Consider the following 121,896-nt stretch of genomic DNA (forward strand, 5'->3'; position numbering starts at 1 on the left):
TCAACTCTTCTGCCATTTCTTTGTTCCACACAATAATTTCATCTGTTTCTGCCTTCAAGGGACCCACATTTATCTTTACTAATCTTTTTCTCTCAACATACCTAAAGAAGGTTTTACTATCCTTTATATTCTTGGCCAGCTTACCCTTGTACATCATCTTTTCACCCCGCATTGCCCCTTTTGTTACCTTCTGTTGTCCTTTGAAAGTTTCCCAATCCTCTGGCTTCCCGCTACTCTTTGCTATGTTATACACCTTTTTTAGTTTTATTCCATCCCTAACTTCCCTTGTCAACCTCAGTTGCATGTTACTCCCCTTAGTGTGTAAAGTTAAGGAAGCTGAATTCTCTGCCACAGAAGGTAGTTGAGGCCAGTTCATTGGCTATATTTAAGAGGGAGTTAGATGTGGCCCTTTTTGCTAAAGGGATCAGGGGGTATGGAGAGAAGGCAGGTACAGGCTACTGAGCTGGATGATCAGCCATGATCATATTGAATGGCGGTGCAGGCTCGAAGGGCCGAATGGCCTACTCCTGCACCTATTTTCTATGTTTCTATCATATGGGGTTTAGTTTAGTTTAGTTTAGTTGAGGTTAGGTTACAGCATGGAAACTAGCCCTTTGTCCCACCAAGTCCGCACAAACCAGTGATTCGCGCACACTCAGACTATCCTACACAATGTACAATGTCACCAAGCCAATTAACCTACAAGCGTGTATGTCTTTGGAGTGTGGGAGGAAACTGGAGTATCCGGAGTAAACCCGCACAGGTTACGAAGAGAACGTACAAACTTTGTACAGACAGCACCAGTAGTCAGGATCGAACCCGGGTCTCTGGTACTGTAAGGCAGCAACTGTAACGTCGCCCATTCTTAAAGAATATAAAGGAAGCAAGAAGCACTCACTCTGGGAATGCAAGAACAAAAGGGGACATGAAATGTCCGTAGTAAGATTAACAAATATTGCAGAGCGTTGTACACATATATTCTAACAAGGGATATTCACCAAATGCTGGAGTAACTCAGCGGTTCAGGCTGCATCTCTGGATAGAAGGAATGGGTGACGTTTCCGGTCAAGACCCTTCTTCAGATGATTCTAGCAAGGGGATAGTTAGGGAGAGGGTAGGACCATGGGACAAATAAGTAATTTATGGCTGGAGCCAGAGAAATGGGTGAAGTACCTTGCAACGGTATTCACCAGGGAGAAGGACACGGGATAGGGAGATCAAGTGTGGTGTACCGTAATATACAGAGCATGCTGATATCAAGAAGGAGGAAGTATTGGGACTATTGGCAATGTCCCTGTAGAGTGGGGAGTAGCCAATTTTGTTCATTTGTTTAAGAAATGTCATTGTTCCGTAGCTGGTACGTATGACAATTAAACACACTTGATCTCTACATTTATGTGGAGGAAAGAACTACAGATGCTGGTTTAAATCGAAGGTAGACACAAAATGCTGGAGTAACTCAGCGGGACAGGCAGCATCTCTGGAGAGAAGGAATGGGTGACGTTTCGGGTCTGAAGAAGGGTCTCGACCCGAAACGTCACCCATTCCTTCTCTCCGGAGATGCTACCCGTCCCGCTGAGTTACTCCAGCATTTTATCTCTACATTTATATTATTTTCTCCAATAGCTTCCCTGTTCAGCAACTATGCACGGCCCCTTGTCCGGGTCGCTGACAGGCACGTGAAAGGAACTTCCAGTACTAAACCCTTCATCTCTCTTCAACCAGGTTCACCCTTCATCTCTCTTCAACCAGGTTCACCTAACCCGCAGAAACAAGAAACCGCAGATGCCGGTTTTACTCAAAAAGCGGGTCAGGCAGCATTTCTGGAGATTGTTACCAGACTGTATGTAAAAAACAAAAGATTTTCATTGTACATGTGACAACAAAGTACCATTGGGAACATGGACAGGTGACTTTCTGGTCAGGACCCTTCTTGAGATTGATCAGTCTTCATCCAAGCCTGCATTGGTTTAACTCGAGAGGCATCGCCGTCACCTATTGCACCCAATTAACACCCAATTGGCAAGAACAGGCAACTGCTGAAAAATGTAAAACTGTTGTTATTCGGAAGCCGGCCAACTCGTCCAGAGGAATTGTCCAGGGTTACTGGGGACTTACTTCCCCAAGAGTTTCTCTTCCTTGGCACCGGTGAAATACGGGCGATCAGAATATCTAAGTGGCAACCGCTATCCGGAAACGTTTTTAATGAGGCAGCTTACCTAATTTAAATCTCTTTGTCGAGGCAGTCCAACTGACGCAAGAGGTGAGAAAATCTTCAGGTGTTTCTGACAGGAATCAACTGCTTAAATGGAAGTTGAAAATCGATTTTATAAATGAACAACTGGTCGCTCGGTGGGTATCTGAACCATCGGAAATTGAACCGTAAACATGAGCCGGGAACGAAGCAGGAGGTGGTGAGGGCGTACAGGGGTGGCGATAAATGTACCACGCATATCAACAAATGTGTCGGTGGAAAGATGAGACATAGAGGTGTTCCCAGCCACAACAACCCTCGGGAGCTCCCCGGCTGTTAGAAGCAGCTCACAGGTTAAGATTCGGCTTTAAACTGAGCAGAGGGCAATTTGGAAAGTTAGAGAAAGGGAACGATGTGATATTACAAAATGCTGGAGTAACTCAGCAGGTCAGGCAGCATAACCTGCTGAGTTACTCCAGCATTTTGTGAATAAATCGATTTGTACCAGCATCTGCAGTTATTTTCTTATACGATGTGATATTACAATTATGTTAAATGGGTAACGGTGACCGGAGTCTATCACAGGGGGCAAGACCTTCAACTGGCGTCGACACAGGGTGAATGGTGAATAAAAAACAGAAAATAATAAATCCTCGGCACATGATAGATGGCCAAAGAGACGAAAATAAATAAATGGGCCCCGTTCTTAGTCATTCCAGAGATTCGGTTTGCGGAGTGGTTACGGTTAGACATTGTAGAAACAACGAACCGCAGATGGGCACAAAATGCTGGAGTAACTCAGCGGGATAGGCAGCATCACTGGAGAGAAGGAACGGGTGACGTTTCGGGTGAGACCCTTCAGATGCTGGTTTACACAAAAGGTCACAAAGGGCTGGAATAACTCAACGGGTCAGCATCTCTGGAGAACGTGGATAGGCAAAGATGGGTTCTGACCCAAAACGTCACCGATCCATGTTCTTCAGCACGTTGTGTCCTTTTGTGTAAATGTCCTATTTGGTTGGTGAGAAAGAAAGTTTGCGTATCATAGCACAAAAAAAGGTCTTTTTTGACCAAGTCAACGCTGAACATTGAGCATCCATTCTACACTAGTCTCGTTTTATTCTCCCTACTTCCAATCAACTCCCCGCAAATTCTACCCCCATTATCCCACCAGGGGCAATTTACCGTGACCAATTACCTACCAATCTGGCCGTTTAGGGCGTGTGGGGTAACTGGGGCATCTAGAGGTGACCCACATGGTTACCGAGACAACGTGGAAACTCCACACAAAAAGACAGCAATGAAGCTTCAGTTGCACAAGGATCTCAACAGACTACCGAGGGCAAAATAATAGCAAATGCAATGGAAAGTTTAACAAAAACACTGTAGTTGCTGGAAAACCAGAAAAAAATGCAGGAAACCCTCTGCAGATCAAGCAGGATGTGTAGGAACAGGAGAGAGATGACCTTTCAACAGTCTAAATAGAGAACTGGAAACAACTCAACCCAGAATGTGAGGTGGTGCATTTGGAGAGGACGGACTTATTGAGGGATCATGGTATTCATGGTGTGATGCTGAGAGTTGAAGAGGAACAGAGGGTTGGGATGGGTGTCTGGAGGTAATAGATAGGAAAGCTGTTCAGAAGGTCTTAACTTGGTTCCTGCTGTTGAGATTACTCCTTCAATGATTTCTAAAAATACCATCGGGACATTAAACTTCTGTAACTCAACATTTTAAATGATTTTGAGAAGGTAAGCAGTCCATAGCAACCCAATGGCTCATTTTGCAGTTTTGTTTAAATATTAAAAATTAAAGGCTTGTGGACATTGTTATTTTTTGGCCATATATTTATGTACAGCATTAATTGGGCTAAAGAGGGAGGGCAACTTACAAATCTGGTCACCATTGGGGGGAGGTGCTTGAAGGTGCAGTGGGAATATATTGCACATTCCCAGATCTGCAGAGTATGAGAAGGGGCTTTTTGTTGGAATAACGACCAAAATGGAGATTAATTACACTAGAGTATGAGAAACCTAAACATTAAAAATGACTTTTTCCTTTAGCAGAGGTCAGTAACTAGTTGAGAGGTGGAAGAATTAGATGGGGACTGATGTGGGGTTTTCAGTGTGATGGGATGAAAACCATATGTCACACATGAACAGCAGCTGAATTCTGAGGTTGGAGCAACCTACAGGTCTATGCCCTGTCTCCAAACACTACTGGCTTTCTCAATGACTGAATAATCCATTCCAGGAACATTTCCAGTACGATGTGGCTCATTGGATTTCTAAAGCTGTATCGGTTCACAGATGCGTAGCCTTTTTTGGTAAGTCCAAGTTGAACCCAGATGAAAATCAGGGACAAGTATCCCTCAGAGAGATGGGCAGAAGATACAACACAACTGGACAAAAGCCATGTGCAGAGTTTTCCCCACGTTTCTTTGATTACAGCCACTATCTTTAAGAAATGAAATTGACGAAAATCATTACTTAAGAAAGTTTTTATTTGATACAAAATTATACAGTGGAAGATTTGTAATCATTTTGTTTATACAATTACAAGGATAGGCTGAATGGAAAAAAAAAATCTATGAGGAAATGCTCTGAATTCACTGCAGCTTATAATAAACTATGTCAATTTACATTAAGTCAGGCGCTGACTGGCTGGAACAAACAATCTCTTTCATACTCAAATGAGTGCTGCTGTTTAACGGGATGCCAGCACTCTCAGTCTGAGGGTGGTCATTGCGACAGCCCTCTGTAGAAAAGTCGGAACTAAATACTAAATAAAATTATCAGCCAGGCAGTTAGAGGACACTCGGCATGGATCAGATGGCAGGACAAATGACAGCTCTCCAGGAACGATGAAAGGGACAAGACTGGCTGAACAAGGAATATAAACGAGGTACAACATAATACATTAAAAACAACATCCGAATGCGGCACTGCCAGCAGACACCAGCAGCTGTTCTCTGCGATCCAGTCACTGGCACCCTTCATTCACACTTCCAGCTGCTGCCGTTTGTAACATTGCCATAATAGTAACACTTTAAATAATCTATCCCTGTGTCAGCTCAGCCAAACTTTCTGCCCAGCAATGAACCTTTGCAACCGTTACCTTTCATAATGACATTTAATATTGAAGGACGGGCTCTGTCGCACTTGCAGGGTATAAATGAATAGAATTCAAAATTCTGAATGTCATTTTTAAGCTCAGCTCAATGTGTCAAACTAAAGTCTTGTTGTTAGGAGATAATTGAGGGGTAAGGATTTAATGTTTTTTGTATCAGGATGAGCAACAGTAAGTGTAAAACATCACCTACTGCCATTTCCTGAACGATGCCCTGTCTCCAAACACTACTGGCTTTCTCAGTGACTGAATAATCCATTCCAGGAACATTTCCCATACGATGTGACTCATTGGATTTCTAAAGTTGTATCGGTCCACATCAGCTTTTTCGGTAAGTCCAAGTTGAACCCAGATGAAAATCAGGGACAAGTATCCCTCAGAGAGATGGGCAGAAGATACAACACATCTGGACAAAAGCCATGTGCAGTGTTTTCCCACGTTTCTTTGATTACAGCCACTATCTTTAAGAAATGAAATTGACGAAAATCATTACTTAAGAAAGTTTTTATTTGATACAAAATTATACAGTGGAAGATTTGTAATCATCTTAGTTTATACAATTACAAGGATAGGCTGAATGGAAAAAAAAAATCTATGAGGAAATGCTCTGAATTCACTGCAGCTTATAATAAACTATGTCAATTTACATTAAGTCAGGCGCTGACTAGCTGGAACAAACAATCTCTTTCATACTCAAATGAGTGCTGCTGTTTAACGGGATGCCAGCACTCTCAGTCTGAGGGTGGTCATTGCGACAGCCCTCTGTAGAAAAGTCGGAACTAAATACTAAATAAAATTATCAGCCAGGCAGTTAGAGGACACTCAGCATGGATCAGATGGCAGGACAAATGACAGCTCTCCAGGAACGATGAAAGGGACAAGACTGGCTGAACAAGGAATATAAACGAGGTACAACATAATACATTAAAAACAACATCCGAATGCGGCACTGCCAGCAGACACCAGCAGCTGTTCTCTGCGATCCAGTCACTGGCACCCTTCATTCACACTTCCAGCTGCTGCCGTTTGTAACATTGCCATAATAGTAACACTTTAAATAATCTAACCCTGTATCAGCTCAGCCAAACTTTCTGCCCAGCAATGAACCTTTGCAACCGTTACCTTTCATAATGACATTTAATATTGAAGGACGGGCTCTGTCGCACTTGCAGGGTATAAATGAATAGAATTCAAAATTCTGAATGTCATTTTTAAGCTCAGCTCAATGTGTCAAACTAAAGTCTTGTTGTTACGAGATAATTGAGGGGTAAGGATTGAATGTTTTTTGTATCAGGATGAGCAACAGTAAGTGTAAAACATCACCTACTGCCATTTCCTGAATGATGCCCTGTCTCCAAACACTACTGGCTTTCTCAGTGACTGAATAATCCATTCCAGGAACATTTCCCATACGATGTGGCTCATTGGATTTTTAAAGTTGTATCGGTCCACATCAGCTTTTTCGGTAAGTCCAAGTTGAACCCGGATGAAAATCAGGGACAAGTATTACAAACAACAAGACTCTAATTTTTACTATTTGTTTTTGGTTAATTACATTGAAGCGTGATTATTTTATTTAGACTTCAAATAAGCTTTTTGCAACTAGGTCTTAACTTGGTTCCAGCTGTTGAGAGTACTCCTTTAAGGATTTCTAAAAATACCATTGAGACATTATTAAACTTCTGTAACTCAACATTTTAAATGATTTTGACAAGGTAAACAGTCCATAGCAACCCAATGGCTCATTTTGCAGTTACATTTAAATATTAAAAGCCTCAATTACCCTCACAGGTGTGAGCAGTTACCTGTCCACACAGTGTGCAAAGAAGGCTCCACCACGTTTTACTAATCACCTGCACAACTTTGTTCTACTTTTGTCCAGACAATATTTCATACCTGCAACATATCACGGAGGCAATTGAGTAATCAACAGATAAAAACAATATGCAATGATAAGCTCACAAGAGTCAGAGCATTTTAATGTAATAACAGAACTACGTAAGACCTCAGAGAGGAAGGGTGTGAATGAGTAAGGTCCGAGGGACTGTGCTCTTCAGACAGATTCAGTCCTTGTGGAATATTATGGGCAGATTGCTCACTGCCTTATTTCTTCTCTGCCTTCAACCTCCACCCTGTACGTCTGTACATCCTTCGAATGCAGTTCAATCACTTAAGATTTCAAATTGACTAAAAAGCACAATTTACCGAGCCATGCTCTGTCTTCAGCACCCTTTATGCCTGGATGTTGCCGTGCCCTTTTGTGTCACAGTGATCGAGAAGGCTGTCCTTCTCGTAGGATCTGGAACCGCTGAGTGTTTGAGTGAAGTGTTTGCCTCTTAATGTCCACCTGACAATTTAGAGCACCTGCTTATTTGAGGGCAGGTGCCCAAAGGCTTCCAGCTTCTGCCGATAGGCCTCTGCCTCCTGCTCCTTCTCAAAGAGCTGCTGCCTATACTTCTGGGCCTCACGGTTGGCTTCTTCCAGCTGTTTCTGCAACACTTCCTTCTCCTAGAACCAAAACACAACAGATCAACACCAACCCGGTCCATTGTCAGCCTGCAGTGTGTGTTACTCTGGCAATTATCATCAACACAGAGGTGCTCTGAAGGCAGAAACCAATCACAGAGCCGGGATAAGACTGAGGTCAACAACCCTGGAATGGTGTAAAAGAGAGGGAGCTGTTCCCAATGCTGCATTATATCCAGGAGGGAAGGTGGAGAAAAATCTGCCAGGATTCATTCTGACAATCACTGTCCAGTGACGACTCGATTAGAAAGTTTTTTTTCTCAGCAAAGTAATTGCCCAAGTAATAAAGAGTGAATGTGCTTTCACTGGTGCTTTCCTTAAGTATAACAAGCAAGTAGCGTTGGTGTCCTTTATTCAGTGGCTCTCAGACAGGCAGCTGGATCAGGGAGGCAACTCACTTCTAGTTCTTCCTACAGGGCTGTCCTGTTATAAAGCAGAATAAAATCCAACCAAATAAAATCTTACATGGAGGCGAGTACAATCCCAAAAATCAGGAGGAACAACTGTTCAAACAAGAAACTTCCAAGATTTTACATAGATTCCCTCGCTCCAGAAAGTGTAATGGTTGTTATCAATTCATTAAAAAGTATTTATCAACTGAATTTAAAACAGTTCAGGAACATTTTCTTCTGCAGAACACTATAAACACCAACTAAACTACAAACTGGCTTGGTTGCAGCTAGGAACTTTGTGCTTTCTCTCTGCACCAATATTATTTGTGTTTAATTTATTGAACCTTTTTTGGTTATTATGTTATCTGAGTACTCTGTTATGCTGCTGCAAATAAGATTTTAATTATTTCGTTTTTCTGTACAAACTCCATAAAGTTTGGGTCAAAGACCCATCATTTATTTATTTGCCTCTATACGCCGCAATTTGAGATTTGTAATAGAAAAAATCACATGTGGTTAAAGTGCTCATTGTCAGATTTTATTAAAGGGTATTTTTTTACATTTTGGTTTCACCATGTAGAAATTACAGCTGTGTTTATACATAGTCCCCCCATTTCAGGGCACCAAAATGTTTGGGACACATGGCTTCACAGGTGTTTGCAATTGCTCAGGTGTGTTTAATTGCCACCTTAATGCAGGTATAAGAGAGCTCTCAGCACCTAGTCTTTCCTCCAGTCTATCCATCACCTTTGTAAACTTTCATTGCTGTTTATCAACATGAGGACCAAAGTTGTGCCAATGAAAGTCAAGAAGCCATTATGAGACTGAGAAACAATAATTAAACTGTTAGAGACACCAGCCGAACCTTAGACTTACTAAAATCAACTGTTTGGAACATCGTTAAGAAGAGAGCACTGGTGAGCTTACTAATCGCAAAGGGACTGGCAGGCCAAGGAAGACCTCTACAGCTGATGATGTCGTGGTATAAAATAATAGCAAATAATATCATGCATAAAATAATATTCTCCCATAATGACAGAATAATTCTCTTTATAATAAAGAAAAATCCCCAAGCACCTGTCTGACAGATCAGAAAAACTTTTCAGGAGTCAGGTGTGGATTTGTCAATGACCACTGCCCACAGAAGACTTCATGAACAGAAATACAGAGGCTACACTGCAAGATGCAAACCACTAGTTAGCCACAAAAGTAGGATGGCCAGGTTACAGTTTGCCAAGAAGTACTTAAAAGAGCAACCACAGTTCTGGAAAAAGATCTTGTGGACAGATGAGACGAAGATTAACTTATATCAGAGGGATGGCAAGAGCAAAGCATGGAGGAGAGAAGGAACTGGCCAAGATCCAAAGCATACCACCTCATCTGTGAAACATGGTCATGGGGGTGTTTTGGCCTAGGCATGTATGGCTGCTGAAGGTACTGGGATTACTTATCTTCATTGATGATACAACTGCTGATGGTAGTAGCATAATGAATTCTGAAGTGTATAGACACATCCTATCAGCTCAAGTTCAAACAAATGCCTCAAAACTCTTTGGCCAGCGGTTTATTCTACAGCAAGACAATGATCCCAAACACTACTAAAGCAACAAAGGAGTTTTTCAAAGCTAAAAAATGGTCTATTCTTGAGTGGGCAAGTCAATCACCTAATCTGAATCCAATTGAGCATGCCTTTTATATGATGAAGAGAAAACTGAAGGGGACTAGTCCGTATAAGCTAAAAATGGGTGCAATACAGGCCTGGCAGGGCATCACCAGAGAAGACACCCAGCAACTGGTGGTGTCCATGAATTGCAGACTTCAAGCAGTTATTGCATGCAAAGGATATGCAACAAAATACTAAACATGACTACTTTCATTTACATGACATTGCTCTGTCCCAAAGATTATGGTGCCCTGAAATTGGGTGGGGGGGGGGGAGACTAAGTATAAACACAGCTGCAATTTCTACATGGTGAAACCAAAATGTATAAAAATGGCCTTTATTAAAATATGACAATGTGCACTTTAACCACATGTGATTTTTTCTATTACAAATCTCAAATTGTGGAGTACCTAGGCAAATAAATAGATGATGGGTCTTTATCCCACACATTTTGAAGGGCACTGTATAACAACTCAATATTTTTGACTTTGATCTGATAATATGCACTATCTTGGCAAATGAGTGGCATTCTGTACTATCTTCTTACAAAAATATCTGATACTCTCAGCTGCTTTACCCTGGAAATGCACAGGTTTCTCTCAGCCCGTCCCTTGCCCAAGGCATCATGGCAATTAGACCTGTTAGATCTGAGCCTTTTCTGCTTCTGGAAATGAGCTGATTCATAGCAGATTTCTCTTTCCAACCTATCCTTTAACCCCACCCCAGTTGCAATTTTACTATTGAGACGTGTAGTGAAAACATTTGCTTTGCGTGACATCCAGTGAAGAGACATACCATGAAGGCACATATTATTTACTGCATATTTCCAGTTGTTAAAAGCAAGTGATGCAGGTGAGGGAGGACACGGGATATTGAGGCTCCTTGAGGCATTTCATCTATAAATATTTCAGTGATTACCTCTGAGAATTCCACAGTTTCCAGGGTACAAGTTTCCGGAACAGAACTCTCTTGTATCTAATCGGCAGGAATACAAAAGCAAAAGATCATAAATTCTTGTTGTATTTTATGATTTACATAAAAACACATGTACAATTATGGAAAACAACATGTTTACTCCCTTTGTTTGCTATTATATTATTTTTTGCAAGATGTTGAGACTTGGGTCCATCGTGCAAAGAGTTATTGGTAATAATACTCTAATGCTCCTCTATTTAATTATTTCCACTCCCCTAGCATGTGATTTACAACTGTTTTATCCAGTTATTAGCCCCAGATGTCAGGCTAATAACTTATTATTAAGCTACAGAATAAGGAAATTCAACATTTCTCCAATAACTCTCACCAATTTTTACAAATACACCATAGCAAGCATCCTTTCAGATGCATCACAGCATGGTTTGGCAAAAGCCCTGCTGAAGACTGCATGGAATTGCACAATTCCATGGGGGAGTCCAGAACCAGGGGCTACAGTCTGAATAAAGACTGAGAGTTGTGAATTTGTGGAATTCTCTGCCACAGAAGGCAGTGGAGGCCAATGCACTGGATGAATTTAAATGAGTTAGATAGAGCTCTAGGGGCTAATGGAATCAAGGGATATGGGGAGAAGGCAGGCCCAGGTTACTGATTGTGGATGATCAGCCATGATCACAATGAATGGAGGTGCTGGCTCAAAGGGCCAAATGGCCTCCTCCTACACCTATTTTCTGTTTCTATGTTTCTAATTGTGGATGTAGCCCTGTCCATTACACCAACCAGCCCCCAGCCCCCCCCCCCCCACCTCTCTTGACTCCAACTACACTTCATGCTGCCTTGGAAAAGCAGCCAACATAATCAAGGACCACTCACACTCTCTTCTCTTCTTTACTGTCAGGCAGAAGATACTAAAGTTTGAAAACACGTACTACCAGCTTCAGGAACATCTTCTTCCCCACTGTTATCAGACACTGGAATGGACCTCATACTAAGGATGTATTTCTGATATTCCAGTCTACCTCATTTCAGCCCTTGCACCTTTCTTTTATTTGCACTTTTGCCATAACATTCATAAAATATTCTGCACTGTTTCCTTCCTCTTTTTCCACTACCTGTAATACTCATAGTGTCGTTTGACTGTACTCATGTGTGGTATAATTTGCTTGGATAGCATGCAAAACAAAGTTTTTTTTCCTGTATTTCAGTGCACGTGACAATAACAAGCCGATACATAAAACTGTAAACTGTGGTGCTGGTAGCTAGGCTTGTGATGGGAACACAACCAAGACTGAGCACTCAGCTTGCTCAGAAACTGTGGTGAGATTCCCTCACTTTACAAATCCTCCCATTCCCATCAAATGACTGCTGCTTTCAGTCTTTTGAGGAAGTGAGTTGGACCTCTATACCGACTTTCACTTCTATATAACTCAGGACCAATTTAAATACCTGCCCTCTCCTTTTGGATTCCTCCAGAAGAGTACATGGGTCTCTGCAACAAATCATTGCATAATTTTAAATACTTTGATTCACTTTCCTCAACTCTCCAAATATAAGGTTATATATCTTAGCCTTGTCATTTTTCATTTAATCCATGGCGATATTCAGATAAATTTGTTTTGTGAACCTTAAGGTCGGAGCTGAAGAGCCCAGAATGGACATGATATCTTGATGGGTCAGACCATACTCGACATTGTTTATCTTCATATTTCACAGTGGGAAAAGGGCATTTATCGTTCCATTAATTGGGGATGAGATCTTCTTAGCAATGAAATTTACAAACTGGCACTTCCAACTTTGTCACCTTTAACAAATGTTCACCAACTCTTTGGACTGTGCGTTACCTTCTCTGATCAGTGCACATGCATTCCTCAATGCATTAATTCCTCTCAAAACTCCTGCTCCAGGCTTCTCGGATTCAAACAGGTCGATCTTGTACTTCCCCATATGAGTCCCCTCTAATATCCCCAATCAATTAGTCCGTTGGTTCAGGAAAATCCAGACATAACAAAATATTCATTATTTATTCAAGCAGATATTTGGTCAACATGTGTCCAAATGTGTCTGTAATTTTCTAGCATGTACTTAAGTCATTTTATTTGATTTGGTGGTTTTGGGATTAACTTTAGTTCTCTTACTTGGAGCAGAAGGTTAAATTCTTGATTCTTGGTGTGAGAAAAAACAGATAAATTCAGAAAAAAGGTCAGGATAACTGAATGTCCCAAGATCTTACTAACACTAACCCATGTCGCATGGCTGTGATTCCACTTCCTCAGTCACTGAATAAGACCATGATATTTGCTGCCAAGACCACCCCACTTCAGTGTACAAATGCCCTGAAATAAGTTGGTGTCTGTGGAACATTCTATGGTACATTTACTTCACGTTCGCAAGTGCAAGTCAGCCATCGATGCAACCTACCATACAATCAGTGCTGTAGCCCTGCAGCGCAGCACATAGAGGCAGCCATAGCCAGCAGAACATCAATCGTGTTCGCTTGCCAGTAATAGCTAAGCCAGGTGCCGTGCAGCCCAAGGCCCAAGTTCAGTCGCCGCCCTTTTTGTCCCCAGCAACCGCCACCGACGGCGAGTATCCGAGTATCGGAGAGCAGAGCAGTGACGGTGATAACGGTTAAACAGTGTTGTTGTGAACCAAGTATTAATAGTGTAACCATGGCTAATCCAATTGTTGGGAATGTGCCCCAGTTAGAATCTGGTTATACTATTGAGGAATGGACTGAAGTCTTGGAGGCGTGGTTCACTTCAAACGATATCACGTCATAAGAGAAGAAAAGAGCATTGTTCCTTACAGGTTTAGGAAGCAAGGGTTCCCACACCCTACGAGCATTGCTGCAACCACGAGCCAGCGAGGGGCACATTTTGAGATGGCAGGTGCTTCAGGTGCTCTGGAATGGGTCACACTAAGAGTCAGTGTGAGGCTGTTAGAGCCTACCAGCGGAGGAGAGGACAATCTCAGAAAAAAGCAAACCACTTGGAGGAGGCAGCTTCGAATTCATCATCAGAAGAAACCATGAGCCACTTGGACGATGAATCGATCAACAAGTTGTCGAACTCTGAACCGTATAAAGCCACTTTGATAGTGAACAGCAGGGAGGTACAACTAGACATTGACACGGGAAGTCTATGGACTATCGTACCAGAAGAAGTCTTCAGCAAACTCGGTAAAGACCCTAGGCTAGATCCCAGTAGCATCAAGCTGAAATGCTACACTGGAGAGAAGGTTGACATCTACGGACAAGCAGCGGTACAGGTACAGCTCGAACCTCACCGTAAGCCCGAAACGCTGACCATAGTGGTAGTAAAGAAAGGTGCAAGCCTAATGGGAAGAGACTGGTTAAGGAAGTACCCTGAATTGTTGTTAAAGCTAGTCAGCTAGAACACGCCAGATTCAAGATTAAGTCCACTGAGTAGTATGCACAGTTTGCAAGATACCATGGACACAGTACTCAACAGACATGCCAAACTGTTTGATAACAGCAGCCATGAGGTACTGAAGGATACCAAACCAAGGTAATATCTACAAGACGAAAACAGGGGAGCAAAGTTTTACAAGGCAGCTCCAGTTTCATATGCTGCTAGAAAGCAGATTGATGCCGCATTGGATGACTTGCTGCAGGATGGCATTATCAAGTCTGTGAAGACAGCAGATTTTGCATGCCCGATCATAGCTGTTCCGAAACGAGATGGGAGAATGAGAGTCTGCGGCAACTACAAGCTCACAGCAAATAAGGTGCTGAAAGTCGAACAGTATCCCCTTCCAACTTTGGAGGATCTACTGCAGGAACTAGAAGGAGGAGAAAAGTTCTCTAAACTAGACCTCTCCCATGCCTATCATCAGATAGAGTTACAACTGTTTGTAAGCCCGAAACGCTGACCATAGTGGTAGTAAACAAAGGTGCAAGCCTAATGGGAAGAGACTGGTTAAGGACCCTGGAGCTCAAAAGTTCACCACGATTAACACACATAAAGGTCTCCGAATATACCAGACTGCCCTTTGGGATATCCAGCGCACCAGCCATGTTCCAGAGAACCATGGAGAGTCTGATAGCTGATATTCCCATGTGCAAGCCACACCTTGATGATATCATCATCAGCGGAAAGACTGACGAAGAGCACCTCAGGAACCTGGAAGACTAGAGACCAATGGGTTACGTTTGAAGAAGGAGAAGTGTGCACTGATGCAAGAGTCAGTCGACTATCTCGGACATCGACTGAACAAGAATGGTCTTCGTCCTCTTCAAGACAACATTGCTGCGGTGCGGGAAGCAAAGTGGCCTGTGAACCAAAGCCAACTCCACGCATACCTCGGCTTACTGGGGTATTACAGGAAGTTTATACCCAACCTGTCACAGGAGATTGCACCATTGATTCAGATGTTGAAGGCAGAGTACAGATCAGCAGATTCAAAGAGTGGGAGGAGATGATACTAAGTTGGGGGGTAGTGTGAATTGTGAGGAAGATGCAATAAGGCTGCAGAGTGACTTGGACAGGTTGTGTGAGTGGGCGGATACATGGCAGATGCAGTTTAATGTAGATAAGTGTGAGGTTATTCACTTTGGAAGTAAGAATAGAAAGGCAGATTATTATCTGAATGGTGTCAAGTTATGTGGAGGGGGAGTTCAACGAGATCTGGGTGTCCTAGTGCATCAGTCAATGAAAGGAAGCATGCAGGTACAGCAGGCAGTGAAGAAAGCCAATGGAATGTTGGCCTTCGTAACAAGAGGAGTTGAGTATAGGAGCAAAGAGGTCCTTCTACAGTTGTACCGGGCCCTGGTGAGACCGCATCTGGAGTACTGTGTGCAGTTTTGGTCTCCAAATTTGAGGAAGGATATTCTTGCTATGGAGGGCGTGCAGCGTAGGTTCACTAGGTTAATTCCCGGAATGGCGGGACTGTCGTATGTTGAAAGGCTGGAGCGATTGGGCTTGTATACACTGGAATTTAGAAGGATGAGGGGGGATCTTATTGAAACATATAAGATAATTAGGGGATTGGACACATTAGAGGCAGATAACATGTTCCCAATGTTGGGGGAGTCCAGAACAAGGGGCCACAGTTTAAGAATAAGGGGTAGGCCATTTAGAACGGAGATGAGGAAGAACTTTTTCAGTCAGAGGGTGGTGAAGGTGTGGAATTCTCTGCCTCAGAAGGCAGTGGAGGCCAGTTCGTTGGATGCTTTCAAGAGAGAGCTGGATAGAGCTCTTAAGGATAGCGGAGTGAGGGGGTATGGAGAGAAGGCAGGAACGGGGTACTGATTGAGAGTGATCAGCCATGATCGCATTGAATGGCGGTGCTGGCTCGAAGGGCTGAATGGCCCACTCCTGCACCTATTGTCTATTGTCTATTGAGATGCAGCAAGCCTGATCCCAAGTTCAGATGGGGAAAGGAACAAGAGCAGGTATTCCAGAGATCCAAGCGTCTTCTGCAGAGTGACAGTGTGCTGACGCATTACGATCCAGCCAAACCAGCCAAAAGGATAGCGGAGTCAGGGGGTATGGGGAGAAGGCAGGAACGGGGTACTGATTGAGAATGATCAGCCATGATCACATTGAATGGCGGTGCTGGCTCGAAGGGCTGAATGGCCTCCTCCTGCACCTATTGTCCATTGTCTAACCCATCCTGCTCCAAACGGATGCAAGCCCCTATGGCTTAGGTGCTGTGATAAGCCTTGTTGAATCAGATGGACAAGAACGCCCGATAGCTTTCGCTTCACGCACTCTCAAGCCCAGCGAAAAGAACTACGCACAATATGAAAAGGAGGGTTTATCGATAATCTTCGGACTGAAGAAGTTCCACAAGCAGTTACATGGAAGGTCTTTCATCATTGTGACTGATCACAAGCCTCTGATGGGACTGTTTGGAGACCACAAGCCAGCCAGCCCGATGGCCTCTGCTCGCATAGCAAGATGGCATATGATCCTGTCTGCCTACAGTTACCAGATAGTCCATCGAGAAGGCAAGAAACACCAGAATGCAGATGCGTTGTTGCACTTGCCGATCCACGAAGAGGACTCTTCATGGAATCATCCGGAGCTCGCCGAGCGTGATGAAGCACCAGAGACGCACATCAACATGCTCACCGATCTGGACACACGCCCTGTTGATGCACAGGAAGTGAAGAGAGCCACCAAGAAGGACAGAGTTCTCTCCAAGGTAAAGAACCACATCATGGAAGGGTGGCCAAGTGCAAGGAATCTTCCAGAAGAAGTAAAGCCCTTTGCCAGCAAGAAAGAAGAGCTGTCAGTGAAGGATGACATAATCCTGTGGGGACCAAGAGTGGTTATCCCAGATAATCTGGAGATAAGGACTAGAATCCTTGAAGAACTTTATAGCACGCACCCTGGCATTGTGAAAATGAAGGCATTGGCAAGATCATACGTCTGGTGGCCAGGAATCAACAAAGAGTTGGAACAACAAGTGAGAAGTTGTCCAAGCTGTCAGCAGAGTCAGTATAGTCTTGTTGCAGCCCCAATCCATCCATGGGAGTTCCCTGAGAGACCATGGAGTAGAATTCAATACGCAATAGACAATAGATAATAGGTGTAGGAGGGTGCCATTTGGCCCTTCGAGCCAGCACCGCCATTCAAAGTGATCATGGCTGATCATTCTCAATCAGTACCCCGTTCCTGCCTTCTCCCCATACCTCCTGACTCCGCTATCCCTAAGAGCTCTATCTAGCTCTCTCTTGAATGCATTCAGATAATTGGCCTCCACTGCCTTCTGAGGCAGAGAATTCCACAGATTCACAACTCTCTGACTGAAAAGGTTTTTCCTCATCTCAGTTCTAAATGGCCTACCCCTTATTCTTAAACAGTGGCCCCTTGTTCTGGACTCCCCCAACATTGGGAACATGTTTCCTGCCTCTAACGTTTCCAACCCCTTAATAATCTTCTATGTTTCGATAAGATCCTCTCTCATCCTTCTAAGTTCCAGTGTATACAAGCCTAGTCGTTCCAGTCTTTCAACATATGACAGTCCCGCCATTCCGGGAATTAACCTAGCAAACCTACGCTGCACGCTCTCAATAGCAAGAATATCCTTCCTCAAAATCGGAGACCAAAACTGCACACAGTACCCCCAGGTGCAGTCTCACTAGGGCCCTGTACAACTGCAGAAGGACCTCTTTGCTCCTATACTCAACTCCCCTTGTTATGAAGGCCAACATTCCATTGGCTTTCTTCACTACCTGCATGCTTCCTTTCAGTGACTGATGCACTAGGACACCCAGATCTCGTTGTACGTCCCCTTTTCCTAACTTGGCACCATTCAGATAATACTCTGCCTTCCTATTCTTACCACCAAAGTGGATAACCTCACACTTATCCACATTAAACTGCATCTGCCATGCATCCGCCCACTCACACAACCTGTTCAAGTCACCCTGCAACCTCATAGCATCTTCCTCACAGTTCACACTACCACCCAACTTTGTATCATCTGCAAATTTGCTAATGGTACTTTTAATCCCTTCATCCAAGTCATTAATGTATATTGTAAATAGCTGCGGTCCCAGCACCGAGCCTTGCAGTACCCCACTAGTTACTGCCTGCCATTCTGAAAGGGACCCATTTATCCCCACTCTTTGCTTTCTGTCTGTCAACCAATTTTGACAGTCTGAAGAAGGGTCTCGACCCAAAACATTCCCAACCCCCAACCTGGAGGACCAGGGACTGCTTCGTCTGCCTCCTCACCCTTGACCTGTCCAGTTTGGTTGAACCTGCCAGGGATATAAAACCCCATCTGGCATAGCTCTCAGGAGCAATGGAGTACGCAAGGCTCTCCACCACGTCATGGTTGTAGTCCAGGAGAGGATCTTAAGGTTTGAGATGAAATTAAAGTAGTGGGTACATCAAGTTTTGCAGGTGGGAGAGTAAAATCCCACCTGCACAACTTGATATACCCACTAGTTTAATTTCATCTCAAACCTTAAGATAATAGGGTTTTTTTCTATCCAACTTACTGCAGTTGATAAAGATGATGGTCTTGATTCAGATTCCTGGATCCATTCTGATGTAAAAGAAACTACAAGATGTAAAAGAACTAGTCTAATGGAGAAACTAGGAACGGAATGGCTTCATTCAGTCACCCCTGCCCTAGTTGGAGCAGTTCCAAACCACAAGAGTTAGCAAGGATGGGAAACTCACACTGAGTACCACCCCTGGAGCTTTGCCTAATGAGTGAGGCCATGTCTGTGTGGCATAAATGAAACCACCAGCCCGATTAAAATGCTGTAAAATGAAAAGTTTGTATTGTACTCAAATAAATTTTTCCAAAAAGAAAATGGACAGCTACCAGACTGGAGAAACAAATGTTTGTGATGAAAAAGACGGCAAACACTGGAATCTGGAACAAACTGCTGGGAGAAATTCAGCAGGTTGAACAGAATCTGTGGAGGTCAACACTTTAGATCACAATCCTCCATCAGGACTACAATTGTAACCCAAAAACAACAAAGTCCTTATCACATGAACTGGCAGAGAATTAATATAGGCCACAGGCAGTTTAAATGGGCATCATGATCGGTAAAGACATCTTTGGTCACAAGGTTCTGTTCCTGTGCTGTACTGTTCTATGTTCTAAATAGTTAGGAACATAAGGCCATAGGTGATAGGAGCAGAATTAGGCCATTCGGCCCATCAAGTCTACTCCGCCATTCAAGCATGCAGGATCATCATGAAGCATGAACTGAAATGTTGACTATCCCTTTGCCTTCACAGATGCTGCTCGAGAAAGTTTGTTTTTTGGCATGAAGAATATTTGTATAACTGTAATTCTAACTCCATGAACATCTGCATTATTTTCAGGTCCACGGGCTAATGATACAATGCAGGAAATAAAGAATAGCTTCAAATTATAGGACGATAAATACCAAACACCAGGTAATGGAAGCCAATTTATCAAAAGAAAATGACATCTTGAGTCAATGGAATCGAAGTTTAATTTTAAAGAGTTTATGTAAATACTCATGGTTTCAGGTATGGTTAGTGGAGGTGAATTTTGGATAACTGCTGATTTATTCCCTCATTGAAAACAAGTAAACTATGTAAATTCCTCCAAACAGTTCAAAGAACTGTTTAAAAAGGGGAATGATGAAACTTTGATTCAATGACGTTGAAGTAAAAGATGGAATGCTTTGCAAGTGTCGAATATGGACTGATAGGAAAGGCAAGGAAGCATCACAAATTATGCATTTGCTAAAGGTGGCAAGTTTGTAAATGTCATTGGCAAGAAGATCTCAACTCCAAGTAATAGAATGATGTGTCCTTTTCCCACTTCTATCCTAAATTGAGAATTCCAAAACATACTTTCTTAATTCATCAATCATAATTATCTCTGTACATCACCCACAATGAATATCTTGAAGTACAATGCTAAGTGAAGCAGACACCTTCAGAGTTATAGAACTAGTTTAAGTAGATCCAAAAGTATAGCAAACTGGGAGCCAGAGCAGGATGCTTTTCCCACTTCTAGCATCAGATCCCCTAGTGTTTTAGAAGAATCAATACACCATAGGCTACAGGAAAAAAAACATTATGGCCACAGGCTCATGTCCTGGAAAATTTGTTGAAGTTTCCAGGGCTGACAATTCTCAGGTTTATACAGGTGCAAGAGATCACCCATCATAAAGTATGACAGTCATTTCAGAGTTTTCTGACATTCCATTCTGCATGTTTTAAGTTAGTCTTAACTTACCGTGCCCTCCATAATGTTTGGAACAGAAACCAATCATTTATTTATTTGCCTCTGTACGCCACAATTTGATATTTGGTTAAAGTGCACATTGTCAGATTTCAATAAAGGCCATTTTTATACAGTTTGGTTTCACCGTGTAGAAATTACAGATGTGTTTATAAATAGTCCCCCCATTTCAGGGCACCAAAATGTTTGGGGCACATGGCTTCACAGGTGTTTGTAATTGCTCAGGTGTGTTTAATTGCCACCTTAATGCAGGTATAAGAGAGCTCTCAGCACCTACTCTTTCCTCCAGTCTTTTCATCACCTTTGGAAACTTTTATTGCTGTTTATCAACATGAAGACCAAAGCTGTGACAATGAAAGTCAAAGAAGCCACTATGAGACTGAGGAACAAGAATAAAACTATTAGAGACATCAGCCAAACATTAGGCTTACCAAAATCAACTGTTTGGAACATCATTAAGAAGAAAGAGAGCACTGGGGAGCTTACTTATCACAAAGGGACTGGCAGGCCAAAGAAGACCTCCACAGCTGATGACAGAGAAATTCTCTCTATAATAAAGAAAAATCACCAAACACTTGTCCGACAGATCAAAAACACTCTTCAGGAATCAGGTATGGATTTGTCAATGGCCACTGTCCGCAGAAGACTTCATGAACAGAAATACAGAGGCTACACTGCAAGATGCAAACTACTGATTAGCCGCAAAAATAAGATGGCGAGATTATAGTTTGCTAAGAAGTACTTAAAAGAGCAAGCATGGTTCTTGTGGACAGATGAGACGAAGATTAACTTATATCAGAGTGATGGCAAGAGCAAAGTATGGAGGAGAGAAGGAACTATCCAAGATCCAAAGCATACCACCTCATCATCTGTGAAACACGGTGGTGGGGGTGTTATGGCCTGGGCATGAATGCCTGCTGAAAGTACTGGCTCACATCTTCATTGATGATACAACTGCTGATGTTAGTAGCATAATGAATTCTGAAGTGTGCAGACACATCCTATCTGCTCAAGTTCAAACAAATGCCTCCAAACTCATTGGCTGGCGGTTCATTCTAAAGCAAGACAATGATCCCATATTGCTAAAGCACCAAAGGAGTTTTTCAAAGCTAAAAAATGGTCAATCACCCAATCTGAACCCTATTGAGCATGCCTTGTACATGCTGAAGAGAAAACTGAAGGGGACTAGCCCCCAAAATAAATTAAGATGCGTGCAATACAGGCCTGGCAGAGCATCACCAGAGAAGACACCCAGTAACTGGTGATGTCCATGAATTGCAGACTTCAAGCAGTCATTGCATGCAAAGGATATGCAACAAAATACTAAACATGACTACTTTCATTTACATGACATTGCTGTGTCCCAAATATTATGGTGCCCTGAAATGGGTGGGGGACTATGTATAAACACTGCTGTACATGGTGAAACCAAAATGTATAAAAAGGCTTTATTAAAATCTGACAATGTGCACTTTAACCACATGTGATTTCTTCTATTACAAATCTCAAATTGTGGAGTACAGAGGCAAATAAATAAATGATGCGTCTTTGTCCCAATGTACTAATAGCATTCCACCCGTTCTAATATTGCAATTACGATCTTTATTTTCTCTTTCAGTCATTTATTAAAAATGTGTATACCAAAATTACTCAAGTCTACTGACCCTTAGGATTGGATATGTTCCAAACTGTTTCTAGGACTTGATTGTCTATTTTGTGTTCTTGTAAATAGAAACCCAGTCCTTGTGATAAGCTGACACCAAATTCACCCTGAGAGAAGCTTTCTCCGACTCAATGGCAGCATTATACAAGGGAACAAGGCCACCCTTTTTTCTTGAGGTGAAAAAAGGAGGAGGTGATTGCAATGCTCCTCATATCTGGCAGTATTCTTTGTTGTGGATCGTCTGGACAAAGATTTGGAAAGCTATTTTTTCCCATTAAACCACGCTTAGGACCAATGTGTCAGAGAGTAAGGAACAACAAATAAAACAGGAAGTAACTTAAAGGTCGGCAGTAATTTGTACACAAATTATATCATCATCTGAAAACGTCTGAGCAAGAGAGTGTATTAGCTTTAATAAGGAATACAGTGAATACCAAAGGCCTGCAGGTCTGAAAACTAATAGTGAAAAAGACTAACAAATTACAATATCTTGAGCTGCAAAAATAATCACACATTTGCTGGTGGCTTCCCATGGACTTGGCTGCGTGCCGATCATTTTTATGAGGCTCTCAACAATGCTTTAATTCAGGGTGGCACGATGAGAAGTGGTTCATGCAGTCAGACACCCCCGATCAATCTTGACCTTGGGAGCTCTGTTTTCTCCCACTTGCCAAAGATGTAGGTTAACTAGATACTGCAAATTACCCCCGGAGACACTCGGCACTGCAGATGCTGGAATCTTACGTAGAACACAAAAGGCGTTAGAGTAATTCAGTGGACCAGGCAGCATGACTGGAAGACATGGATAGGTGATCCTTCTTCAGAGTAATTGTAGTGGGGGGTGGGAGGGGGGGGGAAGAAAATGGGAAGAGGTGGGGAGCAGAACAAAGCCTGGCAAGTGATGGATGAATGCAGATGAACGGGGCTTTGATTGCCGAATGGGTGGACAAAGCTGAGAGATTAAAAAGAGACAAAAGGGTGACAGAAGGGGACCAAATTACACCTGGTGCATGTGGGTGGCAGGTGAATTCAGGAGTGGGAGGAGTTGAGGAAGATGTAAGAGGAAGATTGAGATTTGCTTGGATTGGTGGTGGTAGAAGGGAGCGGTGAGCTGAGTGGCTGTTTCCATGAGGTGCAACAATGTCACCTATATGTTGACCGTGGTAATTTCATCTGGATTCCTCTTTTTTGTAACATCATCACAGCTTTAGTTCAAACATAGATCAAAGAGAGAATTTCCACAAGCTAGGTGAGAGTGACTGCCCATGATATCAGGACAGCATTTGACCAAGAGTACCTTCAAGGGGCCCTGGTAAATTCAAACTCAATGGCATTAAAGGAAAAAATCTCTAGCCATCTCTCATAAAAAGACTCTGGTTGCCTTGCTTCAATCATCCCAGACTGAAGACTTCATATAAAAGTTCTTCACACTTTAAAGATATGGCATGGAAACAGACCCTTTGGCCAACTGAGTTCATGCTGACCTGTGGTTACCCTGTATACTAATACTATCCTACACACTAGGTACAATTTTACAATTTTTGCTGAAGCCAATTAACCTACAAATCTGTACTTCTTTGGAATGTGGGAGAAGACCAGAACACCTGGAGAAAACCCACATGCTCACAGGGAGAATGTGCAAACTCCATACAGATGGCACCCTGTAGTCAGGATCGAGCATAAGTCTTTGGCACTGTACGGCAGCAAGTCTACCACTGCACCACTGTTCCTCAGGACAGAGTACTACGTACAGCCATTTTCAGCTGTTTTGTCAAAGACCTTCTTTCCTTCCTAAAATCTCATTTAGGAATGCTTGCTGATGATTGCACAATGTTCTTTCCATTAACAACTCCTTGGCAAATGCAGCAGTGCATGTCTGCATGCAGCAAGATCTAGACAATGTTCAGATGTTGGCTGATAAGTGGCAAGAAACATTTGCACATGCAACAAGAGAGATTCTAAGTGCAGGAAGGAACTGCAGATGCTGGTTTACACCAAAGATAGACACAAAATGCCAGAGTAACTCAGCGGGGCAGGCAGCATCTCTGGAGAGAAGGAATTGGTGACATTTCGGGTTGAGTCTCTTCTTCAGGCTCTAAGTCAGCCTGAAGAAGTGTTTCGACCTGAAACGTCAACCATTCTTTCTCCAGAGATGCTGCCTATCCCGCTGAGTTACTCAGGCATTTTGTATCTATCAAGATAGATTCTAACCGCCTACTCTTTACATTTAATGCCATCAACATCGCCAAGTCTCATCATCAATGTGCTAAGGGCATTCATGACCAGAAATCAATTGGACCAGACACATAAACACAACAAATGCAGATCAGAGACTAATTTCCTGCAGTAAATGGCTGATTTTCTGACTCCCAAAGTCTCTCCACCACCTACAAGGTACAACTTAGGAGCACGAAGGAAGAACATCCACTGAGTGCAGTGCCAATAACCAAGAAAACTGACAGCAGGACAACGCATTCGGCCAGATTCACACCCTAACAACCACCTACCTATTCCTTCTACCCCCGGCACACAGTGGTGGCAGTGTGTACCATCTACAAAATTCATTGCAGTTAGTCACCCAGCCTACTTCAACAGCACCTCCCAAACCGCTGACTTCCCTCCCTATGAAGGACACGGAATGCAGGGGACGCACCAGCTAATGACTTCTTCAGCCTCATACCATCCTGGCCTGGAATTATACCGCTGATCCTTCATCGTTACTGGGTCTAACACCTGGATCCCTTCTCCCAACAGCATTATGGTGCACCTCCACCAGAATGTCAGCAATGGTTGAAGATTTCATGAGAAATTAGAGATGAGAGATAAAACGCATCATTCCAGCAACACCCAGATTTTTTTTAAAGGAATTTTAAGAAAATCTACATTTCTCTGATAGAGACACTGCCCCAAGTAGCTTCAAGTGAAGTCAGCAGAAAAATCTTGTTGCCAGGGTCTTTCAAGGCAGCAAAATGAAACAACACAAGGGATATTATTGAAGGACTAAGGATTAACACTGCAATTTCCCTTTAAGTTCAACAATGAACCTTAACAGTGCAAGTGTCACATATTTAAATCAATACGAAAGTATTGTCGGACACATTCACATACCAATTCTTAAGTTGAATTTCATGAGGGTTAATAATATTTCACAGGAGTCAAGTTGTAACTAAAATCACAGCTCAAAGGACCCAGATCTCCACAAGAGGAAATCACTACCACTTCGCAACAATGAATACCCAACAAAATCCTATTCAGTGTAGGAAAGAACTGCAGATGCTGGTTTAATTCGAAGGTAGTCCAGCTGCTCGGCCGCTGGACTTAACAGTGCCCGGTGCGGCTCGGCCGCGGGGCCTTCCATCGCCCGGTGCGGCTCGGCCGCGGGGCCTAACATCGCTGGTGCGGCTTGGCCGCGGGACTTAACAGTGCCCGGTGCGGTTCGGCCGCGGGGCCTTCCATCGCCCGGTGCGGCTCGGCCGCGGGGCCTAACATCGCTGGTGCGGCTCGGCCGTGGGACTTAACAGTGCCCGGTGCGGCTCGGCCGCGGGGCCTAACATCGCTGGTGCGGCTCGGCCGCTGGACTTAACAGTGCCCGGGCCGCGGAGCCTAACATCACCCGGCGCGGCTCGGCCGTGGGACTTTTCATCGCTGGTGCGGCTCGGCCGCTGGACTTAACATTGCCAGGTGCGGCTTGGCCACGGGGCCTTCCATCGCCCGGTGCGGCTTGGCCGCGGGGCCTTCCATCGCCTGGTGCGGCTCGGCCGCTGGACTTAACATCGCCCGGTGCGGCTCGGCCGCGGGACTTAGCTGCGCACGGCTCGGTCGCGGGGCCTTCCACCGCTCGGTTCGGCCGCGAGACGTCTCAGCGCCCGGTGCGACTCGGCCGCGGGGACTTCCATCCCCTTGCGGGGACTGTGCAGGTCGGTCGGGGACGAGCTGTCTGTCCGTGGGCGTGGGGAAGAGAGTGGAAGTTTTGTTGCCTCCATCACAGTGAGGGGGTGTTTGGAGTCACTGTGATGGACGTTATGTGTTGGGGTCATGTGTCTTGTGTTCTTTTTTGTGTGTGACTGCTATGTAGTTTCGTTCGGTACCTTGGTACCGAATGACAAATAAAGCTCTGTTGAACTGTTGAACTGTTGGAGTAACTCAGCAGGACAGGCAGCATCTCTGGAGAGAAGGAATGGGTAATGTTTCGGGTCGAGACCCTTCCTCAGACTGATGTCAGGGGAGTTTGTGGGACAGAGATAGAATGTAGTCGGAGACAGTAAGACTGGTGGGAGAACTGGGAAGGGGGAGTGGATGTAGAGAGAGGGAAAGCAAGGGCTATTTGAAGTGACAGTAAGACTGGTGGGGAAAACTGGGAAACCCTTGCTTTCCCTCTCTCTCCAAACCCTCCCCCTTCCCACTTCTCCCACCAGTCTAACTGTCTCCAACTACATTCTATCTCTGTCCCACCCACTCCCCTGACATCAGTCTGAGGAAGGGTCTCGACCCGAAACGTCACCCATTCCTTCTCCAGAAATGCTGCCTGTCTCGCTGAGTTATTCCAGCATTTTGTGTCTAAAGTTCTTTTCAGTTTGGATGAACAAGGTGGTAAAGACACAGGAAACTGCAGATGTTGGAATCTTGAGCAAAACACAAAGTGCTGGAGGAACTCAGTCTGACGAAGGGTCCTGACTCGAAATATCATCTGTCTATTCCCTCCAAAGATAGCTTAAAATTTGTTTTAGTCCACACTCTTCAACTGTGACCATCTATAAATTATCATTTATATAATCCATAAAGATAGGAAATGTGAACATATTTTCATATATTATGAGAATCTGTGAAATTCATATCTGTCAAAAAGCTTAAGACTCTAAGCAAGTACAAAAGTCAAAAATAGTCTATGTTCAAAATCCACTGGAGCCTAGGATGGTTTCCATTAAAATAGAGATATTAATTGGCAAGGGACAGTTTGGGAAGGTTCCTTAAAGTAAAAGACAGGGTGACAAATCTCTGACTGCTGCAGATATAAATAGCAAGAAAAGATTTTAGTCTTCAGATTTAAACAATTGATAAACGATAAGAAAGGGGAAAAAAACATTGTTATTGATGTTCCCAACAGAAACACGTCAACTTTTTTTGTTTTTGTAAAGAATTGCAAGCTAGAAACCATGCTACACCATGTGAATGAGATTTTAAATAGATCATTGGAAATGCAGAATAGACCCTATGTGAAACAGACACCTTAACATATCCTGGTACTTATTTCAAATTTCAAAAGCATCCTCTCAGGATAGAGGAAGAAGCTGCTCTTTCTCCTAGTTCTCGACCTTGTCCCTCTCATTTCAAAAGTCAAAATACTTAGTGCTAAATGCCTACCAGATGTAGGAAATTTGTAAGAAAGCTTCCTACCAGAAGAACCGTTAAGCCCTTGATTGGAATTTGGACACAAGCTTACAGAATTATATCAGCTCAAAACAAACAAAAAAATAGCTGACATTTTTTTCATTCTTCTGCCTCCTCTCCCACAATGACATTGCCTGGCATCAGAATTACTATTTGAGCAAGTTGAAACTGCATTTTCTTGTTAAATAAATTTTTGTTTGGATCTCTAACAGTTACTAAATTAGTCTATAAGTAAACAATATCCACAAGAATGTGAATTCTAAACTTATTTTGTTTATTAAAATAAATTTTTGAGTTAGCCTATCCTAATCCAGAAAATTAAAAATATAGATTTTTTTCCACTCTCAAACAGACCATCTTAGCATCTAGGACTTTTCACATGAACATAATTTATCGTATTTGTTACAAAGAAATATTGAATTGATGGGACATTTGAGAAGCTGGGCTACACATTTCAAGTTTCTCAAATAAGCAAGAGATGCTATATACACTTACTCCAAGTACAATAGCAATTTGAAATGCAAATATGTCTATGTTTTAATTTAATATATTTTATTTGCCTTCCTTGTGGCTTTTGGTATATCTTGGCAATTAATTTTCTCCATTCTTGTAAGTACATCACTGTGTTTGCGCTAATTCATGCTCCTTGTCCATTAGATTAACCAGCAGTGTTTGTGTATTTAACATCTCACTGTGAACCTAAAACAACAACAGAATCACAAATTAACATTAGGTCTTTTCAAAAGTTTCATGGGGCAAGACTAGTCATTGTGAATGTACCTATTATATTGTTCTTTTATTGAGCAATAAGAATTTTGTGTTTATTATTCCAAATAGATAATATAATGTCATTCTAGTTTAGCTACTTGATAAAGGAAAATTAGAGAGGTTTAAAATTTCTGTAGCCAATTTTAGCACTAACTGCACCAAAATCAGTGTGAATTCAGCAAATAGATTCTATTTAAAAGTCAAATTCTGCCAGCAGAATGTTGTTTTTAAACGAAAGCTTATTTTAATTGTTGCAGTTACAATGGAAGTCAGTTTCAAAGCAGTGTCTTCTGCTTGCCCTAAGATATTGACCATTGAATTAAATACACATCCCACATAGTTGCAAGGAAGGCTTTGCAATTACAATAACACCCTAGGTATTAAAGGAAAGAGTGGACAATTCATATCCTCTGTTGGAATCAAAACATAGAAAAATAGGTGCAGGAGTAGGTCATTCGGCCCTTTGATTCAATATGATCATGGCTGATCATCTAAAATCAGTACCCCATTCCTGCTTTTTCCCCATATCCCTTGATTCCTTTAGCCCCAAGAGCTAAACGTGTGCATGAGTGAGAGAGGACTGAAATCTCCTCCTCCCAAAATTCAATGGTTTCACCAATTAGAGTCATAGAGTCATGCAGCATGGAAACAGGTCCTTCAGCCCAACTCATCCGTGTCGACCAAGATGTTACTTCAGCTCGTCCCATTTGTCGATGTTTGACCTATATCCCTTTAAACCTTTCTTATCCGTGTTCTAGAGCAAATGTTTTTTTTAAACATTGCAATTATATCTGTCTCCACAGCTTCCTCGAGCAGCTCTTTCCATGTACAAACCAACCTCCCTGTGAAAACATGCCACTCAGGTTCCTTTTAAACCTTTCTCCTCTCACCGTAAACCTATGCCATCTTTTTCTGGACTACCCCACCCTGGAAAAAGACTGTGACTGTTCACCTTATCAATGTCCTTCTGGTGATTTGTGCTCGGACTCTGGATTATTGGAAATTATGCAAACAACTTGGAGTGTTCAGGAAAACTTGAGAAAGTAAAAGGACAAAGGAACTGTGTGCATTTCCACAGGTTAGCACAGTGGAGGACAGGATAAACCCAAAACAACTCGGTCCTCTTGCATAATTCCTGGTGTCAAAGTAGAATATTCATCTTTTCTATTTCAAACTAATACCACAGATGTCAGAGAAAGGCATTATAAAAAACTTCAAGTTGCAAACAGCTATTGTTTTGATCTAAAGTCCAAATAAAGAAGGTGATTGGATAGAACACCGTGACAAGCGCTCGAGTCTAGGGCAGCATATTTCCTAAAAGAAAGATGAATATTCCATACAATCAATGGTTCTTCTGTCGATCTTAATAACTGTACATGGTGTGCAGTTTCCAAATGCACTGAGAACAAATAGCGAGGACCTTGACAATGCAGGTGCACCCAACACTGCTCTATGACAGGACTTATGGTTGCCGTGTTTAAGCTGCCCAATGTGATAGAACAGATGGATGAACCCTGTTCCAGAGATTCCAAAGTAAGTCACTCAGCCACCAGCCACAAATGACAGAGTTTTTTTTCATTGAATCTAGAACATCTTTAGATTTCAGCATACACAACCGTTTATCCCAAAAAGTCCCAGAGCAATGTGGTACATTAGGTGAAATAGTAGTTATACAGCTCCTTAATCTTGCTCTGACATTCAATGAGATCATGACTGATCCAATTGTTGGTCTCAATTCCACAGTACTGCCCCATCCCTGTAACCCTCGATTCCTCTCGTTTGAAATCTCTGAATTTTAAATACATGATTAGCACGTGGAACTCAGTCACACAATAAATTCCATTTTCAATCTGTAATGTTCCTGACATAAATGCTATTTGCAGAAACACAAATGTTCAGAAAACAGATCAATCAGAACTTGATCCCAACCAAAGCTGAATGACAACCCTGAAGAGTGCCTCATTAACTTGACGAGATCCAGCAGTCTGCAGTACACAAGCTGGTCCCTTGTGACATTGTAGCTAGTCTAAGCTCTGGAGACCTGCAATGTAGTTTAGATCTAAGTTAACTTTGAATTTAATCCTCACATTTCTTAAATCAAATTACATACTTCAAAATTTTAGGCTCCACAAAAATATTAGCTTTCTCAATAAAATACTTTACATTTACAATGAATTAGCATACTTTCCAATTACCAACAATGACACCATGCTTCTTGATGATCAAATGCAAGTATACCGTGCCAAACCATTTCATGCAATTATAGACAATAGGTGCAGGAGTAGGCCATTCGGCCCTTCGAGCCAGCACCACCATTCAATGTGATCATGGCTGATCATTCTCAATCAGTACCCCGTTCCTGCCTTCTCCCCATACCCCCTGACTCCGCTATCCTTAAGAGCTCTATCTAGCTCTCTCTAGTTCTGCGTGAACTGTCTAATTACTTGATCTTGTTAGAAACATTTGTTTGAATGATTACCGGTCCTCTAAAGTCAGTGAACCGGTCCTCTGAAGCCCCTCCACCATAATTACTTAGAACCATAGAATGTTATTGCACAGTGAGAGGCCAGTTGGCCCACTGTAACTAAACTGACTCCGTGAAAGAGTTGTCCAATTTATTTCCAGAGCCCAGATTATTTTGATTCTCTCTTTCCCAGATTCTGCGCATTAATTCTCTGCAAGTAGATACATAACAGGTTTATCTGCAAACTGCAAGAGGAGTTTACTACTACCATCTTTTCAGCTTATGCAATTCAGAGCTTAATTCCCATGTTGAAAATTCTATTCTTTTTGCCAATTATTTTATTCTACAGTAATTGGTCACAAACCCACTGTAAATACACCTTTCAAGTTTATCTGTCTTCTTCAAAGGACATGCTTCCCAATTTCCCCACAAACCTTTCATTCCTCATTTATAACCATCCTCGTAAAACATATCTGGACCCTCTCCGTGTACTTGATCCTACGGTTTACTGACGTGTACACATTTCTCCTGCCGAAGCTAAGCAGTGATTTGCCTGGGTGGAACCCTTGTTTCTGTATTCAATGGCTCTTTTTCCACAGCTAAGTATCCTGTTTAACCAGCTCATCTGCTAACCCCGAATCAGCTTTCCACAGTCCCTCTCCTCCTTCATTCATTGGAAAGATTTCTTTAGACTGTACAACCTTTCTATTGCTTCTGCCAAGGACCATCACCGTACAGTTGCCGACATCCATCAGAGGACTGTAAATGTTGCATTCCTATTCAAAGAAGGGAAGAGGTATAAAACTGGTGATCACATGCTAACTTGTCTAACACCTGCGATGGTAAAGTTACCAGAAACCATTATTGAGTATTCATTTAATTCGCATTGGAGAAGTGTGGTTGCAATAAAGAACAGTCAGAACAAATTTGTAAGCTTGAGGACCAGCACCTCACATTCCATCTCAGTTCGTTGCAGCCTTCTGGACTGGATATCATATTCTACAGCGTTTTATAATTTTATAGCTTTCTCTGCAGCCTCCCTGCAGCACATGAGTTTGAGTCAGTGTCAGTACATTGTACAGGAATAAGGTAGTGCTGGATAATTACTGGCCACCCATTATAGGCATCTAAAAGCTTGCGATAAGGGAGATACAGGAAAATGTGAAAAGAATCTTGAAGGTCTATGGAAGCACCTGGACTCTATTCTTCAGTTTTATATCTTTGAACACAGTCACAGACGATGCGACACGAGGAGATTAAATAAACTGCTTTGGAACAGCCAAGTTGAAAATTATGCAATCTTTCCAGCTCCATTTTAGCCAATCCTGTATCTATGCTAATAATTTTACACCCAACATCACGAGCTTTTACTTTGTGCAACAACCTTCATGCACCTTCCAGAAATTCAAATACATCGCAATTATTAGTTCCTTATATCCACCTTAGTCAGAAGATACTCAAAGAATGAATTAGTCAAACAAGATATTTCCTTTCTGAAATCATGTGGACCGTGCTTGATGACATATTGATTTTCTAAAGTGACTACTGATACTTAAAAAAGGATTCTAGTGGTTTCCCTTATAAAAAATGTCAGACAAATTTCTGTCTCTTTTCAGGAAAAGGGTGTCACATTTTCCAATTTGCTGAGATCTTTCCAGAATCTAGAGAATTATGTAAGATAAGATCACATCCACCACAACCGGTATCTTTACAGACATCAGCTTTTATAAGTTTGGAATTATCATTAGTTAAATCTTAGAGATTAGTTTCACATTTCAGTTTTTCACTCTCAACTGGATATGAAATTTAGACTTTGCATAATCGTGTTCTTTCTTCTTACTCCATGATTTGGCAACAGTTTTTTGCACTTATATCATCCAAAATCCCAAAGACCCGAGTCAGACTATTTTTAAAGTAATTATCAGGTATTGTCAAGTATCAAGCTATTCCTCTAAATATTGTCCTGTTCTGACCAATTCTGGGAAAGAAGCTACATGGCTGGTCCCAAGTAACCATTGTTCCGGCAGTCCCTTTCTCTAAACTTAAGGTTTACATGTCCAAAAATGATTCTGCTTGAAAACTAGGCAGAAATAGAACATCAATGAACTAAAATTATCAACCAACTAAATATGGTCTAACAGGTGAAAATGGGGACATGGTAGTTACACCAGTCTTTGTGTACCTTCAGCATTGCCTTAAAACTCAAAGTGAAGGTGGTAGTAAAGTAGAGAACCCATTGGCAGAGCGAGAGAGAGTGAGAGAGAAAGGTCTACCTTTGATTTAAACCAGCATCTACAGTTATTTTCCTGGTACAAGTCACTTATCCATACTCCTCAAACACCATGACCCAACATGATAGCACAGGACAAAATATAGAACTCATAACGTAGTCTTACTTTGAGGAAGAACTTTCATGACACCTGGCCAACATACCCCAGCTGTTAATTACCGGGAATGCTAGCTAAACATCTGCAAACAGTCCCCCCTGCCCTCAGGTCACAGATTCCCCTGAAGCACTAAAAAAACATTTAAGAGGAATGCAGCTTGTTTAGTTTAATACCACATGCATAGCACTTGCAGCAGAGAGCAAAAGGAATTAGTTAATTACCTGAAGATAAAATACTATCCTTTAGACAGCCATGTGGAGTTAAAAATACAAGGGGGGGGAAGACGACAAGCATATTCCCCCCACTTCTCGAACTCTTAATTTGGGTGACTACTTATTAATTCAATCTTAGATGTTCTTTAAAACAGCAGCTCTACCCACTTCACCCCACTCACCAAAATCCCTAGTTACACACAAAATGCTGGAGTTACTCAGCCGGTCAGGTAGCATCTCGGGAGAGAAGGAATGGGTCGAGACCCTTCTTCAGACTGATGTCAGGGGAGGGGGCGGGACAAAGACAGGATGTAGTAGGAGACAGAAAGACTAGTGGGAGAACTGGGAAGGGGGAGGGGAAAGAGTGACAGAGGAACTATCTGAAGTTAGAGAAGTCAATGTTCATACCGCTGGGGTGAAAACTGCCCTGCGGTATGAACATTGACATCTCTAACTTCAGATAGTTCCTCTGAATCTATAGAACATTGGAAAATGATCACCACTGCGTCCACAATTTCTAGAGCCACCTCCTTAAGTACCGTGGAATGTAGACCATCAGGCCCTGGGGATTTATCAGCCTTCAGTCCCATCAGTCTACCCAACACCATTTCCTGCCTAATGTGGATTTCCTTCAGTTCCTCCGTCACCCTTGGATCTCTGGCCACTAGAACATCTGGGAGATTGCTTGTATCTTCCTTAGTGAAGACAGATCCAAAGTACCGGTTCAACTCGTCTGCCATTTCCTTGTTCCCCATAATAAATTCCCCTGCTTCTGTCTTCAAGGGACCCACATTTGTTTTGACTATTTTTTTCCTCTTCATACCTAAAAAAGCTTTTACTATCCTCCTTTATATTATTGGCTAGCTTACCCTCGTACCTCATCTTTTCCCCCCGTATTGCCTTTTTAGTTATCTTCTGTTGCTCTTTAAAAGATTCCCAATCCTCTGGCTTCCCACTCTTCTTTGCTATGTTATACTTCTCTTTTATTTTTATGCTGTCCTTGACTTCCCTTGTCAGCCACGGGTGCCTCTTACACCCCTTAGAATCTTTCCTCCTCTTTGGGATAAATTGATCCTGCAACTTCTGCATTATTCCCAGGAATACCTGCCATTGCTGTTCCACCGTCTTCCCTGCTAGGGCCTCCTTCCAGTCAAATCTGGCCTCATGCCTCTGTAATCCCCTTTGCTATACTGTAATACTGACACTTCCGATTTTCCCTTCTCCCTCTCAATTTGTAGAGTAAAACTTATCATATTGTAACTCAGCAGGTCAGGCAGCATCTAAGAGAGAGGGAATGGGTGACATTTCGGGTCGAGATCCTTCTTTAGTTACAGAACTGCGGATACTGTGATTCATTCCCTCCACAGATGCTGTTTAATCCGCTGAATTACTCCGGCACTTTGTGCTTTGTGCAGGAAGATATAGATGGTCTGGCCAGATGGGCAGAAATGCAGAAAATGTGATTTAATCCAGATAAACGAAAGGTAAAGTATTTGGGAAGGGACACCAGTACAATATAAGTGAATACACAATAAATGGAGTGTATGACCACAAAAGCTTTATGGTAGCAAAGCAGTCAACATGACAGTTTAAAACAACATACAAAATGCTTTTCTTGAGCAGCCAAGTCATGAAATATAAGGACAGGAAAATCTGCATAAGTTAGACTGGTTTGACTACTGTGCATATTTCAGGTCACCTCATTACAGAAAATATATAATTACATTTGAGAGAGCAGAGAATATTTGAGAGGAAGTTAACGTAACTGGAAATGTTCAGCTAATAGGAAAGATCATCTAAGCTATGGCTATTTTCTATTCAAAAGTAGTGGATACGAAGAGACAAAGTAGATAAGGAGGATCTATTTTCCTTACAGAGGAGTGAAGAATTAGGAGTCTGACAAATTGGTAGCTGGATTAGAGGGGAGTTGATCAAATCTGCTTTTCACTTCACAGCTCAGGGAACCTGGCACAATCCTGATATCAGGTGCCGTTTGTGAGAGTTTGCAAGTTCTCTCTGATCATATGGATGTTCTCTGCTTTCTTCCTCTTACTGTAGGTTCGTTGGCTATAAATTATCCCTTGATAATTTAACAGCAAAAAGAATTAGAGGAACTACTCTTTAAACAAAGTACGTTGCAGAGATACAGAGAAATAAGGAGGTAGAATAGGATGAATGGTATTGCATGCAAGAATCCAATGGACAAATGGCAGACATCTACCCAAATAAATGATTTTGACCCAAAACATGGACTGTCCAGTTCTCTCCACAGATCCTGCCTGACCTGCTGAGTTCTTCTAGCAGTTTGTTTTTTGGGTCTCTTCTGTTTTGTTTTAAGTAGTCGATTCAGAGGACGGTAGAAACTGCAACTCAGAAGTTTATGGAATTACTTCAACATTGCAACAAAATGTTTGGTTGTTCCTTTTCCTCTACCGATTAAAATATCCAAGAAATGTGTCCAGTGTCATTTTACTATGCTTGTATATATGACATCTCTCCATGTTGCTCCCAAATGAGTTAACATAAATCTAAAGGTCTCCAAAGGAAATCGCAACTGTTGACATTTGTTCTCAAATACTTTAAAAACAAAAGTTAAGTGTGCAATTGACAGCACACAGGTCACTTGGTGAAAGAATATCTGGGATAGATCCATGAAAGAGTCTCAGTACTGAAGAAAACAGAAATGCAGCGATGAATATAGTGAGTGATCACATTCTAACCTTTGTAGCACCAAGAAACACAGATGAAAGATCCCCCCAAAACCCCCTCCCCACAACCCCGCCTGAAATTAATGATTCCTTGTATGCTTACCTCGATCTCTGTGCTATCAATGTGATTTTCAATTATCTCCATACAACGCCTCTTTATCAATGGTTCTTCAGTGATTACAGTCTCCTCAGCAATGTCAGTTGCTGGAACAGTCAAAACTAGGAGATGGAAATAGATTCAACAGAACAACTTCAGAAACCAAATTCTATTAATTGTTGCGCTTCATTTTAATGATTGTGAGCAGCTGAAATGCATTTTATTATTTTAAGCATTTAATGTGCAAGGTGATTGTATTTCTACAAATTCTTTGAAATAAAAATATTTGCTTTATTTTTACTGTCACCAAGTGCAGTCAAAGCAGATACAACCTTAATTAATTTTGTAAAAGTGTGTTGCACCTGCTCAATTACCCTGGTGTATTAAACTTTGCAATAGTTATCTTACATCAATAGTTGAAGAGGGAATACCAGGAAACAGGGAATGAGTATTTGCTCACAATGTATGTTATCAATTAATTACACTTTACCTTGCTGTCCATCCTGCATTGTCACAATGATTGGTTGATTCATGCTGTCACTGGCTGCCTGCAAGCTGCTCAACTGAATATCATCAGTAACTATGGTAATCACTTGCTGACCTCCACTGCTGACAACTTGTTGTATGGCACTATCCACTGAGTCTGCTGTTACTACTTCCTCTGTAGCAATTGCTGAAAGAAAAAAAAACAAATTTCTCGTATAATCCTAAATTCTGATAGTTGACATTTTCCACTTTAGGTATCATTATGTACTAAACATTTATTTTGATTAAATGCTAAGAAGCATCCACTGGGAAGCAGGAAGAGAAGGACGGATTAACTGGACATATATACGACAAAGACGTTACAATAAAATTGCAACAAAGAGTCACCAAGCCCCACATCAGGGGCCTACCTAAGTAAGCATACCCTTCCCCCACCACACTAATTCCAGGAGGGCGCTAGTTCAGGCAACCTATCCTCAATGCAGATCCTGGCTACCCTCCAGCCAATCTCACCCCACTGCCAGCAGGCAGGTGCATCAAGTTGTCATAATTTTGACTGAAACCAAGAGGCACATGGTAAGCCCATTACTGTCTTGAATGATAATTTGCACTTCAACTGTCACAGGCAGCCTTTCCTGAGAAGGATAAGCAACTTACTGCATTGATACCTATGAACCTAGAAACAAAACAGTCTTAGACTCATAGAACTTTACAACACGGAAACAGGCCCTTCGGCTCAACTTGTCCACTCCGACTTAGTTGCCGAGCAGAGCTAGTCCCACTTGCCTGTGCCTAGTCTATATCCCCCCAAACCTTTTCTATCCATATGCACAAAAGAAGCCAGTTATCCAGTTTCAAAAATCCTAGTATTTGACTGTTTCAGTAGAACAGAATTATTATTATTTTTATCTCCACAGCATTCACCATATTCCTACCCAGTAAACCATGATTACTGATACAAAAATATTCCGATGGGCCTGGGGATTTCAATGTTTAATTGAATGCTTATGGTTGAAGATGGCATGAACCCGGGGAGCTAGTAACTTTAAGGAGAGTTTTACAGTTACACAAAAGTTCTGGTTAAGTTTTGCCACAGTTTACTTTGGTTGGTCAATTTCACCCTTTAAAGATGACCAGAAATATTGCAGAATGTTCAAAAGCAAACTCCAAAGAGAGAAAGATCATCAAAACATTTTGAGACTTTAACAGAATGAATAGAAATTAGATTATTTTACATCATATTGGATGTTTTGGAAATTGTGCCTGGAGATGAAGAATATTTTCTATTATCGGTAACACTATCTGTAATATACTTCAACACCACACATGCTGCTGTAGAATAGCAAACATAGGTTTGATCTAATAATCTACCAAGACTAGACACAAAAAACTGGAGTAAAACTCAGCGGGACAGGCGGCATCTCTGGAGAGAAGGAATGGGTGACGTTTCGGGTTGAGACCCTTCTTCAGACTCAATCTACCCAGGCTACTGAAGAAAGCACCAAATAAGGCAAATTTATGTTTATAAAGTGTTATATTCCTGCCTTTCAAAGTATTTCATTCTTGATGAAAATATAACATATCAATCAATGCACATCCACAAAGAAAGTAATTGATAAACATGGAAACCATAACAATCGGTGAATAAACAATCTTCTCTTTTCTTATGAAAGGCCTCAGACCTGAAATAATAACTGTTTCACTTTCCACAGAAGCTGCCTGACCCGCTATCTATTTCTAGCACTTTGGTTTATTTCAGATTTCCAGCATCTACAGTGTTTTTGATTTTCAATCTTCTCTCTTCGATGCATACCATTAGTTATAGTTCTCACACGCACCCAGAACATTGAGCATTACAAATAGAGTTGTGCCATTGGCGTTTATTGTAATGCCAATTTCATCTGAATGTAGACAAATAAGTAGTGAAAGTAGATAGACAATTGGTACTTAATATAGACATAAAAATAGTGCCAAATCTTCTCAGATGGCAAAGAAAGTAAATACACTGATGTGATCACTGAATCAGTGTGATCAGGTTACGTTTCAGGTGATAGTGATGCTTAGGAACTTGAAGCTGTTGACCATGCCCAACGGCATCCATTGATGAGGACAGGATTGTGTTCACCCCTTCGCATCCTTCGGTCAAAAACCAACTCTTCAGTTTTGCTAATATTAAGGGCAAAGTTATGGTTTTGAACTACGACACAAGATTCCAATCTCCTTCCTATACTCCGTCTCATCATTGTTATTGATCCAACCGACAACAGTGATACCATCAGCAAATGTAAAGACCGAGTTGGCACTGTACTAGGCCACACAGTCATGGTGTACACGAATTAAAGCAGGGGACTGACCACATTATGACCAATTCTAACTGACTAAAGTCTATCGGTCAGGAAGTCTAGAAGTCAGCTGCAGAAGACCAAGGTCCAAATGTTTCGGGATGAGGAATTTAAAGTAGATCTGAGGAGTAATTTCTTCCACATAGACAGTGGTGAATTTTTGGAATAAGTTATCAGAGGAGGTACTGGAGGCACACATTATTGCAACATTTTTGAAGGAATTTGGACAGGGACTTGGATAAGAAAGTAGAGTGAGATGGGCCTTGTGCAGGCAAATGGGATTAGCGTAGATAAGTATCACAGGTGGCATGGTTGAGGTAGGCCATAATCCATTTTTTGTGCTGTCGAAACAGATTTTTAGGAATCTACGATTCATTTCATATAATAGTTGCAACAATGGAAGTCAGCATTAGCTGAGATTAGCCTAATGTATAGGACAGAAATGATGTTGGAATGGTGGTTTATAGAATGTTAACAGAGACAGCGCAAACATACAAGATTTTGCTGCTTTGTGAAACTGTTGTACCTTCTCAAAGAAAATATATTGTTTTACATCTCAAACCTTGATTGTGGAAGCAATTACATCCTTATATTCATCAGTAGTGAAGGAAACGATTGATGAAGAAAATATAAAGGAGATAGCATTATGGGCATTACAGCACAAATACTTGTAAATGTGCCTTTGTAAAACCTCTGCATTGTTGAAGTGAAAACTATTGTTGAGCATTTCTTATATTAAAAAAATAAAAGTTGATTAAAATTGAAATTGCGGAAGAGTTCATTTTGCTGGTGAAATGTTTTGCTTGTGTCTTTGCAGACTACATGGAACTTTTGACAAAACACTTTCACTATACATCTTAAAGAATGAGCAGCAGTTGCTTTCTAACCTGGTGCTTCAGATGTATGTGTCAATGGTGCAGATGCTTCTGCCAAGGCAGCTAGTGTAGCCAACACCGATGTAGAGGAATTCGCAAACTGTACTGTGGAAATTCCCGAGTCTAAAATTAAAAGAACAAATGTTATACTTCTCAGGTAACAAGTTGCAAGAGTTCTACAATCTTAAGTACGAAAAGAGAATCATTTTTAAAATGCTGTGATTTTTTAAAATGAAGGTAAATAATTTAGCACAGAGTGGTTGATATCTGGAACACTACGGAGGAGGTGGTTAAATTAGATATGATGACGATGTTTAAGAGGATATTACACATATCGTTAAGTGGGCATGGTAAAGGAGGAAACAGGCCTGAAGTGGGCAAATGGGTCAGCGTGGAAATGGTGGGCTGAAGGGCCGTTTTCTGTGCTGTACGATACGATACTACAACTCTATAGTTAAATGTTAATTGAAAAATCAATAAAACTGCAGATGATGGTCATCTAAAATAAAATAGAAAGTGCTGATACCATCAGGTCAGACAGTTACTGTGGAAAGAGGACAAGAGTGAATGCTTCAGGTTAACTCTTTCGTCTGTATGGTCATCGACCTGATATGTTAAACCAGTTTAAATTATTCTGAACTGCAAGACCACTTCATAAATATATTTGATAATCATGTTATTGCAATTTGTTTCCAGAAGTACAATGTGAAAAGGGAGGACTATCTTTGCAAAGAAAAAAAAGATCACACGGGAGAAACATGATTAACAATGGTTTTGCTGACCTCATGGGAAAGGAAGCGAATTCGGGGCACATGCTAGATGCAAACATCAAACCTTACGAAATAACGTATTGGGCATCTGGCCACAGAGTAACACTCGCTGTTCACTCTCAACATGCGGCATTACAATTTGGGAATTTAAAAATTAACTTTGTGAAACAGAAGGATAATATTGCTTTATTCACAAAATGCTGGAGTAACTCAGCAGGTCAGGCAAAAAGGAACTCATAAGTTGCAGTGTGTCGAAGAACATGTCTCAGCAGGGTAAACGACCAGAATTATGATTCAATGGTTCTTTATTATCACATGTACCAAGCTACAGTGAAATTCTTTTTTTGCATACAGTTCATTAAGATTATTGACATACATAGGTATAATCCCCAATTAAGTACAGAATGTACAGAAACAACCCACTGAATAGGAATGACAATCAGGAGAGTTGTTTAGAATTACTGTAAGTACAGAAACTGTAGTAAGTGGCATCATCAGTCCAGCACTTTGCCTCTAAATTAGCACTGCTTATGAGAAACAGGCAGCCCTTTAAAAAAAAATGTTACCGTTTAGGTTACGAACATCACTGTTAAGATCAGCACCTATTGCCCACTCCTATTACCTTCAGAAGGTAGGGATGAGCGGCTTTCCTGGAAAACTAGAGTCCTATGCTCAGAAGAGATAGGAAGTTCTAGGATTCAGATCCAATGATAACAGCATGGGATGCGATGGTAGAGAACCTGCAGATGGCAGTGTCCACCTGCACATGCTGTACTCGCCTTCTAATGAAGAGAGATTTCTTGACTTAGTAATGGTAAATCTTAGAATTCCCCAACACGGTGGGATGTGGAATCTCAAGTTGCCCATTACACAAGCCGGGAAGTGCCTGTACTCTGTCCTACTGTGCAGTTAATATTCAGAGGTCTGTGCACCAACCCCATAAATTACTTTCTCTCCCAAACCGCATCTACTTTCTGGTTACCCGAATTTAAGTTATGCCTCTTTATTGTGTTGAGATCATTATTGATTAACTTGCTGTAAATGAGAATAATATCAGTACTACTCTTTAAAACATTTTAAACCTATAATCAATAGAGGTTGAATTGGAAGGTTCACATATTCTGTAATCAGCTGCACTCACTCACACATTGAGAAAAGTAAGCAGAGCAGTGTACATTAATGTCGCTTGCATTGCTTGAAATCAGGCTCCTCTACTTGTTCTCAACCTCCACTATAGGTAAAGCTCCTTCTCCGCTTTTCATCTACCGTTAAGACACAAGAGAACAAGGAAAACAGGAAGAGGAATGATTTCACATCAATGGGAAACCAAATAATTGTAACATAGCCAACATACCTGATGACTTTGATGTAGTAACTAAGCCAGTTAAATTGACCACTCCTCCCGGACCAATAATGAATTGTGGTGCAGCACTGTGAACTGTGATTGTATCAGAGCAATCTGAGTTTGTGTTAATCTGGTTCTCCATTGCCCTCTGTAGAGTAAGATAAAACACATAAAACATTGGGCATTCCTTAAGTAAGCTTTATATTCTTAGAAGGGATATATCCTTAATAAATAAACTGTTATTAAACTATTCAGTCCCACCTTTGTTGGATTAGACACCATTAAAAGCAATGCAAGAAATTGCTGAGAGTTGTGGATACCATACAAACCAGCCACCACTCATCAACTCCATCTACACTTCACTTCTCTGCCATGGGAAAGCAGCACATGATCAAGGACCATTTACACCATGGTCATTCCCTCTTCTCCCAATGGGCAGAAGATATAATAGGTTAAAAGCACATACCACCAGATTTAGGTACACCTTCTTCATCCTGAACAGACGCCTCAGAAGCTGTGTGTAGTCTTGATCTCCCAAGCTACCTCGTTGCACTTTTATTTAGTCTGCATTTTTGCTGTAACCATAACACTCTAACACTATATTCTGCACTCTGATATTTTTTCCTTTGCACCATCTGTTGTACTTGTGTCTGACTTGAATGTATTTGTATACAGCATGAATTGATTAAATAACAAGTAAACACATTTTTTCGCTGTACCTTGGTACAGGTGACACAAATAAACTAAAACCAACACTAATAGCTGGAGTGGCAGATAAACTTGTGCATTTATTAACCGTGATACCTGGGTATTTCATATAAAGGCTAGTCAGTAAGTCTATGGAGGACAGGAATGTAAAGATACAAATTTATTTTTGCTTCAAAAGAAATAATTAAAAGCTACATATACAGAGTTGCACATAGTCTAAGATCTCACCACAGACAACACATTATTAGATTCCATTAAAATGAGCTACCAGTTGAACACAAATGATAGCTCATAGAGAGACACAAAAAGCTGGAGTAACCCAGCAGGCCAGGCAGCATCTCTGGAGAGAAGGAATGAGTGACGTTTCAGGTCAGTGACCCTCCTTCCAACTAGTTAGGGGAAAGGGGAATGAGAGATATAGACGATGATGTAAACAGATAAGTCAAGTCAAGTCAAGTCAAATTTATTTGTCACATACACATACTCGATGTGCAGTGAAATGAAAGTGGCAATGCCTGCGGGTTGTGCACAAAAATAAAGACAATGAATGAAAGATATGCAAAAAAGTAACAATGTAACCCGAAATGTCAACCGTTCCTTCTCTCTAGAGATGCTGTCCGGCCCGCTGAGTTACTCCAGCTTTTTGTGTCTACCTTCGGTTTAATCCAGCATCTGCAGTTCCTTCCTAAACAAATGATAGCTCATAGTACCCATTAATAGTAAATACTTTATTTACAAAGTTCGTTTTCATTGTGTACTATAAGCTTTCTATTGTATGCCGTCATCAAGTAGTTCACCCCTGTGGTTTGTAAACATGATTTACCTTTCATAAAACTATGTTGACTTAGTTTGATTACATTATGCTTCTCTAAGCGACAAGTCATTTCTTTCTCGATTATAGACTCCACCATCTTGCCAATAGATATTAGGTAAGAAATAGTTCTCTATTTTTATCTTCCTCCCTTCTTAGACAAAGAATCACATTTGTAGTTTTCTTGTCCGCTGGTATCTCCCGAGAACTCAACGCGTTTTGAAAAACTTCAACCCAAGGCTCCAGTATTTCTATAACCACTTCTTTTAAACCACTACATGCAAACCATTAGGCTACTCCAGAACCTTTCATCCACTCATATCTTTACACTACTAACAGGGAAGCCAAATAGCCTACTCAAAGTGTTCTGTTATCATGGCCATCACATTCAACAGCATAACTACATTAACTGGGTTAGAGAACAGCACAGCAATTGTGAAAATTCTATGCAAACTTGTGGCTTCCATAACCATAGATGGATATTGTTGCCCATGTTTACTTCATGGAAAATTCCCTGTGAAAAGCATTTCAACATAAGATGGTACAGCATTTCAGAATGTATGAGAAGAATCCACTTTCTAAAGGGGAATTTGCAAATAGAAATTGTTCATTAATTACCAAAGCCAAAAACCTCTGGCAGTTTCCTTTCAATTACTTTTGCAATTTTATTTCTCTGCAAGTAACCATTAATTTGCTACAGTTCCCCAGTATAATGTGATGCTTATGTCTGTAATCCATCTCAATCGTAGTCTGGGGCCTCGATTGTATTAAATGAATTACCTGAAGCATTAAAATTAACTCTTCATCACCATTATCCACCGCAATATCAAACGCTGTTTTGCAGAATTTACTTGGTGCGTGAACATCAGCTCCATATTTTATCAAGAGTTCAACCACGTCCTGGTAACCGTGCTCCACAGCCCAGTGAAGTGCTGTCATCTTAAGCATATCCTTTGCATTTATGTCAGCTCCATTCTGTCAAAAGTAAAGATAATGTGTAGGTGACGTTATCACTTTTATTAAATTAATAAGCATTACAATGAATATCTTCCTCAACATTATCCACGGGAATATCGAAGGCTATTTTGCAAACATTGTAATAAAAATATGAACAGAGAGAAAGTAAGGAAATGCATTTTAAAAGAAAATTATTCTGTTGTTCATACAAATCCTCTGAGCACAAGAACATTACTATGTCTGAAATAGAGTGCTGATATTTTTTAATTTAAATCAACTTTAGACTTTAATTTAACATTCCTCTTTTATTGTGCAATAGCTTTAAGGATCAGAAGGAGGGATAGAGGGATATGGGCCAAATGTGATTAGCGCAGGCGTGGCATCTTTGTCTGCATGGACAAGTTGGGCTGAAGTGCTGGTTTCTGTGTTGTCTGACTATGAATCATGTCTACATACATCAGTAGGAAAAAGAAAAGTATCTTTTGTCTCTCTGATTGTAATTATCCAAAGCAGGAAGAGAACATATTGAAAGTGCTCTATCGACCTCATCCCATGCATTCCGAATTTACCTTTATGAACCATTTGTAGTGTGCCAAGTAGGCCGAAATAATGACAAGTAGTCAGGTGCTAGAGAAAGTGAGTTTACTGTAGCTAGCTAGAACTCGAGGCCGAAGTCCGCCTCCTTGGATCGACCCATTCCCGTGCCGAGGGGTCGTGAGTGGTATGGCCCGACCCTCGGGAGCCGCCACAGGACCCCCCCCCCGCAGAACCAGAGGCACGAAACGCACCGGCGGTCGCACTAGTCGACCGAACCGTGTACGGCACCCGTCCGACGGGGGGTCTGGCGTGGGCACAGCTGGAGGGACAACCGGGGGGGCTGGCGGGGGCACAGCTGGAGGGACAAACGGGGGCGGAGAAGGGGGTACAAATACCGGTCGAGATGAGGGGATCGGCGGGTGCGGTGTTGGAGGCACTTGCAAAGGGGGGCGCCCGCGCGGCCGAATCTGTGCAACCCGCACCGGCTGGTCAATGTCCAAGTGCGCTGGTTTAAGGCGATTAATTGACACGGCCTCCGGTCGGCCCCCCATGTCCAACACAAAAGTTGTCTCGCCGTGTTTCAGCACTTTGAAAGGGCCCTCATAAGGTCTCTGAAGCGGTGCTCGATGGGCGTCGCGGCGGAGAAAAACGTAGGCACAATCCCGAAGGTCCGATGGGACGTGCGGGTGGAACGTCCCATGGTGAGACGTAGGGACGGGCGCCAGTTTTCCGACTCGCTCACGAAGGCGCTGTAGGGTGGACGAGGACGGTTTCTCCTGCCCCGGTGACGAGGGCACGAACTCCCCGGGCACGGTGAGCGGCGACCCGTAGACGAGCTCGGCTGATGACGTTGCGAGGTCCTCCTTTGGTGCCGTCCGGATGCCTAATAAGACCCAAGGCAGTGCGTCCATCCAATCGGGGCCGGGGAGTCTTGCCTTCAACGCAGCCTTGAGCTGCCGGTGGAACCTCTCCACCAGGCCGTTAGCCTGCGGATGGTAGGCCGTGGTGTGGTGAAGCCGAACCCCTAACAGCTCAGCCATGGCTGATCACAACTCAGAGGTGAACTGCGGTCCCCGGTCTGATGTAAGGTCCACCGGCACCCCAAAGCGTGCGATCCAATTTGCGGCCAACGCTCGAGCACACGTGGCCGTGGACGTGTCGGTCAATGGTATGGCCTCCGGCCACCGGGTGAACCTGTCAACCACCGTGAGGAGGTGAGTAATGCCCCTCGAAGGCGGGAGGGGGCCCACAATGTCCACGTGCAGGTGGCCAAATCGGCGGTTTGGCAGACCAATTTGCTGGAGAGGCGCCCGGACGTGGCGCTGGATCTTCGCCGTCTGGCACGCGACGCAGGTGCGGGCCCAATTGCCAACCTGCTTGCGGAGACCGTGCCACATGAACCGTGTGGCCACCAGCGCGACTGTCGTCCGGATGGATGGGTGAGCCAACCCGTGGATTACATCGAAAATCCGTCTGCGCCAGGCGGCAGGCACGATGGGGCGTGGTTGGCCCAATGACACGTTGCACAAAATTGTCGCTCCATTGGGGCCGAGAGGGACATCCTCAAGGCGGAGGCCGGAGATGGCAGTCCAGTAGGCGGGTATCCCGTCGTCCGCCAGTTGCGCCACCGCCAGGGCTGAATAGTCAATGCCAGGCGCCACATCCAAAACCACCTCGACGGCGGGGCGCGACAACGCGTCGGCCACCCTTTTTTCTTTCCCCTCCACGAAACGGATGGAGGTTGTGTACCCTGAGATGTACGCCAACTGACGCTGTTGTCGGGCGGACCACGGGTCTGCAACCTTCGTGAAGGCGAAAGTTAGTGGCTTGTGATCCGTGAATGCGGTGAACGGACGTCCCTCCAGAAAGTAGCGGAAGTGACGTACCGCCTGGTACAGGGCCAGGAGCTCGCGGTCGAACGCACTATACTTCTTCTGGGCGCTGGTAAGGTGTCGGCTGAAAAAGGCCAGGGGACACCAACCCCGGTATGGCCCGACCCTCGGGAGCCGCCACACATTTCTATTTATCCCCTGTGCCCCATATTCTGTTATACTTTGATGAACTAAAATCGACCAATCTACCAATCACATTATCAATTGGCTTTATCAATGATTACAGAGGAAAGTTCCAAAAATTCTCCCAGCTTGTAACTTCACTCATAAGTGGTTTGTTTCTAATATATCAACCTAAATCAAATAGTGCTGGACAGCCTGGTCACCACGCACTCAGAACCTACACTATCTCCAGGACATTCACCATGTTTTTTGTTTAATAACCCATGAAACCTTTATCATCAAGACCTTGAGAAAGTTTTAGATTAACATTGCACCTGAAATGCGTAATAACATTCCGTCAGTACTACACTGAGACAGTCATCCTAAAGTATCCGGTGTCGGCTATGTAATAAAAATTGAACCAACAATTGCAAGTATGATACATGGCTAACATAGAATGATAGAATTTGTCTAACCATACCTTCACTAGTACCTCCACTATGTTTGCATGGCCTTCTGATGCTGCCATATGCAGTGGCGTTCTGTCCACTTTGGTCCTTGCATCCCGACTCACTCCTGCACGAAGCAGCACTTCTGCTGTTGAATAATGACCATATTGAGCTGCTAGATGAAGGGGTGATGTTCCAAGCTGTAACATTGGTAAATAGAAATTAACAGAAGAAAGGCAGTAAAAGAAAAGCAAAAGAAAAAAATAGAAATCTGAAATAAAAAATTTGCAGGCAGCAATTGTGAAGAAAGAAATTAATGTTTACGTTAATATACTTTTGTAGTTGGAGCTATCTAATCTGAAAACTTAACTTTTTTTAAACATTCATAGAATTATAAGTTGTACAGCATTGAAAGGGGCATTTAGGCCCACAATGTCCGTGCCAAATCTTTGTTCATCTAACTAATCATGTTTGCCTGCATTAGATTTATATATCCTTCTATGCCTTGCCTATTTAAGTGTTTGTCTAAATGTCTCTTAAATGTAGTGATTGTTTCTGATTCCACTACCTCTTTATGCAGCAATGTTAGAACCCAACCACTCTCTGTGTAAGAAAAACTTTTCCTTCAAATTCCCTTTTAAATCATTCCTCTCACCTTAAACCTTTGCCTCTTGTTTTTGATATCTTACCATGGGGAAAAGATTACGACTCTCTACCCAGCTATCATGTGCCTCTTATGACTCTGCCTGTTTATACCTCTATTAAATTACTCCTCAGCCTCCTTCGCTCCAAGGAAAGCAAGGCCAGCCTATCCAATTCCTTAACTCCTTTGATCCAGACTGCATTCTAATGTATTTCCTCTCTCTTCAGCTCAACTACATCCTTTTCTCTCTGTATGCTGACAGAATTACTGAATACTTCCATCGTTCAGATTTTATTTTATAATAGAATGGTGGTTTTATGGCTAAGTTTGCAGTTGATACTAAGGTAGGTGCAGGGGAAAGTAGTGTAGAGGGAGCAGGGAGTCTGTAAGAAGGATGTAGACAGGTCGGAAGAAGTGCAGATGGAATACAGCAAAGCAAAATGTGCTGTCATGCACTTTCGTAGTAGAAATAAAGGCATAGACTATTTTCTAAATGGTGAAACGATTCAGATATTCGACATGCAAAGGGACTTGGCAGTGCTGGTGCAGTATTTCCAAATGATTAATTTGCCGGTAGTGAGGAAGACAAATGCAATGCTAGCATTCATTTCGAGAAAATTAGAATATGAAAGTAGGGACGTAATGTGGAGGCTTTAGAAAGTACTGGTCAGATCACATTTGGAGTATTGTGAGTAGTTCTTGGGCCCTACGTCCGAGGAGGGATGTGCTAGATATGGACAGGGTCCAGAGGAGGTTTATGAGAATGATCCTGGGGATGATTGGGTTAACTTAGGATGAGCGTATGACAGCTTAGGGCCTATACTTGCTGGAGTTTAGACGGATGAGAGGGTTCTCATTGAAGCTTACCAAATAATGAAAGGCCTAGATGGAGTGGATGTGGAGAGAATGTTTCCACCAGTGGGAGAGTCTAGGACCAGAGGGCATAGTCTCAGAATAAAAGGATGTACCTTTAGAAAGATGATGATGAGGAATTTCTTTAGCCAGAGGGTGGTGAATCTGTGGAATTCATTGCCACAGATAGCTATGGAGACCAAGTCTTTGGGTATTTTTAAAGCAGACTGACAGGCTCTCTTTCTCAGACATATGAGCTCCCAACAGCTCTACCCACAACTGATACATTCAACACTTATGGGGTGTAAATTAGGCTGCAGTTTATATTTACTCAATTCCCAATGGCTGAAGACTATAGCTAACTTCAGAATGTACAGAATCACATGGGTCACCAAAGGAATATATGATTATTTTTATTGAATTCAAAGTAACAACTCATCTTTGGTGCACATAAGCGTTTGCTGTCCAATACCACGTTTATTTCACTATCTTACACACTAGTTCCTTGCTGTCCCACAGTTCAGACTTCATTCTGTCAGACTGTGGCCATTTATATCAAAGCACAGATCTGAAAAGATAGCAAATGTATTCGATAACAAAAGTCACTGAAGCACAGACTGTTCTTACCCAATCTGTTGTGAAAGGGGCACCATTGGACATCAAGATTCGCACTTCATCATCCTGGCCAGCTCTGGCAGCTTCCAAAAGCTTTTTCCCCAAATCCACAAGAGACATCTAGTTAGAAAGTAGATAAACACCAATGAATAATTTATTAATCCCTGCCGAGGTAATCATTTATTGTGGCAAAACCATTGAGGAAAATCATGGACTCGCAGAAACACAAGAACATGAGCATTTCACTTTGTGTACAATTAATTTATTTCCACAAATTATCAGAGTTTGAAGTGTCCTTTGCTAAATAACATTGACAGAAATCATTTTCCAATGTTCTCTCGACTCTGGATCAGTTTCTGTAGACTGGAGGGTAGCCAATGTAACCCCACTTTTTAAGAAAGGAGGAAGAAAAAAACGGGGAATTATAAACCAGTTAGCCTTACATCAGTAGTGGGGAAGATGCTTGAGACGATTGTTAAAGATGTTATAGCAGCGCATTTGGAAAGCAGTGACAGGATCGGTCAAAGTCAGCATGGATTTATGAAGGGGAAATCATGCTTGATTAACCTTCTGGAATTTTTTGAGGATGTAACAAGTAGAATGGATAAGGGAGAGCCAGTGGATATGGTGCATCTGGACTTTCAAAAGCCTTTGACAAGTTCCCACACGAGATTAGTGTGCAAAATTAGAGCACATGGTATTGGGGGTAGGGTATCGACATGGATAGAGAACTGGTTGGCAGACAGGAAGCAAAGAGTAGGAATTAACGAGTCCTTTTCAGGATGGCAGGCAGTGAATAGTGGGGTGCTGCAAGGTTCGGTGCTGGGACCCCAGTTATTTCCAATATATATATTAACGATTTGGACGAGGGAATTAAACGTGACATCTCCAAGTTTGTGGATGACATAAAGCTGGGTGGGTGGCAGTGTGAGCTGCAAAGAGGATGCCATGAAGCTGCAGGGTAACTTGGATAGGTTGGGTGAGTGGGCAGATGCATGGCAGATGCAGTATAACGTGGATAAATGTGACGTTATCCACTTTAGTAGCAAAAACAGGTAGGCAGATTATTATCTGAATGGTGTCAGATTAAGAAAAGGGGAGGTGCAACGAGGCCTGGGCGTGCTTGTACATCAGTCACTGAAAGTAAGCATGCAGGTACAGCAGGCAGTGAAGAAAGCTAATGGCATGTTGGCCTTCATTGCGAGAGGATTTGAGTTTAGGAGTAAGGAGGTCCGCATCTGAAGTATTATGTGCAATTTTGGTCTCCTAATTGGAGGAAGGACATTATTGCTATTGAGGGAGTGCAGCGTAAATTCACCAGGTTAATTCCTGGGATGACGGGACTGACATATGATGAAAGAATGGGTCAACCAGGCTTGTATTCACTGGAATTTAGAAGGATGAGAGGGGTCTTATAGAAACATATAGAATTCTTAAAGGATTGGACAGGCTAATTGCAGGAAAAATGTTCCCCGTGTTGGGGGAGTCTAGAATCAGGGGTCACAGTTTAAGAATAAGGGATAGGTTATTTAGGACTGAGATGAGGAAAAACCTCTTCACCCAGAGTTGTAATTCTATGGAATTCTCTGCCACAGAAGGCAGTGGAGGCCAATTTACTGGATGTTTTGAAGAAAGAGTTAGATTTAGCTCTTAGGGCTAAAGGAATCAAGGAATATATGGGAAAAAGCAGGAAAGGAGTACTGATTTTAGATGATCAGCCATGAACATATTCAGCGGTGGTGGATCGAGGGGTCAAATGGCCTACTCTTGCACCTATTTTTCTATGTTTCTAAAGCTGTTTCAATCATGAGATCATTGATTTTACAATCATTAACAAATATTTCAGATATCGATAAATTTAAGCTTCCCCAAAACTCCAAACATGCTGACTACAGGTCAGATACTCACTGATCGACAACTGCTCCTGATCTGCCATTGTCTCAGTTTTTTAAACTCTTGAGTCTCTGTAACTTCCCTCCAGGTTTACAACTTGCTTCAAACTGGGCACCTTAAATATCCATTGAAGACTTAAGCTCCAAACATCAAAACAAGCGTCAGGAAATTCCTCCCGAAAACTCTTTCTTCATAGCCACCTTCTGAATATGGTTTTGATCAAATCTCTTCCTATCTCTCTATGTAATTTTTTTATTGCAAATGGCCCCATGAACCACCTTGGAACTTATAAAACATTTAAATAATTTATTCATATTATATTAATATGAATGTTGGTATAAAATTGCAGGTACAACAGCGGCCAGTTCCCATTTGCACTCATTAACCTGACATTTCCCCCCGAAAATTAATTGAGGGAATGTCAGTACCCCAATAATCAACACCAAGAGGAAAATAAATTTATATCCGGCCTCATACTTGTAGCACAAACTGATGAAATAACATCTATCAAATTCACCCCATTAAAGCCTACTGATGTCACCAGATCTTGACAGACAACAAAAAATACACGAGAATGATGTGATAACATAAGAACATCATCCTTACTGAATTAGTGGGACAAGTCTCACAGTAGCATTGCAATTCTGCCCTGATGAAAATATACTACTAATATATAATTCTACAGAAAATAACTCTATATCATCTATTTTCAATCAGCTGCCATCCATTTACACAAATATCCTCATATTTCTTAAAAGATATTTGATTCTTTAAAAATAAAATTATTTGGTCGGCGGATGAGGATATTACTGATCAGGCCAGCATTTTTGCCCATTGCTACTTGCTCCCTGAACAGAGGGGTTCAGAAAATCTTCGAAAACTGAAGAAGGGTCCCAACTCAAAACATTGTCTGTCCATTCCCACTGAGTTCCGCCAACAGTTTGTGTAGGAAGAAGGGTTCGAAGAAGGGTTTCAACCCGAAACGTCACCCATTCCTTCTCTCCAGAGATGCTGCCTATTCTGCTGAGTTACTCCAGGTTTTTGTGTCTATCCTCCAACAGTTTGTTTTATTTGCTCAAAATTTAAGCATCTGCACTTTTCTATGTCTCCAAAGTTGGGAGATAATACTTCATTTTTGTATGGATTTGAAGAGATGATATCCTGAGTACTGTTTATAGGATATTAACGTACTAGAAGAAATTCAGAAGTTTAGTTTACAGATGCAACATGGAAACAGGCCATTCAGCCCACTGAGTCCACGCCAACCATCAATTACCCACTCACACGTCAGTTCTACACACTCCATACTTACTAGGGATAATTTACAGAGGCCTGTGGGAGCATGAGGGAGGAAACCCGAGTACCCAGAGGAAACCCATGCAGTCACAAGGAGAACGTGCAAACTCCACACAGACAGCACCAGAGATCAGGATCAAACCAAGGTCTCTGGTGCTATTACTAAATTAATACACAGAATTAACAGGATGTACAGTAAGGAAAGCTTAGACTGATTAAACATGTGTCTATTAGAGTTTAAGAGAAAGAGAAATGATCCCTGTCAAGACCCTCAGAAGATAGAAAGGGTGTTTCCTCTTGTGAGAAAAAGCAATAAGGTGGTACCTGCTCAAATTAAGGCGTCACCCATTTAAAACAGATACGAGGCAAAAGATTTTTCTTTCCAAATGTTGCCTGTGGAATTCTCTTTGTCAAATAGCAATTGAAACAAACCTTATGAATTTTTTTTAGGCATTGATTTTAGGCAAAAAAGTTTTTTTAAAGAAAGGAAAGTGTGGAGTAGGAACGTCTGTCATAAGATGGAAACCAGAGTAATCTATGTGACAATGCATTTGGAGTGGCGTGGTGTCAATGACCTGACATGCTAACTGTGTCTTGCACATGTGCTACCTAACTGCTGAGTATTTCAGCATTCCTTTTTTATATAATGTTTCAGGTCGTTATCCTTTCATCAGAACTAGGAAAAGTTAGAAAACTATCTAATTTTAAGTTGTTGAAAAGGGGAAAGAGGGTCAGTAATAAAGAAGAAATGAAGTGAGATTGAATTATACAAATGGTGGTGGTGCTGGCTGAAAAAGGTGGCAAATGTTTGTTTATTGTGGATGATCTGTCTGGAAATGAATGAGGACAAAGAAAACAGGCAAAAAAAGGCAGACATTCTCAGCCAGTCTAGCAGCCACAGAAAGAGGATCAGAATGAATAATTCTGGCTGAAAAGCAAAATCTGCAAATACTGGAATTCTAAAAAAAAAGAAATCCTGTAAACACCCTCACGGTGAGGAATAAATTATGGGGAGAGAAAAAAATGAGAATATATGATAATCTTTCATCAGAACTGGTTTGGAGCGAAATCCAGATCAGAAATTTTCAAACATAACTTTGAGTTAAACGTTCCAACTTGCCCAGTCAGAAAACGTTCCAACTTGTGTAGGAAAATAACTGCAGATGCTGGTTCAAATTGAAGGTAGACACAAAATGCTGGAGTAACTCAGTGGGTCAGGCAGCATCTCAGGAGAAAAGGAATGGGTGACGTTTCGGGTCGAGACCATTCTTCAGACTGAAGTTTTCCAACTTCATCACCAAATTTCATCCCGCACTCAAATTTACTTGGACCATCTCCGACACCTCCCTCCCCTTTCTTGATCTCAGTCTCCATCACAGGAAATAGACTATTGACTGACATTTATTGCAAATCCACTGACTCCCACAACTATCTTGACTACACTTCTTCCCACCCTGCTTCCAGCAAAGACTTTATCCCCTACTCCCAATTCCTCCGTCTACGCAGCATCTACGCTCAAGATGAGATGTTCCATACCAGGACATCCGAGATGTCCTCATTCTTTAGGGACTGGGGGTTCCCCTCTCCCATCAAAGAATGAGGCCGTCACTCATTTCTCCTCGGTACCCCGCAGCCTCGCCCTTGCTCCCTCTCCCTCTAGTCGTGACAGAGAGTCCCCCTGGTCCTTACCTTCCATCCCATCACCGTCGCAAACAACACATAATCCTCCGAAATTTCCACCACCTCCAACGGGATCCCACCACTAACCACAATTTCCCATCTCCACCCCTTTCCACCTTCCACAGAGACTGTTCCCTCAGCAACTCCTTGGTTAACTCATCCCTTCCACCCAAACCACCCCCTCCCCAGGTACCGTCCCCTGCAACCGCAGAAGAGGTATACCTGTCGCTATACCTCCTCCCTCGACTCTGTCCAGGGACCCCAACAGTCCTTTCAGGTTAGGCAGAGATTGTCTTGCACCTCCTCCAACCTCATCTACTGTATCCGTTGTTCAAGATGTAAACTCTTATACATCGGCGAGACCAAATGTAGACTGGGCGATCGTTTCGCAGAACACCTTCGCTCAGACCGCCTGAACGTACCTGATCTCCCAGTTGCCAGACACTTTAATTCTCCTTCTCCTTCACATTCCGACACAGACCTCTCTGTCCTCAGTCTCCATTGTCAGAGTGAGGCTAAACGCAAATCGGAGGAACAGCATCTCATATGTCGCTTGGGCAGCTTACAGCCCAGTGGTATGAATATTTATTTCTCTCACTTAAGGTAGCCCCGGCATTCCCTCTCTCTCTATCCCTCCCCCACCCAAGTCGCACTAGCTTCTCATTTTCACCCTACAAACAGCTAACAATGGCCTGTTTTCTTTATCATCATTACTTGTTTGCATATCTTTTATTCATTGTTCTTTCTCTCTCCACATCATCTATATCTCTAATTTCCCTTATCCCTAACCAGTCCGAAGAAAGGTCTCGGCCCGAAACGTCACTCCAGTGATGTTGCCTGTCCTGTTGAGTTACTCCAGCTTTTTGTGCCTATCTTTGATTTAAACCTGCATCTGCAGTTCCTTCCTACACACTATGGGTCAATCAACTTGTCAGACCTCGATTTCGCTGATGACATCGTCCTGTTGTCAGACAAAATTGGGGAGGCACAGGAGCTGCTAGGCAGGGGCGAGCTGCAGTACGAGAAAGTGGACCTCCACCTCAATGCCAAGAAGACGGAGTACATGGCGTTCAACGGTGGTGACCATGAGCATCTTAAACCAGTGGTGGTGCATCTCTCAGGAAAGTTGAGAACTTCAAGTAACTGGGAGCGAGCATGCAGAGCTCGGAGAATGACATCAAGGTCTGGAAAGCGCTCGCACGGAAAGCCCTCAATAACATGGGGAAAATTTGGACGTCTAGATGTCCAAGGGTCTGAAACTGAGATTCTTCCATGCAACTGTAGAGACAATATTATTTGTACGGGTGTGAGGCATGGGCTCTCACTCGAGTACTGTCCAAGTCTCTTGATGGTATCTACAGCTGAATGCTCAGAAAAGTTCAAAATGTCAGTTGGAGGGACCATATCACCAACACCCAGCTCTACGGGGAGATTCCACCTCTGACCGAGGAGATCAGGTCGAGAAGGATTTGGCTCGCTGGATATTGTCATCGCCATCCAGAAATACCAGCAAACAAGGTTGCGCTCTGGGAACCCAACCATGGAAAACAGAACCCAGGACGACCAAACAAGGCGATGCTGAAGACGTTGATGGAAGACGCAGATGTAGAGACAAAAGAGGAGCTTGCCAGCTGTAGAAGACAGAGATGTGTGGTGCGTCTGTCACCGTGCCCGGCGGAAACCAGCACCACTGACTCGCTAATGTTTTCAACGATTTTAAATTAAATTAAATATCTTTTATTCATTGTTCTTTATCTCAACACATCATCTATATTTCTAATTTCCCTTATCCCTAATCAGTCTGAAGGGTCTCGACCCATTCTTTCTTTCCAGAGATGCTGTTTGTCCCGCTGAGTTACTCGAGATTTTTGTGTCTATCTTCAGTTTAAACCAGCATCTGCTGTTCCTTCCTACACACTACGTTCTCTATGGGCTTCATTGGTATAGTAGGAGTGGGTGAAGAATTAAGGTGGCAGGTAAGGGGAAACTCATGGCATCCAGTGAAATCAATAGGTTTTCAGCAAAACAGTCATCCAATCAGTGTTTGGTTTCTTCCCAAACATACCAGGCCACATTGTGAGGACTAAATGTGATACACTAATTTGGAACTAATTTGGTTTATTGCAGCTATCCTTACAGTGTGTGGCACAGTGACGCAGCGGTACAGTTGCTGCCTTACAGCGCCAGAGACCCGGGTTAGATCCTGATTACAGGTCTGGTCTGTACCTAGTTTATACGTTCTATCTGTGACCGCACGGTTTTCGGCTGGGTGCTCCTGTTTCCTCCCACCCTCCAAAGACATGCAGGTTTGAAGGTTAATTGGTTTCTGGAAACTGCAATAGTCCCCAGTGTGTAGGATAGTGCTAGTGTGCGGGGTGTTCGCTGGTCAGTGCAGTCTCGCTGGGCCAAAGGGCCTGTTTCCACACTGTATCTCTAAAGTTACGATTGAAATTCTTTCCAGCGAAATTATACATTTATTGTTTGTGATTATTAGAACTGTGTGCAGTTCTCAAGATGTAGTCTAACTGGTATTGTATAGATTTCTAGTATAACCTCCTGGTTCTGGTACACTGCCTTGATTGAGGATAGTATAGCATCCTGCATGGCTTTTTTAACCACCTAAATGAATTTGTTGCTATACATATGTAGGTTAATTGGCTGGGTAAATGTAAAAATTGTCCCTAGTGGGTGTAGGATAGTGTTAATGTACGGGGATCACTGGGCGGCACGGACTTGGAGGGCCGAAAAGGCCTGTTTCCGGCTGTATATATATGATATGATATGATAATGATCTGTGTATGCACTGACACCCAGGATTTGTTGCCTGGAATGCAGGTGCTAATGGAATCAGTGCCGAAGGAAGTCATTGCAACATTGTGAGGAAAAGACACAAAGTGTTGCAGTAACTCGGCAGATGAGGCAGCATTTCTGGCCCACTGAATTGCTCCAGCACTATGTCTTTTTTGGTAAACCAGCATCTGCAGTTCCTTGTTTCTACAGAGAGATTTATTACTGATAGTGCTGCTGTCAGTGCATGCCCTGTGTTAGGAACTGGGGCAAATCCTGCAATAAATTACCCGTTACTAGGAGCAGAGAGGATGTCTGGGAAAATAGGCAGGGACAAGGCAATGCATTCACTTTGCGGTAAGGTGTGGAGCTCGGTGTTGCATATTCATCAGCAAGGCTAGTGCCGGCTGTTGCTGGGACTTGGCAATGGCTGCTGCCTAGGTGGACTGAGTAGCTGGACCCTAAAGTCTCTCTTATTTCCCCAGCCCAAAGATTTCTTTATAGTACTACTGTTGAGTATGTTACCATAGTAAAGCCTCAGGGCTTGAGTGAGCTGTGTAGTCAAACAAAAATGGGGAAGATAGCAACTTCCATGACCTTCAACATACAGCTGCTGTCAGTCCACAACATTGCCCACACTCACTGTGAAGATCATCCCCTATTTCAACATTGGGCAGGCAATTCACTTTCCCCATCCAGTCCAATACCAGCCCTCATCGACAGCCAAGCCTCTGCAATGTTTTGCTGAATGATCAGTGTTTGTGCTACAGTCTGTGAAGGTTTGGACAGAAGGACCACATTCAGTGAACAACATCATAATGAACTAGAGCTCTGTGAAGCACCACTGAGCAAGGTACTGGTGTGTATCTGTCCTTCTGTTCCTTTACATCACTCAATAGCACCCCATTTATGTTATATTACCTTGCTTTATCTTACACGTCTCTGAAATCAAGATGTTTTCTGTCAAATCGATCAAACCATATAGTTTTATTTCTCACCAATGTTTGTAACATTTGTAAATTTCCTTATCAGCCCCCTAACGTTTAGATCCCCGTCGACAATAATATGTACCACCAAAAGCAACAGACCTAACACTGGCCCTGCGGAATTCCACTGATAAGAGCCTTTTAGTCACAAAAAGACTCGCGAACTATTATTTCCTGTCACGAAATCAACTTTACATTAAATTGGACATTCTTTATTTGATCGCACGTTCTTTTGGACATAGTACCGGTCTGCAATGTCATTTTGTTACCGTAGCTTCGGTAAACCCACCTGGAAAACATCTCATCGACCCCCCCCCCCCCCCCCCTCAAAAAAAAGTATTAAAAAATCTGTGGCCACTTTCAGAACCCTGGGGCGCAGGGAATTTGTCCGCTTTTATGGTGTACTCGTGGTGGAGATTGTTCTCGCATCCTCCGGGAAATCCTATTATTGAACCGATTGAGAGCGGGCACCGCTGCCCATTTTTGCCCGACCTAGATATTTGGGGAAGGGCTTCCGTCTGTCAACCCCCGGGCCGGGTTCGCACTGACCCAGTTCTGGCTGCGACTACCCTGTGCTCCTTTCCCTTCCCGGCCGGGCCCGACAGATAGGGGGCGGGTCGAGACTCGGCCCTGGCCCACGGACGGAGAATCCAGCGAACGCCCGGGCCTCCAGGCCCGGACAGGCAGCAACCCGGGACAGGCCACATCCCGACGGTACTCGCCGTAGCCTTGCTCTCTCTCCGCACTCGGGGCAACAGGAAGCGTGCGGCGGCCGGGGGCCCGGCGCCTTTCCGGGGGAAGTCGATTATTGTTTAAGGCGCAGAGAAAGGGATCAACTTCCACATCCGGTCGGCCATCGCCTCAGCGTGACCTGGAAAAGCTTCAGGCCGCCCGCGCGGGGAGCGGGAACCTGCATCTACCTCTCGCTGCGACTCTCACCTACCTCGACCGCCGTCTCTGGCTCCGGGTCGGTGTGAGGTTCGGGCTGCGACCGGGAGCTGAGGACAGGCGCCGCGTACCGCAGGCCCCGCGCTGGTACACAGCGCAAGGCGGACCGCGGAGGGCGAAGGTGGGCGCACGTGACCCGGGCCACGCGCTGAGGCCGCAGCCGCCTCCATCTTGGTGCAGGAATCATAGAAACAAAATAGGTGCAGGAGTAGGCCATTCGTCCCTTCGAGCTAGCACCGCCATTCAATATGATCATGCCTAATTATCCAAAACCAGTACCCCGTTCTAGCTTTTTCCTCATATTCCTCGATTCCCTTAGCCCCAAAAGCTAAATCTAACTCTTGAAAACCTCTAGGAATTCCACAGATTCACAACTCTGGGTGAAAAAGTTTTTCCGCATCTCAGTCCTAAATGGTCTACCCCTTATTCTTAAACTGTGACCACTGATTCTGGACTTCCCCAACATCGGGAACATTTTCCCTGCATCTACCCTGTCTAATTCTTTTAAGAATTTTGTATGTTTCTATAAGATCTCCTCTCATCCTTCTAAATTCCAGCGAATACAAGCCCAGTCGACCCATTCTTTCATCATACGTCTGTCCCGCCGTCCCGGGAATTAACCTGGTAAACCTACGCTGCACTCCCTCAATAGCAATAATGTCCTTCCTAAAATTAGGAGACCAAAATGGCACACAACACGCCAGGTGCGGTCTCACCAGGACCCTGTACAACTGCAGTACGATCTCCTTGCTTCTAAACTCAAATCTTCTCGGAATGAAGGCCAATATGCCATTAGCTTTCTTCACTGCCTGCTGTACCTGCATGCTTACTTTCAGTGACTGATGTACAAGCACACCCAGGTCTCGTTGCACGTCCCCTTCTAATCTGACACCATTAAGATAATAATCTGCTTTCCTGTTCTTGCCACCAAAGTAGATAACCTCATTTATCACAATCATAATCATACTTTATTAGCCAAGTATGTTTTGCAACATATGAGGAATTTGATTTGCCACATTATGCTGCACAACATGTTTGTAAACACAGTTCTCAATAGATAATATAATAAACCAAAAAGTTCATTAAAAAAAGAGTGCAAAAACAAAATAAGTCCCGAAGCGTGGATAGCACTCCAGGGTTTAGTTAGTGTTTGTAGTGTTGAATAGCCTGATGTCTGGTAAGTGGGAAACTTTAAAAAGTGAGATAGCATGAATTCAAGGACAATATGTTCCAATGAGAGTGAATGGTGATGGCGGCAGAAGTAGTAAACCTTGGATAACGAGAAATTAAGAAAATGACACAAAGTCCAGGAGGACCTCAGCAGCTCAGGAGAACATTGTCTTTATCATCCCTGGAGAACATTGACACATAATGTTTTGGTTTGAGACCCTTCTTGTGTCATCCAGCATATGCAGTTCTTCATGTCTTTCTGAGAAATTGAGAATCTGATCAAGAAAAATGGAGACATATGTCAGCCGGGATCAAGTGAATTCCTTGGGAGGTGCAGGGGATAAGGTGCCCTTAACCAAAAGGTCAGAGGGAGGCTAATATGCCTCAGTTCAAGAGACTACAAGGAAATCCCTGGAACTTCAGACCAGTATCATCAGTGATGTGTAATTTATTGGAAGAGATTTTGAGATAATGGATCTACATGCATTTGGAAAGGCAAGAACTGATTAGGAATAGTCACGATGGCTTTGTGCGTGGGAAATTATGTCTCATTAAAAAATGTTACGAAGAGATGTCCAAGAAGATGTCCAGCTTGATAACATTGTCTACGTGAATTTTAGCAAGGCCTTTGACAAAGTACCTCATGGTAGGCTAGTCTGGAAGGTTAGAGCACAGGAGATCCAGAATGAGCTAAGTCAATCGGATCCAAAATTGGCTTGAGGGTGGTGGTAATGAGTTATTTTTCAAGCCAGAGACCTGTAATGTGTGACGTGTCACAGGAATTGTTGCTGGGTCCACTGTTGTTTGTTTTTTATATTAATAATTTGGATGTGAGTATAGGTGGCATGGTTAATAAGTTTTCGGATGACGTTGAAATTGGTGGTAAACTGGACAGAGTAGGATTACAATGAGATCTTAATCAACTGGGCCAAGGAATGGCAGGTGGAGTTCATATCTAATAAGTGTGAGATGTTGCATTTTGATGAAGGCAAACCAATGGTACATTAAATGGTAGGGTCCTGTGGAGTGTTATAGAACATAGAGACCATGAGCTGTGAGGATGATGCTATGAGGCTGCAGGGTGACTTGGATAGGTTGGGTGAATGGGCAGATGTTTGTGTTGTCATTTGTGAGCGGAGCACCAAGGCACATTCCTTGTATCTGCATACTTGGCCAATAAACTTATTCATTCATTCATAATGTGGATAAATGTGAGGTTATCCACTTTGGTGGCAAGAACAAGAAGGCAAGTTATTACCTCAAAGGTGTCAGATTAGGAAAAGGGGAAGTGCAACGAGACCTGGGTGTCCTTGTAGATCAGTCACTGAAAGTAAGCATGTAGGTACAGCAGGCAGTGAAGAAAGCAAATGGCACGTTGGCCTTAGTGGCGAGAGGATTTGAGTACACGAGCAAGGAGATCCTACTGCAGTTGTACAAGGCGCTGGTGAAACCGCACCTGGAGTATCGTGTGCAGTTTTGGTCTCCTAATTTGAGGAAGGACATCCTTGTAATTGAGGCAGTGCAGCGTAGGTTCACAAGATTGATTCCTGGGATGGCGGGACTGTCATATGAGGAAAGATTGAAAAGACTAGGCTTGTGTTCACTGGAGTTTAGGAGGGTGAGAGGGTATCTTATAGGGATATATAAAATTGTAAAAGGACTGAACAAGCTAGATGCAGGAAAAATGCTCCCAATGTTGGGCGAGTCCAGATCCAGGGGCCACAGTCTTAGAATAAAGGGGAGGCCATTCTCTGGATTCTCTGGAATTTAGAAGGATGAGAGGGGATCTTAGAAACATATAATATTCATAAGGGATTGGACAGGCTCAATGCCTTTCCAAATATTCATTTGCCTGGATGAGAACAGCTCTATCAATGCTCAAAAAACTCAACACCATCATCATGGACAAAGCTGTCCAATTGATCGCCACTTCATTCAATACCTTAAATAACCATTCCCTCCTATCATTGGTGACTGTTGCTGCAGTGTGTACCGTCTGTAAAATACACTGCAGCTTAGCATCTAGGCTGCCCTGACAACATCTTCCAAACCTACACCCTCTCACTGAGCAATGCACCATTTGCATTTATTACCAACCCTAACAAGGAATCTAAATCCTGAAACTTCTTTCGTAATAGACCATGAGCAGCTTCACAAGAAGGGCTGCAGTAGTTAAAGCGCTCAGCAACACTTTCTCAAACAATTTGGAACCGGTAATAAATGATAATCATAATCATGTTTTATTAGCCAAGTATGTTTTACAACATACAAGGAATTTGATTTACCATACAGTCATACCAATAATACTGATCATGTAATGAAAAATGAATATTTTTTTATTGTACCTTCCATCCTCCATAACCTGTGCTCATGTAAAAACTGAAATGTATGTTGTGATATGTACATCTGTCATGCTGATCATCTATTAATTGGCTCCAGTCCTGCAATGTTTCAAATTCTTTGTGCTTCTTTAGTTTGACCTCTTGGTATCCCTGATTGTAAAAATATAACATTAAATGCAATGTCTTCAGCTACCAAGGCTCCAAACTCCAGAATTCTTCCATACATCTCTTTTTCTAATTTTAAAGCTGTCCTTAAAATCTATTTGGCCAAGTATTTGGTCGTTAGTTCTAATAATCTTTTACTGCAGTCTGGTTTGATAATGCTCCAGTCTTCTTGGGCATTACCTGAGGATTGAGAATGATTTGCTTCCATTATAGTTTTGTGCATTTTTTGTTGATAATGAGGCTAATATAAAAACTGCAGGCTATTTTGCGATTGGGCAAAGGTGCTTGATGATGCAGTTGGGTAGTTTGGAACCTGGTGTACAACTTATTTACAATGGGTTTGTGAATCCCGTTGCTTCACAGGCTAAAAGTTCTTAATACTACCTAGTAACATTAATCCTACCCATGTTAGGAATATAGCCACGTTATTCATTTGCATCTGCCTATCCACCTATTTGTCTGTCACCTGCCCATGAATCATTTCCTTTTCTATCCTCTACCATGGTAGAGTCTGTGAGTCCCATATTGACCTCATCATTCACCTCACGATCCAAAGAATCGACGTGAAACAAGTCATCCTCAACCTCAATGATCTACATCTAAGCGAGAGAAGACTCCTCACAGTGACACTCGAGTGCAGTTCTGAGAAATGAAGTGGCCGCTGTTGTCTTTCTGAATATTTTAAGGAAAATTAGGCTAAAGTTTTGGGTACATTCATCCCTGAAACTTGTTTTGGTGCTGTTAATTATCTGAATGTTCTCTAATCCCATGCGGGAGCCTGCTGCGCACAAGTGGCGGTGACACCAGCGATTTGGATCCAGTAGATGAGTGATATTTGCAGCCTCCCGCCACAGACGGCAGTGGAGAGTTCCTCCTGCTTGGAGGCCGCACCTGCCTTGGTTCTGGTCGCTGCGACAACTCAGCTGATTCACCGGATCTTACATGCTGTTGTACATGCGCACTGGTACAATTTTGTGGTCGCAGAGCGGAAACGCTGGAGAGCGGCGGACAGATTCTTCACTGCGTTGCGAATGGTACCAGAGCGTTTATTGGAAGTTACAGAATAACCGGGTCTAACTCTCGATGCAAGGATTCGCGGACTAAGCTTGGGCTTTGAATCTGAGGTTTGCCTGGATTCCGAGCCGGGGCCTGGAGTCCGGAACCTTTCCATCCCCCTTCCTTAACCCCCGCGGAATAGGCCCCTAGACTACTTCCTCGAGTCCGAACCTGGACCATTGCCATCCCTGAATACAGGTCCTGGACTCTTCTGAAAATTCAGAATGGAGATCTGGCTCATGGCTTAGGTACACCAGCCGACTGCTATGGCAGCAGAAGTACGAAGTCTCGGCATAAACCAAAATCTTGTTATTAGGATCAATGTTTCTAATGTCTGGCCAAGCTTGGGTGGCTGGGTGTCTGATGTTGGCCAAGCTTGTGGAAAAAGTATTGAGTTTGTTTCCTTGCAGAGATGAGAGATTCAAAAGACCTATTTAGTTGTCTATTAAATGAGTCTGAATCGGAGTCATATGGCACATAAACAGGTCCTTTGGCCCCAACTTGTCCACGCCGACCAAGATGCTTATCAAAGTTATTTCTCTTTGCCTGCGTTTGTTCCATATCCCTTTAAATCGGTTCTATCTTTGTAGCTATTAAATCCTTCAGGGCAGCATGTTGTCCTGGTTCATTGTTATTTTCTTTTCCCCTACCCTACACGTTGATTAAACATGTTTCCAGGATCCATAACAGGCTTGTGATATTACAATAATTTTGTCCTTCACAAGCCATCAGTTTACCTACAGCACAAGGCATCTGGTGGAAAAAAAATAATTGCAAGATTTTAGTTTGATTTAGACATACAGCGTGGAAGCACGAATTTTTGGCCCACCAAGTCCACATTAAGCAATGATCACCCATACACTAGTTCTATGTTATTCCTAGTTTCTTGGGCCAATTTTTACAGAAGCTAAACCTACATGTCTTTGGAATGTGGGAGTAAACGGGAGCCACGAGAGAAAGCCCATATGGTCGACTGCTACAGACAGTAGCCGTAATCGGGATCAAACCCGAGTCTCTGTCCCTGTAAGGTAGCAACCCACGTTGTCGCCAGTTGTTAATTCTTACAGCTCCCTAATGGGAGATGTTTTACGGGTAAAAATGAAACTGGAACTATCTTTCAATCTCAATGGCATTGTGTGCGTTTGACCCTTTTTTTGGTTTAAGGACAAATGGCATTTGTTCTTTGTGTTGCCAATGAGACATTTAAATACTTTTCTTTAAAGATGACTGTTTATTGAATTGTTAAAGTCGTTAACTCTTGGGAGTTTACATTTAAAAAAAAATATTTCTGCAGCCAAATTATGTGCATATTCCAGCTGCGCCTGAAAGTAAATATAGAACGGACCACTTCTGTTCCAGACTGTTGAGGATCACAGTTTTTTCAAAATGCCTGCAGTTTCAAGTGATGTGAAGAAATTGTATCTGTCTACATGCTTGGCTGATCTCAATAAGAAAGCAGAAGTGAAACTGGAAAAGAAAAGCACCAAAAAGTAAGGAATGTGCAACAACATTGAAATGTGTTTATGTAAAGCCAAGATAAGTATGAGAAACCTTAGAGTAAACCTAACTGAAGTTTCAAAATGAAGTTTATTTATTATCGCAAATGAGATTGCTATAGATCGCAATGAGAGAAAATGTGAGCAGATTGGGATTACAACTGGCTATTTCAGAGTGATGGAGGTTTGCCTTAGTATTTGTGTCATAGATTGTATAATTGGATCTCAAATTTTATGTATTTTTACTTATTTTTCTTTAAAATCTGGGTTGTCCTGGAAAGGCCAGCATTTATTGGCTATCCCTGGTTTTTCTTTAAAATGATAGGGTTCCTAGCTAATTCAAGGATATATATGGTCAAACATATTCTGTTCTTTTGTGTTTTGGGTAAATTGTGGCAGAATGGCCACTTCCTGTGATTTTGTGTTATCTTCCCTGAAAGAATTAAGTGTATAATCTTGTGTTGTCAGATCCTGGTCTAACTTAATTCATGAGGAGTTTAGCTTTGCACATTGGTCATAGTTTGATGATTATGAAGTTATCACTCAATATCCAACAAAGCAAAATTAACAGCTATTATCATATCATATCATATATATACAGCCGGAAACAGGCCTTTTCGGCCCTCCAAGTCCGTGCCGCCCAGTGATCCCCGCACATTAACACTATCCTACACCCACTAGGGACAATTTTCACATTTACCCAGCCAATTAACCTACATATACCTGTACGTCTTCCAAGTTTTTATTTAAATGCCCCTTATTTGTGCTGAAGACATCAACATATATTGCTGTCAAACTTCATGGTGTGGATGAAACTTCAGAGTTTTCTTGTTTGTGGCTGTTTTTCAAGCATGGGCCAAGATTATTTGGTGGAGATTGGGAAATTACAGCCAAACATAACTTTTTCACTCTGCTGTTTCTATATTTACTTATACGAATCTTTGGTTTGAGCAGAACATTTTTTTTCCTTGTCTCTCCATCAGTCTAGAAGTGGAAAAACTATTTGCAAAATACCAAATATCTCATTGAATTTGCTGTTTTTGTTCATTTATTTTTTAGGATCTGTGTGGTGCTGGCAATGCCAACATTTATTGCACATTCCTACTTGCCTTTAAGAGACTGTGATTGTTCCTCGGGAGCCAGGGTGTCATTTTTGATGTAGGTGAAAACCAGAGCATATAGAGGAAATCCACATATCATCATCATATCATATATATACAGCCGGAAACAGGCCTTTTCGGCCCTCCAAGTCCGTGCCGCCCAGTGATCCCCGTACATTAACACTATCCTACACCCACTAGGGACAATTTTTACATTTACCCAGCCAATTAACCTACATACCTGTACGTCTTTGGAGTGTGGGAGGAAACCGAAGATCTCGGAGAAAACCCACGCAGGTCACGGGGAGAACGTACAAACTCCTTACAGTGCAGCACCCGTAGTCAGGATCGAACCTGAGTCTCCGGCGCTGCATTCGCTGTAAAGCAGCAACTCTACCGCTGCGCTACCGTGCCGCCCATGGTCACAGAGAGAATGTACAAGCAATGCATAGACAGCATCTGAGGTCACGATGGAAACTGGTTTTGTGTGGCTTTAAGGCATCTATTTCCCTGTCAAGGGTTGCTCAGTAACTCATTGTCATTTGGCAAGTTGTTAATTTTATTTATGATGCATAAATAAAATATTTCTTCTGAGTATGATGCAAAATACTCAATTCAAATAAGAATATCGTGTCAACACTAACTGGATGAGGGAGTATTTTTTCCACTGTTATTTATCTCCTGCACAATGCAAAGATAGCATATTTCTAAATCGTCATTCCCTTGTTTTCCAGCATTGTTGCAAGTGCCTGTAAAATTTTCAAGGCTGCAGAAGAAAGTAGGTTGGACAGAGATGAAGAAAGAGCCTATGTTCTTTACATGAAGTATCTAAGTGTATATGATCTAATTCGAAAAAGGAATGATTTTAAAAACCAGCAGGTACTTACTGTTCTATTTTGTAAAATACCATTCCACTTTTGCCATAAGTAATATTCATAGGAATTATATTAAAAAGGAACTGCAGATGCTGGTTTATGCTAAAGGTAGACACAAAATGCTGAAGTAACTCAGTGGAACAGGCAGTATTTGGAGAAAATAGCTAAGTGAAGTTTCGGATCGGGACCCTTCATCTGAAGAAGGGTTCATTTATCTATTTTCTCTAGAGATGCTGTCTGACCTACTGAGTTACTTACGCATTTTATGTATATTGATAGGATAATTCCAAATGTTTTATTGAAACGTGGCAGATAATATATGTACAGAAGCACCAATATAAAAATAATTCATTGCTTTGGACATGAATAATAGTTGGAACACCAGAAGAATTTCCTCAGTTGTCATCAAAATAGAGACGCCATTTTTGTTTTGGGTTAAATAACCTTTGTCAATACAGCACAAGCCGGGGTTAACAAGTCCCAAGTTTTTGTTCTTTTGCTTTATAAACTTTCATTCTCAATAATTTTAGAGGTTACTTAGAATTAACTCTCTAAATGTTATGAGCTGCAGTAAAAAAATTCAATAATTGCCTTTATTCCTGGTAACATTTCCGTTTCAGCACTTGCTAGAATGATGGTGTGTACAAAGGAAAGAGTTGGTCTGCTCATTTCAAAACAATCACTAGAAGGCAAGAAATAATGCAGGAGTAAGCCACTGGACCCCTCAAGCCTGCTCTGTAATTCAACAAAATATTGACAGTTTCTACATCACCATTTACCATGTGTATCCCATTATCCCTTGATTCCTCAAATATGCAAAGATCAATTAATTTGGGTTTTGAATGCAGTCAATGACTGATCCTCAACAGCTCTCAGGCATTGAGATTTTCAAAATTTCCTGAGTGAAGAAATGTCTTCTTGTTTCAGTCCTGAGTCCGTATTCTGAAACTGGTCTGTAATTCTAGTTTTCTCAGCCAGGAGATGCATCCTGCCTATATCTAGCCTGTTAAGGCCTCAGAATTGTACGTGTTCCAATCTGATCATATCATCATAATTCTAAGTTGTAAAGAGCGGCATCCTAGCCTAGTCATTCGCCCCTTTGATAGCACAATGGTATTTGATATTTGCATCCTGGGAAAACGACTCCGATCATCTACCCTGTCTATGTCTCTCATTATTTTGTATACTTCTGTCAGGTCGCAATCAGCTTCCAATGCTCCAGAGAAAACATCTGTTTGTCCAACCTTTTCTTACAACTAATACCCTTTAATCCAGGCAACGCTCTCTCCATCAACATGGTCTTTCAACTTTATAAGCAGCAGCCTGACTGAGAAGGCAAGCATGTGGTATACCTTTTTACCACATTATCTACAGGTATCGCCACTTTCAGTAATATCGATTTGTACATCAGTGCTCCTCGGGGCCCTGCCATTTACATTTGACCTCTCAAAGTGCAACGCTTCACACTTGTCCAGATTAAATTTACTCTGCCTTTTCTGTGCCCACATTTCTAACTGTTCTATATCCTGCTAAATTCTTTGATAATATTCCTCATTATACACAACTCTACCAATTTTTGTGCCATCTGCAAACTTGTTAATCGGCTCAAGTATTTTTTTGTCCAGTGATGTTGGGAGTTGTTTCAAAACAATGCGATAAAGTATTTCCAAGCTGGGATTTTACAGCAAGATCTTTGTCTCATTCCTGAAAAAAAATAGTTTCAAAGGTTAGAAATCAAATGGCTTGTTGCTTATACCCTCAATTGGTTTGTGTTGCTCGTTAGAGAAGGCAGTGCTTGGAGCTTGAAAAATTAGTTATGCTACAACATGTGTTTCTATAACACAAAGTGGGTGTCATGCGAGTGGTAAATTAGGGAATCATATTTGCGTTACAAGGGCTGAATTGGCTATAACGCATTTCCCGCATTTTCAGTTGGATGTTAGAGAGCTACTGAAAAGTCACTTTGGAAATTGGCAACCAGAAGAAAAGGTGAGGGGAAAACTGTTTCCATGCAACCTTCCCATCGTAATCAGACACCATTGTCTCTTAACACCACTGCTACTTTAAGCATGGGTGCCCATTGAAATTAACAGGCTGTGGCTTCTATTGACATTTGTGTAATGATTCTCTGTTAGGCAGTGTAACATACAGTATTTTTAGCTTGCAGTTACAAAAATAAACTGCTAGTGAAAAGATCTGCAATTTAAAACATCTTGCTGGGAAAATGACTTTGTTATTAAGAGTCTGAAACTCTGTTCCCTAATCACCTTTCCCCCATTGACACAATCGTTTTTATATTGTGGTTTTCTATGACACAAGGTTTCTGAGGAATACAATTACTGCATTATAGCAGAACTACTAGTACCTGTTTTCAGTGTAAGTTCATGACAATCTGCGATAAATATTTAAAATGCTAAAGTTGCAGAGTAGGTTTAATCCGATCTGTCTGAGATTAATGTTTTAGTTGGCAAATTAGGATAGACCCAGTTGACCAACATAGATGGAAGGGCTGAAAGAACAACAAACCATTCAAGAGTACTATTGCATTAATTACTTTGCAACTGTTTTTAATATCCATCAAAGGCCATTGCTACTCTGTCTTTACAGGCCTGATCAAAGGTCACATTGAAAGTATTGATCTGCCTTTCATCTGCAGATACTGATTTGCAGTTTTTATTGTCTTTGTTTTAATCAGTTCCTTTATAGACAATAGACAATAGGTGCAGGAGTAGGCCATTTGGCCCTTCGAGCCAGCACCACCATTCAATGTGATCATGGCTGATCATTCTCAATCAGTACCCCGTCCCTGCCTTCTCCCCATACCCCCTGACTCCGCTATCCTTAAGAGCTCTATCTAGCTCTTATGCGGCCATTATTGTTCAGGATTGTAAAGTTGTTTAGTTATAGGAACTGCAGAATTAGTATAACATTTCTTTTCATTTCAGGACTACTATGTTTCTTTACTTGGCCCGACTAGCTTCCGAAAAGCCATAGAAGAAGCAGAAAGACTTTCTGAAAGCCTAAAATTAAGGTCTGTTGTGACTCTGATTCGCTTTGTAATTCAACTAATCAGCCTGTAAGAAAGAACTGGGATATGCACAAACAGCTGTTTGGGCACATCAAGCTTTACACAGCAGCTATTAACCGCAGAGTTTATATATTTCAGACTTGAATTTCTTTTAACCATTGTCACAATTCAGTGTTAATTTCAGTTTCAATTTCTTTTTCTCTATTTCCAGGTTCTTTTGAACTTTTGAAATTCTTCTATATTACACTGTCAGGTTATATCCTCTGCCATATTGCTATGAGCTGCAATGCAAAAATCTTTTGTGAAATTATATCCCATAATTGGAGTGACTATATTTCCCAGCATTAATTCGGTTGAGTTACACTACATTTACTATTACATTTGGCACTTGCCTGCAAACATGTTTTTTCTGTGCAACTGTATTAGGCATAAATTGGAGGGCAGTTTGGCTGAAATTTGGGCCCTGGAGCTCTCGAGCAGTCCTTATGTTGTTCAGCTATCTACTAGGCTTTGCATTGGATCATAGCTGATTTGCTGCGTCATATACTCCCTGTACAGAAAAATGGCCATGAATGTACTGCTAATTGAGCTAATTGGTTGACTTTGAAGTGATTCTAGAATTTAATTTTAATCTGTTAGATATGAGGAAGCTGAAGTACGCAAAAAGCTTGAAGAAAATGATAGACTGCAAGAAGAGAAATGCAAAGAGCAAGAAGAAACAAAAAGCAAGGGACAAGACTACAGTTTGGCAGCAGCAACCAGAGGTTCTTCAGGCCAGATTGAGAAAGGAAACCTAAAGGTTTGTAATAACTTGAATAGGAATTATCATGTTACAATGTTTTTAAGAATAGAACAATAAGATAGTAGTAGACCAAATAGCACCTTGAACCTGTTCTGCCATTCAATAAAATAGTGACTACTCTAATCACTATGCAACACTACAGATAGTATACAAGTTACTTAAGGGTTCAGTTCATGAAAACTGTCTGTAAAGATTGTCTTTCCATAAATCAGAAATGAACAATTTCAACAATTAACATGAACCTTTATTTATTAACCATATAATAACCATATAACTACAGCACGGAAACAGGCCCGTTCGGCCCTACCAGTCCACGCCGACCACTCTCTCTGACCTAGTCTCATCTACCTGATCTCAGACCATAACCCTCCAATCCCCTCCCATCCATATACCTATCCAATTTACTCTTAAATAATAAAATCGAGCCTGCCTCCACCACTTCCACCGGAAGCCCATTCATACAGCCACCACCCTCTGAGTAAAGAAGTTACCCCTCATGTTACCCCTAAACTTTTGTCCCTCAATTCTGAAACTATGTCCCCTTGTTGGAATCTTCCCCACTCTCAAAGGGAAAAGCCTACCCACGTCAACTCTATCCGTCCCTCTCAAAATTTTTAAAACCTCTATCAAGTCCCCCCTCAACCTTCTACGCTCCAAAGAATAAAGACCCAACCTGCTCAACCTCTCTCTGTAGCTTAAGTGCTGAAACCCAGGCAAGATTCTAGTAAATCTCCTCTGTACCCTCTCCATTTTGTCGACATCCTTCCTATAATTTGGCGACCAGAACTGCACACCATACTCCAGATTCGGCCTCACCAATGCCCTGTACAATTTTAACATTACATCCCAACTTCTATACTCGATGCTCTGATTTATAAAGACAAGCATACCAAACGCCTTCTTCCCTGAGTAGATACAATGGTACAGAATCAAAATGTCTCTCATATAATAATTTGGTTGACCTTAAAATCTCAATGAACATTATATTATTTGTTAAAGTATTTTACAAATGTCATTTGTAGATATTTACTTGTCAGTTTCCAAAGTAATCTCTTAAGTGACCTGCTATGAACAATCGGCAGCGTGCATTCTTCAATGCAAGAGTGTCTGTTTGATTACTGCAGAGGTTTTATGTAAACATTTTTTTAATGGCTGGTTCCCTATTGAATTAACTAGCTGATACCCCTATTCCATTAATCCTGAAGACGTTTGTACTTCTGTAACTAACTTTCCTATCTTAAAAATTATTAAAAAAATTACGGGGAAATTTGCGTAAAGTCAGATTTCTGTAAAACAGGTCTTCTGTAATCCAGTAAGCCCCTGGACTTTCTAGCTCCCATTATACACTCTTTGACTCCTTCTTAGTTTAAAAATCTGTCATTCCCCAGCTTAAATGTTCCACGACCTCTCCTCAACAGCCCACTGGAGTAGAGAATTCCAAAGCATCAAGATCTCTGAGATAAGAAATTCTTCCTTGTTTCAGTCTTAAATTTGGATCCCCTTATTGTGAAATATGCCTTCTTGAGGAAACATCTTCTCAGCATCCACTGTGGCAATCCCCCTCCTGAATCTTATATCTTTCAATAAAATATTCTTCTAAACTTCAGCGAGCATTGGCCCAACCTGCTTCCCTTCAACCCGGCAAAGAAGTGGCAGATGGAATGCAGCACAGCAAAGTGTGCATTTCTAAATGGCGAGAAGATTCAAAAATCAGAGGTGCTGGTGCAGGATTTCAAAAAGGATAATTTGTGGGTTAAATCGGTAGTAAGGAAGCCAAATGCAATGTTAGCATCTATTTGGAAAGGCCTAGAATATAAAAGCAGGGATGTAATGCTGAGGCTTTATAGGGCACTGGTCAGGTTGCATTAGGAGCCGTTTGTGAGCAGTTGTGTTAACGTATGGTGAGTGTTTGACAACTCTGGATCTGTACTCACTGGATGAGAGTGGATCCCATTGAAATTTACTGAATAATGAAAGGTCTAAATAGAGTGGATGTGGAGAAGATACTTCCACTAGTAGACTAGGACCAGAGGGCACAACTCAGAATAAAAGGACATACTTTAAGAAAGGAAATTAGGAAGAATTTCTTTAGCTAGAGTGTGGTGAATCTGTGGAATTAGTTGCCGAAAACAGCTGTGGTGGCCATCTTTGGGTATTTTTAAAGCATAGATTGGTAGATTCTTCATTAGTAAGGGTGTCAAAGGTTATGGGGAGAAGATAGGAGAATGGTGTTGAGAGGGAAAGATAGATAGGCATAATTGAATGTTGGAGCAGAATTGATGGGTTGAATGGACTAATTCTGCTCCTATGTCATGAACTAATGAAATGATCTGGGTGAATTTGAGGGCAAGATGGAAGTTAGTTGTGAAGTTGATGAAATTGACGAGTTCTGAGCGAATGCTGAGGGGCACTGATGCAGTCATTGATGTAATGGGAAAGAATTGCGGATTAACGTCAGTGTAGGTTTTGAACTAGGACTGTTCCACATAGTCATTCAAAAGGCAGGCATAGATAGGGCCCATGTGAGTGCCCATGACAACATCTTGATTTGTAGAAAATGGGAGGAATTGAAAGATAAATTGTTGAGGGTAAGAATAATTCTGCCAGGTGGATGAGTGTGTTAGTAAAGGGGAACTGGTTAGATTGATTGTCCAGAAACATCCCCAATCAGGAAGCTCCTAAAGACCTTCCTGATTGGGGATGGAGGTGTACAAGGACTAGACATCCATGATGAAGATGAAATGGTGGGGCCAGGAATTGTAAGTTATCAAATGGTGAAGACAATGTTAGTTGTCCTGGATGTAGGTGAAAAAGAATTGAACATGTGGGATTAATATAGAGTCAAGGTATGAGGTGCTAGCTTCTGTGAGGCCAGAGCAAGCAGAAACAATGAGCAAACCAATATAGTCCTGATTAAAGATTTTGGGTGAGATGGGAGTGGGCAGTGCAGGGTTGGGGCCATACCAGGTTGCCTTTGTATTCCTTATATAACCTATTTAACTCTCTTTGCAGGCAGATGATGCTAATTTCAGTAATTGCCAATGCAAGAAAATTTAACTAAGCTACACAGTCTCTAATGTGAATTTTCCGTATTTCCGCAGAATTCAGCGTTTTAGAAATCCATTTTCCATGCTTTTTGCATGAGTTCCGTGTTTTTCACTTTGCCAAATAAACAGAGAAATCGGATCGAAAAAAAGAAAGGAAAAAAAACTATGTATAGACTTGTAATGAACACTAGGGTTCCGCTAGAGGTCGCTAGGGGTTCTGCGAGAAATCCCCTGCGCCCTGGAAATCTCCCTGAAAATGTGGCACCTAGGCTGGGCAAGGCAGCCAATCTCGACCTCATCGGGACTTCCATGGCCAATTTGTTAATTCGGTTGCTAGAGGTTCCGTGAAAAATACCCCGCGCCCTGGAAGTCTCCCCGAAAATGTGGCACCTAGGCTGGGCATGGCAGCCAATCTCGACCTCATCGGGGCTTCCATTGCCGATTGGTGGGTTGAATTTGCAACCTGCGGCTGGGGCTCTGGAACTCCAGCCCAGCTGGAGCCAGCAAATTTATCCCCATAGCCGACTTCCTTGGCCTGCTGGATAAGCCAGCAAAGTTCTGGAACCAAGAGAGCCAGAAAAACAGTGGTGGGAGTGTAATGAGTAAATATTAAATTTAAGTGCAAGATTATATAACTAAATTCATTAAGACAGGGCTAAAATATAAAACACAGCAGAAAAGCCAATTACCACCTTTTTGGGCTGATTATCAATTAATGTGTGAATTTACTTCAAAAGATTATTAGTATACAGTGACATATTCACATTATTTTGTAATGTCTGTTTTTACTTTGAAATTAACTAAAAGAGGCTTGAAACTGGTAATTTATTCAATTTTCCCAATTTTTTGACCCTCGTTATATACCTCGCGCAAGCGCTCGGCTCTTTTCCTCTTTTTTTTACCTCACTCACATGCCTGCTTAATCCAAGTTATAAAATAGATTGTATGTAGTTGAGGCCCCAACATTGATCCTACAGGTTAGTGTTTGCCAGTTGGAAAATGATTAATTTATTCCAATATGTTTTTTGTTAATGAGCCAAATGTCAACATATTGCCCCCAAACCTTGTGCATTGTATTCTCTTTAAAGTGGAGGTTAGTTTGTGAACATATTGCACAAATGGATTGGATTAATTGACGGTGTCTACATTTGTATTTTGGCATTGGGAAGGTTGGTATAATGCTTAAATTACTGGGCTAGTATTTTGGTAATCAGAGCTGATGATCAGGAGGCATGTTCAAATCACCAGACCAAATAGGGAATTTAAATTGGTTTTAAATAAATGAGTGATTGTAAAAATCCATTTGGTTCACTAATGTCCTTAAGGAAATGTTATTTCTATCTTGTCTAGCAAGTGTGGCTCCAGACCTGCTGATCCTAACTGAAATGGGCTTGCTATTGGGGCAGTTTAGGATTGGCAATAAACGTACTCCTGGCCAGTGAAGTCTCCAAAGCTTGAAATAATTAAGAAAATTGTGCAGATATTTGTCTATAATAGATTAGGAAATGATCCAACTGTTGCTACAGAAGCCTATCTGATTTTAGTGAATTGCAGAATATTTTAATGCTAATGGGGGGGGGGGGGGTGGGGTGGGGTGGGGTGGATGGCCGCAGTCAGATATTCTAAATATTTGTAATGTTTACCAACAGTTTGTAAAGCTACTTTTCATTTGTTTTAGGGCGACAGTGCGCTGAGTGACATCAAAAAATCAAGTGCAGAACTCATTGGTGAGATATCTGTTATTACTGCTTAGAAATTAAACTTAGAAAAGATTTCATGGCATGAAGCAGGCTGCTCAACCCAGTGTGCTTAAGACAATTTAATGTTCATCATTGGTCCCTCTTTATTCTTTATCTCATTCCACCAACATTCCTCCTAATCCTGAACAAGTTCCTAATCCAAAATCCTAATCACCTAATATCCTAATCACCTAATATCCTAATCCTAAACATCATCCCCTTCTCATGTAGAGCTCCCTGCACAAGTCAGTGGACAGCACACAAAAGTGGAATCCATGACACCACATGTTAAATGCTGAACTGTGATTTGTTTTGGTACCTCCACACATAGCAGCTGAGATCAGTTAATGCATTTGATGGGATGTTGGTCCAAACAACAAAAACCTACAGATGTTGGATATCTGAACTATAAGTAGAAAATGCTAATTACTCGACAAGTTAGGCAGCATTGGTGGAGAAAGAAAAAGAGTTAATGTTTCATTTCAGTGACCTCGCATTCTCAGTCTAGTCTGAATAGTTCATGATGAACAGATGCCGAAATTGCTGAATTTTAAAATTTGAGCATGTCTGTTTTAGAAAGGACGAAGTGTTAAAAATATTAGACAGCATCAAGGGCAATAATCTCCATGGTCTGACATGATCTATCTTACGGTGCGAAGGAAAACAAGCCAGGAAGTTGGTGGGGCTCAAATGCAGATTTTTGCATTTTTGGTAACAATGGATGAGGGACTAGAAGATGGTAGGATGGCTGACATAGTCCCTTTGTTCATAAAGTGAAGAAGGGTCAAACTTAGAAACTACAGACTGGTGAGCCTTGCCTCAGTGGCTGGAAAGTTGTTGAAGATTCCGAGTTTTTAAAAAAATTGAGCATCTCTGTATCGGGAAAGAGGAAGTGTCACTTGAAAGGTAGGGACTAATTAAGAGGTCTGCATGGTTTTATGCAGAGGCAATCATGTCTCATAAATCTGAGTTTTTTGAGGTGACGAGGAAAATTGATGAATGATGTGGTTTACATGGACCTCAGTGAGTCGTTTGACAAAGTCCCGCACGGTAGGCTGGTCCAGAAAATTAAAGCACAAAGGGTCTGAGCAAACTGAATGCAATGTAGGCTTAGCGATAGGAAGCATAGGGTAATGATGGATGGGTGTTTCTCTGACTCTCAGTTTGTGATAATTGGAAAACTGCAGGGATTGGTGGTTAGTCCGAAACTCAGCGGGACAAGCAGCATCTCTGGAGAGAAGGAATGGGTGACGTTTCGGATTGAGACCCTTCTTCAGACTGTCACCCATTCCTTCTCTCCAGAGATGCTGCCTGTTCCATTAAGCTACTCTAGCATTTTGTGTCTATCTGATTTAAACCAGCATCTGCAGTTCTTTCCTACACATTGGTAGTTAGACCTTTTGTAATATATATAAATGACTTGGATGGAAATGTAGCAGGTCTGATTAGCAAGTTTGCAGATTATTTAAAAATTGTTGGAGTCATAGATCGCAAATGTTATCTAGAGATACAATGGGACATAAATCGACTGGAAAGTTTGGAGCAGTGGCAGATGGAATTCAATCGAGTCAAATGTGGGTAACACGTTGGGAAGAAGCTGCCAAATGGGTCGATGAAAGCACATTGAATTACAAGGTTTGAAAGGCATTTGGATAGGAAAGCAGTAAATATATGCTTAATGCAGACAAATTAGACTAGCGTAGTTAGGCATTTATGGTAATCATGGGCGAGTTGGGCCAAAAGGGCCTGATTCTGTGCTGTCCGTGTCTATGATTTTTCTGTATGTTCCATTGACACATTCAGTCACTGGTTCCAGGTCTATTTTTTTGTGGTACTGTGAATGTGTTCCTTTGTTGTTGTAGAAGCTATTTATTTTTTTATTTGCCATATGGAGAAAAATGGTCTATTTACTAGGTCCTGATATTGGTAGAAGGCCGGCCAAATTCAGCTTGCAATGATCCATGTGCAAAAAGTGATAGCAGTTGCAAATAATTTTGTAGAATGGCCCAAGGATGAGAGTATAAGAACATAGGACGTAGGCCACTTGACCTCTCAAGCCTGCCTCCCCATTCCATGTGCAAGTCAACATAGTCCTCAGTTTGCCAATTTTTCAAAAAATATATATACTTCCTCTTTAAATATCCCAGTTTTACACAACCATTCAGAAAATTTAGAAAATGTCACCATCTTCAAAAGTGATCTGGCCAGTTCTAATACAAAGAGAAATAAAAGCGACCCATCTGAAATATTCGATCTGATATTGAGTCTCATAGGCTGCAATTTGCCCAGGCACCTGATGAGGTGGTGTTGGGCTTCATTGAAACGGTACAAGATACTAAAATCAAAATTTAAAAATGTTCTCTAATTATTTTAATCTAACATTATCTCGCTATTCCATAATTTCATCAGAGTAATAGAGAAAAGGTTATCCAACCTAAGTGGTTTTTCTGCATTGTGGTCCAATTATCTAATTTCTTCCCTCTTAGAAGATTGATTCATTTTTAGTTTGGGTTCATTTTTAGTAACTGATTTGTACTTTCTCGGGTTTAGTATCAAAATTATATGAGTTTCCTGAGTTGAAAGTCGTCTTTTAATTTTGCTTGAATGTTCTGAAACAGTGCAATAACTTACGACGGTGGGATTTGAAAAATTTGAAATAAAAAACAAATTATTTGCTTCTTGACATATTAATTTTGTATGTCATAGAAACATAGAAAATAGGTGCAGGAGTAGGCCCTTCAGCCCTTCGAGCCAGAACCGCCATTCAATATGATCATAGCTGATCATCCAGATTCAGTACCCTGTTCCAACTTTCTCCCCATATCCCTTGATTCCAATAGCCCTATGAGTTATATCCAACTCTCTCATGAATACATCAAGTGAATTGGCCTCCATGCCTTCTGTGGCAGAGAATTCTACAGATTCACAATGTTTTATTGCAAGTCTCTGTTGCACATTCAGTTTTGCTCTGAGCTTTCAAAATGCAATGCCAATTATTGCAGCTTTTGTGGGGAAAGTTTCTGAAGTGCTTTTGTCCTGTCAGTGACACAGAAAAAGGGTTTTTGCAGATTTGTTCCTTTGCCCTCATCATGATTGACTAAACTGCTTTTTTATTTCTATCATTCTGTCTTTGGGAAGCAGGTTCACCTCGAGACACAATTAGTGCAGAAAAATTGTTTGCAATGCTGCAAGATGGAAACACTGAGGTGATCATTATGGATGCACGGAGCTCCAAGGATTACCAGGAATCTCACATACACATGGCCAGGTCATGTTGTATAAGTGTGCCAGAGGAAGCTATCAATCCAGGGTAGGAAATTCAGTCCATTTGGAATTGACAGCAGATGCTATTTTAAAGTTTGAGAAAGAAGTTGGACACTTTGCTTTCATGAAGATATTTTACGTTTCTATCTATCTGCCTCAAGTTAATATTTCTGGAATTCTTCCCTGCAGAATCACTGTCAACCAGATAGAGTTGAGACTGCCAGAAGAATCAAAGGAGACATGGCAGAAGCGGCAGTTTGTTGATTACATTATTTTGTTGGATTGGTTAAGTTCCATCAACCAGCTGAAAATAGGAACTGTTCTTCAGAGTCTCAAAGATGCACTTTATAAGGTTTGTAAATTACTTACAACATGAACAGTGTGGAGTTGTCTTATGTTTATGACTGTGTGCCAGCACTGTTGCTGTATGATCAATGAATGGTGCATCCAGATTTAATTATTACCCTGCCAATTCTCCACATAATATCAACTCCATCTTGATACCCTAAATCCATTGTCAACAATTGGCAGTACACACCTGCACCACAATATCCTTTTGCATGACGATGAGAACATTATAGGGCGGAACATGGGACAGCAACAATATCTTTTAGTGATGGAAGGGCTATGTACACTAATGCCACGACTATTGAATTTTCTACTTTTATCTTATGCAGTGGGATAGCCAGGTAATTCTTCAGAGTGAACCAATGGTATTGGAGGGTGGCTATGACAATTGGCTTCGCTGCTACCCAATGTATACCACCAATCCCAAAGTGGCTGTTCCAAAGGAAGAATCCTGTACTGCTGTCCAAGTGTCCTGTAAGTACGCTGCTTCCTGCATAAATGATGGCTTTGAAAATAATTTTTAACGTGACTATATAACATCCTTAAAGAGAGGGGTGAAAATATTTATACGTTTCTTTGAAACAGTAAGTGGAGCATAAGCAGTCTAGTGCAATGTGTGTGGTGGTGATTGGTGAATTTACTTAGGGAATCGGGGACAGAGGAATCGTAAGAATATAATAATTACATTTCAGAAATGCATAACATGTTTTGGATTACGCATCAGCCTGAGAATAAATGATAAATCTGTTGGCGTGTTGTGTTGGAAGGGGTAATATTAATCTGAAATCTCCCCCTTTTAGGATGGCATAAAGAGGACCTGGCTAATTCTTAACAGGCATTCAGTGGGACTTTCAATGCCCACACTCTTTAAGCTATTTAGCATTGGAAGATTTGAATGACATAAAAGTATTAAATACTGAGTGAATAAATTCCCTCAGAGAAAATGTGGTGTGTTTGAAATATGCTGTGGGTGATGGAAGGGAAAATAACAAGAATAGCTTCCATGTGCGATCTTGCAATAATTCTGGGTGTCAAGTAGGTAATTTTGGTTATGATCTCACTGTTACCCACCCCACCCTCCCCGTTTCTCTTAATTACTTAATGGTACTAATGCCCAACAAGGATCTACCAGCTTTGCTGTGGTACCTCACCAATGCACTGAAACTGTGTCATTGTGGAAGATCTTCCAGCCCTTCCCTGCAAGGGAAAGTTATTGAATATTGAGTAGAAATGTGTGACAAATGTTTGTTTCTCCTCCAACCTTAAGCCAATTGGTGCGTGGGCAACTGTAAGCCACAGTTACTATAGCAGCTGTGCTATAGTAACTTCTTCATGATATCTTCATGAAAGCAAAGTGTCCAATTTTAGTTTGTGCAACCGAATGCTAAATCAAAGCTTGGAACAAAATACTGTGTTTGTTATTTTATAACAGTGAACTTTAGTTATCCATCTTTGGAGGAACCACTTCCTCTTCACCCACCTCCTGCAGACCACGATGAAGTGGAGGCATTCCAAGAATTGGGAAGTTTGAATGGAAACATAGCTGAGTTGGAAGGGACAACAAAAGAAGTCAGCATAGAAACAATTGCTAATGGTGTCCCTGGTCCGAAAGTTTCAGTATCAACTGGTGTGCTGCCTGCTGCAGTGAAAACCATTCCACAGGTATGTGTGCTATAATACTGAGATTGCAGTGTCCTCTAAAATTCTAGCTTCCATGGTTCTGACCCATATTTCATTTTTACTGTATCCCTTTTTAAGTAAAATGAAAACAAACCTTCTGCCCAGAGTTCATTGCTGTGAAGTCTTGGTTCATTTTTCTTTTTGTCTTTTAAGCTGGTGTGAATAAAGCTAGGGTCTTGTAATGTGTGATATACCTGGAACTTTGAAGTGGGTTAATCATTGTGTTGATGGCAAGGATAGGCTGGGGGTACAGAATCTGTATATTTTACACCTTTCCATCAGTGCAGCATGTCCTTTGGGCATGTCCTATAGCATCGTGTTTTAAATCTTCACATTTCTTTGTTTATATTCTTACTCATAGCTTTTGTTTTACTTTTTCTCTCTCTAATCTGCTGATTGAACATCCTCTACAATTTATCCAGTGGATCCATTACATAATCATGCCTTCCTCACACATTCTGTGCCACTTACTTTCTTCTTGTTATAAGGACCCTCAACCTGAATAGGTAGTTTCTTCCATTGATGCTGCCTGTCTGCTGCTGAGTATTTTCAGCATTTTCTATTTTTATTTCATTTGTCCACATTTTTTGATTTTTCAATTATGACTGTTCTCTATTTCCAATTTTTTTGCTAGGCAGCCAGATGTGTCCTTGCCAATATGTTACCTCATGATTTGTTTAATTTTCCGTGACCTTTGTGATACCTAATCAAGTCTTCAGTATTCATCTTTCTTTCCCTTTCAGCAAGCAACTATTTCTATCGGATATCAAAAGGCTTAAATTATAGCTTCTGCTTTGGTAGCTCCATGCTACATTGTGACATTATGAATTCACAAAATGTGAATTTAATTGATCTATCATTTCTTAATTCTCGATTATTGAAATGAAATTGGCCTTATGTAATAATAAAATCAACTTTTTTTCATATTTTTAAAAGTCATACTTCCAAAAAATCCCATGTTTTGTGCTTTCCCCAATCTAGTCAAAAGATGTTATTCTACATGCATGTGCTCATCTGCAGCCAGCTTTCAGGAAGTAGGCAAAACAGTCATTGTTAGTTATGCTTATGTTCCCATTTTTGAATAATGATCCACTTACTCGAGTCATCTGTTTTGCATTAATTGCACATCTTGAGATTGAAAATGTGCAATGAATTCCAGGTGTATTGTCTCTGATTGTAACCTTGATTGTAAATTCTGAATTGCAGTAGTGGAATATTTTGGATAATCTGTATTAAGTGTTTATTAAAGTGAATATCTTTTAAGATTCACAGGCGCAATTATATTTTTATGTATTTGAACAGATTGATCGAACTAAGAAACCTGCACTAAAAATGCCAGAGAGGCCTCATCCCAAATCTGACATTGCTGGTACAGATAGCCTACCAGTTCACAACGGACCAGTGATACCTGATCGGTCAACAAAGCCATTTGTGGAACCACAAAACCGGTTAACAAATGAAGAAATAAGTCAGATCCATGCTGAAGCAGCACTGATTAAGGAGAAGGCCAGAAAGGAAAAAGAACAGCGTGGACGCAGACAGGAAGAGCAAAGAAAAAAGGAGCAATTGGAGAGAGAAAAGGAAAAAGAGCAGCAAGAGGAAGAAGAAAAAGAGCTCAAACAAAAAGCAGAGCAAGACAGACAGAGCAAAGAAACTGAAGAGCAGAGAAGACAGGAACAGGAAGACAAGGGGCAGAGAGAGGAAGATGAAAGGAAACTATTAGCAGAGCAAGTCAAGAAATCTTTGGAAGAAATGGACAAAAATGAAGGTCAGAAAAGAGAGCAAGCGGATATGAGGAAAGATGTGCAAGAGCAATCTATACCCGAGCCAGAGGTCAGCAGCACCAGTAGAGAAAAGCAGGTACTTCAACACTTCAAATTGCAAAATATTAAAAAACAGCTAAACAAAGTACCAACGGGGACAAACGTGATGGCTTAGTATTATATTTTCAAAGAGATTTTAAATTTGTTACACTAATGGTCTTAAAATGAATATATTCTGGTTAAACTCATCTGCCTTAGTAAATTCTGGATTCCTTTTCATTAATCATAATCATATTTTATTAGCCAAGAATGTTTTGCAACATACGAGGAATTTGATTTGCCATATAGTCATACTAATAAAAAGCAACAAGACAAACAAAATACATTTTAACATAAACATCTACCACAGTGACTCCTCCACATTCCTCACTGATGGAAGGCAAAAAAAAAAGTTCAATCTCTTCCCTTCTTTGTCCTCCTGCGGTCGGGGGTCTCGAGCCTTCCGATGACGGGACGATCTTGGCTCCCATAGTCGGTGGTTGGGTCCTCTGCATCGGGGCGATCGAGCTCCCGCATCGAGGGGATCTCAGCTCCCCCGCGTCGGGCGATCGGACCCCGGGTAGGGCCTAGTCGAACCTTATGCGACTTTGAAGCTTCCCGACATCAGTCTCTACCCGAGACTGCGAGCTCCTCGATGGTGAAACCCACAGGCCGCGGGTTGGAGCGTTGATCCCAGGCAAGGGATCGCAGGCTCCGATGGTAAGTCCACAAAGTCAGTCTCGAGCAAGGCCGCCAGCTCCATGATGTTGGGCCGCAGAGCGACCAGAGACACGATCAGGAAAACAAATTGCATCTCCGGCAAGGTAAGAGATTGAAAAAAGTTTCCCCCGATCCCCCCCCATCCCCCACATAAAACAAACCAGAGAACATAACACATACTTTTTAAAACACACTAAAAATAACAAAAAAGACGAAACGACAGACAGATCGTTGGCGAGGCTGCCATCGCTGATGGCGCCACCAGGTGGATTCAGTTTCATTGCTAAATTATTCATTGTCCTCTGTGCTTTGAATTATTGGACCACATTTGTGTTGCAATTTGTCCTTGTTCTTCTGGCTATCAATTGATTTTGCCCCCTGGGTAATTTCCTCACTTTTGTCCATCATCTTTCTCATTGCAAGTTGTTGAGACACAAGCCCGAGCTTGATGTATTGAAAGATGACTCCAGTGCATTAGGGTGATTAAAAAAGCAGAAAATTGGCACAGCTAATAGATCCACTACCTCTCATGGCTAGAGACTCGGTCTCTGTTCAATCCCGATCTCAGGTATTGTCTGTGTGGTGGTTGCACATTCTGCCTGTAATCATGTGGGGTCTCCTCTTGGCATTCCAGTTTTCTCCCACCTCCATAAGGCATCTGGGTTGTAAATTAATTGGCCTCTGCACATTCTCCCTTCCATGTAGGGGAAATTGATGGGAATGTGGAGTGAATAAAATAATGGCATTAATGTATGGTTAGTATAAAAAGGTGTTGATGGTTTGCTTGGACTATGTGGCCTGTAGTGCCTGTTTCCATGTTGTATGTTTCTGTAAGTCTAAGCATGGTACAGTGAGAGATAGAAGCATGGAGTCATACAACATACAACGCACGGTAGCGCAGCGGTAGAGTTGCTGCTTTACAGCGAATGCAGCGCCGGAGACTCGGGTTCGATCCTGACTACGGGTGCTGCACTGTAAGGAGTTTGTACGTTCTTCCCATGACCTGTGTGGGTTTACTCCGAGATCTTCGGTTTCCTCCCACACTCCAAAGACGTACAGGTATGTAGGTTAATTGGCTGGGTAAATGTAAAAATTGTCCCTAGTGGGTGTAGGATAGTGTTAATGTACGGGGATCACTGGGCGGCACGGACTTGGAGGGCCGAAAAGGCCTGTTTCCGGCTGTATGTATATGATATGATATATGATATGATATGAATGCCCTTTGACTAAACTCGTCCATGCCGACCAAGATGGCGACTAAGCAAGTCCCATTTGCCCTCGTTTACCCCATATCACTAAACTTTTCTTATCCATGCAGTGTCCAAATGTTTTTTGGTATTTTAAATGTTGGTATTGTACCTAGCTTAATGCCATTCTCTGACCGCTCATTCCATCTCGCACTCTGCCCATCAGTTCTTAATTCCCTTAACCTGGGACTAAGACTCTACAATTACCCTATGCCCTTGATGATTTTACACATCTTTAAGAATCATCCACTCAGCCTCCTGAGCTCCAAGGAAATATGTTCCAGCCTGCCCAACCTCGCCTTACAGCACAGGCTCTTGCATTCTGGCAACATGCTCTTAAATCTTTTCTCTACTCTTCCAGCATCTTTCCTACAGCAGGGCAAGCAAAACTGAACACAATACTTTAAGGGCTTTCTCACAAATGACTTGTACAACTGTAACATAACAGCTCCACTTCCACCTCCAATTCCCTGTGTCATAAAAGCCAGTGTACCATAAACCTCTTTGCGATCCTATCTACCTGCAATGTCACTTTCAGGGAATTATGTACTTATACTCTTAATTCACTCCATTCCACAATACTTCCCAGGGCCCCCCGTTCGCTCTGAAGGTCCTGTCCTGGTTTGACTTCATAAAATGCAACTCCTCGCACCTATGAAATTGCAATCACCATTCCTTGGCCCACTTGCCCAGCTGATCAACATCCCACTGTAAAGCTTGATAACCATCTTCACTGTTTATAAGAATTAATGGGAATCTGATGGGCAATTTTTTTACACCAAGGGTGGTAGGTACATGGAACGAGCTGTCTAGGGACAGTTACTATCACAAAGTTAAAAAAAATATTTGATCAGATACCTAAATAGGATAGATTTAGAGGGATATGTGGAAATGCAGGCGGGTGGGAATAGTGTAGATGGGGCATGTCTGTCAGTGTGGGCAAGTTAGGCCAAAGGGCCTATTACCACGCTGTATGACTCTAGCCATTCAGCACCTCCTTGACTATTACTGACTGTCCTCATGAAATCTCCATTAACTTTATCATGTTCACTAGTCTTCATTTCTTTCTCCTTAGTAAAAATATAGGAGCGATACTCATTGAGGAGCTTGCCCATCTCCTGCGACTCCGTAGATATATGACCACTTTGGATTCTATGGGGTCCTATTTGCTCCCTAATTAGCCTTTTCTACTTCATGCACTTAAAATCTCTTTGGATTCTCTTTATTCTTATCTACCAGAGCTATCTAATTCTGCCCTCCTGATTTCCTCCTTCAGTATTCGTTCCTTTTCTGCGAAATTGTGTGCCACATTGTTTTCAATAGTTCCCATTGTCTTGGCTCAGAGCCCAGCTGCTACTCTGTTGCTCCAAATGCAGCATCTAGTTGCTGAGCCAGAGCTGGCTGGGTAGGATTTCCAATCTGCTCAATCTTATTCTCTCATTTTGTAATGGCTTCAATAATTCTAAATGGGGAATACTTCTGGATATGATCATCTATTTTAATACTGATAGTCTTTTGAAACATTGCTTCATACTTGGAAGGTTGGATTATGTCTGATGGAGTGAAATGAAAGAAGGCATTTGGAAAGAACATAAGTGCTCGTCCTGAGTTGTTCAAGCTTGGCTGTTCAGGTCAGTTGATTTACAGTAGAAATGGAGTAGGTAGATGAGCATATTGTCCAACAGAGACCAATGTGGAGCAGCATTGAGCTGCTCAATTAAGTTTCATCAACATGCAAAGGCTGTGTCCATCACTCGGCTGCCACTGCCGCTTACTTTCAGCAGGCAGCTTGTTTTGAATTCTAGATGTGATCTGTTCACTTTTAGTTAAAGGATTTTCCTCATCCAAAGCTATGTGATGTGATGAGAGATTTTCAATTCCAAATGATTGCTCAGACTTTAGCTTTTTATTTTAAAAAGGAAATTGAAATTAGTGATCGAAATCTGAGTCTTTGAAATCTATTATTTCCTAATGTCCTTCAGTTAGAAAGGAAAGAAACTTCAAATTTAAGTGATGAACAATAAATGCAGCTTGTAGGGAGGAGGGTGGCTTTTTATACCGAGTTTAAAAAAAGGAAGTGCAGGAAAATTGGATTAAACTTGATGCAACCTAAAACCAGCATTTAATGATTTTAAAAGTTGGTGTTCGTCTGCAAGTTTGGTCATTGCAGGAAGGGCTGTCATTGGTTTATAATAGCTATTTTTACATTTCGGCAAAGCAGCAAGATCTTGGTCAAAGGGGACAGGAAAATGGAGGCCAGCAATCACCAGTGTTTATAGAGGATGAAAGAACAAATGTAAGCAATTCATGGTGCAACTGCCCCAGTCTAGTTTGACATCTAAAACCATAATATTCCTTCAGCAGCCATTGAGCAGTACTTTGGCATATCATTGCCTGCAAGTAATAAATGTTCCTGTACTTTGCTTTAATATGAAGAAAAATATTAAATATGTTTAGGCTCTTCTCCCTAGAGAAAGCAGATAAAACGAAAACAAATTTTCAAATGAGAATTTATTTTGAAGTAAAACTATTCTGTCCGTTTCATTGACGATTAATCAAAATTCAGACAAGATTTTTCATTAAGTTATTGGTACCTGGAAAGTTCTTAATGAGGAAAAAAAATCACTCCACTGATAATTTCAGAGTTTTTGTTTGAATATTTTGGTTTCTAACCGTGACTAGGCATGCGTGGTCAACAAGCTGCATGACTGACTGAAATTTCCTCTGTGCTGCATTGTGATTCTGAGACCATAGTTTTAAGCAAATATATTAAAAACGGTTTATAAGAAAATTCATCATGCACGATGTTTGAGAATACTTTCCTTTAAAATGTTTATTTAAAATGTAGGAACCTCGAGATATGTTAACCAGAGCAAGAAGTGAAGAAATGGGTCGGACTGTTCCAGGCCTGCCAGCAGGATGGATGAAGGTACAGTGGGCATGTTTTGACTTGTTAGAAGTTTAAATAATCAGTTGCATATTCTCCCATGTGATTTATTTGCTTTTTTTCCCCAAATACGTGAAAAAAATCTATAACTTAGGAAAACAAGTGCTTTATACATAGTCCCATCTTTTGTCTCTTAGTGCCTGCTGAATTTCTCCAGTACATGCATATCATAAACTCATGCTAGGTTCAGCTTGACACTGACATTTTATTTTCCCTGTACACTTGTAACAGTAGCACAGTAGAGATGGGCCTTTTAAACTTGCTTGTTGGGCTGACATGCTTTTCACTTGAAATAATGGTAGCAAGTTTTAATTGTATGGAGATTGGTTTTGGAATCAAGAAACTGACTATCCAAGTTCTGCTTGAAAATTCTGCACAAATACATTCTTGAGTGAGGGTAGTGATTTCTATCAAGTCGAGTATCAAGGTTTGTTTAAATCAAATAAACAATTTGTAGGCATTTTATTAAGTTTTTCATAATCCTGCATGATCTTCTTTATTTTCCATTCTGAAAGATTTGGCTTGCCGAATCCTCTTTTGATACTTTGATTAGGATAATGCAAATCTAGCTATCTTGAGTACAATTTTCACTTTGACTCTATTCCTTATTAGTTTCTTGATGTGGTGACTGGAACCTACCGATACTATCATTCACCGACCAATGCTGTTCACATGTACCCACCTGAAATGGTGCCTTCGATCACACCACCTGCAACCCCTCCAACTCACAAAGCCAAACCACAAAGTGCAACAGATGCTGACGTCCCCAAACTGAAACGCTCCTACTCCTCGCCAGATATTGCTCAAGCAATTCACGATGAGCAAAGGAAGGTGATAACAACCAAACTGGTGCCCACAATCAATCGGGAAACAAAGTAGGTTTTAAAAAAATCTTCCAGCTACTTTGTGTGTGTTTATGTATTGACTTATTGCTTTTTATATTATACTTTGTAACCTCCTTTTGATTTCTTCCCACTCCTTTGTCATGGATACACTGGACTTAACTAGTGAATCCATACTCAGCCAATATAATCATTTCCTTATTCCCCTTTTGAATCTTGCACCCCCCCCCCCCCCACTGCAAATCATCAGGCAAAGCTCTGGACAACAGCCATGAGATTATGGTGTGCTTGATAAGGCTGTGTCTGTTATTCAGTCTTAATTGCAGTGTTGTAGTGTCATAATCAGCTAAACCATGAAAATTCTCTTCAATGGCCAATTATAAAAGCTTCATTTACAGTGGTTTGTGTTTTAGACAGTAAGAGGTGTTCCACTGTTCTGAAATAAGTGAAATTTGTGCCTCTTTTTAGACCTGCTGTCTGCAGCAAAACTGAAATCTCAAGCCCTTCAGCTTCTCAAATCCGAAACTTAAATCCTGTGTACGGAGGCTTGGGTCGAGCCCTGACTGGTCTACGCAACCTTGGCAACACCTGCTACATGAATTCCATCTTGCAGTGTTTATGTAACACTCCACGACTGGCTGAGTACTTCACTAAAAATTGTTACCAACGAGATATAAACAGGTAAAAGTTTTCACTTATAAACAAGTTCAAGTGCAACAGTCTAGAACCTAGATCAAGCAAGGAATATAAGAAATGTGGAGTGCAGTTAGGAGGAAAATCAGGAGAGCAAAATGAGGCAAGAGATTGATGTGGCAGATAAGAAAAAGGGTATATTGAGAACAGAAGGCTAACGAAGGAGAGAGTAGGTCTCATTAAGAATAAAAAGCTGATAAATTACTTCTCATGGGGGCAACAGCGCAGGAGACAAACCCTTTGGCTCAACTTGTCCATGTTGTCTCAGTCATCCAAACTGCCCAACTAAGCTAGTCCCATGTGCCCATGTTTGGACACACATCCTTCTAAACCTTTCATATCCATGTCCCTGTCCAAATGTCTTTTAATTGTTGTTATTGCACCTGCCTTAACCACTTCTTCTGGCAACTTGTTCCACATACCCTACACAACCCTAGTTTGACTTTCCAAAATGCAACACCTCCCACTTATCTGAATTAAATTCCCTTTAGCATTCCTCAGCCCACTTATCCAGCTGATCAAGATCCCACTATAATTCTTGATAACCTCCCTCACTGTCTACGATACCACTTATTTCAGTATCATCTACAAACGTAGTAAATACTAACTATATTTTCATCCAGGTCATCAGCACAGATGACAAACAGCAATGGGCTCGCCACAACTCCTGCGGCACATCATGAGTCATAGGCCTGGAGTCGGAACAACAGCTTTCCATCGTCCCGCACCAATTATGTATCCAATTAGCTAATTTTCCAGAGACCGTACAATCTAACCTTCCAGACTAGCCTAGTATGCAGGAACTTGTCAAAGGCTTTGTTGAATCCAAATGGACTTGTCCATTACCCTAGTTTGACTTTCATCAATTTCCAGGGTTATCTCTCAAAACAAGACTATCGGATTTGTGAGACACGATTTCCCATGAACAATATCCCACTAACTATCTCCAATCAGTCTGTCATTCCAAATCCTGGTAGATCCTGTCCCTCATAATCCCCTCCAATAACTTGCCCATCGCTGATGTCATGCTCACCCGTCTGTAATTCCCTGGATTGTCCTCGCTGCCCACAAATAACGGTGTACAATTATCACCTTCCAGTCTTCTGGAACTTCACATTTGGTTAAAGATGATGTAAATATCTCTGCAAGATGCTCCATAATTTCTTCCCCAGCTTCCCACAAAGTCTGAGAATGCATTTGGTCTGGCAAGGTTTTATCAACTTTAATGTGCTTTTAGACTGCAGTATTGAAAGCACCATCACTTCACAAAAGCAGGGTATCGTCGAGTTCTGAGCTTGAAGCCGAGTTTCCTAATTCACCGAGAACACACTATTTGAAGTAGAAATCTCTGCCTGCTCGTTATAACGAAGCCAAATTTTGAAGACAAATTGCCCTCGCAACAAGTGAAGAAATGCCAACAATTGATAGTTCAATATGTATTATTAACAATTTTGATATTCTTTTATTGTAGGTCAAACATTCTTGGTCATAAAGGTGAGATTGCTGAAGAGTTTGGCATAATTATGAAGACTTTATGGTCAGGACAATACAAATGCATCAGTCCAAGAGACTTCAGAGGGTGCATAGGAAAAATAAATGAAACATTTGCAGAGTATGTGCAGCAGGATTCCCAGGAACTGCTCCTTTTTCTTATGGATGGGCTTCACGAAGATCTAAATGAAGTAAGAAGTGATTGCATGCTGTGTGTGCAGAGCGGACAAATTATTTGTGGAGATCTGTTTCAGGGAATGAAGACACATATCTGTGAGACAGTTTGGAGAATATGTATCATATCATATCATATCATATATATACAGCCGGAAACAGACCTTTTCGGCCCTCCAAGTCCGTGCCGCCCAGCGATCCCCGTACATTAACACTATCCTACACCCACTTGGGACAATTTTTACATTTACCCAGCCAATTAACCTACATACCTGTACGTCTTTGGAGTGTGGGAGGAAACCGAAGATCTCGGAGAAAACCCACGCAGGTCACAGGGAGAACGTACAAACTCCTTACAGTGCAGCACCCATAGTCAGGATCGAACCTGAGTCTCCGGCGCTGCATTCGCTGTAAAGCAGCAACTCTACCGCTGCGCTACCATGCCGCCCTGCAGGTACAGGGTCCTCCATAATCTTTGGGACAAAGACCCACCATTTATGTATTTGCCTCTGTACTCCACAATTTGAGATTAGCAATAGAAAAAACTGCCTGTGGTTAAAGTGCACATTGTCAGATTTTAACAAAGGCCAGTTTTATACATTTTGGTTTCATCATGTAGAAATTACAGCAGTGTTTATACATAGTCCCCCCATTTCAGGGCATCCTAATGTTTGGGACACAGCAATTTCATGTAAATGAAAAAGGTCATGTTTAGTATTTTGTTGCGTATCCTTTGCATGCAATGGCTGCTTGAAGTCTGCGATTCATGGACATCACCAATTGCTGGGAGTCTTTGGTGATGCTCTGCCAGGCCTGTATTGCAGCCATCTTTGGCTTATGCTTGTTTTGGGGGCTAGTCCCCTTCAGTTTTCTCTTCAGCATATAAAAGGCATGCTCAATTGGGATCAGATCAGGTGATTAACTTGGCCACTCAAGAATTGACCATTTTTTAGCTTTGAAAAACTCCTTTGTTGCTTTAGCAGTATGTTTGGGGTCATTGTCTTGCTGTAGAATGAACCGCTGGCCAATGTGTTTTGAGGCATTTGTTTGAACTTGAGCAGATAGAATGTGTCTATACACTTCAGAATTCATTATGCTATAACCATCAACAGTTGTATCATCAATGAAGATATGTGAGCTGGGACCTTCAGCAGCCATACATGACCAGGCCATAACACCCCCACCACCGTGTTTCACAGATGAGGTGGTATGCTTTGGATCTTGGGCAGTTCCTTCTCTCCTCCATACTTTGCTCTTGCCATCACTCTGATATAAGTTAATCTTCGCCTCATCTGTTCACGAGACCTTTTTCCAGAACTGTGGTTGCTCTTTTAAGTACTTCTTGGCAAACTAACCTGGCCATCCTATTTTTCCGGCTAACCAGTGGTTTGCATCTTGCACTATAGCCTCTGTATTTCTGTTCATGAAGTCTTCTACGTACAGTGGTCATTGACAAATTCACACCTGACTCCTGAAGAGTGTTTCTGATCTGTCAGACAGGTGTTTGGGGATTTTCCTTTATTATTTGTCTTTATTATAGAGGATTCTTCTGTCATCAGCTGTGGAGGTCTTCCTTGGCCTGCCAGTCCCTTTGCAATTAGTAAGCTCACCAGTGCTTTCTTTCTTAATGATGTTCCAAACAGTTGATTTCGGTACGCGTGTGGTTTGGCTGATGTCTCTCACAGTTTTCTTGTTTCTCAGTCTCACAATGGCTTCTTTGACTTTCATTGGTACAACTTTGGTCCTCATGTTGATAAACAGAAATAAAAGTTTACAAAGGTGATGGAAAGACTGGAGGAAAGACAAGGTGCTGAGACCTCTCTTGTACCTGCATTTAGGAGGCATTTAAACACACCTGAGCAATTACAAACACCTGTGAAGCAATGTGTCCCAAACATTATGGTGCCCTGAAATGGGGGGGGGCTATGTATAAACACAGCTGTAATTTCTACATGTGGAAACCAAAATGTATAAAAATACCCTTTAATAAATCTGACAATGTGCACTTTAACCACATGTGAGTTTTTCTATTACAAATCTCAAATTGTGGAGTACAGAGGCAAATAAATAAATTATGGGTCTTTGTCCCAAACATTATGGAGGGCACTTTATTTGATAGCAAAATTTTGCAAAATGAGGGTTTGTTTATATATACATTTTAAGGGAAAATGATATAATATATATTGGGTATGGTTGATGAGATAGCAACATATCCTGTGGGCCATGTGGTTGACCCTTGTACTGTAAATGTGCTTATATGGTTATAAAATTTACAATGGGCTCTCTTTCTATTTTTCTTTTTCTTTGCCTATGCTTATGCCTGTGGCTGCATTCATAAGGTTAGATGTGTCTGGTTTCCTCTCAATATGAAACCTATAAATCTAACATTAGCATTCTAATAAACCATAAGACATAGGAGCAAATATAGTCCATTTGGCCCATTGAGTCTGCTCTGCCATTTGATTATGGCTTATCCATTTTTCCCTCTCAACACCATTCTCCTGCATTCTCCCAGTAACCATTGCCCAGACTAATCAAGAACCTATCAATCTCCATTTAAAAAATACCAAATGACTGTCTCCACAACCATCTGTGGCAATGAATTCTACAGACTCACCACCCTATGGCTAAAGAAATTCCTCATTATCTCCATTCTAGGTGTACTTTTATTCTGAGCTCTGCCTTCAAGTCCTGGGCTCTCTGACTATTGGAAGCATCCTCTTCACATCCACTCTTTCTAGGCCTTTCATTAATCAGTAGGTTTCAATGAGTTCCCCCCTCATCCTTCTAAACTCCAGTGAATACAAGGCCAGAGCCATCAAACGCTCCTCCTATGTTCCAATGGTGGAGCAGAATTCTGTTTTTTGTTTAATCTAGTTTAGAGACACAATGTGGAAACAGGCTCTTTGGCCCACCGAGTCCGCACCCACCAGCGACCCCCCGCACATTAACACTGTCCTACACACATAAGGGACAATTTACACATATACCAAGCCAATTAACCTACAAACCTGTACACCTTTGGAGTGTGAGACAAACTGAAGATATCAGAGAAAACCCATGCGGAGAACGTACAAACTCCGTACAGACAGCACCCGTAGTCAGGATCGAATCCGGGTCTCCGGCGCTACAAGCGCTGTAAGGCAGCAACTCTACCGCAGCGCCACCGTGCCGCCCCTCTCTTTTCTCTTGATTCTCCCTCTCGATTCTCTTTTCCTGTTACAGTTTCAAATGCTTCAAACCAGCTTTGTTTACCCAACAAAGCTACGATAATACTTGCGCAGCAATATTATTACCTCTAAAATTCTGATGTTTCCTGTGACATCTCAAAAGACCATAGGATATTATCATTCACTCTATACTTTATCATAAGTAAATTGATCAATGCTTATTCAGTCAGGCAAGCAGTAGCCTGAGCAGGAATATCCACAACTACATTAACTTCCCAAATATATATGGTCAATATATATAACTTTATTGTATCAGTATGTTGTTTAAATTTCTAAAGGTGGTTTCTAAAGGCAAATATGTGTTTGAATGTACATGCCTATAAGTATTGTCTTGCAGCCATAGAAATTGTACGTTTCAGTATAAAACAGTTTTTGTCAAGGATCAATCACTTTAACTAAATGGCAGAACAGGTTTGAGAGCTAAATGGCTTACTATAACTGATGCATTGTGAGTCTCCAAACTAAATATTAGACATCTGAAATAAAGGAATATGTTATACAGGTCAGCCAGCATGGTTGCACTTGTTTAATTGCAGATACCATAGTAGCATTTAAGAAGTTTTTAGATAGTCATGTGGATATGCTGGGAATGGAGGGATATGGATCACATACAGGCAGATGAGATTGATTTATTATGGCATCATGTTCGGCACAGAATTTGTGGGCCCCAGTGCCTGTTTTTGTGCTATTCTATGTAATTGGGAAAGTCCCATTCTACGGGCAGCCCACTGTTCTTTTCACAGGTATAAACAATAGTATGTATGGCAGCTAACTTTCTTCTCTTTTAACCTTCCTTTAGGCTGAAAGGAAACGGTACAAAGAGGAAAATAATGACAGCTTGGATGATACCAGAGTAGCTGATCTGGCCTGGACGAAGCACAAATTTCTCAACAAATCCATAATTGTTGCCCTGTTCCAAGGCCAGTTTAAATCAACAGTCCAGTGTCTGACTTGTCATAAGAGGTCACGAACTTTTGAGGCCTTCATGTATCTATCGCTTCCGCTTCCATCTTCCAGCAAGTGTTCTCTGCAGGTAATGTAATTAACTTACCTGAGTTTTGTAGGTAATGGCCGTTTGTAAGCTTGTTTTATTCAGGATGGGGTCATGATTGGTGGAGAAAGAGAGAAATGAATACAAATTTCTGCTCCTGGTTTGCTGTTTGGGGATCTGATGAAAAGTAGCCATAAGTAGGTGCATTGGTCGTGCCTCCTTCAACGAACTTTTTTGGATATAGATAAAGGAGAGACATTTTGTCAAATGTTCCATTGAATCAATGGGTGTGGGACTGCACCTTGAGGCCCCATTGTACATTGTACAGTGTACATTGTCACCACAATAGGAAAAACTTGCAGTGGAGACGTGGCAGAGTGTGATCATCGGGATGTTGTTTGGGATGGAGTGTTTCAATTATGAGGAGACGTTGGGAGGGTAGGTTTGCTTTCCTTGGAGCAGTAACTAGCAGCAGACCTAGTCGAGAGGTGTATAAAATTAGGAGCAACATGAATAGGGTAGATAGTAGAAAACTTTGCCTGTTGGCCAAGATGTTAAAAACGATAGGGATATGGTCACAAGTGGGATAGGAGGTATTTATTCACAAAATGCTGGAGTAACTCAGCAGGCCAGGCAGCATCTCAGGAGAGAAGGAATGGGTGATGTTTCGGGTCGAGACCCTTCTTCAGACTGATGTCAGGGGAGCGGGACAAAGGAAGGATATAGGTGGAGACAGGAAATCAGAGGCAGAACTGGGAAGGGGGAGGGGGGAAGAGAGGGACAGAGGAACTATCTAAAGTTGGAGAAGTCAATGTTCATACCGCTGGGCTTCAAGCTGCCCAAGTGAAATATGAGGTGCTGTTCCTCCAATTTCCGGTAGGCCTCACTATGGCACTGGAGGGGGCCCATGACAGAAAGGTCAGACTGGGAGTGGGAAGGGGAGTTGAAGTGCTCAACCACCGGGAGATCAGGTTGGTTAAGGCGGATTCAGCGAAGGTGTTGAGCGAAACGATCGCCGAGCCTGCGTTGGTTTCGCCAATGTAAAGAAGTTGACACCTAGAGCAGCAGATACAATAGATGAGGTTGGAGGAGGTGCAGGTGAACCTCTGTCTCACCTGGAAAGACTGTTTGGGTCCTTGGATGGAGTTGAGGGGGGAGGTAAAGGGACAGGTGTTGCATCTCGTGCGGTTGCAGGGGAAAGTGCCCGGGGATGGGGTGGTTTGGGTAGGAAGGGACGAATGGACCTGGGAGTTACGGAGGGAACGGTCTCTGCGGAAAGCAGAAAGGGGAGTGGATGGGAAGATATGGCCAGTAGTGGGGTCCCGTTGTAGGTGACGGAAATGTTGGAGGGTGATTTGTTGGATACGCTGGCTGATGGGGTGGAAGGTGAGAACGAGGGGGAATTCTGTCCTTGTTACGAATGGGGGGAGGGGGAGCAAGAGCGGACCTGCGGGATGTAGAAGAGACCCTAGTGAGAGCCTCATCTATAATGGAAGAGGGGAAGCCCCGTTTCCTGAAGAATGAGGACATCTTGATGGCCTCGTGTGAAACACCTCATCCTGGGCGCAGATGCGGCGTAGACGGAGGAATTGGGAGTAGACTTTTTGCAGGAGACAGGGTGGGAAGAAGTGTAGTCCAGATAGCTGTGCGAGTCAGTGGGTTTATAGTAGATGTCAGTCACTAGTCTGTCTCCTGTGATGGAGATGGTGAGGTCCAGGAACGGGAGGGAGATGTCGGAGATAGTCCAAGTATATTTAAGGGCAGGATGGAAATTGGAAGTGAAGTGTATGAAGTCAGTGAGTTCTGCATGGGTACAAGAGGTAGCACCAATGCAGTCGTCGATGTAGCAGAAGTAGAGTTCGGGGATGGGGCCAGTGTACGTCCGGAACAGGGATTGTTCGACGTACCCGTCAAAGAGGCAGACATAGCTAGGGCCCATGCGAGTGCCCATAGCTACGCCTCTGGTTTGGAGAAAGTGGGAGGAGTCAAAGGAGAAGTTGTTAAGGGTAAGAACCAGCTCTGCTAGGCGGAGGAGAGTGTTATTAGATGGGGATTGGCTGGTTCTACGGTCGAGGAAGAAACAGAGTGCTTCAAGACCATCCTTGTGGGGGATGGGAGTGTAGAGTGACTGGACATCCATGGTAAAGATGAGGGAGTGGGGGCCTGGAAACCGGAAGTTATCGAGGAGATGGAGAGCATGTGAGGTGTCTTTGACGTAGGTGGGGAGGGATTTGACCAGGGGGGATAGGATGGAGCCGAGGGACGTAGGTGGGACAGGAGTACACTTGAGGCAATCAGAAGGATTAAAAGAGAACATGAAATGAATCAAGTGGACAAAGTAATGGAAAATCACGCAGAGTCGCCATATACCAATGCCATCTTGTAGCTTCCACATTTCTGAGAACTTCAATCATGGCCTAAGGAGATAAGCAGGTTCTTGTATTCTCACTTTATAGCTTGGTGTCTTAGTGGCATTGGATCGAACAAGTAGATGTTATCCTGGCCCAGCATGGTACCCTGGACAGTGTTGTGGAATAGAGAGATCTAAGTGCATGGTTCCCTGAAAGTGACGGTTTAGATGGACAGAGTGGTGAAGAAGGCATTTGGCAATCTTGCTGCCTTAGTAAAGGGTACTGAATACAAAAGTTAGGACATTGTGATGCAATTGGGGACTTTTGGGGCAACATTTCACTTGGAAGGTAGTCTGTATTTGGAATGAACTTCCAGAGAAAGCTATAATAAATAGATGCAATTACAATTTTCAAAGATGTATGGACAAATGTATGGGTAGGAAAGGTTTGAAAGAATATGGACCAAATGCAGGCAAATAGGGACTGGCTCTAAATACCATCTTAGTTGGCATGGACAAGTTGGGCTGAAGGGCCTGTTTCCATGCTGTATCGCTCTGGCCAAACCAACTACCCACTCTATACCTGGCTAGGTTTTGATCTTGGTATGTTCTTCTGAGTTTTTGACACACACAGTCATCAACTTCACTGGTTTCTTCCGAAGTCTCACAGCTGGTGATCTTGTAAGGCACCTCGTTGTACGACTTGGTTCTTTATTACCATTTATGCAGCTGGAATCCCAATCTTTATTCATCCTTATCCTTAACAATTTCTAAGTCCTGCTAATGCCAGTCCACAATTACTTCAATCCTTTGGTTCCTTAATTATCAGATTATTTGTTTGTTCTTTTGCAATATATTAGATTATCCCTTTCATAAACATACCCATTTATTTAGCCCGTTCTCCCAATGGTTCACTGGGATGATTTATAATGGGTTAGTTCTCAGGGCTGTAAAGCTGTCTTTGCTATATTCTCAGTTGCCAGTGACCCAGGTGTCGATCACATGACCTTCCTTCCCTGTACTTTGTTCATAGTTCCCAGCATCTCTTTTTAGTCAGCAGTGTCCTTCAGAGCCCGATAGGTTACTTGACATCTCTCTGGCTGCCAGAAATGAGTGTCAAGACACACATTATTTCTTGCAAGCGTAGGTGGATATTTTCAACAATCTAACACTTAGTCTCTCATTGCTGATTTGATTGCTTAGTTTTAATTAAAATCAACATTTTATTTTAAAGGATTGTCTCAAATCATTTTCCAAAGAAGAGAAACTCACAGACAACAATCGCTTCCATTGTAGCAATTGTAAGGCTCACCGCGATTCCACAAAGAAGCTAGAGATCTGGAAACTGCCCCCCATTCTACTGGTCCATCTGAAACGGTAGGGCTGTTTGATAAGTTATAGAGTGATACAGTGTGGAAACAGGCCCTTCGGCCCAACTTTTCCATACTGGCTAACATGTCCCATCTACACTAGCCCCACCTGCCAGCATTTAGCACATATCCCTCCAAACCTATCCTATCCATGTACCTGTCTAACTGTTTCTTAAATGTTGGAATGGTTCCTGCCTTGACTACCTTCTCCGGCAGTTTGTTCCATACATCCACCACCCTTTGTGTGAAAAAGTTACCCCTCGGATTCCTATTAAATCTTTTCCCCTTCACCTTATACCTAAGTCCTCTGGTCCTCGATTCACCTGCTCGGGGCAAGAGACTCTGTGCAACTGACTCTGTGCTTCTACCCAATCTATTCCTCTTATGATCTATTCCTCTTATGATTATTATGATTATGATAATACTTTGGTTTTGGGCTTGGGTTTCTTAGTTGAGCACTTATCCTGGAGTTATAGCACATACTTTGTGTTTTAATTGTAATCTCGATCATGGTTTTCATCACAGATTCTCCTATGAAGGAAGATGGAAACAGAAGTTGCAGACAAATGTTGACTTTCCTTTGGAGAATTTGGAGCTGTCAAACTATGTGATTGGTCCAAAGAACAACGTGAAAAAATACAATTTATTTGCGGTGTCGGTAGGTAACTATTTTATTGCTACATTTCTGGCCTAACATTCTACTTGAATTAGGGTGAGTCCCGCAGTCCTGCCTGTTTGATCTCTCCTTTAAAATAAAACCTCCAATCCAGGCAACATCCTTGTGAATCTTTTCTGCATCCCCCATAGCTTCATCATACCCTTCCTGTAGTATGGTGAGCAAAACTGCCCTCTGTTCTCCCAATGGGTCCAAACCAATGATTTGTAAATCATGTCCCGATTCTTGTACAATGCCACAGCTAATGAAGGCAAGTATATGATATGTTGTCTTCACCACCCTTTTTTATCTGTGTTATAAACAAAAAACAAATGACCTATGAAAAGAGAGAGTCTGACCACTTACTCTTGATGTCCAATAGTTTTGCCAAGTTCCTCATTACCAAAAACTGCTCTGAGCACATCCAGAGGTTAGATGGCTCTTGAGTTTATGCTAGCCGTGGAGCATTCACATCATCCCCTTTCCCCTCTTGTGCTTCCTGACGCACAGTCAGACAGAATGGAAAAAGGCCATTCAGCCCACAGTGACCGTGCCAACCATCAAGCCTCCATTTACACTAATCGAATTCTAATTCCATTAAGTGTCGATCTAAATGTCCATTAATCTAACCTCTAGTAGCACGTACCAGGCGTCAACTATTCAGTGATACAGCCACCATGGGAGAAAGACCTCGAATGACTCATCTTGTATATCTCTTATATCTTGTATACCTCAGTCTCCTTCACTCCAAGGAAACAAGCCCAGTCTATCCAATCTTTCCCCGTAACTAAGATATATTCAGAGTTAGGCCACATGCAAACTGGAAGAACATCACCTCATAGTCCACAACCCAACACTATGAACATTGAATTCTCCAATTTCAAGTATGGAGTCTGTCCATTTCCTCCATAGATGCTGCCTAACCCGCTGAGTTCCTCCTGCATTTTATATTTTTGCCATAAACTAATGCTCCCTTGGTCAAACCTTCAGTTGTTCCAGCAGGATGACTGGGGCTGTGTAATTTACAGATGCCCTCTAATGGCTTTGCCTTGCTCATAGCTCTGTGAAAATGGTCAAATCAAACTAAACTGCAACTCAACTATTATTCCAAACATCAAATTCTGTTAAGTTCCAAAAATATTTTGTTCTTTAACCAAGTGACGTTGTTGGTCTTTTTGAAAAGTGGTCGATGTTAATCACATTGATTTAATTGTTTTCATTTGTATAGAACCATTATGGAGGACTAGATGGAGGGCACTACACAGCATACTGCAAGAATGCAATGAAGCAGCGCTGGTTCAAGTTTGATGACCATGACGTTTCGGAGATATCTTCTTCCTCAGTGAGGTCTTCAGCTGCCTACATTCTCTTCTACAGTTCTTTGGAGCTCTGTGTAGCTGACTTGGCTACATAACAGCATTTATTGCTCCACTTTGTTGTACTCTGTTAGTGTTATATCTGGCTGCATTGGGCATGTGCCTAGAAGAACTAGCAGTATATACAGCTGAAGCAAAACATTTTCACAATGAGAGCTTTAACTGGATGATCTGTCCATTGTACTTGGAGTACCTGCATACCAGAAAGGTGAACTTCAGTTTATGTAACCGAATTAAAAATCTTCTATTAGAATGATTACTGGAATGTCAAATTCTGTTCTCGAAGCAGAGATTGTAGTTTGCAATAGTTTCACAGCCAAAATTCCATTGCCCGTCAGATTATCTTTGCTGCTATGTGAAAAAGAGGTACTTGTATGATTCTCCCAAATTAACTTCCTGTTGTATTGGCCTTTCTATATCAGTTATAGTGAATCTTTCTGTACTGTGGGAAATAGCCGGGAGTAATATAAACTGATGGAGATGTACCTGTACATAATAACTGCAGATTGCACAAAATGTCTGTGTGTGTGTATATAAACTATAAATACTTTTAAAACGTAATACTTTTTTTTGAAGTAATGTTGACTATATTTCTACCTAAAACCAGAACAAGTGCTTAATTGTAAATGTAACTGCTGCACCTGATCTTATCCCAAAGTTGTATTGCAAATTTTTTTCAGATTTTTGCAAAACCTATGCATTTAAAATATACCAAACAGGTTGTCCAAACAACCTGTTTGATTTGCTGATGAGTGACTGTTCTCTCTATTGGAGAGTAGTGGGGCCATTTCCACACCTGTATAATTGCCTGTGTTTATGGATGTACTAATACTGCAGTCTGTAGTCTCAAGGTAATTTAAGTGGAGGAATGTAAGTAAACTCTTCTGAAATCTCCACTCTGCCTGCTTTTCAGTAAGGTTGTTGATATTGTTGAAATTCTTATCTCCTTCCTTGGAGAAGGCAAAGAATAATTGGGAAATGGAATGTTGGTCTTGAGTTAGAATGGATGAAAGAGATGGTGAAGCTAAAGGGTTCTGCTCAGACTCCATCTACAACACTAGGTTCACTTCTCAAAGCACCAGCAATGGTGCAGTGCAGATTTACCAGAGTGGACTTGCAGCTAAATTAGTTCAATTGGGAGACTTCTGTGCACAGTCCAGGCCTGTATCCCCATAAAGTTTGAAAATAAAGAAGTAATTTACCCAAGATGTTTAATGTATTCAAAGGATGTGGATCCAACTAATCTCATTCTCGACTCCCCCTATCATCCCCAGGCCCTAGCAGTAAGGTTCTCTCTCAATTATCAACGGTTACAAGACCATTGCTGTAAGAACAGACCCTGAGCAAAGTATCTGCTGGCAGGCAAAGCCAGCTCTGCTTCGAACAATGCAGGTGAAAAATGAAAATAGTTTCTTCTAATGGGAGAGGCTCAAGAATTAAGACTGTGTTAACGCAGATTCTGCAGGGGTTCTGCAGAACTTCAAATTGCTGTTTGAAAATAGTGCTTTTCAAATAGTACTTTTTACTCTTGACAAAGTTAAAAATAAATGAATTATTGAGCAGTAGATATTATGAGTTACAAAACAAAGTTGGGTAGTTAGTGTGGAAGAAACTGGCCATGATCTTATTTGAGGTATTGGATGATTGCTCCCTCCTGTTGTTGACCACCTCACTCCCACCTTTACTTACCTTTGTGTTTCTCTTGTATCCCTGAGATCAAAGGGATTATGCAAATTACGTTTGGCATCAACTAAGAAAATTTTGCTGTTGCAATCCCCAGTTCCTCTTTCAGTGGGAGACCTGCATAACGGATTGACTATAGAACTTCAACAATATCCAGAAATTGGCTGTTCCTTGTCCAAATGATAAACAAAATTATTCCACTCAGAGCAATATGGTGCACTGAGTTAGCAATTTTAAACAGATAGCAATCCAAGTGTTAAATACGGAAACCCATGCACCAAGTGGAGATTATACTTCTATAGATTAGATTAAACTTCTTATGACTCTAGAAATACCAGCACATGTTCTACAGAATTCATTTTGCTCAGAAAAAGATTTGTATTGGCACTTTGATTTGAGAAACTTTTTATTCAAATGTTTATTTTATCTGCTTCTTGTTGGAGTTATCCATTTATATTCCCACACCAACACATAACAGGAAGATGCATGGTGGCCTGGCTTAGTCCAAATTTTATTTTGAGGATCCAACAAGTTGCTGTCCTTGCTTCACCCACTTTTAATAAATCTGTAGTCCAGTGTAAGCTTAGTGCTGTAACAACACTAAATATTTCATTTGGATTAATAAAATATTACCTGGTTATATTGACACTATTTGTTTGAAATTATTAAACTTCAATAATTTGAAGATGGTCCTTCATGGTGTTTTCAACAATTATTAATAAGGAAGGCAACACTGGAAATAGGTCTTGGGTGGTATTATTGTTGTATTACAAGATATTCCACCTTATCTTCCTATTTCTGTGGCATCTATCATATTACATGCCTTTAAAATTGTATTTTAATACATCACATTGGGAGTTTTGTCCCTGAGATGTGATGCCTTGCTAGCACTTTTCTGTATTTTTCTCAATATTAAACATTGCCGATTCAAGTGACCATTTGCTGAGCTTGGCTTTTTAGACTTTAGAGATACAGCGCGAACAGGCCCTTCGCCCCACCGAGTTCGCGCCAACCAGCAATCACCCTGTACACTAGCACTATTCTACACACTATGGACAATTTACAATTTTACTGGAGCCAATTAACCTATAAACCTGCACGTCTTTGGAGTGTGGGAGGAAACCGGAGTACCCAGAGAAAACCCATGTGGTCACAGGGAGAACATACAAACACCATACAGAAATCATCAGTAGTCAGGATCAAACCAGGGTCTCTGGCACTATAAAGCAGCACTGTGCACTCCCCTCCCCCCTCCCCCCCCTGTATCTTTGAACATTTTGTTCAGCATATTGCTATTCCACCCCAAGATATTAACAATCCTTTTAGTTTTTTGAGGTGGCAACCAAGAGGATTGAAGAGAGCAAGCTGGTGGACCTTGTCTATGTGAACTTTAGCAAGGCCTTTGAAAAGGTCCCACATTGTAAATCGGTCCAAAAGAGTTGATCACAGGGATCCAGGGTAGAAGATAGAGGGTGGCAGTGGAGGGGTTGCTTTTCACATTGGAGAACTACAACCATTGGTGCCCTGCAGAAATTGGTGCTGAATCCTTTATCATATTCCAGACGGGCGTGGACCCGTTTGGTCCAAATCTCTCCTGCGGGCCCGGTAACCTTCCGTGCAAACCTCTCCTCCTTCTCCTCCCCCCCCCCCCCCCCCCCCCCCCAATTGTCCCCTCCGAGCGGCAACCCTCCCCCACCTGCGCACGCGCGGATTGCGTAGGTATTGCATAAGATGGCCTCCGCACGTGCGCAGTTGGGGGAGGGTTGCCGCTCGGAGGGGGGTGGGACCCGCACGAGTGATGGGAGTGGCGGCCAATGGGGGGGGGGGGGGTGAAGAGAGCTCTCCTGCTGCTGGCCGCAGGCCTCTCCTGCGGGCACTGCAATCCTCTCCCAACTGATGATTCATGGACCCCCATTGCCACCGCGCTGCACCACAGGAGGAAGGTCAGGAGCACCCCCCCTCATTGGCTGTCACTCGGGCGGGTCCCATTGTGACGTCGAAGGCGCTGACGGCCAGGGGAAATGGAAAAATGATTTTTATTAACTTTAAAAAAGTGATTTTTAAAGTTTAAAAAGTGAAAACCTTTTAAAATATAACAACCATTTGAACCACAAGACAATGGTGAAATTAAGGTGGTGCTAAAATTGCTGCGCTATCGTCTACCGTTTTGGCTGTAGTTCGGGAACATACTAAATATATATATTTGAGAGTTTTAGTAATATACAGATACTAAAGATTGGAAAGAGAATGCATGTTACATGATTAATAAGTTGGTGGATGACACAAATTTGTGACATAGTAGACAGTGAAGAAGGTTGTCAAAGTTTACTACAGGATTCAGATCAACTGGATATGCCAAGGGGCTTGCACATGGAATTTAACTATGACATGTGAAGTGAGATTTGGAAAGTTAAAACCAGGTCAGGACATATGTGAATGGCAGGGCCCTGGGGAGTGTTCTTAGAGATCGATGTTCATAGTTCAGTGATCGTGACGGGCATGAGTTATAAGGAGAGTTTGAATACATTGGAACTCATTTCTCTGGTGTTTCTATGCTATATAATGTCTATGAAACAGTGGTCCTACTTTGCATGTGAAAGCGTGCATGCTGATTTCAAGGTGCTATGGATGTCATAGAAGAATGCAACACAGGAACAGATCCTTTAGCCCACAATGACTGGGCTGTGCATTATGTCAATAGACAATAGACAATAGGTGCAGGAGTAGGCCATTCAGCCCTTCGAGCCAGCACCGCCATTCAATGCGATCATGGCTGATCACTCTCAATCAGTACCCCGTTCCTGCCTTCTCCCCATACCCCCTCACTCCGCTATCCTTAAGAGCTCTATCCAGCTCTCTTGAAAGCATCCAACGAACTGGCCTCCACTGCCTTCTGAGGCAGAGAATTCCACACCTTCACCACTCTCTGACTGAAAAAGTTCTTCCTCATCTCCGTTCTAAATGGCCTACCCCTTATTCTTAAACTGTGGCCCCTTGTTCTGGACTCCCCCAACATTGGGAACATGTTTCCTGCCTCTAATGTGTCCAATCCCCTAATTATCTTATATGTTTCAATAAGATCCCCCCTCATCCGTCTAAATTCCAGTGTATACAAGTATACAGTGTCAACTTAAACTAATCTCTGTCTGCATTGTATTCATAGCCCTCTTATCTGCATATCCACGTGCTTATCTAAAAGACCCTTAAACGCCACTATCATATCTACTTCTACTATCACCCTGGTAGCACTTTCCAAACACCCATCACAATAAATAAAACATGTCCTGTATATGCATTAATATAGAGCTGTATATTAATTATATTTGATCTAGGCCATGGATTTGGGCTGGGGTCATTGGTATGGGCATTATGTTGGTGTTTAGCTAAAGTCCACTTACAAACAAACCTTCAGGATTTGTTCTTTATTAGCTTAAATATATTTTGCAGTTGTCCAATTCCAGATGAAGATTAATCAATTTGATGATTTAGATGCTATGCCCTTTTATGGGGGGTAATTGTCCAAAAACATTGACTGGCTCTAAGAGAAGACCTTTACAGTGGTTGATGTGGCTGCAAAGAGGCATGAGGAATGGTAAACAAGGGCTGAGATTCATTCTTCTCACACATCAGTAGGCTTGTATTCAGTCCACCTACATAATAACCTGCTTCAGTGAGATTCTGGGGTTTCAGTGTGAGGCACCTTAAGCACCTTTGAAATTGAACTGAAACAGCTTGTGCAACTTGTGAGAAGACAACAGGGTTAGTGCTAAGCGACTTTATTCTAAACTGGATTCCAGAATTTTGGAGAAAAAAAAGTAGATCAATTGGGCCCAGTATAATCTGTAGTTTGTCAGTAAAATGGAAACGGTGCAGAAAAGATTTGTGAGGACATAACTGGAACTGGAGGTTAAATTGAGAGGCTGGATAGGTTGAGCATGGGAAGCTGAGTGATGACCTTAAAATCATGCCGTCTAGATAAGGGATGATCAGCCTTTTTCCCAGTGTAGTAGAGTATAAAACTGGAGAGAATAGATTTCGAGAATGGAATGATTTCAAAGGGATGTCTGGGGCAACTGTTTCACAGACCAGTGATGAGCTGTAGGAGAAAGCTGTTGAGACAACTGTATCCTGTGTAGGATAGAGATGGTTTAGAGGGATTGCTGGGATAGACATCTTGGCCTGTATGGGCCAAAGGAAGTTTTTTTCCATGTTATAAAGATGACTTGGTACCAGAAAGTGATCACATACTGCAGCATGGACTGTTTACAGAGGGGATTTCTTTAATTCATGAGACACTGTCCACTTTAGACAATAACCAACAAAATAACAGCATATGTTAGCCAAAATTAGAACAAATTCCATAATTTATATAGATTGCTGCTCTTTAGGGCTAGTACAGAATGAAAACTGGATTATGGGGAAACTGTTTATTACGACGATCCGGGATGCCATTATTGAGGCCACTGAAAATTCACACAATTATAGAAGAGTACATAGGCTGCTGGTGACTGGATCTTGTGCTCAGAAATGCTGGTTACTTTTGCATCATTGAACTCATGCCAGTTCTGTGTCACTGGGTTCTTGCAGAAGGCAGTGTAGTGGCCACTGTCCAAGGTGCCGGTGTGGTTCTGTGGACAGGGCACAGAAATTTGGCAACTTCAGGTAAAGTTTTTGTATAAATAATTTTCACACACTGAAAAGTTCAATGTATAGCTTACACTTTGGATCCAAAATTGGCTTGGCCATACAAAACAGAAGAATGATAGAAGGGTATTTTGCCGAGTGGAGGTCTGTGATCGGACATGAGTAAAGTGTTGCATACTGGAACGTCAAATGTAAAAAGAAAATATACAGTAAATGACAGAACCCTTCGGAACATTAATCTACAGAGGGTTCTTAGGATGCAAGTCCATAGTTTCCTGAAAGTGTCAACACAACTGGATGGGGGGGGGGGGGGGGGGAGGGGGTAATCAGTCAGAGCATTGAGTATAAAAGTTGGGAAATCATTTTGCAGCTTTATGAAACTTTGGTTATGCCACATTTGGAGTATAAGGCGCAGTTCTGCTGACTGCATTACAGGAAGGATGTTGAGACTTTGGAGAAGGTGCAGAAGAGGTGTACCAGAACGTTGCCGGGATTAGAGAGAATTAGTTATAAGAAGTGTTTGGACAAACTTGGACTGCTTTCATAAAATTCGGATGGTTGTCTCCGCCATCTTTCCAGCTTAATTATAACGTTCTATCGGGTATCCCTTCACCCTCTGACACAGGGAGAGTTTGGGCAGGCTAGAATTTTATTCGTTGGAGTGCATGAGGCTGAGGAATGGTCTAATATAGGTGTATTAAATCTTGAGGGAAATAGATAGGATGAATAGGAAATCATGAGGGAAATAGATAGGATGCACAGAGACTGTTTCCCAGGATGGGGAAATGAAGAACCAGAGGGCATAGATGTTAGGTGAGAGGGAAAAGATTTAATAGGAACTTGAGGGGCAACTTTTTCCACCCACAGGGTAGTGAACATATGGAATGACTGCCAAAAGCGTTAGCAGAGGCAGGTACAACAGCACCATTAAAATACATTTGGACAGGCACATGCATAGGAAAGATTGAGAGGGATATAGGCCAAACGCAGATAAATGGGACTCACTTAAATGGGGCACCTTGGTCGTGATGGATAGGTACGGCTATGACATTGGTATGTAGAAGCTAAGTTGCTGAATGTATTTGAGGAGGAGGTGGATAAATTTCTGGTGCATGAAACATCTGTGGAAAAGATTTGGTATTGCGATACATGATCAGCCAAGATAATGTGGAAGGGTCGAATGAACTTCTGTTTCTATTTTGCCATGATTCTAAGGTTAATTTGTGAATCGCCATCTGCCTGATCTTTCAGTTAGATCACATTCACTGTGTAGACAGCACTGCCCGCCTCTACACTCAGGACACCATTCCTCACTGCGAGCTCCCAGCTGTTGCCCAACTTCCATACTTCCCTAAAGTGCTTACAGCACCCAGCCTCTCAAACAGACCCAGATCTTTATAAAATGCTGCTTTAGAATTTGTAAAGGAGAGTATGATGAATGGATCGGAACTTCATTAACAAACAGATGAAGGTGAGACTCACCACCACAGCATAGAGCTGATACTTCAGCTGCTGAGTTGCTGGAGTGGTTGTGTACTGAGTCAGATCGAGATCTTCGAGTGGAAAATTCACCGTGCTGGTCAGTTTCCTGTGGCCGTGATCGTCCGATTCAAAGCTGGTGGGGAAAGGGAGGGTTTATTACATGAAATGATTAAATCGCAGACAGAACTATTGAATAATTGTGAGGCAAGACATTGACACTGAAAGGGAGAATAACATGGAGAGAGGGGCAGTCAATGCCCTTGAATATTCCAGTGGAAGGTGTTTGATGGCTCCTACACAGAGAAAATCCCCATCAATCAAATTATGCAAAGATTGGCATCAATGCTGTGACTGGCACTGATTGACAGATAATGACATAGACTAAAGCACACAGACTAAAAACTAGCTCACAGACTAAAGCACGATCACCGAAGCTGGCGCTTCCTAGTGGGACTGGGGCCCGTCCCCCGCCCCCACCTCCCCTGACGGAAGGAACCTAAAGCTGGGAGAACTCACCGCTTCAGGTGGATGATGATAATGTCAGGAGCCTTCAGCAGCTGGATACTCTCCGTCTGGTCCTGCTTCCGGCCGCAGAAGGAGCAGAAAGGCTGGTCCCTCGAGCTCAGAACCTCTTCTTTAAAGAACAGCCTGAGACAGTCCTGCAATCAGCAACCATCATTAGCAAAGCTGCAACAGACACCACACACCCCAACACAACACTGGTGAGTCTTTACCTGAATGGAACATCTGCTGTCTGGTGGCATGGGGAGTGACAGGCTCAGGAAGTTCTCGGTTTGGTTGGACTTGTGGTAACAATTCAGGCAGAGTTTTATGTAACTCAGTTGCCCTTGGAACAACTTTGTAACGATTGATGTTTCTATGTTTCTCACACCTGAAGACTGAGAAGAGAATATTCTTCAGTTCACTGTCCATCTCAAAAGGTCTGGTGTATCCTAGCAGCTACTTGGCCATGGCACCTTGCCAACAAGGGTTATTATAGGGCAGCATTGCAGTGCACAAGTAGTGTTGCTGCCTTGCAGCTCCAATGACTTGGGTTCAATCCCAACCTTGGGTGCTGTCCATGTGGAGTCTGCTCATTCTCCGTGCGACCACACAGGTTTCCCAGCTGCATTGATTTCCTCCCTCATCCCAAGGTAGGGACTGGTAGGTTAACTGGTGGCTACAAATTGTCCCTGGTGTTTGTGGGCAGTAGGAGAATCATGACGGAGCTAATGGGTTTGTCAGAGAGATGAGGTTACAGGGAAATAAGTGGGGCAATGAAATTGCTGTGAGGGACATGTTAAGACATGGGGCTGCCCCATGGAGAAAGGCTGAGTGGCGAAGGCGAGGACTGAGGTCCCTCCCAGCACTGAGGGTTGGAATTGTTGTCAAATATCAATCAATACATGATGGTATTATCGCAACATCACAAACAAATGCAATGATGGGCTGGTGCAGCGAATAATGAAGTCATAGTCATTCAGCATGGAAACAGGGCCTTTGGCCTGACTCACTATGCCGACCAAGATGCCCCATCTCAGCTAGTCCATTTACACGCATTTGCCCACATTCCTCCAAACCATTCCTATCCATGTACCTGTCCAAATATCTTTGAAATGTCATTACTGTACCCTCCTCTCCCAGTACCTCTGGCAGCTCATTTATACCCACCACCCAATGTTTGAAAAAGTTGTCACTCCTGTTCCTATTTCTGGCAATTTCCAACAGCAATGGAATAATGGCAACTAAGTTGGAGGAACTCAGCGATTCAGACGGCATCTGTGGAGGGATTGGATGGACCCCGTTTCAGGTTGGGACCCTTCTTCAGACTGAGGAGTCCTGACCCAAAACTTTGTCTGTCCATTTTTTTTACAGATGCTGCCTGACCCAACTACATTCTCCAGCAGGTTTTATTTTGTTTAAGAATTCAGCATCTGCAGTCTCATGTCACTATTGGCAAGTGAGTTGTCTATTTCACATTTTATGAATAAAGTAATCTTTTGAAAGAAGAAGGGCCTGAAAGGCAACAGCTGGCCATTGATTTAAGCAGTCAGGTTGGCAGGGAAGGTCAGTGGAATGACCTGACTGCTCTTCAGGGTAAACCTCCTCGCCCTTCAGTGCTGTCCTCTGCATGCATTCCCTGAGCACTCACTCTCTTCAGATCATTATGGAGAATGTTGAGAAAGAAGAGAAGCAGCTCCTGGGCATCTTGCTGGGTCCCATCAGAGAAGGAAGCATGCATCTTTCCAAGAACTCTCTTCACTTCATCTGGAAAGATGTACACACAATCCCCCAGCCATATGTCCATCACTAAAGCCGAGAAGGCATTAGATAGCTCCCCACGGCCTCTGCAGAAGGAAAGATCTGTCAGAAGTGGAAATCCATCCGAGTGCAGATGATACAGATCCATTCGATGGCCTGATTTCACTCACAGCCCACCTTTCATGCCACAACCCCTCCCCCTCAGCCTACCAACCTCTCCCCATACCCACCCCACTCATTCCAATCCTCCCCTCACCCTCTCACCTCAGCCACCCCAACCCCATTAATCCCTCACCCTCACACCCCACTCACCAAACCCACCTCTCTGATTAGCTCACCTACCTACTTCTGGTTTATCCAGCTCACCCTCTCCTAACCAATCCCTCCACTTTCACCTTGACCCACACATACCCTACCCCTCACTCTCCTTTCACTCCTTCACCTCACTCACACCTCCCCTTTCACTCACCCCTCACTCCTATTCTCACGTTGCCCCATCCAGCCTTCCCCTGACCCACTGCTTACCCTCTCAGCCAACCCCTTGCAGTCACTTCACTCCACCCACTTCACCCCTTCAGCCGACTGCTAGGGGTGAGGGCCGAGCGCTGAGCTGGTGCCCACCTGTTTATATCATCAGCATAGGCCCCGGTGATGAAGTACTCGACCAGCGGTGTGGAGTTGCTCAGGCACTGCAGGATGCAGTTCATGTAGCAGGTGTTGCCCGTGTTGCCCAGGCCTGTCTGTCCTGCGCCTCCGTCCTGCCGTTCGATGCCAGCGCTGGAGACGCTGGAGTCAAACAGCGAGCCATTGCTGTACTTGGGGACAAGGTGGTAGTATCGTGCTCTGGGGAGGGGGGAGTGGGAGGGGTAGGGGGGGGGAAGTAGGGGGATGAAGAAGCAGGAAAGGGGGAAGGAAAGAAGGGGTGAAGGGGGGGAGAAGGGGGGGAGCCGTGAGGGAAGAGCGTGAGGATTGAGAGGAGTGAAGGGAGGGAGGGGAAGGGTGAAGGAATGAGAGGAAGGTGAAGGTTGGAGTATGGATGGGTAGCAGTTGAGGAGAGGGGTGGGTAGCAGTTGAGGAGAGGGGTGGGTAGCGAGGGTGAGGAGAGGGGTGGGCAGCAGTTGAGGAGAGGGGTGGGTAGTGAGGGTGAGGAGAGGGGTGGGCAGCAGTTGAGGAGAGGGGTGGGTAGTGAGGGTGAGGAGAGGGGTGGGTAGTGAGGGTGAGGAGAGGGGTGGGCAGCAGTTGAGGAGAGGGGTGGGTAGCAGTTGAGGAGGGGGTGGGTAGTGAGGGTGAGGAGAGGGGTGGGTAGTGAGGGTGAGGAGAGGGGTGGGCAGCAGTTGAGGAGAGGGGTGGGTAGCAGTTGAGGAGAGGGGTGGGCAGCAGTTGAGGAGAGGGGTGGGTAGTGAGGGTGAGGAGAGGGGTGGGCAGCAGTTGAGGAGAGGGGTGGGCAGCAGTTGAGGAGAGGGGTGGGCAGCAGTTGAGGAGAGGGGTGGGTAGTGAGGGTGAGGAGAGTGGTGGGTAGTGAGGGTGAGGAGAGGGGTGGGTAGTGAGGGTGAGGAGAGGGGTGGGTAGTGAGGGTGAGGAGAGGGGTGGGCAGCAGTTGAGGAGAGGGGTGGGTAGTGAGGGTGAGGAGAGGGGTGGGCAGCAGTTGAGGAGAGGGGTGGGTAGTGAGGGTGAGGAGAGGGGTGGGCAGCAGTTGAGGAGAGGGGTGGACAGCAGTTGAGGAGAGGGGTGGGCAGCAGTTGAGGAGAGGGGTGGGTAGTGAGGGTGAGGAGAGGGGTGGGCAGCAGTTGAGGAGAGGGGTGGGTAGTGAGGGTGAGGAGAGGGGTGGGCAGCAGTTGAGGAGAGGGGTGGGTAGTGAGGGTGAGGAGAGGGGTGGGCAGCAGTTGAGGAGAGGGGTGGACAGCAGTTGAGGAGAGGGGTGGGCAGCAGTTGAGGAGAGGGGTGGGTAGTGAGGGTGAGGAGAGGGGTGGGCAGCAGTTGAGGAGAGGGGTGGGCAGCAGTTGAGGAGAGGGGTGGGTAGTGAGGGTAAGGTACAGGGTCAGGGTGGGAGGTGGAGGGTAGTTGAGAGGGTTGAATAAAACTAATCACAATTCTGCCGCTGAAGGGACGCTGCCCCTTCGCCGGGCTGACCCCGCGTGACCCCACCCGCGCGGGTAGACTGTGGTTTCCATGGCAACCACAGGCCGGGCCGCGCCGGCGTAGCCTGGAGGTGAGTCTTTCAACCGCAGGACCAGGCCTGAGGCGATGGGCCGAGCGCGCCTGGTCCAGCAGGCCCTCGTGGAGCCCGGGCCTGGGAATAGGCCGCGGGATCGCCCGACATCAACAGAGGGGGGGGGGGGGGGCGAGGCCGGGTGACAGACCACGGAAACAGGCCGGTCGGCCCGTGTCCACCGAAAAGAGCCCGTCGACCATTCAATGGGACTCGAGCAACGCCGTGCGTGGGTACGGGACTGATGATATTAAACTGGGGTGGATTGGATGGGCTGGATTGCCTCCTCAAGGTGGGTGAGGGGGAGAAGGTGTTGAGGGTGTGCTCGAGATCTCGAGTTGACGGGGATCATTCGTAAAATTACATGGGATTGGTGTAAACAGATGTCCGGAGATGACCGGAAATCGGTGGGCTGAAAGGCTTGTTTCCGTAGCGTGCCTAACAATGATGCTGTTGCTGCAGCACCTCGGCGCCATCGTCACCGCCGTTGCTGCCTCACCATGTGTTCCCACCTTTGCAACACCAGATGACTGCCTGCCCTCCTCCCTAGCTACTACATTTCAGCCTCTCCCTGAGTTGCACCTCACTTATAGATACCCCATATAAGCATAGATGGAGATGGGGTTACCAGCTTCTGTGGGGCTGCAGGCATCTTCTGCCGTGTTTCCTCGTGCCTTCTGTTCCCCTACCCTCCCACACCGCAGCAATCGGGGATTGGGTCGAGTTGGCAGTGCTGAGCAAACTCACTGACTGAGTCAGTTAGGTCCACTCGTGTTGTTCCCATGTGTGATCGCTCTCCCATCACAGCCATTTCTATGATTCTCTTCCTCGCACTATGTTTTTATTTCCGATTTACGAACAGTTTAGATTACGAACAGTTCTCAGGAACAAAACCTCGAGATAACCCATGCATTGCCTGTACCTCCCTCTACTCTGCAAACCAAAGATCACCCAAATCTCCACTGCAACAATAATTTGGCAAGGCTAGAAAAAGGTGAGCCAATCTTGGGGACAAGATTCACTGAAATATAGGAGAAAAAAAAAGTCAGTCCAAAGGCAGAGTTATACATCACGCAAGCAGTCCCTTCAGCCTAAATCATCGACACCAACCAAGTTGCCTAGTAGAGCCCCTCTTGCTTGCATCTGGGCTATATCCCTCAACAACTCTCCAATGCATGTATCTGTCGAGGGTATCTTTTAAATGTTTAATTGTACCACCTCTACCAATTCTTCAGGCAGCTCATTCTATTTATGCACCATCTTCTGTGTGGAAAAGGTTGACCCTTAGATTACTTTTAAATCTTTCTCTTCCCTCCTTAAACCTTTGCCTTTCAGTTTTAGACTCCCCTGCCCTGGAGAAAGCACTATGGTTATTGGTAAGGCAAATAGAAAGATTGGAAGGCTGAATTGCAACTATTTTAATGCAAGGAACCTGACTGATGAAGAAAATGAACTTGGAGTATTGATCAGCATGCAGGAATATGATCACTGAGACATGGTTGACGTGGGCAGGACTGGTAATTCAACATTCTAGGGTATGGAAGTTTCAGGCATGACGGGGGTGGATGAAAAGTGGAAGCAATATGAATTAAGCAGACCGTCACAGCAGTAATAATAGCACATGTCTCAGAAGATTCTTCAAATGAAGCCCGATGGATAGATCTACGAAATAAAACTTGTCAGTCACTGGGATTGTACCACAGGCCTCCCTACAGTCAGCAAGAGGTAGAAGAGCAGACATGTAGTCAAATCTGCAGAGAGGTTAATAGGAATAGGGATGTTGAGGGCGTGCAGCGTAGGTTCACTAGATTAATTCCCGGAATGGCGGGACTGTCATATGTTGAAAGACTGGAGCGACTAGGCTTGTATACACTGGAATTTAGAAGGATGAGAGGAGATCTTATCGAAACGTATAAGATTATTAAGGGGTTGGACACGTTAGAGGCAGAAAACATGTTCCCAATGTTGGGGGAGTCCAGAACAAGGGGCTACAGTTTAAGAATAAGGGGTAGGCCATTTAGAACGGAGATGAGGAAAAACGTTTTCAGTCAGAGAGTTGTGAATCTGTGGAATTCTCTGCCTCAGAAGGCAGTGGAGGCCAATTCTCTGAATGCATTCAAGAGAGAGCTAAGTAGAGCTCTTAAGGATAGCGGAGTCAGGGGGTATGGGGAGAAGGCAGGAACGAGGTACTGATTGAGAATGATCAGCCATGATCACATTGAATGGTGGTGCTGGCTCGAAGGGCCGAATGGCCTCCTCCTGCACCGATTGTCATCGTTGGGAATTTCAACATTCTTGCCTGCTATTGACTTTGTGTGAAAGTATTAAACGGGGTGGAATTTTGAAAGTGCTTCTAGGTGCGCTTTTTGTGAAAGTATGTACACAGTCCTAGTCGAGTGGAGTGGCGAAAGCAGATATTATAGCAACAATTAAGGGATTTAAATAGACACATGAACAGACAGGGAATGGACCACATACAGGCAAATGTGCAGTTTAATTTGGTATCCTCAACAGCACTGACATTGGGGGCTCAAGAGCCTCTTACTTTGCTGTAAAGGGAGGCCATGAAATATTGCTGTCGATTAAGATTAAGCAAAGTCCCAAGGCTTTTTATACATATATTGAGAGCCAAAGGGTAACCCAGGAAAACCCAGGTTAGAGCCCAAAGGGACACTCAATGCATGGAACCAGAGGGCAGGAACAAAGGTGAAATTCTAGAGTAGGATAAAATTAAAAAGGAAGAGATATTAGATGATCTAGTGGGCAAAGGGTAAATATATCCACAGCGCCTGAGGAGATGTATCCCAGGTGAATATGGAGAGAAAGGTGAGGGATTGCTGAGGGCCTGAAAGTAATCTTTAAATCTTCTCTGTCCACAGGTGAAGTGCAGGAGGACAGTGAATGTGGTACCTTTATTCAAGGAATATAAGATATATGAACCATCATGAGGCACAGGTGAGGTGCTATAAGACTGGAGAGTGGCTAATGTTATGCCTCTATTTAGGGGCTGCAAGGAAAAGCCTGGGAACTATAGATCAGCAAGCCTAACATCTTTGGTAGGCAGGTTACTGGAGAGGATTCTGAGGGATGAGATGCACATGGATTTGGATAGACAAGGGCTTCTTAGGGATAGTCAGCATGGTTTTGTGCGTGGGAGAATGTTGTCAGGGCTTACGAATCTGATTTTATATCTTACAAATCTGATTGAGTGTTTTGAAGATATAACCAAAAAGGATGATAGGGCAAAGTTGTAGCTATTGTCTATGTGGACTTCAGCATGGCATTTGATAAGTTTCCTATGTTAGACTGCCCTGGAAGGTTAGATTGCATGGGATCCATGGAGAGCTAGCTGACTGGATAGAGAATGGCTTCATGGAAGGAATCATAGGGATGGGTGCCGGCCTCATTGCAGTTTGTGGTTTATATCAACGATTTGGACAAAAATGTACAAGACTTGATTAGTAAATTTGCAGATGACACTTAAGTGGGTGGTATTGTGGTTAGCGAAGATAGTTATCAAAAATTGCAGCAGGATCTTGATCAGTTGGGCAAGTGGACTGAGTAATTGTTAATGGAGTTTAATGCAGTTAAGTGCGAGGTGCTGCATTTTCAAACTAGGGCAGGTTCTTTATTGTGAATATCAGGGCCGTGGGGAGTGTTATTGAGTAGGGGGATCTAGGTATGCAGATACATAGTTCCCTGAATGTGGTGCCCAGGCTAAATAGGGTGGTCAAGAAGGCTCTTGGTACATTGCCCCTCACAAATCAAGGTATTGTGTATAGAAGTTTGTTTTGTTACAGTTGTACAAGATGTTGGTGAGGCCACATTTGGAGTACAGTGTTCAGTTTGGTCACACTACTTTTGGAAGGATGTCAAGCTGAAAAGTACAAAGAAGATTTACGAGGATATTGCCAGGAGTTGAGTCTGGAGCTATAGTGAGAGGTTGGGCAGGCTAGGACTTTATTCCTTGGAGTGCAGAGGCTGAGCGGTGATCTTATAGAGGTATATAAAATCATGAGAGAAATAGATTGGGTGAATGCACAATGTATTTTACTTAAGAGTAGGAGAATCAAGAACCTGAACACATAGGTTTAAGGTCAGAGGGGAAAGGTTTGAGAGAAATCTGAGGGGCACAGAGGGTGGCAGGTATATGCCACCAGAGGATGTAGTCGAGGCTGATGCTAAAACAACCTTTAAAAGACATTTGGACAGGTACATGGATAGGAAAGGTGTAGATGCCAAATAGATGAGTCATCTTGGTCTGCAAGGACATTGGGTTGAAAGGCCTGTTTCTACACTCTATGACTATCAATCTACGAATAAGCCAGATAATTACAGACCAGGTAGTCTAACAACTGTATTAGGGAAACTTTTTGGAAAAAAGTCCAAGGAGCAGGATGAATCTACAATGAAAGGGAGAGATTGATCAGGGATGGTCAGGGCAGATTTGTGTGTTGGAGTTCCTGCCTGACTAATTTGAGTTATTTGAGAGATTGTGAATTTGTGGAATTCTCTGCCTCAGAAGGCAGTGGAGGCCGATTCACTCGATGCATTCAAAAGAGAGTTAGATAGGGCTCTTAGGGCGAGCGGAATGATGGGGTATGGGGAGAAGGCAGGATTGTGGATGATCAGCCATGATCACATTAAATGGCGGTGTTGGCTTGAAGGGCCGAATGGCCTACTCCTGCACCTATTGTCGATGTATCTATGTAACTAAATTTGTTGACAAGGGGGGTGTGGTTGATGTGGTTTACAGGGATTTCAATGAGATCTTTGACAAGATCCTACATGGAAGGTTGGTCTAAAAGGTGATGTATGGTCTACGTAGGTTGGCAAAATTGGATCCAAAATTGCCTGGCAATGGAAGACAGAAGTGTTATGTAGGAGGATCATTTTCGTGATGAATCTTATGATCAGCAGGGTATCACAGGTATCAATGTTGGGACTTTTGCTGGTTGTTAGATGCATGTTAGATGTGAATGTAGGAGTTACAATCAGTAAGTTTGCAGATGACATGAAGATTGGTATTATTGATAGTGTGGAGGACAGTCCTAGGCATTAGAATTATATTGTTGAGTTGGTAAGTTGTCAGACAGAATTTAATCCTGATAAGTGCGAGGTGGTACATTTTGGGGAAATCAAGTAAGGGTGGTTACATCATGAATGGCAAGCCCTGAGGGAGTATTGAGAAATAAAGGGACCTTGACATACTAATCCAAAGATCCCTGATAGTGGCAGCGGAGATAGATAGCTGGATGAATTAGGCTTATGGGATGCCTACCTTTATTGGCCAGAGCACAGAAAGGAGGTCTTGATTCAACTTTATAGAGCATTGGTTTTGCCATAGCTGGAGCACTGTGTACAGACCAGTTGCCACACTATAAGAAGAATGTGATTGCACTGGATAGGGTGCAGAGGAAATTCACCTGAATGTTGCCTGTAGTTATCTAAAATTAGAGATTTCAATGTTCATACCATCGGGTTGTAAGCTACCCAAGCATTAATATGAGGTGCTGTTCCTCCAGTTTGCATGTGGCCACATTCTGGCAATGGAGTAGATCAAGCACTTAAATTGGCATGAAGGCCTATGGACTAAGTGCTAATACATAGGATTAGTGTAAAGATTTATTTGATTTTGGCATGTACATGATGGACCCAAGATCCTGTTTCTGTGTTTTACGCAATGACACAAACATTGCAGATTTAGACTGCAGACTTGTGTTCCAGAGTAAGCTGCACCTCTTCCCCAGCTGTTCCAGTAGAGTTACAGCACTAACCTGACCACATGGGCAGATTGCACACATACATCCTGTTCCCAAAAGGCAAGAAAAATCCATTCCGGCTAATTACTGCATACTCGCAAAGGTTAGAAGCTGTCTTCAACAATGTTATCAAGAGATATTGTTCATCAATACCCATTTTAGGTTCCACAAGGATCATTCAACTCCAGGCCTCAACACAGCTTTGGTCCAAATTTGCATCAAAGAAGTGTTGAGAATGACTGCCTCAGGGCAGCGTTCAACTGCAAATGACATCTAGGGTGGATATCAAGGGGAAACACTCCAATGGTTGGAGTCAGATCTCACATGTAGAATGATGACTGTGGTTATTGGAGGTCAACCATCTGTCCCCAGTTGCCTCAACCTTACAACTATGCCCGCTCTCCCTGCCCCTACACCTCCACTACCTCTACCTACACCTCCACTACCTCTACCTACACCTCCACTACCTCTACTTCCACCGCTAAACCCCACAACCCTCATCTATCTCCTGTTTCACCTCTCAACCACATCACTCGCTTAAACCATCCTATATCCCATCCAAGCCACAGGCCTCCCTCCAGCAAGGTCACACTCACTATTCCGCCCCCAGATCTTGCCCCTTCCATTTCAACCACCCCCACATCTCCAGGCACACCCTTGCAGCTTCTCCCAGTTCTGGGACATGCCTGCAGTACTAAAGCCCCCAGAGAAGGGAGATGCTGTTGCAGTGAGAGAGGCCCTTAGTTTAGTTACATATTTTGGTAAACACTCAATATGGCTTTTAAATCATAATTCGGATGTACTGGTTGTCATGTTGCAGTTAAAGAAAGCATTGTTCAGGCTGCACTTGGAATATTGTGTACAGTTCTGGTCGTCACACTACAGGATGGATGTGGTAACAACAGAAAAAATGGTTTCAACAGGATATTGCCTGGAATGGAGGCTTTTTGTTACAAAGAAAGATTGAATAGATTGGATTTATTCTCACTGCAACACAGGAAGTTGAGGTGTGACATAGAGATTTATAAAAAATTATGAGCATAGATATGACAGACAGGCAGAATCTTTTTTCCAAGACAGGGGGATTTAAAACTAGAGGGTTACTTAAGGGGTAAGTTGTTCCAAACTAAGAGTGGTAGTTATCTGGAACAAACTGCCCGAGGAGGTGGTGGAGGTAGGTACAATTACAATATTTAAAAGGGATTTGGACAGCTACTTAGATAGGAAATGAGTAGACAGATATCGGCCTAATGCAGGCAAATAGGATTAATATAGATAGGAATTACAGTCGACATGGGCGAGGTGGGTCCAAAGGGACTGTTACTGTGCTGTAGGATTTTATGATTCTTTAGCTGGAGAGAGTGCAGTCAGACCTTACCTGCTGTTGTTATCCTCCATGAATTTCGGTCATCGTTACAAAGCTGAAACTGTAAGAACTCTGTGACCTGGATCTCTTCCCATTAATCTTCAGCAAAGCACAGCTCCCATGATATCATTGCCTGAAGTGACATCACAAAGTGTCCACAACAGACAGTGCAATTGATATAGTGTACATTAGCACCAGTCAAATACTCAATTGAGATGTTGTAAACAAGCTCAGTGAAAAGTGACCAGGATCTTGCTGAGAGTCCCTATCCAAACATGACACTCTAATAGACTGAGTAGAGCTATTACAGCATGGACTCAGGCCCTTTGGCCCAACTCATCCAAAAGTAGGGAGATCAAAGAGCAGGGAAGGTGGGTGGAGCTTGTTGAAAGTGATGCTTAGCCAATCATTATAATACAAGTAATAAGTAGCCAATTGCATATCATTGAAGCCACTTAAATTCCTGCAAATGTCGTCTAGAACACTGGTGTCTTGCAATTTCATTAAATCTGATATTCACTCAGGAACATCACTGCCTCGCCAAAGAAGTCCTCGCAGCTGCAGGGTTTGAAATATTTCTTCCTCGGATATTACATGTTTCTGTTGCAGTCCACAGCTCCCAGTGTCTCATCCGCCATGCAGTTGCTCTGTTGGACTGTTCTCTAGTCTTCCAGTCACATTCCCAGCCGAGGTTTGGATTGAGGTGGATAATTTTGAGTCGTAATTCCCTCCATTGCTCAGTTATTGGCACGGTAATAAGACCATATGTCATAGGACCAGAATTAGGCCCATTTACCCATTCGATCATATCTGATCTATGTTTCCCTCTTAACCCCATTCTCCTGCCTTCTCCCTGTAACCTATCAATCTCTGTTTTAAATACCCAATGTATCCAATAATATATGGAGGAAATAATCAACAAATAGAAGCCCCCTGAGAGGGTCAGTGTATGGGCAGTAATAACTAATGCTGTAAATGTCCAGTCATCATAGTCAGCTATAGATGTAAACCTGACCATAACAACCAACCAAAATCATAGCCACTTGGAACAATTTCATAAAATCTTCCATTTGGATTTTCACTCCTTGCTCAATTTTTGAACAGTTCTGAACAGAACAGGTCTAAATCTGGGCATCCTGTGATGAGTGAATCACTTACCGACGCTACACAGTCATTCCATCTACTAGGCACAATTCAGTCGTGTGATGGAATAGTTTTCATTTGCCTAGATGCGCACAACTCTAGTAAATCTCAAGAATCTCAACCCCTTCCAGTG

At 42.5% G+C, this 121,896-nt stretch overlaps 3 protein-coding genes across 7 annotated transcripts; 1 reads left to right on the forward strand and 2 right to left on the reverse strand.

Moving 5' to 3' along the window:
• Positions 1-4,723: 4,723 nt before the first annotated feature.
• On the reverse strand, positions 4,724-59,320 carry gabpb1 (GA binding protein transcription factor subunit beta 1). Of its 2 annotated transcripts, XM_078427486.1 has the most exons (11): positions 59,208-59,320; positions 49,635-49,742; positions 47,545-47,712; positions 44,356-44,550; positions 42,066-42,204; positions 39,954-40,064; positions 36,729-36,911; positions 36,245-36,360; positions 31,536-31,610; positions 10,823-10,879; positions 4,724-7,831 (listed from the first exon to the last, which is right to left on the reverse strand). In XM_078427486.1, the coding sequence occupies exons 2-11, from the start codon at positions 49,740-49,742 to the stop codon at positions 7,679-7,681; spliced, it is 1,305 nt and encodes a 434-aa protein (XP_078283612.1). In that variant the 5' UTR covers positions 59,208-59,320; the 3' UTR covers positions 4,724-7,678. The 2 variants fall into 2 exon arrangements, with proteins under 2 accessions (XP_078283612.1, XP_078283613.1); XM_078427487.1 differs by lacking the exons at positions 10,823-10,879; positions 31,536-31,610.
• On the forward strand, positions 59,123-103,821 carry usp8 (ubiquitin specific peptidase 8). 4 transcript variants are annotated; one of them, XM_078427481.1, is made up of 19 exons: positions 59,123-59,333; positions 65,240-65,435; positions 67,276-67,420; positions 70,362-70,447; positions 71,084-71,243; positions 75,972-76,020; positions 79,174-79,342; positions 79,486-79,648; positions 79,974-80,118; positions 81,077-81,306; positions 82,627-83,184; positions 87,942-88,022; positions 88,653-88,915; positions 89,351-89,563; positions 91,047-91,257; positions 95,270-95,503; positions 99,046-99,188; positions 99,707-99,839; positions 101,065-103,821. In XM_078427481.1, exons 2-19 carry the CDS (start codon positions 65,332-65,334, stop codon positions 101,248-101,250), a joined length of 3,273 nt encoding a protein of 1,090 aa, XP_078283607.1. In that variant the 5' UTR covers positions 59,123-59,333; positions 65,240-65,331; the 3' UTR covers positions 101,251-103,821. The 4 variants fall into 4 exon arrangements, with proteins under 4 accessions (XP_078283607.1, XP_078283606.1, XP_078283608.1 ...); XM_078427480.1 differs by lacking the exon at positions 59,123-59,333 and adding an exon at positions 63,822-63,923; XM_078427482.1 differs by lacking the exon at positions 59,123-59,333 and adding an exon at positions 63,868-63,923 and having other exon boundaries at positions 65,262-65,435.
• Positions 103,822-107,289: 3,468 nt separating this feature from the next.
• LOC144609112 (ubiquitin carboxyl-terminal hydrolase 50-like) lies at positions 107,290-120,652 on the reverse strand. The gene is made up of 7 exons (XM_078427490.1): positions 120,633-120,652; positions 111,905-112,126; positions 111,174-111,369; positions 109,756-109,920; positions 109,538-109,680; positions 109,022-109,154; positions 107,290-107,523 (listed from the first exon to the last, which is right to left on the reverse strand). The coding sequence occupies exons 1-7, from the start codon at positions 120,650-120,652 to the stop codon at positions 107,347-107,349; spliced, it is 1,056 nt and encodes a 351-aa protein (XP_078283616.1). The 3' UTR covers positions 107,290-107,346.
• Positions 120,653-121,896: the final 1,244 nt, after the last annotated feature.

This window comes from Rhinoraja longicauda, chromosome 33 (genome assembly GCF_053455715.1).
Source record: "Rhinoraja longicauda isolate Sanriku21f chromosome 33, sRhiLon1.1, whole genome shotgun sequence".
Classification (NCBI taxonomy): domain Eukaryota; kingdom Metazoa; phylum Chordata; class Chondrichthyes; order Rajiformes; family Arhynchobatidae; genus Rhinoraja; species Rhinoraja longicauda.

Bases quoted from the DNA above. Each gene is read 5' to 3' on its own strand.
- LOC144609112 (XM_078427490.1), bottom strand. From the start codon at position 120,652: ATGGAGGATAACAACAGCAG. The intron at 109,921-111,173 runs GTGAGTGCTCAG...TTCTCTTCTCAG, and splicing joins TCCATAATGATCTGAAGAGA to TCTTCAGGTGTGAGAAACAT. The intron at 109,681-109,755 runs GTAAAGACTCAC...TGCTGATTGCAG, and splicing joins ACAGCAGATGTTCCATTCAG to GACTGTCTCAGGCTGTTCTT.
- usp8 (XM_078427479.1), top strand. The intron at 81,307-82,626 runs GTATGTGTGCTA...GTATTTGAACAG, and splicing joins CAGTGAAAACCATTCCACAG to ATTGATCGAACTAAGAAACC. The intron at 89,564-91,046 runs GTAAAAGTTTTC...CTTTTATTGTAG, and splicing joins TACCAACGAGATATAAACAG to GTCAAACATTCTTGGTCATA.
- gabpb1 (XM_078427486.1), bottom strand. From the start codon at position 49,742: ATGTCTCTTGTGGATTTGGGGAAAAAGCTTTTGGAAGCTGCCAGAGCT. The intron at 36,361-36,728 runs GTAAAGTGTAAT...TCCATCTCCTAG, and splicing joins AATGCAGGATGGACAGCAAG to TTTTGACTGTTCCAGCAACT. The intron at 10,880-31,535 runs GTTGTACAGTCT...CCTGCCGATTAG, and splicing joins TTGGCAGAAGCAATAGAAAG to ATACAAGAGAGTTCTGTTCC.